At 47.1% G+C, this 139,400-nt stretch overlaps 8 protein-coding genes across 25 annotated transcripts in view; 5 read left to right on the forward strand and 3 right to left on the reverse strand.

The window, feature by feature from the left end:
* The first annotated feature begins 13,639 nt into the window (after positions 1-13,639).
* OXA1L (OXA1L mitochondrial inner membrane protein) lies at positions 13,640-19,703 on the forward strand. Its single transcript, XM_003420931.4, has 10 exons — positions 13,640-13,760; positions 14,188-14,349; positions 15,153-15,369; positions 17,632-17,775; positions 18,034-18,119; positions 18,315-18,479; positions 18,675-18,779; positions 18,891-19,053; positions 19,136-19,216; positions 19,298-19,703. Exons 1-10 carry the CDS (start codon positions 13,698-13,700, stop codon positions 19,423-19,425), a joined length of 1,314 nt encoding a protein of 437 aa, XP_003420979.1. The 5' UTR covers positions 13,640-13,697; the 3' UTR covers positions 19,426-19,703.
* Positions 19,704-20,200: 497 nt separating this feature from the next.
* On the reverse strand, positions 20,201-60,590 carry SLC7A7 (solute carrier family 7 member 7). 12 transcript variants are annotated; one of them, XM_023540065.2, is made up of 12 exons: positions 52,549-52,760; positions 51,930-52,196; positions 49,900-49,971; positions 47,246-47,791; positions 25,875-26,000; positions 24,907-25,051; positions 22,983-23,106; positions 22,639-22,742; positions 22,267-22,363; positions 21,338-21,487; positions 20,928-21,111; positions 20,201-20,746 (listed from the first exon to the last, which is right to left on the reverse strand). In XM_023540065.2, the coding sequence occupies exons 4-12, from the start codon at positions 47,742-47,744 to the stop codon at positions 20,640-20,642; spliced, it is 1,536 nt and encodes a 511-aa protein (XP_023395833.1). In that variant the 5' UTR covers positions 47,745-47,791; positions 49,900-49,971; positions 51,930-52,196; positions 52,549-52,760; the 3' UTR covers positions 20,201-20,639. The 12 variants fall into 12 exon arrangements, with proteins under 12 accessions (XP_023395833.1, XP_023395832.1, XP_064148355.1 ...); XM_023540064.2 differs by lacking the exon at positions 49,900-49,971 and adding an exon at positions 50,828-50,895; XM_064292285.1 differs by lacking the exon at positions 49,900-49,971 and adding an exon at positions 50,755-50,895.
* Positions 60,275-63,302, forward strand: MRPL52 (mitochondrial ribosomal protein L52). Its single transcript, XM_003420933.4, has 5 exons — positions 60,275-60,337; positions 60,446-60,503; positions 60,584-60,651; positions 62,702-62,766; positions 63,129-63,302. The coding sequence occupies exons 1-5, from the start codon at positions 60,310-60,312 to the stop codon at positions 63,279-63,281; spliced, it is 372 nt and encodes a 123-aa protein (XP_003420981.1). The 5' UTR covers positions 60,275-60,309; the 3' UTR covers positions 63,282-63,302.
* A 2,508-nt stretch (positions 63,303-65,810) lies between these two features.
* On the forward strand, positions 65,811-75,065 carry MMP14 (matrix metallopeptidase 14). The gene is made up of 10 exons (XM_064292281.1): positions 65,811-66,185; positions 70,419-70,567; positions 70,896-71,018; positions 71,400-71,707; positions 72,256-72,421; positions 72,734-72,890; positions 73,077-73,215; positions 73,344-73,494; positions 74,025-74,140; positions 74,523-75,065. Exons 1-10 carry the CDS (start codon positions 66,078-66,080, stop codon positions 74,855-74,857), a joined length of 1,752 nt encoding a protein of 583 aa, XP_064148351.1. The 5' UTR covers positions 65,811-66,077; the 3' UTR covers positions 74,858-75,065.
* A 21,735-nt stretch (positions 75,066-96,800) lies between these two features.
* LRP10 (LDL receptor related protein 10) lies at positions 96,801-102,307 on the forward strand. 2 transcript variants are annotated; one of them, XM_003420936.4, is made up of 7 exons: positions 96,801-97,031; positions 97,434-97,478; positions 97,956-98,091; positions 99,183-99,373; positions 99,544-100,561; positions 100,939-101,068; positions 101,203-102,307. In XM_003420936.4, exons 1-7 carry the CDS (start codon positions 96,998-97,000, stop codon positions 101,776-101,778), a joined length of 2,130 nt encoding a protein of 709 aa, XP_003420984.2. In that variant the 5' UTR covers positions 96,801-96,997; the 3' UTR covers positions 101,779-102,307. The 2 variants fall into 2 exon arrangements, with proteins under 2 accessions (XP_003420984.2, XP_064148349.1); XM_064292279.1 differs by lacking the exons at positions 96,801-97,031; positions 97,434-97,478; positions 97,956-98,091 and adding an exon at positions 98,101-98,360.
* A 1,132-nt stretch (positions 102,308-103,439) lies between these two features.
* REM2 (RRAD and GEM like GTPase 2) lies at positions 103,440-119,080 on the forward strand. 2 transcript variants are annotated; one of them, XM_003420937.3, is made up of 5 exons: positions 103,440-110,322; positions 111,516-111,857; positions 112,078-112,151; positions 112,977-113,184; positions 113,516-119,080. In XM_003420937.3, exons 1-5 carry the CDS (start codon positions 110,220-110,222, stop codon positions 113,809-113,811), a joined length of 1,023 nt encoding a protein of 340 aa, XP_003420985.2. In that variant the 5' UTR covers positions 103,440-110,219; the 3' UTR covers positions 113,812-119,080. The 2 variants fall into 2 exon arrangements, with proteins under 2 accessions (XP_003420985.2, XP_023395837.2); XM_023540069.2 differs by having other exon boundaries at positions 111,519-111,857.
* Positions 119,081-125,143: 6,063 nt separating this feature from the next.
* On the reverse strand, positions 125,144-135,969 carry RBM23 (RNA binding motif protein 23). Of its 3 annotated transcripts, none has more exons than XM_010600502.3 (14): positions 135,856-135,969; positions 131,608-131,684; positions 130,749-130,870; positions 130,215-130,262; positions 129,912-130,085; positions 129,431-129,484; positions 129,163-129,280; positions 128,912-129,064; positions 128,689-128,826; positions 128,216-128,281; positions 126,508-126,703; positions 126,292-126,420; positions 126,112-126,196; positions 125,144-126,023 (listed from the first exon to the last, which is right to left on the reverse strand). In XM_010600502.3, the coding sequence occupies exons 2-14, from the start codon at positions 131,671-131,673 to the stop codon at positions 126,020-126,022; spliced, it is 1,353 nt and encodes a 450-aa protein (XP_010598804.1). In that variant the 5' UTR covers positions 131,674-131,684; positions 135,856-135,969; the 3' UTR covers positions 125,144-126,019. The 3 variants fall into 3 exon arrangements, with proteins under 3 accessions (XP_010598804.1, XP_064148358.1, XP_003420987.1); XM_064292288.1 differs by lacking the exon at positions 135,856-135,969 and adding an exon at positions 135,086-135,849; XM_003420939.4 differs by lacking the exon at positions 125,144-126,023 and having other exon boundaries at positions 126,108-126,196.
* Positions 135,855-139,400, reverse strand: part of PRMT5 (protein arginine methyltransferase 5) — a 9,492-nt gene continuing 5,946 nt past the window's right edge. For all 3 annotated transcript variants that reach the window (XM_023540070.2, XM_003420941.4, XM_064292280.1), the window contains exons 14-17: positions 139,324-139,400; positions 139,047-139,163; positions 138,793-138,857; positions 135,855-137,840 (exon numbers count right to left, since the gene is read on the reverse strand). The exon at positions 139,324-139,400 is cut by the window's right edge and continues 17 nt beyond it. In XM_023540070.2, coding sequence (XP_023395838.1) covers positions 137,688-137,840; positions 138,793-138,857; positions 139,047-139,163; positions 139,324-139,400 — 412 coding nt within the window. In that variant the 3' untranslated portion in view covers positions 135,855-137,687. The remainder of the gene's footprint in view (positions 137,841-138,792; positions 138,858-139,046; positions 139,164-139,323) is intronic.

Below are 139,400 nucleotides of genomic sequence, written 5' to 3' on the forward strand. Positions count from 1 at the left end.
GGTTAGGTTTTGGATATACTTTGTTAGAGGCCACTATTCAACCCACTATATCTGCCGTATGCACACCATACACACACACACACACACACACACACCACTCCATCTCTCCCATTTTATTTATCTGTGGACACGTACATACATCTTCCAACAATAGTAATAGCCAACAGTTAAATAGTGCTTCCTTTCTGCCAGACACTGCTCAAAGCACTTTACATGAATTAACGACATTAGGAGTTAAATATGGTATTAGCCCCATTTTAAGATGAGGAAACTGAGGCTCAGAAAGGTTTAACTTGCCTAAAGTCATTAGTTGGCGTAGTGGTTAAGTGCTACAGCTGCTAACCAAAAAGGTCAGCAGTTCAAATCCACCAGGTGCTCATTAGAAACTCTATGGGGCAGTTTTACTCTGTCCTGTAGGGTTGCTATGAGTTGAAACCGACTCGATGGCAACAGGTTTTTTTTTTTTAAGTCGTTAATAAGTAAAAAAAAATGAGGTTTAAACCCAGACAGCCTGGCTCCAGAGACCAGATCCTGCCACATTTGTCCGCACACCTATTCCCAACTTCCCTCACAACTCTGTGCCCATAACCAAAACATATCCAACCTTTCCCAAGTACAGGCATATGAAGGGGAGCCCTTTGCCAGGTGCAACCCCACTCATTCTACAAGAGAAGACTCAGAGGGTCGAGCTAAGAGGACCTTGGAACTCATTTAGCCTAAAGGTTTTTAATTTTTTCTGGCTTACTCAGTCCCATGAAATGTGCTGAAAGCTTTGACTTCTTGCTCTGAAAAAATACAAGTTCACAGACCCCCTGAAGCTTATCTATGAACCCCAACTTAAGACTCTTGATTTCTTCTAATCCTCATACTTTACAATGCCTGGTTCAATAATAAACATTCAGTACACTGTTGTGGTTGTAGTTGTTAGATGAGAAAAAGAAAATCTGAGACTTAAAAAAAAGGTGAAGTGGTGGGCACAAGGCCACGCAGCTAGTGAGTGGGTAACTGGAACCAAACTCAAGACTTTCAGGCCAATGCTCTCTCCTATCCACCACCTTGAAACAGGCCTTCTAGAACTTTTATTTCAGCCTTTTTAGATGTCTACTTTCCTCCCATATAGACAGACAAACCAGGGAAATGCCAGCCAGTTAGATGCAAAGAAGTAAAACAAGGGGCAGTCAGGGAGTTGTGAAACTCCCATGCTACTTTCTTTCTAAGTATATCCTCCCACACCCACCCACCTTCTCACCCCTCACCCCCTAAATCCCCCAGAAATAAGTAAAAACACAAAAGGAAGATGGTTGCTGGTAAAAAGATCCAGCATCCCACTGAGGCCAATAGCATCATCCTCACTAAGTCCATACACATTAAGCTATACCATGAGTCTCAGGGAACATCTAACTCAATTGGCATAACATAGTACATAAAGAAAACGTTCTACATTCTACTTTGGTGAGTAGCGTCTAGGATCTTAAAAGCTTGTGAGCAGCCATCTGAGATTCTCCACTGGTCTCACTCTGTCTGGAGCAAGGGAGAATGAAGAAAAGCAAAGACACAAGAAAAAGATTAGTCCAAAGGACTAATGGACCACAACTTATCACAGCCTCCACCAGACTGACTCCAGCACAACTAGATGGTGCCTGGGTACCACCACTGACTGCTCTGACAGGGATCGCAATAGAGGGTTCTGGACAGAGCTGGAGAAAAATGTAGAACAAAATTCTAACTCACACACACACAAAAAAAGACCAGATTTACTGGTCTGACAGAGACTGGAGAAACCCTGAGAATATGGCCCCCAGACACCCTTATAGCTCAGTAATGAAGTCACTTCTGAGCTTCACACTTTAGCCAAAGATTAGACAGGCCCATAAAACAAAATGAGACTAAATGGTCACACCAGCCCAGGGGCAGGGATGAGAAAGCAGGAGGGGACAGAAAAGCTGGTAATGGGGAACCAAGGTCGAGAAGGGGAGAGTGTTGAGATGTTGTAGGGTTGGTGACCACTGTCACAAAACAATATGTGTATTAATTGTTTAATAAGAAACTAGTTTGCTCTATAAACTTTTATCTAAAGTACAATTTGAAAAAAAAAGATATACTACAATTCTCTCCCTGCCTTTAAGGCAATTCTCGTATTGAGGACGTATTGGGGAAGCGGGGGTGAGAAGGGTAGAGGGTGGGACGGTGCAGGGATCTTTCCTTTGAGACTTCCAAGAAATACAGCACACCCTCTCCCACTGTCTCACTTTCCTGATGTACTTCCTATTGTCAACCAAACACGCCTGGCACACTAAGAGGCCATTTCCTCTGCTTCTTAAGCCTGGGCCATTAAATCTTCAAAGATCTGAGCCCCACCTACGCCATTCTTCTCCTGTCTAGTTAATTCAATACCCAGAATCCGGCATTCCTAGATCCTCTTTTGTAATTATTTGATCACATTTATGACCTGTGTATGGACTATTTCAAATATCTCATCCTAGATATACAACCGCCAACAATGCACAAAGAAGACTGACCAGAGCTGAGTAAACAGAATCACTCTTTAATTCCTATCAGTCATATCCTATTAACAAAATCCATTATTATGTTGGAGTTTTTACAATATAATACAGGTGTCTTAGTTATCTAGTGTTGCTATAACAGACACACCACAAGTGGTTGGCTTTAGCAAAGAGAAACTTATTCTCTCATAACCAAACCCACCCAGTGCCGTCAAGTCGATTCCGACTCATAGCGACCCTATAGGACAGAGTAGAACTGCTCCATAGGGTTTCCAAGGAGTGGCTGGTGGATTCAAACTGCCAACCTTTTGGTTAGCAGCCGAGTTCTTAACCACTTTGCCACCAGGGCTCCTGTTAGTGCAATTTCACAGGTCAGAGCCACCTGCTTTACATAGGCAATTCCTGAGACAGGGGTGAGGTGAGTAGCAAGAGCTTTAACGTGTATCGACGCACAGGAGACAGAGGGGAATGGTCTCCTCCAAAGCCTGTCTTCCCCAAAGGGAGGCTGGCTCAAAGATTTATAGGGCAAAATCATGAATTTCAAATCATGAGTTTCAAGAATTTGTGGAACGTCATTCTCTCCTGGGGTGGTTCTGGTGATCATGGTCCCCAAGTATCATCTCATCTGCCCAGGGGGTGACTGGTCTCCTGGGGTGATTTCAGTGGTCATAAGGCTTTCTTAGATCTTATCATTTGTTTTTACAGTCTGAAAAGGACATTAGTCATTAGTAAAACTTTTAACAAGGAAGGAAAAAGGAACTGAGCAGTCAAGAATAAGTTTAGAAGAGAGAAAAATGGTGTAGGTCCTGTTCATGTCGTGGCCAAGAAGCCTGTTCCACTCCTCTCATAGTGTAGGAGGCTAGAAATTCAAATTCAGGGTGCCACCTCTCGCGGAAGACTTTCTCTCTCTGTTAGTTCTGGGGGACGGTCCTTGTCATCAATCTTTCCCTGGTCTAGGAGCTTCTCGGCACAGGGACCCTGGGTCCAAAGGACATGCTCCACTCCCGGCTCTTCTTTCTTGGTGGTTTGAGGTCCCTGCACTGAGTCAAATTTAATCAATTGGTCCAACAACGTCCTTTTTTTTTTTTCTTTCAGTTCAGTCTTCAGTTCCAGGATTATATATTATAGTTAGTTGTCATGTCTCTTTAGTCTCCTTTAGTCTGGAATAACTAATTAATCTTTCATAACATTGAATTTTTTTTAAGACAAGAGGTCAGTCATTTGTACACTATCCCCCAGTTCAGGTTTGTCTGATGTTTCCACACGATTAGGCACACAATTAGATTCAGTTTAGTGTTTTTGGCAGCAATGCTACAAAAATGCTGTTGTTTCCTTGTGAATGCATCACATGAGAGGCGCAAGATGTTCCTTGGTCCCATTACTGGTGACAGTAATTTTATCAGTTGTTTAAAGCAGTGCCTGCCAGATTATGCCAAAACTGTAAAGTTACCATTTTTCCCTTTGTAATCAGTAGGTAATCTTGGAGAAGGTAATCTGAAATTATGTAAATATCACGTTCCTTATCAAACTTCTCCATTAATTTTAGCTTGCCGGAAGCAATTATCAACATGGTGGTTGCCAAATGGTGATTCTCTAACCCCATCATTCCTTCTACATTTATCATGTTTATTATTGTCATTCTGCTGTAAGGAAAAGCTTTCCCTTCTCCCTCATTTATATAAAATGTCTTCATACTGAATTAATAATAGATTGTGCATTTGAACTGCACTATACACCTAGTACGACGAATGTATAGGGCACATGGCAGTAGAAAATAAGAAAATAAAGAGGAAAAAGTAGGGAAAGGCTATGAACCTTAAATAGAGAATGTTCCTTACTGTGTCTTTTTCCATTTCAGCAATAAATTGTTAACTCAAGGTAAATAATAGCAGCAGGGGTGAATTTCAAGGCTCTACTAAAACCTGCCATATTTGAAACCACAGGATAAATAATCGTTAAAGTTCACAAAGAAACAACTTCTTTTTTCTTACTTATAGAGGCTTCTTTTTCCATCGACTCACAATGTTGAGTTCTACATTTGGCCTAAAGCTCCAGTGATAAGTATCAACTAACAACAGTAAGAACTAGAATTTCAACTATAATTTTGCGCAATACAAAAAGAAATTGTTTAAAATATAAGAACGGGTTTTTGTTGTTGTTGTTATTGTTTGTTCATTTGTTTTAATTCCTAACAGGTCTCATAACTTTTTTCAAGTTAGCATTTCTTAATTATGGAGAGACAATTCTTTTCATACAACAATGAACTCTATTTTCTGTATCCTGAATAACAAAATCTCCAAAAAGCATTCTGCTTCTCAGAATCTAGGTTATGTTAAATAACTCCTACACTTAAGAAGAGAGAAAAGCTTGGCAAATGAAGTGTTTTGTTTTGTTTTGTTTTGTTTTGTTTTCCTATATAGAAGCACAGTGGGTAACACATAGAGTTGACAATAAATACCTCTAGAGCTCTAAACTGCTGACAGATAAAATCAATACATACCAGCAGGAGATAAAAAGGGAGGATAGAGAGCTTGACCATGGCCTAAACAATGGAATTAATATATCTAAGTGGTTACAAAAGTTGAAATTCAGAGAAATGCAGGATTAGGGGTTGGAAAGGCAAGATTTGTCAGAGTTTATCTAGTTAGCATGGTTCAGGGAAGAGAGCATATGGGAAACATTAATCTCATATAAAACTGGTTACTTTAACCAGCCTCTGACAAAATCAAATATCTAGACCTCCCAAGCTGAGAATCGATCCCTGGTCAATGTTAACTTCGTTAGACAAAAATCATATGAAGCCTATCTGAGCAGTCAATCAGCTGCATGATGACACCCACTGTATCTTCAACTCCCCGCCAAAACACAGTAGAGATGTTGGAAATTAAGCTCAGTCCATTATAGTCAACCAAACTGTTTTGAAAAGGTTAGAGCAAACAGATGGGAAGAAAATCATATGTTTAAACTACTGTGAAAACGAAAAGAGGAGCGTTTTAGAAAGAAGGGTAACCAAGAGTGTCAAATACCAGGGCTCTTAGAGAGCACGTAGTTTAAATTTAAAAGTTCAGTACATCATCTGAGGTGGTAGGGAGAGAAAAAAATACAGAGTTATTTATCAAGTAACAGTGAGAGCTCCAATTCATTAGGTAATTTTTAAATTTTCATTGTTTTTATAAAGGTTCTCCAGCACCACTAGTGTTTGTAGTAGACTGGCAGTACCTGCAGATAGGGGGGATGACACTGCCGTCAATAGGACCTGGAGAGCTGCCCCAGTAGACTCAGAGGAAAAGTAAGAGTTCAAGGGCACCTAGGCTTCTATTGGGAAGAGTGACCTCGGTGTTGGGACAGATTTGGAAACACAAGCGGACAAGTTAAATACAGCCAGAAAATATCTTGGTATGAGCTTCATTTATCAGTGTTTTATCATAAAATTATCTCTGTATCTTCACATTTGTTGTTTTGTTGTGTTTAATTTTTGTTGCTTTTTCTTTATACCTGGAGCCTTAGTGGTGTGGTGGTTAAGAGCTCGGCTGCTAACCAAAAGGTTGACAGCTGGGATCCACCAGCTGCTCCTTGGAAACCCTATGGGACAGTTCTACTCCGTAGTGTCCGGTAGTCCTTCTCTGTCCTGTAGGGTCACTATGAGTTTGAACAGCAACATTTTCGTTGTTGTTGTTTGTTGATTTGTTTTTGTCTTTATACCTGAGGCTATTCCCAACCACCTGCTGGTGGCTCCCCACACCACCCACCCAGAGAAATCAAGTAGTCTCATTGATTCCATCATCACATTGGTGCCGACGATGACACTTTCAGCTCCCATCTCCCCCACAAATTCCAATCTCATACTTCCATCTAGTACAAGATATCTCCACTTGAATAGCCTCCTGTCACTGCAAATTCAATATCTCGAAAGCCAAACCGAACACCTTCAAAAAAAACAACAAATAAATTTAAAAAAACAGCTTCACTTGTCTAACAGTCAGGGTCCAGTCCAGAGACAGAAACAAAAAAAAATTGAAAATGAAGAATTATTAACTAGGTATAAAGTTAACTACATAAAAAAGAGAGCTCTGAAGTATCACAGAGGTCACAACTGCAGAAAGCAGCTACAACCCCTATGGCTGAGGGAACAAAGGAAAAAAGCTATGGTTATTAGAATATTGAAGCTTAGAGCAGAGGCCCCACGGAACTCAAAGTCAGATATCTGAGCAGGGAGCACCAGCCACCTGCTGGTAGTGTCCTTGAGGGGGTGTGATAAGACTGGTTTTGCAAGAGTTGGAAAAATTGAAAACTGGATTTAGCAGCTGCTATATAAATTTTTTTTCTTTATATGAGAAGAATTGCCACTGCTGGGGTGAAGAAGCTCTGCTGGTGTGCTATTCACAGGAATTGCAATTAGATAGTTTTTTTTATATAAATTTTTTTTCTTTATATGAGAAGAATTGCCACTGCTGGGGTGAAGAAGCTCTGCTGGTGTGCTATTCACAGGAATTGCAATTAGATAGTTTTTTTTATATAAATTTTTTTTCTTTATATGAGAAGAATTGCCACTGCTGGGGTGAAGAAGCTCTGCTGGTGTGCTATTCACAGGAATTGCAATTAGATAGGAAGCTTACATGGAACAAGCATGCAGGAGCAAGACTCTTCTCCCTCCTCCAGCCTTCCAGTCCCCCTCGAGCACCCCCCTATCGATAGAGTCTAACAGGGAGCCAGCTAGTGAAGCAGAAATGCAGTTTGGAGAATACCAGGCCCAGCATCACCAAGCAGTTGGGTTTGGCACTGACAGACAATAGTAACTTAATAACTGGCACAGCTTTTGAACTATATTAGTTAAGGTCCAGCCAAGAAAAAGAAAGTTCCCTAAGTATTTCAGAGAGAATTAACTACAAATAATTTTTTGTGGTTGTGTGCCATTGAGTCAATCCCAACTCATAGCAACCCCATGTGACAGAACAGAACTGTCCCATAGGGTTTCCTAGGCTGTAATCTTTATGGGAACAGATCTCCAGGTCTTTTCTCCCACAGAGCCATTGGGTTCAAACCAATGACCTTTTGGTTGGCAGCCAAGCACTTAATTATTGTACCACGAGTAATAAACCAGTTGCCATCCAGTTGATTTCAATTCTCATGGCGACCCCATGTGTGTGCAGAGTAGAACTGTGTTCCATACAGTTTTCATGGCTGTGATTTTCTGGAAGCAGATTACCAGACCTTTCTTCCAAGGTACCTCTGGCTGAGTTCAACCACCAACCTTCCGGTTAGTAGTGGAGCACTTAATCATTTGCCCCATCCAGGGACTCCTACATGTGTAATAGCCAAACCAAACCAAACCAAACCCACTGCTATCAAGTCGATTCTGACTCATAGCTATCCCACGTGTTACAAGTTAGAACTGAGCTTCATAGGGTTTTCTTGGCTGTAATCTTTACAGAAGTAGATCACAAATCCTTTCTTCCATTGTGTAGCTGGGTGGGTTCGAACCACCAACTTTTTGGTTAGTACTCAAGTGCAAACCATTTGTGCCACCCAGGGGCATTACATGGGTAATAAAAAAATAGAAGAGCTAAATAAAGAAAAAAGAGCTTCTTAGCCAAACGGGAGACAGTGAGGCAATCCAGAAATCGGCAACAGCGGTTTTATGGATTCAGCTGTGTCCCCAAAAAATATGTGTCAACTTGGCTAGGCCATGATTCCCAGTATTGTGCGGTTGTCCATCATTTTGTGATCTGATATCTATGCATTGTAAATCCTAACCTCTATGATGTTAATGAAGCAGGATTAGAGGCAGTTATTTTAATGAAGCCAGACTCAATCTACAGGATTAGGTTGTATCTTGAATCAATCTCTTCTGAGATATGAAAGAAAGAATTGAGCACAGAGAAGAGGGACCTTGTGCCACCTAGAGAAAAGCACTGGGAACAGAGTGCATCCTTTGCACCCAGAGTCCCTGTGCTGAGAAGTTCCTAGACTGGAGTAAGATTGATGACAAAGACCTTCCCCCAGAGCTGACAGAGAAAGACTTCCCCTGGAGCTGACACCCTGAATTCAGACTTCTAGCCTCCTAGACTGTGAGAGAATAAATTTGTTAAAGCCATCCACTTGTGATATTTCTGTTATAGCAGCATTAAATGACTAAGACAAACAAGAAGCTACTACCATGTGTAGGCTGGAAGGATGATGAGAGGTGGTGGTGCACTACAGCTCAGAAGATAAAGGCATCTGGAGGGTGCTAGAATCATGGCAAGGTCTCAGGTTCACGTGGAGAAAGCTAGGACCATGGAGAGAAAGGCTGTCTGACAGTGACTAGAACCAAGGAGGAAGAGATGCAGCTGATAGCAATACAGAAGGAAGCAGAGAGGAGAGAAATATCCTAGCTTCTTGACTTTTCCTACTCTTGTGCCAGTGACTTCCATTGGCAGAACATATCTAGAATCCAGAGGGCAAAGGAAACTGGGAAACGTACTTCCATGTGCAGAAAAAAATCAGAGACCAAACAGGCACATGACCAGTGCATTAACATCCATTTTTGTCAGAGGCACCAACATTTTTCTCATTTCCCTGCTCAGAATACCCAATATCATTAGTTTTCTCAACTTCAAGCCCGGTGCTTTGAACTGGTTCAACACCCTGCTGAGAATTTGCATCTCTAACAAGTTTCCTGCTGAGAATTTGCATTTCTAACAAGTTCCCGGCTGACCATTTGAACTTCTAACAAGTTCCCAGGAAGTTATACATAGGATCCTTATGTATAACTTCCTGGGAACTTGTTAGAAATTCATATGCTCAGCAGGGGGTCAAACCAGACCAAATCAGTTTGAAGCCCTGCTTCCAGTCCACATCCAATCAGTTACCCAACTGGTCTGCAATTGTTTTTGTGTTTTGTTTTTTTTGTTTGTTTTTTTTTTTCTTTCCCCCTTAAAATACCTCCAATATCTGTCCCTTTCCATCACATCAGCCCAGATTAACTCAGGTCCTCCTCCCTGCGTATATTAATTATTGTAATATACTCCTCCTAACTGGTCTTGAAACTCCAGTTTCTTTTCACTATTGTCTCTTCTATATGATGTATTCCAGAGGTTGGCAAACTATGGCCAACAGGCCAAAGCTACCCACCACCTATTTTTGAAAATAAACTTTTATTGGACCACTTCCACATTCATTGGTTTACATATTGTCTGTGGCTGCTTTCAAGCCACAATGGCAGAGTTGAGCAGTTGCAATAGAGATGTATGGCCCATAAAATATTTATTCTCTGGCCCTTTACGGATAGTTCGCTGACCCCAGAAATGGAATAGTCTATTCTATTCTGTTACCAGATTGATCTTCCTAAAATACCCTTGTTTGTGTCATTCTTCTGCTTCTAATCTTTCCTCATGTCAGCGGCCATCCAAGGTACAGCAAGTGGTCTATATTCACCTGGAGCAACAGAGGAAGGAGAGTCAGGAACAGGAGGACGATATGGAATATGTGGCTAATTGCCGCCATGAACAACTGCCTCCTTTGCTACAGGACCAGAAAAATAGGATGGTGCCCAGCTACTATTACTGAGCATTTCAAAGATTCTATAAAAGAATCCTGATCAAAGGGGGGGAAATGCAGAATAGAATTTCAAGTTCTCATGGAATCCAGATTTTCTGGAGCCATGGAGGCTGGATGATCCTCAGAAATTATTGCCCTGAGGTAATCTTTAAAACTTAGAAGAAAAATATTCCCTAAAGTCTTCTTAAAACCAAGCAATAGTTTAGCTTAACTAGTAAAGAATGTCCACCTTGAGCATTCTGCTATTTTAAGATCTATATAGGATCAAATTGACAACAGCAACTCAAAAGATTAGATAGGAAACTTACGGGGCAGTGAGTTTATGTTAATCGTGGAAGAACAACTCAGAAAAGGAGGGTGAAAATGATTGCACAACTCGAAGAATGTAGTCAATGTCACTGAATTGTACATGTAAACTTTGTTGAATTGGTGTATATTCTGCCATGTATATCCTCAACAACAACAAAAATAAAATAAATTATTAAAAATATATATATTACAGCCTTGGAAACCCTATGGGGCAGTTCTACTCTGTCCTACAGAGTCAAAATCGACTCGACAGCACACAACAATAATACCATTAGATTCGGAGAGCACACAGCAAGTGTGCAAGTTAATAAAGAAAACAGAGATTTCAAACATACTCGAAACTCTTCTGGCTTTGAAAGCAAAATAAACACTTCAGTTTATTAAAAAGAAAAAAAAATTGTTGCTCATGTCTACAAAATAAAATCCAAAGTCCACAGTTTGGCATGGGCCAACATTTTCCCAAACCTGGTGCCATATTAAATTAATGTTTAAATCAAAAATTCAGTGAGATAGTGAATATAACTTAGTACAATGCCCAGCACACAGTAAACAATTATAAGAAACCTTAAAAACTAGTCTCAAAAGGATCGAAGTTATCTACAAGTAACTTAACTGTATGTCAGAACAAATTCCAACATTTTTTTAAAAGAATACCTAGTACCCAACAACATAAAATTCACAATGTGTGGCATCTAATAAAAAAATTACCAGGCATGGAAAGAAGCAGAAAAATACAACTCATAACTAGGAGAAAAATCATTCAATAGAAACAGACCAGAAACAACAGAAATGATGGAATTAGAGGATAAGAACAGTAAGAGCTATGATAAATCTTCTAAATATGTTCATGAATATAAAGAAAAATAGAAATATAATGAGGAAAATGGAAGATATAAGAAAATTAAACTTCTATAGATGAAAAATACAATATCTGAAATGAAAAACACACTGGCTAGGATGAGCAGATTAGACACTGTTGAAGAAAAAAGTGAACTTAAAGGCATGGCAATAGAAGCTATCCTAACTAAAACACAGAGAGAGAAAAAATAAATAAAAGCTTAAAAAACTGAAGAGGCTGTGACCTGTGGGACAATATCAAACAGTTTAGCACACATGCAGTTGGAGCTGCAAGGAGGAAAAAAAGGGATAGGACAGAAAGAAATTTAGAATAGTGGCCAAAAAATAAAGATAAAAATCAGGAGGCCTTATAATAAAATCTATTAAGAAAACATTCTGCATCCCCCTTTAGAGAGTGGCTTCTGGGGTCTTAAACGTTAGCAAGCGGCCATCTCAGAGGCATCAATTGGTCACAACCCACCTGGAGCAATGGAGAATGAAGAACACCAAAAACACAAGATAATTATGAGCCCAAGAGACAGAAAGGGCCACATAAATCACAGGCTACATCAGCCTGAGACCAGAAGAACTAGATGGTGCCCGGCTACAATTGATGACTGCCCTGAAATGGAACACAACAGAGAACCCGAGGGAGCAGGAGAGCAGTGGGATAAAAAAGACCAGACTTAATGGTCTCACCGAAACTAGAAAGGCCCCAGAGATCATGGGGATTACATTAGATTAGAGATCTGTTAGCCCAAGACAGGAGCCATTCCCAAAGCCAACTCTTCAGACAGGGATTAGACTGGGCTATAGGATAGAAAATGATACTGGTGAGGAGTGAGCTTCTTGGATCAAGTAGACACATGAGACTATGTGGGCAGCTCCTGTCTGGGAGGGAGCTGAGAAGGCAGAGGGGGACAGATACTGGCTGAATGGACACGGAAATACAGGGTGGAGAGGAGTGTGCTGTCTCATTAGGGGGAGAGCAACTAGGAGTATATACCAAAGTGTACATAAATTTTTGTATGAGAGACTGACGATTTGTAAACTTTCACTTAGACCACAATAAAAAAATTTTTTAATAAATAAATAAGGGGGCTTTGGTGATTATTTCAATAGCAGATGATGGAAGATACTAAACGGAAGATCAAGGATGATGCATACCCAGGTTTCTAGCTTGAGCAAAAGGGAACATGGTAGTATCATTTATCAAGATAACGAATACCAGTAAGAGAAAAGCAGGTCTTGGAGGTTACGGGTGGGTGGAGATAAGTTCAGTTCTGGACATATTTTAACTTAATCTGAGGTGACTGTGAGAAGTTAAATAAGATTGGGTCTTGGACTTGTCATCTGCTACAAGAAAGGACTAGTCCAGGTCAGTTTTCAACCTAGTAAAGAAGCCACAATTGAGCTTCAAGACACCTTTGAAGCCCCTCAAAGTATATGCAGAATTCTGTGGGGGAAAAACATGTATTTTTTTAAGAGGATCACAGCATCGACCATACTTCCTAAACGGACTGAAACACATAAAAAAGGGTTACGAAATCACTGAATTCTTGAACAAAGGCAGAAACTCTTAAACATCTAACGTTCTAGGCATTTTCCTTGTTATTTTTTCTTAGATTGGTTGTTAATAATGTGCCTGCAGGGCAACTACAAATTTTCTCCCTCCTGGATCAAGAGACTAAAAAGCTGAAACAGTCACTTAAAAGTTGGGGGTAAGAATTACTGAACAGTATTCTGCACGATACCACCATGCATTCGTATTATGTCATTTAATCTTCACAGTAACTCCAAGGAAATCCCAAAACTTGTCCAAAGTCACAGAACTAGTGGTACGGGGATGTGAATCCAAGTGGCCTTACACCTAGCTTGGCCCTTGTAATTATTACATCTACTTTGCCTGTCAAACTCCAAAATGAGTTGCCTTCCAGCCCATTCCGACACATGACAACCCCGTGTGTGTCAGAGTGGAACCACGCTTCATCAATTTTCAAGGGCTGGTTTTTAGTAACTAGATGACCAGGCCTTTCTTCCGTGGGGCCTCTGGGTGGACTTGAACTTCTAACCTTTTTGTTAGCAGCCGGCCGCTTAAAATTTCATTGAGTCTGCAGTTATTTAGCAGAAAGAATTAACCGTCATTGTGCAGGAGGAAGAACCCAAGTCAAGCACATCCAAAACTGCCGCGGGGCTATTTTTTACCAAACAAATCGGGGAACAATCTCTGCTTTAGTGCACTGAGGAAAACCCCGGGTTTACGCCGTCATTAACCATGGCAGCTAAGGTGGCTTTTGGCTTCAATCTCCTAAAACCGCCCTGCGAGCGATCTTGTTAACGTAGCCCTTTGCGTCTTCTCACCCACTTCAAATATGGCCGACTAGCTCTAGTTTCCTTTACCACCTGATCCGTGACGACAGCTCCGGCTTCAAGCCCATTTCCAAAAGGGCCTCTTCCCGCAGGGCTGCGAGTGTGAATGCGCAGGCGCAGGTCATCTGCCTAGGCAAAATGGCGATGAGGCTGATGTGCGAGCGCCGGGAACTTATACTACTGCTACGGTATCAGCGTCAGGTAAGGTTGCACCCGGGTTTAGCGCCGGAATGCATTCTTGTCCCTGTGATCCGACCCCAGGGACAACTCTTGCTTGGATCACGAGCAGACGCTGACCTCCTCACCGGGACCTGCGTCTCATGACCTCGGGTCGCATGAGACGCGGAAGGGTTAGTTCTGCGCCCGCGAGCTCAGCGACCCAGTATCGTTGCCTGTTCCTGGGAACAGGTTTGGCACCTCAGCCTCGCCTGTGGGCCCCAGGATGGGTCTGGAATAACTGAGATGCAGGACTGCACTCACCAGTTATATGCCTTCGGGCCAAGTCCTCACTTCGGGCCAAGGCCCTGTCAGCCTGCTTCATGGGAAGTGAGCATATGAACGTCCTGTGCCCCCACGCTGGGAGTTCTGCCCCCGATTCAGGGGCTCCCTCATCCTTTTACCCGCTCAGTGCCACAGCATCGCGGGGATCTCGCCCTGGCCCCGGAGACCGCTGACCGCTAGGCTCCTGTTCCCAGCCGGCCAGAGCTGCAGGCGCCCGCATTATGTCCTCCTCGGGGTCGTCGGCCCCCGCTGCCTCAGTACCTCTGCCATCTCTTTTGCAGAAGCCCAGGTAAGAAGCGTTTCGTCCCTGCAGCGTTAGGAGGGGTGCTTGTTGGTTGTTTGGTTTTTCTTTTGGTTGAGGAGGCACGGGACGTAATAAAGCAGTTTTCCACACTCCCCACAGCTCTCAAAAATGGTAGCATTGGGGTGCGATTTTCAATTCGTTTGGGAAATGATTCGAAGTACACGGGGTGAGATTCACTGGTGGTGGTATATGAGATATGATTCCAGGTGTATATGTGTATTAGAAAAATTATAACTTGCATATCAAGTCCATGATTTAATGGAAATTATTTCCTTGTATAAGACCAGCTAGGTATTCTGGTTTTAAAAAGCGGGTTGTTTAAAAGAAAAATCCTAAGTATAATAGTTCCAACATACAGCAAATATCATGAGGGTGGTACGCCAATGACTGAAGTTTGGGATACACTTATACAAGAAATGGAAACCCTGGTGGTGTACTGGTTAAGCACTACCTGCTGCTAACCTAAAGGTCTGCAGTTGGTATCCATCAGGCGCTCCTTGGAAACTCCAGGGGGCAGTTCTACCCTGTCCTCTGGGGTCACTATGAGTCGGAATCCACTCGACCCCAACAGGTTTGGTTTTTTTGGTTCATACAAGAAATAGCTTAACATGAAGTGAGGTCTTACTCTGAGTAACTTACCTTCCTGCATATAGGAGAAAATAAGATGACAAAACTTTTTAAGGTTTAGCTGTAGTCTAAACCTGGGAGAAGAAAGAGAGTCGAGAGAACAGAACCAAGCAATGGCTTTCTGTCCGTCTGCCCTACTGAAATGACTTCCTTTCCCACAGGTCCAGGCTTCTCCTCCAGTCGTTCCTGTAACTCTCTCACCCACAGCAGTGACTGAGGTGGCTCCTGGAGAGACTGCAGATGTAGTCCAAGCTGCTGTAGAACAGAGCTTCACTGAACTGGGGCTAGGGTCATACACCCCAGTGGGACTGATCCAGAACTTGCTGGAATTTACGCACGTTAACCTGGGCCTGCCATGGTGGGGGGCCATTGCTGCATGTAAGGGGAATATATTCTGGGCAAGGGTAGCAGGGGGGAGCCCTGGTGGTGCAGTGGTTAAGTGCTCAGCTCCTCACCAAAAGGTCAGCAGTTCAAACCCACCAGCAGCTTCACGGGAGAAAGATGTGGCAGTAAAGATTACAGCCTTTGAAACCCTACAGGGCAGTTACTAGTCAGTCCTGTAGTCACTATGCATTGGAATCATTTCGCCGACAACAGGCTTAAGTGTAGCGGAAATGGGGAATTAGGGATTGACCCTCAAAGATGGCAGTCTATAAGTGGATCAGGGAAATAGTTGCAGAAGTTTGAGGGTCAGAAAAGCAGATGATTCAAATGAGGGATAGAGGTTCATGATACATAAAAAAAATAGATGACTTATTTTTCATAAAGGGCATTCTAGAATCACTAGATCATCTGGGATTTGAGAACTATCAATATTTGAGCATGGAATTACAGTAAAGAGAACCTACTAATAGGATAAAGCTGCCCTGATTAGGGAAGGCCAGATTAGGCATTTAGACCCCAAAATTGTGAAGCCATTCATATTGCGCCTTTTTTTTTTTTTTAATTGTGCTTTAAGTGAAAGTTTTCAGCACAAGGTAACTTCTCATATAAAAATGTATACACATATTGTTTTGTAACATTAGTTGCAATCCCCACAATGTGACAGCACTTTCCCCCTTTTCCACCCCAGGTACTCTGTCCATTCGACCAGTTCCTGTCCCTTCCTGCCTTCTCCTCCTGCCTTCCGACAGGAGCCGCCCATTTGGTCTCCTGTATCTGACTGAACTAAGCAGCACACTCCTCACATGTACTATTTTTTGTTTTATAGTCCAGTCTGAAGAGTGGGCTTCAGCAATCACATTGCACCTTTTGTAAAAGACAAAAACTGCTTTAAATTGTTTCCCTCTGTTTCTTGGTACATACTGCTCCATAGGTTATCCTTTCTCTCCCCTGTGTTCAAATTTTCCCTCCTTACTGTCTACCCTGAACCTGTAAACATGCTCAAGCATGCCACATATTTGGGGTAGGGGGTGGTTCCTTCCCTTCATCCTTCTCCTTTTATGACTACCCTACCTTTCTCTCCTTCCTTTCATAGGTTTATTTTAAAAAGTGGTCAACATCCGGGGGGCAACCTGGCTTTTAGATATACCATTTCATTGTAACTGCCAGTAACATAATTGCTAGACCCACTTTTTCTTATCATACTTGACCTTTCTGCATTAGACACTACATCTTGAAATCGGCCCCTTGGCTTTAAGAAAACTTTCCTGGTTTTCTTCCTGCCTTTCTGACCACACCATTCCATCTCCATTAACCAGTCTTCCACCTACCCCTTCAATGCTGATTTCCTGGCTTCCAGGCTCAGCTCCTTTCTCTTTCTACTCCCCATCATTCATAATAATGTTAATAAGGCCGAAACCTGTATCTACCTGGTCTCTTCTCAGCCCAACCCACTTGCATATCCTACCAAAAAAAAAAAATCTGTTGCCGTCGAATCAATTCTGACTTATAGCGACTCTATAGGACACAGTAGAACTGCCCCATAGGGTTTCCAAGAAGAAGCATCTGGTGGATTCAAACTGCCAACCTTTTGGTTAGCAGCTGTAGCTCTTAACCACTGTGCCACCAGGGTTTCTAAAACCAAACCCATTGCTGTGGAGTCGACTGTGACTCATAGCAACTAAAATAAATATTAGAATGATTGGGAAATACAAAGTGTAAGAAATAGGAATGAGCTAAAGCACCATATTACTTTCTGCTCCAAGGATTTCTAGAACAGTGGCTTTCAAACTTCATTCCTGGGAGCCCCCGAGTTCTGTAAAGGTGTATCTGAATAAGGTGTAGGTCAGAGCATACATAGTCAGCTAGCCAAGCTATCTCTTTACCCAGAGCAGCCTGATTTTATCTGTTTTATATATTGGGCTGTACTTAAACAGTTGAACAGAACTGATAATTGATAATAGAAAGGTTTGAAAATCATTGATCTAGGGAAATAGATTCTGACACCTTTTTACAGGAAACAGGCAGGATTCCTGGTTATCTGCTTAGAGAAGTTAACACCAGTCTTTTGTTCTCTGCAGAGAACCAAGCCTTAAAGGAATTAAATCTTGTTGATAGTTCTAGGCTCCCTGGGCATGAGTCACAGTGTGGTAAAAGCTGGAATGAGAGAGACCCATTCAGTGAGAACCTAAAAACTTTGCATCTTCCAGCTGCAGAACTACTTTCAATTTCACTCCAACCCTGATTTGTGTTTTCCAGGTACAGTCCTTGCCCGCTGCCTGGTTTTTCCTCTCATCATAAAGGGCCAGAGAGCAGCAGCCAAGATCCACAACCACTTGCCAGAGATCCAGAAGTTTTCCACTCGAATCAGCGAAGCTAAGTTGGCAGGAGACCAGGCTGAGTGTGAGTCAAACTGCAGAATGAACGTGGGAGAGAACCACATTTACACTTTTCCTGACATTCTGCTGCAGGAAGCAGCAACCTGCAGCAGGAGATGCTACAGTTGGGCAAGTTCTAAAGACTTTTCTGCTCCCTGGGCCTAATGTGTCCAGTGACTAGCCAAGGTCGAGTAGAAATTTCATAGGCCAGATGGTGAGAATGTTCAGACGTTCACCTCCACAGACATAACCATTAGCCTATTAACTTCTCCTCACCTTCCAGTTTACAGGGCCTCCTCGGAGATGACACTTTACCAGAAAAAGCATGATGTGAAACTCTTCAGACCTCTCATTCTACCTCTGACTCAGGTGAGCAAAAACATCTCTCTCCTTACTTCATCCTGAATCCATCAAACAGGAAGCACAGAGAATTGCTGCCTCTATGCTTCGTGCACCCTTGCTCCCCAAAAAGCAGGTGTTGATATTACTCATGGCTTTCAGTAATAAGGTAATGAGAATTTCCCCTCTGCTAAAGAGTCCTGACACTGTTTATCCTCTTAATAGGCCCCAGTCTTCATCTCCTTCTTCATTGCCTTGAGAGAAATGGCCAACCTTCCAGTGCCCAGCCTCCAGACAGGTGGCCTTTGGTGGTTCCAGGATCTTACAGTATCCGACCCCACCTACGTATTACCACTGGTAGTCACTGCCACCATGTGGGCTGTCCTTGAGGTAAGCCCAGGCTGGCCAAGTGCCTGGCCTACAAAGCTGATGGCTCTAGTGAACTGGGAATGGGGGTAAAACAATTGTGCAGAATGGTTATTCTTCACTCCCTAGAGAATATAGATGATGGGTAAGAAATTAGAGCCAGATTCACTAAAATTGACATGCCTTTGCTATTCCTCTGGCTTTTCTTTTCTTTGGCAGCTAGGTGCTGATACAGGTGTGCAAAGCTCTGACCTTCGGTGGATGAGAAATGTCATTAGAGTGATGCCGCTGGCAGTCTTGCCCATAACCATCCATTTCCCCTCGGTAGGTAATGGCACAGGAGCTGGCTCCAAGCTCTTCCACCTAGCCTTGCCATTTCCTAGCAAGCTAACCAGAGATCCCACTTCTGAGTACCTTCTCTTTGTTCTCACCCAGGCAGTGTTCATGTATTGGCTCTCCTCCAATTTGTTTTCCCTGGGCCAGGTGGCCTGCCTCCGGATTCCAGCAGTACGCACTGTCCTTAAAATCCCCCAGCGTGTGGTGCATGACCCTGAGAAATTGGTTCCACGGGAAGGCTTCATAAAGAGCTTCAAACAAGGTAAGGACTAGTCCTCTGTGAAATGGGACCAGGGGAAGTGGTGTAAAAAATGGGTGCAGGACTGACTCTTCTCTTTACACAGGCTGGAAGAATGCCGAGATAGCACATCAAATGCGAGAGCGTGAACAACGCATGCAGAATCACTTGCAGCTAGCAGCCAGGGGTAATCTTTTCAGTATAAATTCCGTCCTTTGTTTCTTCCCCTCCTTTATTCTTCAAAATTTATTTTCTCTTCTTTCCCCAGGCCCGTTACGACAGACCTTTGCCCACAACCCTCTGCTACAGCCTGGAAAGAATCACCCTCCCACCACGTCAGACAGCAGCAGCAGCAAACCAAAGTCAAAGCAGCCCTGGCGGGACACACTTGGCTAACTTATGTTCCCTGCTTATACTGGCAGGAACTCTGTCTCCTGAAAGACTCAGCCTCAGAGCAAGGCTTGATGCTGTGCCCTTACCCCAATCCTAGGAACTGTGGGACACAGAGGTGTTCATTTTAAAAGCGGATTCCACTACAGTTTCTCATACCTGTGTGTAGAAGAGAACACTGGGAAGCGGGTGATCTCCCCATCCACAGAATTAGTAAATTCCTGTACTATATGCTGCTTCTGATACTTATTAAACAGGGAAATGGGTTGTATACTTCAGAAAAATGAAGACTGGGTTGGGAGCGATTTTGCAGTGTCTCAAAACGTTTTTAACTGGGCATTAAGACCCTAAACCCCCACCCCATAGATGGTAGATGTGTTGCTGCTATCTGCATTTGCATTGCAGTGATAGGGTATGACTGATGAGTTGAGATTTTATCTAAATTTGTTGCCCCCAAAATTTAGACTTTATCCAAAGTTATGTAAATTCGTTGCCCCCAAAACTCCCTGTAAAATTTCTTTTAAGAAGTAGGTATGCTCAAATTCTTACTGATAGTTAAAAAGTTAATGTTGTTTTTATTAACAGCCTAACATTTTACTGTGACAGTTTAGGTGTTCCTCCTGTCTGCCTTGTATGTGTAGAGATTGGTTGCATCAACCTTCAGCCACTGGCTTGGGAGGGAACACTCAGATACTTTCAGGCATAAGATTGTTTTGTCTTTCTGCCATTCCAATAATGGAAGCTATCCTAAAGATGCTATAGCAAATGAAGCAACTGAAAGCATAGGAATATATCCCTTTTATTGTTGTCCAGCACCTGTGACAGTTTCCTATCTCTCTAAAAGAGTCAAGAAGCTCAGAGCATTACTGGCCCTTTTAAAGGAAAAGGAGATTGGGTCAGCACAACCCAGAGGTGAGTCAGCATCTTAAACACCTAGGAATGTGCTACGAGAACCATCAAACCCACCCTTGACATGCTCCCCACCACAGCCTGCTTTACCATTCCCTTAAAAAAAAAAAAAAAAAAAAAAACCTGGAACACTATATAGCAAAACAAATAAATTACTTTCCATCTCTCAAAAAACAAGTTCACAAGGTTATTGAAGCTGCCTTGACCAGGCATCTGGTAGGTGCCTCCAAAGAAGTTAGCTTTCCTTTTCAACTTCTTGGCTCCAGCTAGTAGGAGACAAGAGGTCCTCATATCAGGACTCACAGTGGTATTTAGTTAGACTTGGGGTCTCGTTGCTTAGGCATCTCTTCCCCATCTTCCAAATCCATCTCTGTAGCAACTGCCATACATAGGACCTGGAGGTACCTTGTGGTGGATGCTGTAAGAAGAAATTTGAGTCAAAACTGGGAAGAGGTCAACTGGGCACTGGATAGAGCTGGGCCTGGGGGGAATGATTCAGTTAAGCCCCAGGGTTAAGAACAGGAAGGGGCTATGGCAAAGGTGATTTGGAGCCTAGATGTGCAGAAATAGCTGAGCTCACTTGAGGATCCCAGGCTTACCCACAATCCTTCGGAGGCAAAGAGGTTGTTTGTGTTCTGGCACTCTGATGATGAAGAAATAAAAGGGCAAGCCTGAGAGGGCAATGCCAATGCCAATGAGGGAGTTGATGGTATCACTGTAAAGTGGAACAGCCACCAGGAAGATGGTGCAGAGGCAGAAGACAATGGGGAAGAAAAGGCTGAGCTAAGGGCACAGAGGAAACACAAATGAAGATTAGACAACTCAGGATTCTTAGCCAAAATAACCACACCCTCTGTGAAGATCAGAGCACTGAACCTTCTTTCCACCCCTTCATCTCCGTACCACCACCACGTCCTAAGCAAAGGTTTCTAAATAAATGGTCTCAGTCTCCTATCGCAGCAGCTCTAGCAGTTCAGCTGGAGCAGAGAGAATGATCGAGGTGAGTTACCTTAAGAGGTCGAGGCCAGCCAGGCTCCTTCCAGCGCAGATAAAGCTGGCCCACAATAGAGAGCCCCACAAAGAACCAGTAGCTGAAGCTGTAGTAGTTAATAAGCTGGAAGATGTCCTCCACACACAAGTAGATCAGTGCCATGAGACCCTGTAGGCACACAAGCCACCTGTCAGAGCCTTTGTTTTTCAAGGCAGTTTTCACTCCCCGTTACCCCCCTGTGAAATCCTCAGTCTTTTCTCATCTGTTCTTTTCCCTATCCACCCTCTTGACCAGCCTAGTTTCTGTACCTCCTTCCTTCTCTATGAGAAGCCAATAACCTCTCAACTGCTTTTTTAGCCCATTCAAACCTTTGCCAAGTTAACCTATAAAGCACAGCTCAAAACATAGTCCCTGAAAAGCCTTTGGTCTAAGAGCCCCTTCATAACAGCTCCAACCTACATTCCAGTTTTTATCTCCCACTACCCAGCTCCACACTGTTTTACCTCCTCAGGATCTTCTGGTGCTGTTTCTCTTACCCATCTCTACTGTTTATAATTCCAAGCTTCAAAATCTACTTCAAATACCCTTCCTGCAAGAAGTCTTCCCTCATTCACCCTCCATCCCTCTGGAAGTGATCATTTTTCCTTTGAATACCACATCGTTCACTATCTTCCACTGCACTCATTTCACTACAGTATATATTCCATGTACTACAGTGTGCCTTATCTTAGACCAGAGGAAGTTGCCATTCAGAAGATAGAGTGTTTCTACATAACCACTGTACCAATTAGCACAGTGCCTTGTACACAGTGGGTGTTCCTGCAGTAGTTTTTCTCTTAGAATCTCCTTTAGAACTTTAAAAGAAGCTAAATAAGTCACATCTGCTGTACTAAAGTTTCTCCCACAAGCCTCTTCTCGCTTTCAACGTCATCCTTGAGATTACTTACATTGAAGAGCAGAGAAGGTACTGGTGTGAACCGCTCAACATGAATCATGCAGATGGCATCAGGAAGATGACCTTCTCTTGAACCCACAAAGAAAAGCCTAAAATAGATAAAATCGTAAGACATGGTACACCTGACACACAGTCCTGCCTCTCTCCCATCCCTTCTTCAAAAGAGTTTGAAAAATGTAGAATGGAGTTCAGTATTGAGATGAGTGAGAACTAGAGGCTGCCAATGGAAACAAGAAAAGGCCGTGGGTATCATCTGGGGGACACAGGTGGTAGACTCTGGGTCCTGTAAGTCCTACCATTCCCTGCCATTCCTCCTCATAATAAAAAAAACATAATACCCCCCAATAAAAGATACCACTTTTACCTAGAAGCAGCCACAATGGAGGCATTGAGGCCACCAAAGCAGGATAATGCAACTGCCAATGGAATTGTCCAGTTGAATACTCCAAAAATCTGGTCTGCAAAAGACTAAGGGAAAGGAATGGAAAAGAGTCATCAGCAGTGCCTATAAGGGATGAAAGGCATGAGCATGTATGCCCCAAATTCCCTTTACTGGAACCCAACGTTCTTCCACAACGGGTAACGGGACTTTCCACATCCAGTATCCTAAGTGTATCCCTTCCAGGCTATCTACACCCTTTCAAGAGCTGGAATATACTCAGGAGCCCACAAACACACCCTCGGTCTTTTGCTAGTCAGAAATCTTACCACAGCAACAGCATCACTGGCCAGGATGTCTCTCATGTCCAGCACGGTGTAATAGGCCACATTGGTCAAGATGTAGATGATGGTGACAATGGGCATGGAAATGCCAATGGCGAGTGGCAAGTTCCTACAGCCAAACAGGATAAAGGATATATTAGTCCCATGGTCCAATCCCTATTTCTGCTTTAATCCTTAGATTCTTTCCCTGTCATACCATCTTTCCAGGGATGGGGCTTCCTGCTGCAATTCTCTAGTGCCTTTGCCTCTGAAATAGCCTAGGATACTGGCTCAAGCCCTGAAGCTTCAAACTCTTATGAACAAAAGAACATCAGGGAAAGGGCTAAGCAAATGAAAGAAAAAGGATTAACAAAGAACTATGTCACAGCTGTCTGGGAAGAAGTACAGCCAGAATGCTCATTAGAAGCAAGGATGGCAAGACTTCATTTCACATACTTTGGGCATGTTATCAGGAGGGACCAGTTCCTGGAGAAGAACCTCATGCTTCGTAAAGTAGAGGGTAGGCAAAAAAGAGGAAGACCTTCAATGAGATGGACTGACACAGTGGTTTCAACAATGGGCTCAAATATAACAACGATTGTGAGGATGGTGCAGGACCAGGCAGTCTTTCATTCTGTTGTACATAGGGTCTCTATGAGTTAAAACTGACTCAATGGCACCTAATAACACAACACGTCACAGCACAGTAATAGCACAGGAAAATGGGAAGTTTCTTTGACTTGTTTTTTACATTGAAAGGTCTCTTGATGTCAGTATGCCTTCTTTAAGACTGTTAACACTGGAAAATGTGTCTTAAGCTTGGAAAGTATAAAAAGAAATTATGAAATCTAACATCTCCCTTCTCAGTAGGAAGAACAGCGTACATATCTGAACAAGCAACCTGGGAAATATGTCCACCCCATCCCTTCCTCAGTTTGAGAACCTTGGGTGCCATCCTAACTGGTGGCCAAGAGAGACAGAAAGATGTCTCAAGATTCCTCTACCCCAACAAGGCCATCTTCTTTATAAACATCCTTGACAGTGAGAATGCCCAAAAAGAAGAGGGGGCAAATACTATCCAGTCATTCAGCTTCTGTCCAGTAGGTGGAAGCACCATGCAAGCCTGGATCCTGCTTATGATCTCTGCTCTCCAAGGTTGCAACACTGGATGTGTACCAAGAGTGTTCTTTGTTTCTCAAAGCCAAAAGGGGCTTATTGGTATGAGAATTGTTATTCCTTTGACTTGAAAATTTATAGAAACTCCATTCCCTGGAAGATTTTAGTTCCCAGAATTGGAATTTTAGAGCCAGGATTTTAGAGCCCTGGAGGTCACATAATTCAACTCCCTCCACTACAGATAAGAAAGCAGGCAAAGAAATGGTGAGTGACTCCCTCAAGGTCATCTAGCTAATCCATGGAAAGAAGATTCCAGGCCATTGACTCCCTGTCCAGTGCTCTTTTCACCCTGAATGACTACAGAATCATTTAGAGTAACACTACCGTAGAGAGGTGATATAGTTGAATCACTGAGACAATACCACGTTGTCCGTATGAATTTGGGAAACAAGGAAGGATCAGTTCAATAGAAGTCTTCTGGAAATCTATAGCCTGAAGTTGGGGATAAGGGTGGGTGAAAAGATCTATCAAGGAAGATCTATAAAAAAGCATACATAAGCTAGCAATAAACCCATACATCTATGGTCCAAACCACAAAAAAACAAAAATGCAGACACCAGAAAATTTACATCTCAGCTCTATCACTGTGTGACCACGGACAAGTTACTTCTCTGGGCCTCGGATTCGTCTGTTAAAATGGGACTGATAAAATCAACCTCAGAAGCAGTTGTGGTCAGCTTCCTGGCACACAGCAGGAGCTCAATAAATGCTGTCTACCATTACTGCTGTGGAAGGCTGACGGTGAGGTACCTACCTCTCAGGATTCTTGATCTCTTCGGTGACATAGTTGAGGGTGTCCCAGCCCGAGTAGGAGAACAAAGCCGAGTACAGGGCCAGGGCAATGTCACCCATCGCATATGACGAACCCTCAAAAGAATTCTCAAAGTGAGATGAGGCTCCTGGAACCCAGAGAACATTGAAAGGCAAAGTATTAGTGGCCCAGCTCCCCAACTTCAAGGTGATCCAGTAAAGAAGTGAAAGAATATGGTTATAACAGGGGATAAACAGCTTATAACACCTTCAGCAGCAACAGTACCAGTGAAGGAACAGGTAGAAGAGTGACATCTACAGAGATGGGCTGGAATGGAGGGAACAGCATGGAGCTGTTGACTGCCTGGGCTGCCTTCAAGGCTAAGAAGTCACCAGGGAGCAGAAGGGCTGGAGTACAGGAGTGCTGCAGCTCCGTTATGCACCCTGCCTGACTTCTGCCCCCTTTCTAACACCAGACAGAGGTGATACAGGGTAGAGAACGGCAGGGCTCAATATACCCAGGTCAACAGAGGATCTGTCAGGTAGGTATTCATACCGGAAAACTGGAGAGGAATGGAACAAGGAGTTAATTTCTTCCCTTGCCCACTCCCAAGGACAGAAAAATAGCCACGGCATTTGGGTTCAGCAATCAGCAAAAGCCAACTCCCAGGGCAGGACTGTGAGCCCTTTTGCCAAGATCAGCCTCCTCTGGGAGGCAGCATGCATAGAAGTTAAGCTACAGGCTTTGGCGTCAGTCTGTCCTGGACAAATTTCAGTTCCCCACTTGCTATCTAGTGACTCAGTCAAGTTACTTAACTCTGCAGCCTCAGTTTCCTCATCTGTAAGACAGGGATAATAATAGTACCTACCAAATAAGGTTATTGTGAGAATTAAATAAGATAATAGAGAGCACTTAGAAAAGTGTGGCTCATCGAAAATGCTTAACAAATGTTCACTGTTATTATTTCTTACCCTGGCTAAGTCTAACAATGCCTGCAATGATGACCGCGATCAGCGCCAATACTTTAGCATAGGTGAAAATATCTTGCACCAGTGTTCCCCACTTGACATAGGCACAGTTAATGAAGGTTAAAAGACCTGAAAGAAAAAGAATACTGATTGGTAACTGTCCCTATCACCCAGAGGACACTGGACTCTCAAGCAATTTTTCCAGTATTAGTCATGAAGATAGACCCTTTATCCAAAGACAGATCAGGGTTCAGGCTCTAACCCGCTCTATATTGGAAACCTCTGCCCCAGAGTATCCTCACCATTATCATTCAAAGGCACTTCCTGAAGGCCTGTGTACAGAGCTCCACCACCACCACCACCCCAGCACCTTGTATGGGAGACATGAAACAAAGTGACCATGGATCTGATAACATACAAAAGCGCACACAAATTCCCAATCACAGCAGTGGGAGGCAACGGGTAGTTGTACAGGATTAGTGATGTTTTCCGGCTGTTGGCTCTGAAAAGTCACAGTCACTCCCTTTCCCCGGACATGGGCTCCAGGACCCAGCACGCTGACTCTGCGGTGTTATTGCTGAGTTTCGTTAACCTTGATGAATCCTGTTATGATTTATCCAATGTCTGGGCCAGCAGGTCAGGACGTGTGGCCAAGGATTGGCAGCAGGGCCAGGCTTCCTGCCGACACATTGCCTGCCAGCTCAGCTGCTTGTTTTCGTGCTTGGAAAGATTCTTGCAGGTAGGACAGGGGCCTACAGAATGGGGACAGGGCATTTCTCCTGGCCAAACAATGCAGAAGAGCTACAAACGTTCCTGAAGTCCTTCTACCCTGTAGTAGAAGCAACCCCTTTCAGTCTGAATGAGCTTTAGTAAAGTTTATGGATCACCTTTCTGAGCCAGGGTTCTTAATTTTAATTAGGGCCATGAGCTTCACACGCTCCTGAAATCCTTTGCAAAGTGTTAGGTCCATGTGAGTGTATGTATTTTTCTGAGAGTCCATAGCTTGCATCAGAATCTCAGAGAAATTCATTTCCCCCAAAAAAGCTATAAACCACTAAAAATACTTTAAGAAATTCAGGGGGAGGCCAGACAAGCTGTGAGGTTGACCAATAGCCCCAGGATGTGGCAGGGGAAGAAAGTCAGAAGAAATGATTCTGAAACTCAGCAGAATGTTCTTTGCAACCCCTCCCAGCCTCTTAAGCAGTCAGGCAGGCACATTACAACATACCTTCCCCACTGGTGGCAGAATGAATCGCTTCGCTGCACGAAAGGATAACTTAACAGTCTTTCTTCAAGAACTCCAAGGAGAAGGTCAGAGTTACTCTGCCTTACCAATAGAGAAACAGCAGCCCAGTACTGGGCTTGCCTGCCTGAGGCCACCAACAGTCAGTAAGCACTCCCCGTCTCAGAGTTCTACTAGCAGTGAGAGGTCCTTGGTATCCCTGGTCCACCTGTTTTGGTGTGTTCTGGCCTCATCACACTCTGGCCAGAGACTACTTTATCCCGTGAAGTAGGAGAGACCACCCTCTCAGAGCAGTTATCCCATCTTTTAGTTCTCAGTCTCCCTTATTCCCTCCTACTCTACTCAAGTAGAATGTCCAAGTTCTTTTCTGCTCTTCGAAAAAAAGGGCATTCCAATACAAAGCCTTGCCTTTCTGCCTAATAAACAATAAACAACCAAATCTTATCACAGGGCTGGGCTAAAATGCACCCATATAACTCTAGGCTACCATGGTACTAAGTTAATAATTAAAGACACACGTGTCCAGTCCCCATTAAATGACCAAAGTATCTGTATCTTGCCCTCCACAAATCTTCAAATCTGTTGATTTCCCTCAGCCAGTCACCTAGCCTTTCTCCCCACTGGACTTCTGCCTCCAACCATCCCACAACCTTCATATCCCTTCTCCCCATGCTGTGACCTCTACCACTTCCTGCAGAGGCTCCATAAGCCCGGTTTCTGATTAGAAACACCAGAGACAACTGAAGCTGTCACAGTCACAGCGAATGGAATCCCCGAATACAAATTCTTTGTTAGCCCTCAGGGTAACCAGGGGTCACAACACCAAATTGGAATAGGCTTAAGGGACTAGATCCAGTTCAGAGTCAGAGCAGGCAGTGGTGCGCCACAGGTTCTGTTCTCAGCTCTGTGGGGATGTAGACATTCACCCACCAATACTCCTGCCCTCACTCCCGAGCCTTATTTCTCAGCTACTGACCTACCATCATGCCCTAATCTGCTCTCTGTATTGAGCACAGGGGACTCGTTCCCCCCACCCCCCAAGGTAAAGTGTCATATTTATTCCTACTATTTATGTATTTGTTAACAAATACAAATTATATATTTGCATTAAATCAATGACACATGGTACACATTTAATATATCTAAAACTATTCTATGCTTTTTACTACGCTCTTATCTTTTTTTTGTTTTTCCTCACTTTTTTTTTAACTGTACTTTAGATGAAGGTTTACAGAACAAACTAACTTCTCATTAAACAACCAGTATGCATATTGTTTTGTGACATTGGTTAACAACCTTGCAACATATCGACACTCGCCCCTTCTGGAGCTTGGGTTCCCCATCACCAGCTTTCCTGTCCCCTCCTGCCTTCTTGTCCTTGCCCCTGGGCTGGTGTGTTCATTTAGTCTCATTTTGTTTTATGGGCCTGTCTAATCTTTGACTGAAGGGCGAACCTCAAGAGTGACTTCACTACTGTGGTGTAAGGGTGTTCCAAGGCCATATTCTCAGGGTTTCTCCAGTCTTTGTCAGACCAGTGAGTCTGATCTTTTTGTTTGTTTTGTTAGAATTTTGTTCTACATTTTTCTACAGCTCTGTCTGAGACCCTCTATTGTGATAACACAGGGGACTCATTTTAAATGAAGAAGGGAATCCCGTGGAAAGAAACCAGGGAGCAGAGATAACTGCCTGATGAGAACTTCCTCCAGGCCCTCTTGGCCGTGGGAGCAGGAAATTGGTGTATGGCCAGCAGCAGTGCTGACTGGGCTCTTTCTCCCTATCCCAGGCGGATACAGCTGACCAGCAGCCCCAGAGGCCAGCCAAGTGTGCTGCTCTTGAAGTGGATGGAGCCTAACCTTCTGCTTCAGAGGCAGAGACAGGAGGGGACTGTGGGGTTAAAATAATACGGAGGCAACTGCCAAGTTAACTTCAAGGACAAAGACTCTGTACCTCCCATCCCCAGGTACAAGTCAGTCCCCACTCAACACTGGGCCAAGTCCGTAGTAGAATGGCCAAAGAATAAACTTTGGCCCTTGACTCAGGTGAATTCCATTCTCAACCCCAGCGGGGGGACAGAGAAGCTGTGAGGCAAAGTCACTCCTATAATCACCTAGAGACACTCCTGGGTGGATGGGTCATCACAGCCAGCCTACACGGGCTCTCCTGGAGCGGGATGCTAGTTCTGGCACTAAGGTCCAGAATCAGCTCTCAAACTAAAAGCCAGGAAAACACTGCACTAGGTTGATCCAGAACAGAACAAAGCATCCAGGCCCACTCTAGATCAGATGCCCAGGTTTTATTTGTATGTCCAAACTGAATGGTCCCTAAAAAAGAACATTAATCCAACAATTCTCCCAGTACCGTTAGCACAACATACAAAACTTGGGCTGCCATTTAATCCACCTTCTGCTTCAAACTCCCAAGGACTATAAAACCTTCATACTTTCTTAGGCAACTCAGTCCATTTTTTAACAGATTTATAGGTCTTCCTTCCCCTAAGCCAAAACCTTCTTCACAACTTCTACCCAGTGGTCCTAGACTTCTCTGGACTAATTTGCATTGCTTTAAGCCGCTAAATTTGTGGTAATTTGTTACAGCAGCTATAGGAAACGAATACATCACTTAACAAGGTGTTTTCACATCCTTTCTGTTCTTTGAGATCTGAGATTCCTGGTGGTAGTTCTGTGATCTCAACTAATTATAAATTCTTTCCATTTATCTGCACCTAGATACTTAACACTTTCTTAACACAATGACATGCTTTATTACCATCCTCTCAACTCTCTTGACCTGCTTCTTTGTTGGCCTAATCACATTTATTGAACCCTTTCTCGGTTAATAACCCTTCTGCCACATATAGAAGTTTAGAAGGAAACAGAACTTGGTCCCTTTCCTTTCTCTCCATCATCTATTATCATAGCACTAACTGCCCCCAGAACATCCAGCCCTGACCTCGATGTTCTCACTCTGAGTATTGAGTATTCCTCTCAGAGGTATTATCCTTAGTCATTTCTTAAGATTTTAGTTCATGCCGGGCATTAACCTTCAGGACACTCTTCTTGTACCTCTAGGCCACACCTGTATTTACTCTTGATTCCATCACCTCTCCACCATCTCTGGATTTTTTTTTTCTAAAAATCTAAATTCACCAAAAAGCAACTTGGTCAGTCACACTGGTTTTTACAGAGGAGTCTTTTTTTCTAACTAAACAAGATTAAGATCATTTTCAACCATCTTATCAGAATTTAATTTTCGAGAGCCTCTTGGTCTTTTCTTTTTTTAATAAATCCCTGGCTGTGGTGTGATGGATCGCTTTTATATGGCTGGCAGAGTAGGGTGCTTCTGGGCACTTATTGGTGGAGCTAAAGAGCTTTGTAACACTTGCCCAAGCAAGGCAGAGGCTAGGCTGAGGGGCCAAGGGCCAGAGAGAGGCCTGCCTGTGGGCAAGACTGAGAGAAGGCTGTCCTGATGGAAGAATTATATCCTGAGCTGTTTTTGATTCTGAGTTGTAAACTATCAGTTCCCTAATAAACTCCATGGCTACAAGTATGGTCTGTGAGTTCTGTGTGGCCATTGCAACAAATTATCGAACCCAGCAGGGAAGTAGAGAGTGCCACGGGAGGGACAGCTGGTGTCAGAATTGGTAAAAAGGTTGGAGAGAAGAGGTGTGTCTGACCTCCACCTCATAGGAATCAGCCTTGGTTGTTGATCTTGATTCTTTTTCCCCCTCTTGAAGTTAGAGAAGGTCAGACACCCCTACCTCGCCATTTTCACACTGGCCATGAGATTATAATTTTGTTTTCCCTAAACTTTTTTGCAATCTGATTGCCTCAAATTTAGAGTGAGGAACCCAGCATTTCTTTTCCTGAGAGGTATAAACTCCTAGCTGGCATTGTCACTTCCTCCCCAGGATTCCACATTTCCCCTGAATATGTTAAAAAGTAGTAATAAATACTTAAAGTCCTTATCCTTGAGGGATTCATATTGAAGGCTTTAAAGGTTAAACAGTATGATGTCACTGAGTCACTTTAAATAATCAAGTGGGGTGAGGGAAGGGTGGTTGAGAGTATAAATGAAACTACGTTGATAACCATTCAGGTTGGTGTTTGGACCATGGGAGTTCATTTCATTATTTTCTTTTTGTATACGCTTGAAATTTTCCATAACATACCATCTTTTAAAAATTTATAGAGGTACTGCCTTTACTAGAATGAAACTGAGTTTAGCAAAAGCTATGCAGGTAGTTGACGCTTCTTATCACTACCACTATTTGCCTTTTGTACCAATTTTATAGCCCTTATTACGAAAGCAAAATATTTTTTCTCCTAGTCAGGTGATCTGCAGAGCCCTGGTGGCGCAGTGGTTAAGAGCTACAGCTGCTAACCAAAATGTTGTCAGTTGGAATCCACCAGCCGCTCCTTGGTAATCCTATGGGACAGTTCTACTCTGTCCTATAGGGTCACTATGAGTTGGAATCGACTTGACGGCAATGGGTGGGTTTTAATCAGATGGTCTGCAGTATATGCCCACAATTAGATCACTTCTACCTCTATCTGCTTTCTGCTTCCTATCGTCTCCACCATGCTTCTTCCCTCAGGATGCACTATTCATACATTATTGTTATGGCAGGCCTTCAGAAAAATAACCAAAACAGAACCTGAGAGCTCTTTGACACCACCATGTAATAATTTGTCCTTCAAAGGTAAGCAGATGGGATTAACAGAGGCCAGCATCTCTGTACCCCTTCTCAGAGACAGGCTGCATATCTGAGCGAGGGAGGGAAGACTTCTATGTAGCTACAGGAAGAAACCACCTGCAGGCAGAGGGCTGCACTCTGTACTTGGGTGGTACCAATCATTACATTCCTTGGGGAACAAAGGAGAAAGAGAATTTTTTGAAGATCTCTGTACCTTAGCATACTGAACTTTCACTCTCACTGCAATCCAAAGGATCAAAACGTGACCTTACCCAGAAACAGAGGACACCCCTTATTAGAACAGGTCCTAACACAAGTTCATATTGCTTTGATATGCTACATCAATCCCCAGCTCTTTCTAGCAAATCTCTTTTGAACAAGGTATACCTTTTCACTGTTATATTCCAGTGAAATATCACTGATAGATTTGAAATTGTTTCCTCCATTTAGTAAAATGTTAAATGTGTTTATTAACCTTTGTGTGTGTGTGTTTTAGGTGAAAGTTTACAGCACAAATTAGTTTCTCATTCAAAAATTTATACACAAATTGTTTTGAGACATTGGTTGCAATCCCTGCATTGTGTCAGCACTCTCCCCCTTTCCTTTATACCCCAGGTCCCCCATGTCCATTCGTCCAGGTTTCCTGTCCCTTCCTGCTTTCTCGTCTTTGCTTTTGTGCAGGTGTTACCCATTTGGTCTCCTATACTTGATAGAACTAAGAAGCATGTTCCTCACATGTGCTGATGTTTGTTTTAAAGGTCTGTCTAATCTTTGGCTGAAAGGTGAATTTTGGGAGTGGCTTCAGTCCGAGTTAGCAGGGTGTCCAGGGGCCACAATTTTGGGGGTAGTAACCTCATTTTTAATGTTTGTCGATATAAGTCCAGAAACATCATTACCAACCTTCTATCCTATTTTCTCCAAGTGAGCAACCCTTCCACCTTTATTCTTCTTTCTGTGTAAAATCTGATAGCCTCTAAAATATCCAGACATATACTTTTATCTGTGCATGTTTCTCCCTTCCTCTCCAGTTTCAGTTAAAGGCCTATTAAACCCATCCCTCTCAGTCCCTGTGAAATCTGCTCTATACCTTGCCAGGAGACCTTTCTGGTATCTTAGCATTTACGGTCAGATGCCCTGTTCTGTGTTCTTTTTTCCTTCACATAGACAGCCTTCCATTGACAGAGACATGAAAATTCCGCCTGTCACTCAGCTTGCTACCTTGAAGTCCAAAGTCACCAGTGACACATCTCGGGTGTTTTCCAACTGGTGATGTCATTCATCCCACAGCAATCAGCAGGAGTGTAGTGGTCCGTGGGTTAATTAAGGTGAACAAGCTCTTCGTCACATAACCCAAAAAACCCATATTGCTAAGAAAACCACAAGTCTCTGCATTAAGCTGGCTCTACATATAGTCAGAGTCACCCTGGTTGGGTGGAGCAGCCAAGCCTCTTAACCAGTATACTCGTACCTGCTAACACCCTGGTGTCTCCAGAACACTCTACCACTGCTTCCTCAGAAAGTCCAGATCATGCTGTCTTGGAAAAGCCTCATATCCGATGTCTAAACCCAGAGGTTTCAAGTTTCTTCCTTTTCTCTGCTGTTTATCACCATCCTTGTTTTGTTTGTTGGTTTTGCCTAATACAAATTTAGGATCCCCCAAAAATTTAGGATACTCTCTAAAAACCAAAGAAACCAAACCCAGTGCCGTCGAGTCGATTCTGACTCATAGCGACCCTATAGGACAGAGTAGAACTGCCCCAAAGAGTTTCCAAGGAGCGCCTGGCAGATTCGAACTGCCGACCCTTTGGTTAGCAGCTGTAGCACTTAATCACTACGCCACCAGGGTTTCCAGGATACTCTCTACACCTTAAAAATCACTTTTCCTTCCTGGCTTTCTTGATGTAGTGTTTCTTGCATCCTGTCTAGGTGCTATTATTTTTCCCAAATAGCAGGTGGTCCTCAAACTCTTTTACCTTCTCAGGCTAGAAAACCATTTCGCTCAGCTCAGGTATCATGGCTGAGAGCTTCTGACAAGAAGACACACCAAGCACAAACTCTATGGGTCACTGGATCAGATCCCTCCTACTCTCCTCCCTCAAAGTCAGTCAGCACTTTAGTCCCTGTGGCTCTGCACCAAACTGAAGGAGTAAGCAGGCAGTTTGTACCAGAAGGCCCTAATATTAAACAACTCCATCTGCTCCTTTTTCAAAGTCAGCTGGAAAAAAAAAAAAATCCATGCCGTCGAGTGGACTCCAACACATAGTGACCCTATAGGACAGGGCAGAATTGCCCCATAAAGTTTCCAGGGAGCGGCTGGTAGTTTGAAACTGCTGAACTTTTAGTTAGCAGCCTAGCTCTTAACCACTGCACCACCAGGGCTCCCAAAGTCGGCTAGCTCTTGTTAATCTGATCCCTACTGGTATGCTCAGCTAGATCCAGTTTAGGCCCTCAGAAACCTGAGCCTCAAGGGAGCATCGGAATCACCTGAGGAATTTGTTAACCTGCAGCTTTGGAGCCCCACCCCAGAAGTTATGATTCAGGAAGTCCAAGACGGGGCTCCCAGGGAGTCTGAGGGTCTGCCTGCTTTGGACGTACTACCTCAGCAAAATCATCACAAAGAGAACCTTGATCAGAACAAGCTCAAACCCTTTACTTCACTCAGGGCTCTTTTATCTTGGCTGCACACTGCCGTCACGTGACCAGCTTTAACAAAGTCCAGTGTTCAGGCCCCACTCAAGGCCAAGGAAGTGAGAAGCTCTGCGGCTTAGGCCCCCAGGTGATTATAAAGCTCAGTGACAAATGAGAACTCTTCCCACCTTCTGTAACACATGGCCACCATCCCCTCAGCAGCAACTTTTCCTCAATTCTCATTCTCCAAGCCAATTCTCATTCTACCCAGCGGTTCAGAAGTTAGGAAGAGAGAAGGAGGAGGCAGACGCATAAGTGTTTTGTTTTTTGTTTTAACTCCCTAGGTTATTCCAATGTGTGCCCAGAGTTGGAATCCATGGCCTCTAGCTCCTTCCTTGGCCTCCTCTAGACTATCCCTTCAGCATCTTCTGAAGCTGAGAGAAAGAGAAAAGAGGAAGTCAGAGACCAATGGTGAGCCCCCAAAGAGCCTTGGGGATCAAACAGCTCTATGCCCTTCACTGCTGATAGTGTTCCAAAGTTCACGTTGACCCCATACTAGAAAGAGCCCACAGGTCTGACTCCAGCCTGTTTTTGAAGTGAATGTGGAGCATGAAATGTAAGCTTCCTCATTCCAACTGTAACACAGCTCTTGGGAAAGCCCCTCCAGGAGAGGTAACTAGCTTCCAAATAGAAAGTTCAAAGTGTAAAAATCAGCAGGGGGCCCAGCATCTGGCTGTTCCACCTCATTAGCCACAAGTACATGAGGTCAGTCATTCTGATACCAGGAGAAGCTTCGTAAGGGCACGTGGTCAAAGCTCTCAGACGCAGAGATCCGAAGTCCTTTACAGTCCACGGCAGCTCTAGCAGACTCAGGGTTGAACTGCGTGCCCTCTCCTCTGCCCAGTTTCCACAGCAGCCCTCAGCCCCCCACCACCATCCCGAGAGCCAATTTCATGCAATGCCCTGCTAGGCCAAGAGGAACCTGAAACCACGTCTTCTGTTCATTCACTCAGCCAACTGTTATTGAAGCAACTACTACATGCAAGTCACTGTCAAGTGTCAAGTGTCAGGGACATGCAAGTTGCTAGGGTCAAGTGTCCCTAAAGAACAGTACTCTATTCACAGGGGGCCCTGAATAAGTGTCACTGGCTGACTGGGACAGTGGACAGGCTGAAGACACAGCAGGTAAAATGTCTTATAAATGAAAGGTCAAAAAAAAAAAATTCCGGTCACAGTGTAGGCAAGTCTAGGCAAGGTAAGTCAGGAGCAGAAACATCCAACCATTCTAAGAGTGAGCCAAAACACTGGGCTCTGAGGAAAGGACAGTAGGTGAAACTGGACTTCTGGACACCTATCCCTGACTCTGCCAAAAGGAAAGTTCCACCTCTCCTGCAAAACAGGAAGAAAAGTCTCCACCCTGAACTGCTTGAAAGCCAACCAAAGACAGACTGTAGAAAGCACAGTTTTTAGAAATTACTAAGATGCATATGATTGTGAATATAATTTGCAGTAATAGATACCATTTTTGACTGACAATTACATGCCAGGTTACATACATACATCATCTAATTTAATCTGGCATAAGACCAAACCAAACCCGTTACCATCAAGTCAATTCAGACTCATGGCAACCCCACGTGTTACAGAGTAGAACTCCTCCATAGGGTTTTCTTAGCTGTAATATTCATGGAAGCAGATCACCAGGCCTTTCTTCCACAGCACCACTGAGTGGGTCTGAACCACCAACCTTTAAATTAGTGGACAAGCACCACTGTTTGTGTCACCCAGGACCTTAATCTGGTATACGATAGGTTTTATTATCTTATGAGAGAAAACTAAGGTCACTCAGCCAGACACCAGCTCCAAAGCCTGCATACATTCCACCACACCTTGTGCCTCCCTATTTGTATACAAGGATGTGGGGCTAAGAGTGGGATTATCTCCACATATGGCAATAGAGTTTCTGACTAGAAAACCCGACAATCCAGGAGGAACTCAGAAGCCAGAATAATCAGCTTCACGAGGGGCCATCTGCACACCTCTCTGACAGGGAAAAGCAACCTTTGTCTAGTACTCTGGACAAGCCAGAAAGCTTCCTTCAGAACTCAGAATCCATTCATTCCCCGAATAAGCACGTATTGAGCACCCACTGTATACCAGGCTTGAAACCCACTAAGTGTCAAGCTCTGCAATTAAGATCCAGTCCCTAACTGGTTGAGACTGGAGGGCTCCCCAGGATTATTGCCCCAGTACTCTTCAAACCTTGAACAGAAGCTAATCCCTCAGGTCACATTATAGCTAGATAACAGACTGGCTCACAAAATAATGAGTATCACCTCTAAGTACCGGGCTCCTTTTTAAAATCACGTGTATATGAGACCAAGGAAACCCTGGTAGCGTAGCAGTTAAAAGCTACAGCTGCTAACCAAAAAGTCAGCAGTCTGAATCCACCAAGCACTCCTTAGAAACTCTATGGGGCAGTTCTACCCTGTCCTATAGGGTCACTATGAGTCGGAATTGACTTGAGGACAGTGGGTTTGGTTTGGTTTTTATATGAGACCAAATGATGAGCAATTACTTTAAAACAAAGACGAGAATGTAAGAAGGCAGGGAAACTAGATTAATGGAAACAAAACAATCAGAAGGGAAATAATGAGAATGTTCACCATTGTGTGAAAATTGTTAAATGGGAACCTGAACTACTGTGTAAACCTCCACTGAAAACACAATAAAATCTTATTTAAAAAAAGATAGTCCCTATACAGTCCCTAACCTTCATGAAATTACAAGAATCAGATGCTATGAAAGTTACTAAGAAGGAGGCAACCCATGCCGTCTGGGAGAGTGGAAGGGAGGCAGCACCCAACAGCTGTTGACTGAACTGAGTATATGGAAGCTAAAACTGGGATAAGGGTGGGAAAGGGAAGCAGTGTTCCTAGCAGAGAGGGTAACCCGTGCTTACCCTGACAATAAAATCAGCAATGAGTAAGTCACCCACCTGTAGGAAAATTTACCTAAGCAATAGTGGTAAAAGGTTTCAAGGTCTAGTAGCCATATTACCCTAGGCTGTGGTTCAACAATTGTTCTAAAGGAAGACCTGTATTGTTATGCAAATAAAGCAGTGCTCTACATTTTTTTGCCAACCTCGCCCTCCCCCAACCCAGGTATTTTCTTGAGCGTGCTATGCTAATTTTTTTACCTGTTGCTGTAATACAATGTGTACATTATTTGCATAAAAATAAGCTATGCCTATCAAAGGATAGTAAGCCACTCAACAGGAGCAGAAATTGTGTTTGCTCTCTTGAACTTGTCACTGTTTGAATAGACAAAGATGAAAGTATGGTGGAAATATAGGTCACCCCCCATAAGGTAAGAATCATTCTATGGATGAGGAAACTGAGGCTACAGATGAGGAAACTGACTGCATCCAGGCCTGCTTGATTCCATACTCTTAACCATTATGCATGATACACCCCAAGGGATGAGGGTGTCCCCTGCACTGTTCAAGGGAGAGAAATGCTGACTCAGGGAACACAAGCATTTCAGCCACAGAGAAGGTGCCTTTGTTGTGGGGTAAGGATATATCACTCAGCTTTTCCAGGAATATACCCCAAACCAACCTAAGACACGTTTAAGTCTTTCCCATAAAACCCTCCCGCAACCTTGGTCCCTCCCTCTACCAACCATCAGCCTTCCCTTCAGAGTAAGTCATCTAGAAATCTTATCTACATTCCCTCCCCTCCTGTACAACCCATGCCACCACTCTACTGAAACAACTCCACCAAAGTTACCCTTGATTTCCTATTTGCCAATTCTGAATAATGTTCCATTCAATAACAGTTTCTTGACAGTTTCTCAAGAAAGGCTACTCAAGTATAAACCAGGCCACCCCCTAGGTGTGCTGCCCTTCCTCTGGGCCCCCACATCCCCACACTAACCACACTGTACTAAAATGGCTTACAAATCTGTCTCCCCCAGAGACCTTGAGCTACTTAAAGGCAGAGGCTAGATCAAAGTCATCTTCATATCCCCAGGGCCTAGCCCACAACTAGGCACATAGCAGACAAATTCTTCACTGGGTGAAGGAATGATATCTCTGAAATCTTAACTCCACCCTCACTGGCCTGAAATTTCCCTCTTCAAAGTAACCAGTGATCTCCATATGATAAATCCAATCAACCCCAGTCAGTGATCTAGTTGACTTCTCGGCAGATAGGACAGCTGGCTGTTCACTCCTCAGATTGCTCTCTTCCACTCACCATTACTCAGATTTCCTCTTTCTCTCTAGATGCTTCTCTATCTTTTTGCAGGATACCTATTCTTCAAATGTTGGTATTCCTAAGAATGCTGTCCCACCCCAACAGTACTAAGCCTTTTTCTCCTCTTTCTACAGGTCATTTCTCCTCTTTCTACAGGTCATCTCATCTATTCCCATGGCTCCAATTACCATCTACATGCTGTTGACTCCCAAAAGTATATCACCAACCAATCTCTCTCGCAATTTCTGATACATATGATTACCCAACTGCCTACTGATGTACGCCAGGCGCATCAAACTCAACATATCCAAAACTGAGCCCATGGATTTCCCTCAAACCTACTGCTCCTCCAGTGTTCCCATGTAAGTAGTTAGCATCACCATCCACCCAGTTGCCCAAGCCAGGAACCTGGGCATCTTATTATGATCAACAACCTGTACTCACAATTAATCAGCATCTAAGTCTTAACCCTCCTCAGTCTCCACATCCCCAAAACATGACTCCAGTTCAAGCCACTGTCATCTCTCACCAGGATCATGGCAACAGCTTCCAAACTGGTCTCCCTCCTTTCAGTCCTGCAGAGCCAGAGTAATCTTTCTAAAATCACAACTCTGATTATGCCACTCTCCCGTTTTAAAAGCCTTAATAGGTTTCCATTGTCTTAGGAGAAAGCCCACTAAACTCCTTAACATGGTTCACGGGGCAGACTGCATTTTCCAAAGATGCCTCGACAATATCTCCCATCCCACATGCTTTTCTCACAATGTGACTTTCATACTTCACCCACCAAGAGGTGAGGCCTGTGCCTCTCCCTCTGAAACCGGGTAGTTGTCTGTGAATGTTTCTACCCATACAGTATGACTGGAGTAGCTCCATGTGACTTCAGAGGCTAGGCCACGAAAGATGATGCAGCTTCCACTCTGTCTGCTGGAATGCTCATTCTTGAGGCCTTCAGCTGCTTTATAAGCAGTCTGACTGCCCTGAGGCTGCCATGCTGTGAGGAAGCCCAAACAAGTATCTATGGAAATGTAACATGGAAAAGCCCTGACACTACATGAACAGAAAGAGATGCTCAGCTAGTCCCCAGCTTCTTCAACATCCCACTGATCTAGCTCCCACCACCATCTGACCTCAACTATATAAGACACCCCCTAAGCCAAAACGGCCCCATTAAGCCCTCCCCAAATTCCTGAGCCAGAGAAACCATGGGAGATAGCAATAAAATGACTATGTTGTTTCAAGTAATTATGTATTAGATGATTTTTTTAAATAAAATAGTAACTAGGACAGTTTATAAAGCCCTGAACAACCTGCCCTCCCCAACCCTATTTACCTCAACAGGCCCAACTCTTAACATTTCCTACCTTAAACTCAACACAACAGCCCTCCCTCCACTCCTTTCAGCATCTCAAAGATGATCTTTCTTGCCTTCAAGCCTTTACACATCCTGTTCTGCTGCTGAAATGTTCCTCTTCCTATTCTCTTAATGCCTCTTATCAAATAGCGTGAACTTCCTAATGAAGGACTGCTAAACTCCTAGGGTAGGTCAGGTATCCTCCCGTGCATTCCCAGAGCTCCCTGTACTTTGCAAATTGCCCAGCAGTGATCAAAACCCATTATAATCTTGTGTTGGGTTGTCCATCCTGCCCTCCCAGCACACACATACACACTGAGAGCACCAAGAAGGTAATGACCAGTACCAGCAACATGGCAAATGCTCCATGAGCATTTGTCAAATGCTCAATCTCCAGCCCATCTCTTTCCGGAGCTCCAAACAGGCACGTCCACCATGTCCTACAAATAAATTTCAAATTCAGCATGGCTCTGTCCTTCCTCTCCCCATAAACCTACACCTCCCCTAGAACGCCTTTTCTCTGTACGTGATGCCAGCACCTACCAGTTGAGCAAACCAGAAAAAAAAAAAAAAAACTCATCTGTATAGTCAAAAAATATTTATCAAGCCCCTGTCTTTGCTGGGGATATGGTGGATCCTGAGACAGGCACAGCCTTGCTGGCACAGAACTTAGAGTTTGGTGGAAGTCTTTCTAGACATCTCCCTTTCTCTCACACCCCAATCTTCCAGTAAATCTATTGGTTGTACTGATTAGATCTTTTAAATTGCTCTCAGATCTACTTTTTCCTCACCATCCCTACAGCCACTGCCCTAGTTTAGCCTTTTGTTATTTCCTCCCTGGATTGCTATAAGAGCTTCCTGATAGGTGTCTCTGCCTCCAGCCTTGCCCCCTATGTCCCACTCCAGATATAACACTCTCCTGCTCAAAATCCTTCAGTGGTTCCTCATATGCTTTAGGATAAAATCTAAACCCCCTTGGAAGGTATTCCTCACGCTCTAGCCCGCCTCCCTTTGCTTCTTCATATTGCACAATGTTCCATCCACACCCTATACTTTTTCTCACCTTTGTGCCTTTACATCCCCTTTCCCTATACCTAAAATGTCCTTACCTCTTCTTCATTCAACAGGTATTTATTGAACATCTCGCAGATGCCAGGCACTGTTCTAGGTGCTGGGTATTCAGCAATGAGCTAAACTAAATTCTTGCTCTCATAAATATTTACATTCTAATGGGAAGACAAACAATAAACAATAATATGTCAGGTGGTGATGAGTACTATAAAGAAAAACAAAATGGGATGGGGGACTGAGTGACCGTATTAGATAGGATAAGTCCCTGGTAAAGTAATATTTGTGCAAAGATGTGAATGGAGTGAGGGCATAAATTCTGCAGGCATCTAGAAGAAGAGCCTTCCTGGCAGAAAGAACAACAAATACAAACCCCCCGAGGTGGGACATGCTGGGCATACTGGAGGAAGAGCAAAAAGGCTGGTGTGGGTGGAACAGAGACCGTGAGGGCGAGTGAGGCGTGAGTCTAGTCAGAGAAGTCAGATGGAGCAGAGCCTTGCAGGTAAGGGTTTGGGTGTTTCATCCCCACATTGACTCCTTTCTATCCTTCAGTGTTGTGTGCAGATGCAATCTCCTGAATAAACTGCTCTCCACCCATACCTAGCATTTTACCATATATACTGTGTTTAATTGGCTATTCATTTGCCTATCTCCACCACCATACTGTGAGTTCTCAACTTGCCACAGCCTTTCAGCTGTTTTTATAGAGTTCATCACAGTTCCTCGTACCTAAGAAGCACTTGGTAAATTTTTCTCCAACTGTCAAAACTTTCTTCCTTTGTTCCAATTCCATGCCCCACAAGGAACTTTCTGGTCACTAGATGGGTTTGATGATGGTACTAAGAACTGAGTGTTCTGATAGGGACACACATTCAGGTCATTCAGAATTACACATATATTTGGAGGTTTAGGATCATGGTTTCATGGGACATCCCAGTTAATTGGCCTAATAACGTGTTTAATGCTTCTGTTCCATCTCCTAGTTTGTTGTGTAGTGCTTGGGGTCTTAAAAGCTTGCAAGTGGCCATTGGAGGCACAACTGGTCTCTATTTGCCTACGGTACAGAGGAAAGAGAGTCAGGAATAGGAGAAGGAAATGGAATATGTGGCTAATTGCCTTCATGAACAACTGGCTCCTTTGCCATGAGACCAGAAGAACTGGATGGTGCCCAGCTATCATTACTGAATATTTTAATCAAAGATTCTATAGCAGAATCCTGATCAAAAGGGGGAAAATACAGAACAGAATTTCAAATTCTCATGAACTCCACACTTCCTGGAGCTATGAAGATTGGATGAACCCCTAAAACTACTGCCCTGAGATAATCTTTAAAACTTAAACCAAAAATATCCCCTGAAGTCTTCTTAAAACCAAAAGGTAGTTAATTTAACTAGTAAAAAATGTCTGCCTTGAGCATTACGCTCTTTTAAGAACTATCTACATGGAATCGAACTGATAACAGCAACTGGAAAGATTAAATAGGAACCTTGGGGGCAGTGAATTATGTTAATGGAAGAGGAACAACTCAGAAAAGGGGAGTGAAAACAGTTGCACAACTCAAGGAATGCAATCAATAAAAAAAGAAAAGAAATTACATACACATGCTCACCATTGAACATTAGTAAATTGGCGTCATCATTTACACATCAACCTGTTTCAGGTAAGTGACTCAGCTGGTGGGAAAATGACCAAACTCTGACTCATGACGACCTAAGCGAGGCGCTGCTCACAGAAGGGCCACGTACCAGTAGAAGTCCCAGATACCCCTCTGCCTCCTTACTCAGTCACCTGCCCTATTTCAGATGTCTGTCCCATGACCCTCATCGGCCCAAGCTTGAATACTCAGAATCACTTCTGAGAGCTCCCATACTGCCCACATCCAGAAGTCCTAGAAATTCCACCTTATAACTACTTCTTTATCCAGCCCCTCATCTCCATTCAAAGGCCATTTCCACTCTTCATATGGAATCAGGTTTCAGTCTCCCTACCTTCTGTCTCACTCTTTCCAAAAGACCCTCTCCACATGGCCTCCAGAGTCCTTCTTCTAAGCAAATCTGATCATTGCACTCCCCTGCTTAAAATTAGTAGCTTCCCAAGATAATGTCCAACCTGTTTATGCACTATCTAAAACTTCCTTGTGCTGGCCCTGGGCTGTTTCCCCTTTCTCCCACCTCTCTTCCCCACTCCTCCCACTCCACATTCCAAACATACCAATACCTGGAATTCTCTAAACAGTCCCCTTCTTGCACCTCCACACCTTTGCACAAGCAGTTCCTCCGTGAAAAATGCCCTAGGAAACAGCTAGGTTCAGATTCAGACATCGCCTTCTCTGTAAAGTCTTCCCGAACCCTCCTCTCCACAAAAAACAAAGTTGTCCCACCTGCTGTTACAATACTCTATCACCACACTTACAATATTGCAGGACAATTATTTGTTACTATGTCTCCCTCCTGGACTATGAGTTCTTGGATGGCAAGGGCCACACTTTATTCTTCTTTGTTTCCCATCCCAGCATTAAGTAAAAAATATCTAGCACGTTAAAAAAAAGAAAGAAAGAAAAAACAGTTGCCAGTCAAGTCAATTCTGACTCGTGGTGAAAACGTGTGTCACAGTGGAACTGTGCTCCCTAAGGTTTTCGACGGCTGATTTTTCAGAAGTAGATCACCAAGCCAAATAACAGATTGTCTCATAAAATAAACAATATCACACATGAGTAACGTGCTCCCTTAAACAAATCAACTATATGAGACCAGTCAATAGTTACCCAAAAGCAAAGATGAGAAGGCAAGGACAGGAAGGGAATCTAGATCAATGGAAATAGAACAAATAGAATGGAAATAATGAGAATGTTGACACATTGTAAAAACTGTACCAATGGTATGAAATGACTTGTATGAAAATTGTTAAAACCATAAACAAAAGAAAACCCCTTTGCCTGTTGAGTCGATTTCGACTCATAGTGATCCTATAGGACAGAGCAGAACTGCCCCCATAGGGTTTCCAAAGAGCAGCTAGTGGACTCCAACTGTAAACCTTCTGGTTAGTACATGAGCTCTTAACCACTGTGCTACCAGGGCTCCAAAAATAGTTAAATGGGAGCCTAATTTGTTGTGTAAACCTTCACTTAAAGCACAATAAAGTATTCTTTTTAAAAAGTAGATTGCCAGGCCTTTCTTCAGAGGTGCCTCTGGGTGGACTGGAACCATCAACCTTTCAGTTAGCAGCTGTGCGTGTAACAGTTTGTACCACACAGGGACTCCAAAATATCTAGCACATAAAAACCAAACCTGTTGCCATGGAGTTGATTCCAACTCAGAGTGACCCTACAGGACAGAATAGAACTGCTTCCTAGGGTTTCCAGTGAGTGGTTGCTGGGTTTGAACTGCCAACCTTTTGGTTAGCAGATGAGCTCTAAACCACTGTGCCACCTGGGCTTTATAAGTACTCCCTAAATAAATGTTTCTTGAATGAATAAAGAGTAAATGAATGGAAGCTTTATATTAAAGCCCTTCTCTTGCTAAGTCTGAAGATTTAGCTTAAGTCCACACTGAGGCTAAACAGAATATCCTCACAGGTCTCAGCAGCTGACTTGTACTAGGTGTTCCTTAAACAACGGCTAAAGGAATAAACCCATGGATCATATGCCCCTAAATTCTCACAATCTTGGTTGTCCTTCTGAATCTTCTCCCAGATCTCCATCTCCCTCTTAATTTATTAAAGATAAAACAACGTCCAGATTCTACCTGGTCAGAAGTATCTCATTTATCCAGCTATAACCACTCAGGAGAAAGCCAAGAAGCAGGAAAAGGGAAAGGCCTATAGGCTACCAAGAGAGAATTTTAACCATCAATATCTTACACTTGAGTCATGGTTTATGGTTTTCTCATTTCATTCTCACAGCAGCCTTAAAGTAAACAGCCACTGCACCTTGCCTAAGGTCACACAGCCATTAAGCCCAGCTTTAAACACAAATCTCATCCACTTTTCACTCTACCAAAGTTGTCTCAAATATATGCCATAAATCTACACACAGAAATCCACACCTTTTATTCACAAGTAAGCTCCTCAGACTAATTCATAGCTGTGACCACTTTGCATGTATCCTTACAAGGGTATACATGTGTGTATATCTGTACGTGGGTGTACACAGGTTTGAGTACCTCTCCATTTCCAAATTAGAAGTCACAAATTAGAAGGAGTAACTGGCGGAGGTAGGCACGATGCCAGAATCAAGGAATGACAGCTGTCAGGCATGACACAGATAGAAACAATTAAGAATAAAACCTGAAGAAATGAAGTCAGGCCAACAGCCTGAGGCCACTGAGTAAGGAAGCAAACATTCTTCCCTACCCAGTGGCCGGGGAAGACCTCACAGTCATACAAGAGCTGAGATGTGCAATGGTCACCCTGAGTCATCAAAAAAAAAGTCAAAATATGAAGGCAGGCAAACATGTCATTGGTTTTAAAGAGATTTCCAGCAAAGATGGTTAAAATAATAGAATTCTGGCGCTTTTTAAAGAGATGCAGCCATCTGGAAAATTTACTTAAATGGAATAATCTTTATACAAGCTAAGGAACATACGCCCAGGGGGCTCCAGACCAACAGAAAAAAAAAATTAGTTTCTCCAGTAAGCCAACCTACCAGATCATCAGTAAATGATGCAAAAGAGATTACAGATCACATTTAAGGCTGCAGGAGAAAACCCTCATCTTGCAACACAAGGCAGTGCCTTCCACCCCTCCTGGCTGTTGCCATGCACAACAAACATCCCCACGCACAGAGATGAATCTACACCATACACATAGACGCACAAATCACAAGAGGACCGCCAGTTCTCTGCACAAGAGCAAAATTAGGAAGGCTGAGGAGTAAAATGGAGCAATGGAAAAACTGAAAGAGAAAAGGACATAAGGCTGATCGGGGAGCCAGTGAGTAACTACACCCGGTACAAGACTCTTGCACCCCACCGCTGCAGCTGCTGGAGCAACTGCCCCTCAAACTGACAGAATTTCTGGGCTTCTTCACAGTTGAGAGTGGGGAGAAGACTCTCCAAGGTCCCAGTCTCTTCTAAGCTGGGAGGGGATTTTTCAAGGACAGAAGCACCTGAGGCATGGAGCCATAGCAGACTGTCCTCTAAGCACCTCCAACGTGGCTTTGCTGAACGTACAGATTTAAATAATATTATTTGAGATGGAAAAGAAAGTCAAGGTGGATTGAAATGACAGTTTTAAGAATCTAGTCTACAAAAATACTCATGGACGTACAATAAGGATATTCAATGAAGCTTTATCTGTACAACTGAAAAACTGGAAGCAACATAAAAGGCCATTAACAGAGGTCTGAATGACAGTACCAAAACCCAAAACTGGAACCCTCACTGTCAAGTCGATCCTGACTAATAGAGGCCCTAGGGTTTCCAAGGCTATAATCTTTAGGTAAGTAGACTGCCACATCTTTCTCCCGTGGAGTGGAGTGGCTGATGTGTTCAATACGCTGACCTTTCAGGTTAGTAGCCACGCACTTAACCACGGCACCACCAGGGCTCTGAATGACAGTACAGCCTTGAAGTTAATTAATGTGGACTAACATGAAGTATTAAAAAGAAAATTTGATCTGTAAATAGAAACAAATATCACTGACAAATACTGGGAAAAAAGCAAATGGTTGAATTATATGTACAGTACGATCCTTTGGAACAGACAGAAGAAAACAACATCTATTTAAGGAGTATAAATAAAAATCAGGATGGACACACAAACTGCTAATGGTATGGACAATGGGATACTGGGAAGGGTAGGGATTTTTTGCGGGTTGGGTAAAGAAAAAAAAACTAGTTGCCATCAAATTGACTCCAACTCATGGCAGTTCTGGGTGTGTCAGTGTAGAACTGCTCCACAGGGTTATCAATGACTAATTTTTCGGAAGGAGCTCACCAGGCCTTTCTACTGAGTTGTACTTAGTTACTGTTTGAATTTTCACATAAAGCATACATTAATTAAATAATGATAGTTTTTAAAAGGTGCTGTCAGAGGCATTCCCTTTCATCTCCTTCTTACTCCCTGATTGGACTCACAGCCCCACCTCCACCCTGACCCTCTGCTGGCCCCTCCAACCCCAGCCCAACTTACAGATGCAGGCAGCAGCCAGCAGGCGGACAGCAGCATAGGGGGCCAAGCAGCTGGGGAAGAGCGGCTGCACCATGTAGTTGGCAAAGGTGATGGCAATGACGGCCTGGCTGGTGGGCTCGATGATGAGGAGGGAGGTCCACAGTCGGATGAAGGCAAGGAGTCCCCCAAAAGCCTCAAGGATGTAGGCATAGCTGGCCCCAGATTTCTTAATGGTGGTGCCTAGTTCAGCATAACAAAGGGCCCCAAAGACAGAGAAGAGGCCCCCAACAGCCCAGATGACCAGGGAGAGGCCAAAGGAGGCACTGTACATGAGCACGCCCTTGGGAGAGACGAAGATGCCCGAGCCGATCATGTTCCCCACAATCAGGCACACGCCGTTAAGCAGTGAGATCTCCTTCTTCAGCTTTACCTGCTCGGACCCTGGGCTAGCCCCATCGGCCAAAGCGGAGGAATCCCCGTCGTGCTGGGGCGCCACTGCATACTTAACACTGTCACCCATGGCGGAGAAGGAGAGGAAAGCCTTCACCAGCTCCCTGGCATCGCCCTCTAAGGAAGAAAGATAGTGATACACATTGAGCAGTTGGCCATTACATAGAATCCCTTGACCATAGGGCCCAGTAGTGACAACCCACCCAACCCACCTTTTCAGAGACCTCTCTCTTGTCTCCCCACTCCCACTAACCTCTTTTTCTCTGGCTCAATCATCAAAACAACCCCAGCTTGAATTTTTAAAGGAGGCACCCACTTCCCAGAGAGATAGCATCTGTCTCTCACCATTAGGATGGTGCCGCCCACTAAGCCCTATTTCTATCTGAACCTGCTGTGATACAGGGCAAGACAGGAATGAGGGCAGTTTGGCAGCTTCCAGGTGCAACCACAGTGGTTTGAGTCTGAGTTTTCAATCTTACCCAAAAAAAGTCTTGTCGTCCCTCCAATTTCAGTCTCACCTGTCAAGTGTGCTGAAACACAACATTAGGAACTAACCTTGCAAGCAGCTAATCTGTGGGGTCTTCTCACAACACTGCTCTTTTCTCCAAGGACTCTGGCTCTGACAAACCTAGAGGCTTCAGGAACCCACAACCATCCCTCTGCTCAGGGAGTATTCCTTAACAGCCCTCAGCTGGGGTCTTCACCCCAAGAAAGCCCCCAAACCACCCAGAAAGGAAGTGGGCGATTTTCTTTTCCTTGCTGTTCCTCCTTTCCCAAGTACCTTTTCCAGACCTCCTGCCACCAAATCACATCAGTATAGTTGCATCACCCAAAAAAGTTTGAAAGAGAGACCGAAAACCCAAACCCACTCCCATTGAGTTGATTCTGACTCATAGCAACTCTGCTGGACAGAGTACAACTGCCCCACAGGGTTTCCAAGGCTGTAAAGCTTTACAAAAGTACACTGCCACATCTTTCTCCCATGGAGTGGCTGATGGGTTCGAACCACCAACTTTTCAGTTAGCAGCCGAACTCTTAACCACTGTGCCACCAGGGCTCCTCTGGAATGAGAGGATGATCCAAATGCAAGCCAAACCTAGGGATGATTGGAGGCAGCTGATGGCTGCTCCCCACCCAGGAGTTGCTACTGGGGATACACCACCCAACACCAAGCAAGGAAATAGCTGAAGCAGGACAACAGGTCCCAGAGGAAACCAAGGCGGGAAGACACCTGAGGGAAGACAGAAGATGATCAAGCAAGTGGAGAGGTACTGGAGCGAGAGGCAGCCAGGAGGCGTTACTGGACACTGCAGAGCAGCAGACAGGTGGGGTGAGCAAGGTGAGTAAGGATGAGGGAAGGGTGGGACGCACACTCACTCCCTAGCCCGGGATGTAAGTAGGTTCCTGGGGCAGCAGTGGTGGTGGTGGTGGGGGCGGGGGCGGCGGCGGCGGCAGCAGCGGCGGTGGCAGTCTGGAAAAGGAGCCCTCAGGCCCCAGGAGGAGCCGTGGCCCAACTGCTCCTCCCCCTTTCCGCCAGCAGTAAAAGGGAAGGCCCAGCAAATGCTTATGGATTTAAGTCGAGTAGAGGAGGGCGGGGGAAGTGAGGGAGGAGAGGAGGGGCATGTTAAGCAACTGTCTGGGTCTAAGGTTCACTGACCCTTCGCATCTGCAGAAGGGGCCGCTAGGAGCTCTAGGCTCAGCATTTTCTGAGATAAGAAGGCGCTCTCTCAGGAATCTCCTTTGTCAGCTCCACCCCAGGCCTGGGGACCCAGAAGGACTTGCAGCTGGGTGCAGTTTCCTCAGCTTCCGGGGAGACTGTCCTCAAGCAAGTTAGCTGAGGACAGGGCAATGACTGAGAAGGAAAGCACAGCCCTTGCTCTCCAACCTCCGTGCCCCACCCTAGCCCTCCTTCTCTCTCGTGCAAACAATTAAGAAAAGCAGGAAGGTTGTACAGTGTGACACAAAAGCTTATTCACATGCTGAGATTAGAGGAAGTGTAAAAGAGGCCCCTACACCCCGTGATTGGGCATCCTCCGTGATTGGGTGTCCTCCGAGGAGAACTCTGCGCACTTCCCCACGTAGGATGATGGGTGGCAGACCTTAAGCTTGGGCCATTATCCCAAGACTGAGCTACTTCAAAGGAAACAAGCGTGATAAATGAGACTCAAACCCTTGGTTGCATCCACACCCCACCCACGTGCCATTTCATCCTTAAGAAAACATACCAAGATCTTTGGGATAAGCATGAGGTCCTATAAGTTCCTTCACCAAATACAAGTGTGCCGTATTCCAATTTCCTAAATATATGGGGGAGATAAGATTTGACTGAGCTAGGCAGGTAGGCCCAGACAGGCAGAGGATGCCAGGCAGTTTTTGGAAACCACATAGTTTATTCTCTCTTTATGGTCTACTTTAAATCTGATATTCCAGGTCTCTTTTACCAACAGAAATATACCCTAATCATTCAGAAATCCAAATGCCTGTCTGTCTGTCCCTTCTCACACCCTTTCTAATCCTCCTTGGTTATTCTACAACCAGAGAACAGAGACCTAAAAATCCCTGGGAGACTTATCTCTACCCCACACCCTCCCATTCCAGCCCCTTAAGCCTTTTATTTTTTTAATCCGAGGGGGATCCTGGTGTTAGCCTTCCCAGAGATAATGCTTCTCCCAAGACACAGTCTCATAAACATATGAATTCCACCCAGAGAAGACTGGCCTTTTCTCCTGGCCCATCCACCAAAATACTGTTTGAATATAGCTAGCACTTACTGAGCATTTACATAGTCCCGACACACTGTTAAGCACTGGAGTACATTATCCTATTTAATCCCTGGGTAGCACAAACTGTTGAGAGCTGGACTACTGGCAGAAAAGTTGGCAGTTCGAACCCACCCAGTGATGCCTCGAAAGACCGGCCTGGCGATCTGCTTTGGAAAGGTCACAGCCTTGCAAACCCTACAGAGCAATTCTACTCTGGCACACTTGCGGGTGGTCCTGAGTCAGAATCCATGGACTGCAACAACCACCCACCATCAAAACAAAACCAAAACCACTGCCATCAAGTCGATTCCAACTCACAGTGACCCAATCAGACAGAGTAGAACTGCCCCATAAGTTTCCAAGGAGTGGCTGGTGGATTCGAACCTCCGACCTTTTGCTTAACAGCTGAGCTCTTAACCACTGTGCCACCTGGACAACCATTTAATCCTTTGGCAGCCCCTGGAAAAAAAAAGCAAGTACTAAACCATTTGCCAGGTTTCAAACTAGAGAAGGAGGCCGGTCATCTGGAAACCCAGAGTCCATGCTCTTAACCACTGAAGTGTACTGTCTCCTGTACCTTCCCACCCCCTCCAAGTATCTACACTCCGGGACTTCCTTTTAGGCTGGAAAGCAATTCAGGTGGCTCCTTATGACTTCCCTGGGGGAATACGTGGTTAGATTGAAAAGAAAGCCAACAGCTTCTGCGGTCCTTCAGTCTGCAGTCTAAAGGCTCCAACAAAGCTTATTCATCTCCTTTCCCACTGCCGCTCCTCTTTCTCATCCCTTTGCAGGGATGAGAGGTGATTACAAGCCCTCTTGGTAGTGCTGCTATTCGTAGGGTGCCCACTTATAAAGCAAACAAAAACACATGGAAACACATCTTCACGTCTGCCCTTTTAAGACCAAATTCACTGGCACCACAGGGTGGGCATGTGTCCTAACATGACATGAAGAATAAATGAGGGAGGGAGAAAGGAAGGGGAACCCGTGAGGGCATGTGGGGACAGATGTGTGCAGGGCTTCATTCCTGGCTGGGGATATCTGAAAAGTTAAACCGTCTTCATGGCATCTAGAGACGAAAAACCACACCAGCAAACAGCATACCCTAGTGGTCTCATGAGGAAGTGCTAGGAGTGGAATCTACCCAGCGCTTCAGTCTGCCCCACAAACTGGCCAGGAGGCCAGTAGGTTGTCATTCGTCCAAAGGATGCCCCCCTCTTTTCTCAACCACTGCCTAGCATTGTAGGCAGCTCACATTCCTCCCTAAGACCCTGGTTCTTGGATTAATGCTTCCACCATTCAAGCATCCTGGGATCAGCAGAACTCCCAGGCTCTCCTAAAAGGGCTTCTCTGACTCAAGGTTTTAGAGGAAAGCCTTGCACAGTCTGAACCCCTGGGAGCCAACAGTGTTCACAATACAGTATCCTTTGTTTTCTGTCTGAGGTGCTGTCATCTCTGAGATCCTAGCAGAGATTACAGGACGACACACTCACCCAATAGCTAGTGGGAGAAATCTTGGATTCAGGGGTTCAGGAGGGCAGCATGCAGTCAGTGCCTGGCACTGCAGCCAACGGAGCCCTTCACTCTGGCCCCAGCTGTGAATGGCAACACCAAAGCACACTTCCTCCAGGAACCACCACACACTTCAGGGGCTTGGCTCCTCAGCCTGCGAAGGCAGCTACCGTGAGAACACACGTCCTCCTCCAGAGACCCCACGTCCTGCCTTCCTGGCTCCAACTGGTCTGGGCTGCCTCCCCTAACTGCAAGAGCAGAAAACAGACATACTCTGGTCCCCAAGGATTCCCCCATCACCCCAAGCTAGAAGCTGAGCTCCTCCCTCCCCAGTTCTTCTCTTTGTTTTTCTATATTACACTGCAGCTTTTTTTTTTTTTTTTAAAGAAAAAAGTGAAACAGGAAAGAAATTCCCGTGGCCAGAGCTTCCACTAACATAGGGTTGAAATCTCTAGGCAGTGCTCTGCCCAGGGAGGGCAGGGGCTGGGATCAGGAACCAAGAGGCTCTTGGGTCTCTGTTCAGCCAGTTTTCAGCACTCTCACTCCATCCTTCTCTGCACTTTCCCTCTCACCCACTGTCCCGCCTCTCCCACGTCTTACCTGTCCAGTGGCAGGTGCAGGGAGGAGGCGCTACCAGCACACTTGGGGGAGGAGAAGGCTCTATGAAGGGGAACTGGGGGGAGGGGGTTATGGCTCAAGCTGCAGCAGCTGTTGACTCTGAGGAGCAGAAAAGGCAGAGGGTGCCGGGGACCGAAATGGAAAACAGGAAAACACATGTGTGACTCTGACCGGCAGCGGGGAGGGGCCAGGGGACGGGCTGGAGCTGGGACTGCCCGGTCATACCCAGAAGACATCGTCCGCCGCCTGCTCGCCTCCAGGCACCTTCTCCACTCTGAGTCTCACCACAGCTCCTCCTCCACTACCTTAGCTCTTGTACTTCCTTGTAGCCCTACATTTACTTAGCCCGTCAGCTTTCCCAATGATTTGCAGTTCACTCCTGACACCCATTACAACCTCCCTCTGCCCTCATTCCATTTCCTACTCATCTCTCACTCACATACTATCCTTAGTCCTGTGGGGGGCATATGATCCCATGGTTAGAACAATGGAACTGTGCAGTCCCGTCCCAAGAATTTCTGTGCCACTTTGACCCCTATGTAAGGTAATACATGCCAAGGAAGGTAATGCATGCCAAGGAAGGCCATCTATGGGAATACAGTCAAGCGCACAACCAAACACCAAGCAAGCCCACTCACACCGCAGATCCCCAATTGGTTCAGGTGATGCCTATGTCACCAGGTAAGAGCCAGCTAGGGCCATAGCAAGCTGCGGATACCCTGGACAGGCTAATGAGTTGGCACCCCTTCAAACCAGTATCATCTAAATATTTGTTCAATGTTTACTTAGCAGAGGTGGGGGGGACTGGTTTTCTGAGAATAACAACTATAAGCCTTTTTATATCCAAAATTAGGGATTATTACGTGGATGCATCTGAAGCAGACTTCTTAGTAAGCATATTAAACCATTTAACATGTGGACAATAGCATAAATGTCTCATTCTCAGTAAGCAGCACTTCACGGTACATTATGTATTTTCAGAACTCCAGCTGGACTGCTGCCTTTAGGCAACTGTCAGCTGGCTAATGTTGAGGCCTCACCCTGCAACTTGCACCTGCATGTTGTAAATTACACCAGACAGGTGGTCCAGGTAAGGAGTCAGGGATTCTGTCGATGTCAGTGGACAGGAGCCAACTTACATTTCACCAAAAATCACAGAAATCAGAGTTTACTTGGCACCAAATGTCTGAATTATTCCAAGGATAATCTAGTGCCTCTTTGGGCACAAGCTACTCCCCAGCTGGCCTGCCCTTAATCCCCTTCTGGGGTTTGGTCCAAGTTGTGAGGGGAGTCCTAGGAAGACAGACCTGAAGCTGCCCCTGTTGGCACTGGCCCCTTCTCTCTCCTCACTCCACCCCAGCCACCCTGGCTTCCTTGCCATTGCCACCATCAAGCGCATTCCCACCCTCAGAGCTTTTGCAATTGCGGCTCCCCCTGCCTGGGACATTCTTCTCCATGGCATTGTTTATCCCCTCACTCCACTCAGGTCTGTGCTCAACCATCACCCTATCACAGAGGCCTTCCTGAGGAGTCTCTCAAAGAGCAACTTCTTCACTCTGTCACTCTCTAGCCCTTCACCATGCTTGACTTTTCCTCATGGGCACTTACTACCACCTGGAATTTATTTATTTGCTTATTGTCTCCCTCTCCCACTAAAATGTTAGCATTGGAAGAGCTTTATTCACTACTCTATCTCCAACGCCCAGTACATGAAGACCGTCAAAAAATATTTGCTGGATGAAGAAATCAATGGATGAACAATGTTGTTCCTCCTAAACTGATTTCCCAGCTGGCTGGGCTCCCTGGAATGTCCCTGAACATGCCCTCTAGGCCCCCTTGTGCTGCTCCTCTGGCTCCTAAGCAAAGAGTATTCTGAAGTACTTAATTCTTTTTGGTAGTGTTGAGCTGAAGGGAGGGAGGAGTGTATGATTTTCACAGTTCTACTGAGAGGCCCAGAATGGCTTGAAGAGGCCCTTTTGAATCATTAATAGGGAAAAAAAAAATTATCTAACGCTCCCCCAACCCCCCGCCCCCGGATGTGGGAAGCCCTCAGCAGCTATGTCCCAAACCCAGGCGACTGGCCTGGGTAGGAGAGAGCCAGGTGCTATGACAGAAAAAGGTGAAAGGGCAGAGAGGCAGAGGGAGGCAAGAGCTCAGCCTCTAGCAAATGCAAGTGGGTTCAAGCTGCAAGCCCCTAAACGTGAACTCTTCTCGGACCCCGCACTTTCCCCTCCCGGCCCCCTCCTTCTCCCATTCTCCCTTGCCCCAGCTCTCCTCCCCTGATCCTCGCTGGCCCGTCCTTCGCCCCTTTCTATTCCGGGTTCCCCGGCCCTCTTCCGCCCCCGCCCAGCCGGCAGCCGCGCTCACCTTTGCCCCTCTCTCCCCCTCCCACTCTCGCTTTCCTGGGGCCCGGCCCCTTCACGTCGCCCTAGCCGTTTCCCTCTACTTCCCTCTTTTTTCCTGTGGCCCTCGGTTCCGGCACCCCAGGCCCACAATCTCGCCTTCCCAAACCCCAACCCCTAGCCACAGCTCGCTCGCAAATCCTCTCTGAAGGTCGTCGAGGTCTGGCTGTCTGGGCCGAACGAGGCTATTCCTTGGCGGCCCCGGACCCCGCTCCACCCTACGACTCCCCGTCTCCTCCACCTGGCCAAGCAGCCCCCGCCCGCGCTAGCAGAGGGGATTGTGGTGGGTATTGGCGAAGGGCCCAAAGGTCGAGAACCGAGAGACCCACAACCCTAATCCCTACCCACTCCTCGCTTCAGTACAGCTGCGCTGCCCGGAGGACGCAAACATGACTGCAGATACCCTTAGAGACGCGTCCTCCGCCCCAGGAACGCTCCGCTTCATCTTCCCTCCCTCCCAATTCAGCTCGAGCTGGTGGCCCGACGAGGCTCTGGGGGGTAGCCCCAAGCCCTGGCAACCCCTGCCTCCAGTCCCCGGACGCTTGGCTGCAACTCGGAAAAGGACCCTAAACTGGGAGGTCCCACGTGGGTGGGGTGGGGGGTAGGGCGGGGCCTGCTTGGAGCCACGGGGAGGGGTCTCCCGGAAGGGCGTTTCCTCCACCCCCCTCCCGGGTTCCCAACTCTCCGCCCCCTTGAAAGTGGTATTGCATCAGCTTCGCGATCCAAAATGAAGAAAGTGGTCTCCACCGTACCGAAAAGGATTTGTCAGGCGGCGGAGCCACCGCCAGGCGGCAGCGCTTAACAAAAAATGTCTGGACCAGTGTGCCCGGGAGGCAGAACCTCTAAGCACCTTTCATCTGAGAAGCCTTAGCAGCAGAGTGGACCCTGCGAAAAGTGGGAGATCCCAGGCTATGGTTCAAGAAAAGGAATCTGGAGATGTTTTCCCACATTTTAAGGCTAAAAAGATGATTTGCAGATAATACGATTGCCTTTTCTTATTCCTTCTGGACAATTCAGCTTTGACATTTTTTAAAGCCCAGATTGCCACTCTGCAGACATTCACAGTGGGCTACCTTTAAGATCCACAGCCACCCACCTTCAAGACCACCCTAGTGGAAAGGCACACATCTTATTAAGACACTTTCCAGCTGCCAAACAAGAAAGAAGAGTGTAGCCTAAGGTCATAATTTACTCATCTTGAAGCTGGGTCGTTTAACATAGAATTTAGCCAGTACTGATTAAGCAGGGATTTGACAGCTCTGGGAAAAGAAAAATATATTACAATAAACTATGTAAGTAAAAAGGAAATAATATGCAAAGCCGTGTATGCATGTGTGTGGGTGGTTTATAGCCTTCCATTTCCACACTTCTTCCATGGAGTGGTACAGTGATTTGATCTTTGCACTGTCCTGAGGAGGAAGACAATGAAAGAATGTAAAACATGACCCTACCCAAACAGTTCTCCCTTCTCTCCACAACTTCAGCCCTAAAATTTGGTCACAGCATGCAAAAAAGGGGAAAAGGCTAGAAAACAAGATGGAATTAATTACCCAGAGTCAGCTCCACTTACGTTCCTTCTCCACTGTTATTCATCACAACAGTTAAAAAGCACCTAATTTCCCAGAACAAAGCACTTGTACAAAAGCAACTCTATAAATACAGACCTGACAGCACAAAAGGATATTGGAATAAACATTTTTTTTTTTAAGTGAGTGAATAACGAAAAGTTAAAACCAAATACAGGTCATGATGCCCTTGAAAAGAAAGGAATTTAAGTGGATTTCTGGCCAGGAGAAACACCAGTAAAGTGGTCCTCTCCTGTTGGCTCAGGCTGTCAGAATCCAAGAGGAAGGAGATGAAGCTAAGACTCCTGGTGCTTCTCATTGCTCTTAACTCCAGCCTTTGCCAGATGGGGTCCAGAAGTTGAAACGCATCTAGTTGGGATGATGAAGCTGCTTTCCTATGACTTAGGAGGCTGATGAAGTCATCAAGAAGTGCTGTCCAGGTGCCTGACCCCCGCCCTGTGAGGTCCCAGAGAATGCTCATGATGTAAGCTGCTAGCTTGGTCTCTTTCCCTCTCCCCCCCTTCTGTCTTTGTCTCTCTCTCAAAATCTCAACCCATACTTCCTGCTATTTACAACGGATAGATTGTCCCCCTGCCACATCACACTAACCACGTAAAAGGCTGAACTTGTCTTCCTCCCAGACTTCCTAGGTCTGAACAAACTTCTCATCCTGCCCCTGAAGTCCTTGACTCCCACAGCTATCAATGACTGCGTGTGTTTGCTTCCGCATGTGAAGTTCATATTGTCCACGTTATTTGCTCACCTTAATGCATGTCCTTTTCATTTTTTAATCTGCATTTACTTTTCTTATTGTTTTATAACACAACATTGGCCAATTCAACATCTTTCACGTGTACAACTGTGACACCAATTACATCAATCATGTTATGCAACCATCACCAATATCCATTACCAAATTTTCCATCGCCATAAACAGAAACTCAATACTTCCTCAACAGTAATTCCCCCTTATCTCCTCCCTTCCACCTCTGGTAACCACTCTTCAGCTTTGATCTCTATACAATTGCCTATTCTAGGTATTTCATATAAGTGAGGTCATTCAATATTTGTCCTTTTCTGACTGACTTACACACACTCTTTTCTATAATTTTGCAAATCAGTGGTGTCCCCCTATTGTGCGAGCTACTAGAAATCAGAGTGTTGCTGGTTTAACTCCTTTATATAGTGCAAGGGGTAGAGCCAGCCTATAATCTTTCCTGTCAATCCTGAATATCGACACTTAGGTTATTCTTTGAGCCTCTGGCTTCTACCACTTGATTCCCCAAAGGTAAATTATTTAATGAGTGTCCAGTGCTGTCTACTTTCAGCTGTCTATCTCAGCTGTCTATCTCAGCACCAGCCAAAGGCACGTGGAGCCAAGCTTGGGGAAGGTGTCACTCAGTCTTTATTCTACCACTAACTATAAAACAATAAATCAACAGACAACTTTTGGTTCAGCTCCCTGATCTACAAGCAATTTGTAAAATGATTGTTTCCTGGCCTGTCTTATCTCCTTTACAGGTTAATTACAAAAATCAAATCATTTATGTGGAAGTGTCTGTTACATAAAAATGAAGCATGAAGTATATGAACATAAGATAGAAGTGGTACTCTTTTGTGTTATTTCCCTATGGCTCCCCTTCCCTGTCCATCTGTTGGCTTCTAGCCAAGTTTCTGTTGTTCCCTTCCCCTCTTCTGATTTAACCATGGCCTATACCATTCTTATTGTTATCAAAATAACTGCTTTTACTTCTTAAACCAGGAGCCACCCTTCCCCTCTTTCAAAGCACAACTCAGAGCCACCTCCTGTGGAAAACCTTCCCAGTCTTGCAGAAGGAAATGATAAACTTCCAGATAGGCCATTACACCACTCCTCCAGGTCCTGCTCCCGCCCCCACCCCCATGTTTGTGTGTCTATCCTAGCACACAATACTGGGCACTTTTTTAGGATTTTTTTTTATATACCTTTTATAAAGCACTTTCATATTATCAGTTTTAAGATGTTTTCATATATGCGATATATTAAGCTTTTTTTTGTTTTAACTAAGAAATTAAAGTACTGAGTAGCAAGTGATAAAAAGGAGAGAAGGAGTCAGATCTGGGTTTCTCACTAGTACAGGTAGTCCTCCACTTACAATGTATTCGAGTTACAACAACCATCTGGTTTTGTTTTGTCCATCTTATCGTTAATAATATGTACTACATACAATGTTGCCGTGCATAATTTGCTCTTATCATTCTCAGATGTTCACTTGCATAGGCTCATTTTTATGATTTACTGTTCAAAACGCTACCATATAGGTTTAGTTTTCTAAACTAAATCAGGGGCTTCAGTTGCTTAAAAAACATGGACCCAAATGCTGATCACGTTGCTAAAGTCGAAAGGCAGATTCAGGAAGTAGTGAGTGGTCACCACGAAATATATGAAGAAAACAAGAAAAGGACAGCACAGACAACTCTCACTAATTTTCTGACTAGAAACGTCATCCCCTCTCCCAGGGATAATCCAAACCTTTCACATGTGGAATTATTAATGCAACTGACAAAATGCCAATGTTGTCCAACTCTTCTTTATCGTTGGAGTAAATTTTTATGATTTGTGTATTTTTCTTTTTTTATGTATATACTAAAGGAGCCCTGGTGGTGCAGTGGTTAAGTGCTCCACTGCTAACAAAGTTTGGCAGTTCAAACCCACCAGCAGCTCCCTGGGAGAAAGAAATGGCAGTCTGCTTCAGTAAAGATTACAGGCTTGGAAACCCTATGGGGCAGTTCTACTCTTTCCTATAGGGTCACTATGAGTTGGAGTCGACCAAAACTGGTTTGGTTTTGGAATGTATTAAAATATACCTGTTAAGTTTATACATAATGTTTCCAACCCCCAAAGACAAGGATCGGATTTATAAAGATACTGATAATAAAGGCAATAATAATGAAAACTTTAAAAAAATGGTACACAACTTACCATCAGAACCAAATTGGTACCCCATCGTAAGTCATGTACTACCTGTACCTACCTCACAGCGTTGATACAAAGAGTATAGTTGGCAATGTGTGGTAGTAAAAAAACAAAAAAATGTGTGGTAGTACCTCTTATAAAACCGGAATCAGATCTCAGCTCCAACACCCCTTCTTCAAGGAGGCTTTCCGTGACTGCCTATTCTAGATCGAGTCCCCATTATATGCTTACAGGCACCACGTCTCTTTCCTTCTCAGCGCTCATCTCAGCTGTCAGGTTACATTAATGTGTGTGGTCATCTGATTACTGTCTTCTGTCTCTAGACTGCAATCTCTATCAACATAGAGGTGATGTCTGTTTTTGCTCTCCATAGAATCTCCTGTGCCTAATACCACACTTGTCACGTAGAACTTCTTCAATAAATTTTGTTGGATAAATAGGTGAGAATTTAAACCCAAGTTTTCTGATTCACTCTTGATTTGGCCACTTCTCTTAGTCGGAAAAATATGTGACTAACTGTGACGCGAGACACTGCAGAATGAGGTAACGTGGCTGTTACTCCTCTGAGAGACCTTACTATAATTTACACAGGACTAGAGGACGATGGAACGGTTCTTTCACGGTTCAGTTTAGGAAGCCACGACTTTCACTGAGGAGATGCATGAGCAAAAGGCAGTTTTATCCTTCAGTTCCGTACGACGACCCAAGATGGCGGGGCCCGTAACTTGAAAACCAAGTCCAAGATGGCGGTTTCCGGCTCCCTCCGCAGCGTCGCGCGTGGCTACCAAGGCCACGCCCATTTCCGGCCCTCCGCCGAAGCATGGCTGTGTTGGCGACTCTGCTCTCGGGTGAGTGGGCATAGGGTCTGTGGGCTCCGGACCGAGCGGGAGGCCGGCGCGGGACCCACCAGGCTGGCCTGTGCGGCTCTCCCCCAGTTCTGCCCCGTTTCCCAACAGGTGTCCGGAGGCTGCACTGCAGCGCGGCGGCTCTGGCGGGCAGCCAGTGGCGGCTCCAGTGAGTTGTTGAGGGGGCCGGGGGGGCTGGGGGGCCAGGAGCAGGGCCGTACCCTCACCAGACAGTTTTTCTCCCCCCAGGCAAGGTCTGGCTGCCAACCCCTCCGGCTACGGGCCCCTTACTGAGCTCCCAGACTGGTCGTACGCGGGTGAGCCCTTGATCTGACACTTCGGAAATTTTCACCTAAAGGGAACGCCCCTGGACGGGGAGGGCCTGGGGCTGTCATGGTGGGGCGGTCTGAGTGGAAAACAAATTTAGCTTTATATTTGGAAGACGGAGTTTGGGTAAAGAAGGCTTATTGTTTATTTTGTACATTAAACTACGACTACGGAAAGTAAAGCTAGGCAGGATCGATCCTGATCCTCTTGGCTTGTGAGGATAAGCAGAAGATAATTCTGATTCAGGGCTCGCGGGAGTGGAGAGGGTGACAAGACTTTTACCTTTCTCAAAAGGGAACATGTTTTTCTTAAAGTTAGGAAGCACTGCCCTTTTGTGTAGTGAGTACATTGTTGAGAGTTTGGTACCAAATGCAGAGATCTCAAGTTCCCAAATGAGCGTCTAAGAGAAGTGGAAGGGTGAAGGTTGAGGATGGCAGGTTCCCTTCAGAAAAGCCTTTCCCTTTTACTTAAAAAAAAAAAAAAAGAGTAGATGAGGGACAGAGGAGGCAGAGAAGAAATATTGGACCTAGAAGGGACCTTAGAGAAGTTGAAGACACTTCCCACTCTTCATGCAGGACTTTAACCTGTTGCAATCGATTCCAACTCATAGGACAGAGTAGAACGACCCCATAGAGTTTCCAAAGAGCGCCTGGTGGATTCGAACTGCCGACCTTTTGGTTAGCAGCTGTAACACTTATCCACTATGCCACCAGGGTTTCCTGTAGGACTTTACAGGTAGGGGAACTGAAGCCTGCAGAAATGAAATGCCTGTGATCATGCAGGTTGTAGCAAAGCCAGGACCAGAACTGGGCAGGGGCCAGACGCCCTTCACAACATAGATACCTGAGTATAGATACCCTAATTAGGTTTTGTACAGATCCTGCTTAATTAGATATCGATGGCTGAGGAGGATGGTGAAAATATTTTCAACTTGTCATTTTAACTGTAGGAAACCTAGGATCTCTTTGTAGTTAGTGGAATATCGGAAAGACTCTGGAGTTATAGGGACCTGATTTTTAATCCAAGCTTCCCTGCTTGCTAACTTTATGGTCTTGGACAAATTACTTAATTTTATCAGATTCTCAGTTTCCTCATGTGTGAAAGAAGAAAAATATCTATTTCATATGGTTCTTTTAAGAATCAAATAAAGCAGCAAATGTAAAGCACTTGGCATATGCAATATTGGTTCTATTTCCTGATAAATAATACCTCTAATCTGTCTTGCCTTCAAACTATTGAGCAGATTTTTGCTCTATATTATTTTGTTTGTTTGTCCCACTGTAGAAAGTAGGTGTCCTTTCTCCCTATCTCCATTATAAACTACTTGAGGTTAGATACTGCATCTTTTCAGCAAGTCAATAGATATTTATGGAGTATTTATTAAGTACTTACATGCCTACACTATACTATGAACAGCTGAAGAAAGATATAGTCCCAGATCCGAAGGAACTTAAAGTCTGGTTGGGAAAACAAAACATGGGCATTTTTTTTTTAATTAAATGATACTTTAGTCCTCGGCCTCTTTCCAAAAGAATTTGAGACGCCTAAGTACACTAAAAACAATAGTACAAGAAATGTCCCAAGGCAAATAGGTGAATATTAAATGATTCATATGGACTTCTTTCAGATGGGTTGAAAAAGTTAGAGAAGTTGTTTCTGAGAAAGATAGGGCTTGAGGTGGGCCTAAAAATGACAATTTGGCTGGAGGGAAAGGAGAAAGGCATCTCATTATGGAGTGGGGTGGAACTTAGTGTGAAGACTCAATGAGTAGAATGGTGATCAGATCACTTGTGGAGGATTTCTGAAAATAGAACAGATGGCAGCATTGCAGAGGACCTTGATTTCTCCAAGCTCAAGAGTGAAATAGAGTATGAACATGTCTAGGAGCTTATTCTTTGTGGGCCGTCATAGAAGAATTGCCTACAATAGTGCGAAATAGAGAAAGGGGCTAGAGGTTGGTTCTTCCCTCATTCCTGTCAACTGTTTGCACAAGGTGCTACAGGCCATCTCTAACACTTGCCTTTTCTCTTCTATCTGCAGACGGTGGTCCTGCTCCCCCAATGAAATGCCACCTTCGAAGAAAGGCCCAAAGGGAGAAGTTTGCAGTAAGTGGGTAGAGAAACCAGCAGGCTACCTGTGTGTAATCAGAGAAGGAAAATTTAAATTGTAATTTGTCTTGAGTTCTGTCAGCACCTACACTAACATGTGTCCTTCACACACAGGCTTTAACAAAAAAGGGAGGGATAGAGTGGGACACCCCAGGACAGAAACAAGCAGTAGACATTCTGCCCCACGTTTTGCTGCCTTCCTCTCCTGCTTCCAGACCTAGGACACAGTCCTACCCCTTCCCCAGTCAGCAGTGTCATTCTCCAGCTGAAACCTCTGACTTTGATCTGTGAATGAAAGGATATATGGTGCAGAGCTCAAGCCCCAGATGTTATCCACACTGTTTTCCTGTCTGTTTCAGAGACGAGTTGTATTGCTGTCACAGGAAATGGAAGCTGGATTACAGGCTTGGCAGCTCAGGCAGCAGCAGAAGTTGCAGGAAGAAGAAAGGAGACAGAAAAATGCTCTTAAACCCAAAGGGGCTTCATTGCAGAGCCCACTCCCAAGTCAATAAAAAGCAACTCTTGCCCTATTCTCCCGCTGCTCTCTGGCTTGCTTTTGTTTTAAATTGTGGTAAAAATATATATAACAAAACAATTACCAATTCAACCATTTTTACGTGTATAACTGTAACAGTGACAGTGGTTACGTTCATCATGTTCTACAATCATCACCGCTATCCTTTTCCAGATTCTACCACCATTAACAGAAACTCAGTGCCTCCTGAACAATGACTTTCTCTTTCTCGCTCCCTCCTACCCCAAACCAAAATCAAACCCATTGTTGTTGAAGTTGAGTCAATTCCCACTCATAGTGACCCTACAGGATAGGATAGAAACTGCTCCCGTAGGGTTTCCAAGGAGCAGCTGGTGGATTCCAACTGTTAACCTTTTGGTTAGCAGCCAAGCTCTTAACCGCTGTGCCGTAAGTTTTGGTCTCTATACGTTGCCTGTTGCGTATAAGTGAGATCATACGATATTTGTCCTTTTGACTTAATTCACTCAGTATGTTTTCAGGGTTCATCCATGTTGTAGCATGTATTAGGACTTCATTTCTCTTTATGACTGAATAATGCTCTACTGTATATACCATATTGTGTTTATCTGTTGATGGACATTTAGGTTGTTTCCAGCTTTTGGCTATTGTGAGCAATGCTGCAGTGAACATTGGTGTACAGGTTCTCTGGCTTATCTTTTCTAGATGTCTTATCCCAGCCTGAAGGGAGCCTTTTTGTTTCCCTCCTGTCTTCAGAGCAAGAGCTTGGACACCAGGAAGAACAGGCTGTAAGATGACTAAGGGTTGTTCAGTACCCTTACCCCAGCTCCATTCCAGTTCAACTGAATCTTGTTCTGGGATTTTTACCCATCTTAAGGCCAGAGGATTGGCCAGAGTATGAGTTGGAGCTGCTCTGGGAACTGAAAAGGGGGCAGCAGTTTCCCTGGTTTTAGCCAGGCACTCAAGCCTGTTATCACGGCCCATACACAGTTCAGACAATGTGCAATTAGACATTTAATAAATGTTTTGATGAAAAAGGCTTCCAGCTGAGGTCCATTTCTTGGCAAGAAACAGGTACCGGTTTTCCTAAAGTTCAGATATATGACCCAGGAGGATACCCCCACCTGAAGGCCCACAAGGGCAGAACCAGACTTGCCTATTGAATTTTCGGCTTGAGTTGGGTCCTGAGGTCTCCATGGTTCTGACATGGTTGGCTAGAGAGGGACCTGCCCACTACTCCCTACCGCAATTTACATAGGGAGCCCTAGAAATGCTCAGCCCTCAAACAGTCACTGTGGGATAGCTGCCCAGGAACCTGGGGAGTCTGCCATTTTATTGCTTATGGCTCCTCCTATGGACTCTGAACTTTTCTTCCATTTTCCAGCCATAAAGATATGATAGTTTCTGGATCCCTAGGATTTCTGGACCTTCTTGTCTGACCTAATTTCTGTCCAACCTCTTCTATTCCTTCCTTGCTTGCTTTCCCTCCCTTCCTCCCTCCACTCCCTCCTTCCTCTCTAGCTGACCAAATGCAGTTCTTGGATCTTAGATTTCGCTGATGATCCAGTTTTCTGTCTCCCACATTTTTCCTGCTTCCGTCGTGCTGCTTTTCCAGATCTAGTTCTCAAGCTCTTATCTGTCTCCCTTTCCCATCACCAGCTTTTTAGTCACCCTCCCCCTCCCCTGCAAACCTCCACCTTTTGTTCTCAGTGTCTAGTCAGTCCCTGAAGGAGAACTTTTTACTCTTTAAGGAATTAATTGCCTCCTTTTTTCAGTATAGAGGTAAAAATGAGACCCCAGAGTCCTAACACCCAGTACCTTTCTCCCAACAGTTTAACCAAACTTGATTTGCTTTTCCCCAGATTTCATGGGCTTGCACCTCTTTCCTCCCCAGCCAGTCTCCTAATTAAAAGAGCATCCAGATTGCAAATTACAATAATAAAGGGACCACATTTGTCTTTCTACAGGGAAAGATCTCCAGATCCTGTGTGGTTGTGGGGTTTGATGTTGGGATAGTTGGATTTTGTTTTTGTTTTTTTGGCATGGGCGGGAGAGACGGAGGTAGTTGTCAAGAATAAGGGACAAAGTTTCGATTTGGTCAAGGCACAGGTACCAGAAGACAACCCCCCAACTGCTACTAAACTGGCCCCTTTTCTCCAGCCCAGGTATCCTGAAGGAGATTCTTTTTCCCCCCTCCCATCCCAGACCCTCAGCTCCGGGTTAACCGCAGCTGCTGAACCTCCCCAAACTTCCCACCCTGAGGTGAGACAAACGCTGAATACCAGAGGAATCCAGCCACCCAAAATATGCTTAGGAGGAGAAAGCCTCCCACATCCCGTCCCCTGGGTCCCCCCACAGCCCCCTGCTCCCGGCCATGGCCTCAACCCCTGCAGATGGCAGCCTGCACCACAGAAAGACAACTTAGGGCTTTTTTTTTTTTTTTTCCCTCCAGCTCGTTGGCTGTAATTGGATTCAGGCTGAAACAACCACGTCCCCACCAGGAAAGGAGGGCATTGGGGCGGGGGCGGGGCGCGGGATAGGCTGCGGGAGAAGGGAGGGACCAGAGGAGAGAGCAAGAGAGGGCTCCCGACCCAGTTCGCCGACTAAGCAGAAGAAAGATCAAAAAACGGAAAAGAGAAGAGCAAACGGGCACTCTCAAGAACAATTCCCTCTTTTTCAAGCCAGCAGCGCTCTAGGAATCCAAATTCAGTGCCTCCTGAAGACAAAGGAACCCCGAGGGAGAGGCGACGCGACCCCAGGGCGTGGGCCCCGCCACGGAGCCCGCACGGCTCTGCTGCCCCGACGGCCGCAGACCATGTCTCCCGCCCCACGACCCGCTCGCAGGCTGCTGCTTCCCCTGCTCACGCTCGGCACGGTGCTCGCCTCCCTCGACTTGGCCCAAAGCAGCAGCTTCAGCCCCGAAGTAAGTGAGCTCCTCCGGCCCTTCCCGGAGTCGCGCCCACCGGGGAGACAAGCTCGAGGGTCTCCAGGGAACGGCCCCCATTCGGAGAAGAGGGCTCTCGGGGTCTCGGCTACTCTGGTCTGCAGGATCCCCCTCCCTTTTTCTTTCCCTCCTTATCTCCTAACTTGCAAGTTAGTCGAACTCTTGACTCCCTGCATCTTCCCCTCTCCCAGACTTTCTATCCTGTTCCTTCCTTTCCTTGGAAGAACTTTACAGCTGACATAGACCCCCATTCCCCAATTCCCCTGGGCTCTGAGCGCAGCTCTGGAACGTTTTGGGAGCCAGATAAATATTTGGAGTGCGCTCAAACCCCGAGCTGTCCCCGTTTCTTGTCATGTGCGCGTTTGTTGTTTCTTCAACTTTCCAGCTCTTCAGCGCTCTACCTCCCGCGCGCCCTCCGCGGGTGCCTCGGCGGCCAGGGAGGTCGCGCGGACGGCGCGGAGCGGCTCCCGGCCCCCCGTGCTTTGGCCGCCCCGTCCCGCCTCCCCGGGACCCCCACACACGCATCCTCGGCCAGGTGGGGTCAAGGGCGGACGAAGCGGAGCGGTCCTGTCCCCCACCCCTGCTTCCGCAAGAGGACCCGGCTGTGCCCGGCCCAGAGCCCTGGCGTCGAGGGTCGCGGGCTGGCGCCCTGGCCGCGTTTCTGTACACACAAAGCTCTCCTTGTGAGCCGGGGGCTCGGCCAGGCCAGCTCCTCCTCCCCTCGTCGGCGCCTTCAGGCCCTTTTTTGTTGTTGTTAATTGTTTTTCTGTGTTAATTGCAGGAAGACTGGGGGCGTCCTACGGGGAGTGGGGAGAGGGCCTGGCCCAGGGCGCCGGCACATCCCTCGACTGACTCTGGTGACCCCCACCCCCACCCCTGCCCCGGCGCTGGCCCACCGGGCCCGGGAGGAAGCCGCGTGGGAGTTGTCTGAGGAGGTTTTTCCTCTCTCTCTCTTTTATTTTGGGGTGAAGGTGGGAGACGGATTTAATCAGTTTCTTATTTTGGGCCATCCCAACCCACTCTGCCAGGCGAGGACCTGGGTGCGGTCGGGAGGGGCCGGGAAGGGCCCGCGAAGGGGGGAGGGGATCTGGCCTTGGCTTCCTCCGCCCTGGTCTCACTCCCGGATGAAACTTCTCCAGGAAGAACACACTCTTTCTGTCCCTGAAGGGATCTGGGACTCACTGGAAATGTGTGCCCCTAGGAGTCGGGTTCGAGGACCCATAGTGGAGAGCTCAGAGACCAGGGAGAGTGCAAATCTGCCCGGGGTTGGGGGGTAAATCTGACTGACTGGAGTCTTCATCTGAGGCCTGAAGGGGAGAGCGCCTAACAAAAGGAGCCTGGGCATCTAGGGGCTGCCCACTGCCAACTTCCCCCGCCCTGCCTGCCTTCCCTCCCCTGCCCTGCCAGGCCCCCTAGGGGAGGGGCGGCAACCCTGGCTCTGTTTAAAGTGGGTCATGGGCAGCCCCAGTGCCAGAACCACCATTTGCTCATGGGCCATGGAAGAGTGGGAGGCAAACGAAGGGAGGAGGAGGCCCAGAGGCTAAGATCCAGGGCCTGCTGTATTGCCAGAGATCCCCCAGCCCTGCCAGGACCCCTGGGCCAGAGCTCAGAGGGGTTTCCTTGACCTTCCCCTGGAGAAATATCTTGCACCCCTCATTCCTCAAGGCAAAGCCAGGAGACTGAGTTCTTTGACCCAAAATAGTTGCTCCCTTGCCAGGCCAATCTGGAGGGAGAGGTGGGGCACCCCAGGCCTCAGGCAGCCTGTCCCTACCACCAGGCCCCCCACAGTCCTGCATCAGCTCCAGGACTACCCTCTCCTCCCCTTGGCCTGTCTGGTGCTCAGCCCTTCCCCCACCCAGCCGCAGACACAGAGTCCTCTCTTCTGTGGTTCGGACCTCATAGTCTTCTCTGTGGTTCCTCCTTTGCTCAGAGCCTGCCCCTGTAAGAAGGAGGAAAGAAAGCTCCTGCGTGGGAGGAGAAGAGGGATGGATGCACTTGCCTTCCAGGCGTATGGCTCTCTAGACTCTAGGGAAGCCCCTTTCTTGACTAACCTCCATTTCTCTCTATAGGGTGTGGGGTGGAGGTTGTGGATGTGAAAATTTAGATCTGTCTGTCCTGGTGGTGTAGTGGTTAAAAGCTATGTCTGCTAACCAAAAAGTTGGCAGTTAGAATCCACCAGGCACTCCTTGGAAACTCTATGGGGCAGTTCTACTCTGTCCTGTGGTGCCGCTATGAGTCGGAATTGACCCGATGGCAACAGGTTTGGTTTTTGGTTTTTTACCAGTCAGCAGTTCGAATCCACCAACCACTCCTTGGAAACCCTATGGGGCAGTTCTACTCTCTCCTATAGGGTCACTATGAGTTGGAATCGACTCCATGGCATTGGGGTGCCTTCTTGAAGGATTCATCAGGGAGAGGGATTTATCCTAGAGATCCTCCTGGATGTGGTTTCTCCCCACCTTTCTGCTACTCTTCCTTCTGTCGGCCGTCCCTAGAAAATTCACTTCAGCTTTGCCCTCTGAAAGTTGAGGGGGCCTGGCCTCAGTCCCACTAACTTCAGCTCTAGGAGTAGGTTACTCCCATCCTTCCCCAAAGCTGCTCTCCCGCCAGGGGTCATAGGCCTGGAGTGTATCTACCCTACAGGTGAGGCTAGGGGTAAAGGGAGTTTCCTGCATACTTGCGCACAGGCTACAGCAGGCCTCCCACAGGCACTGGCTATGGCATCAGCCAGCACAGGTCAGGGCAAGCCCACAGCTCCTGGAGAGCAGCCCGGGAGGAGAGTACCCTGCTTAGGTCCCCTCTGGCACACCAGAAGTTAAACTTCACGGCCTCCGATACCCATGAGGAGGGGCTCTCAGAGCCCAACAGTGCAAGGGCTGTTCAGGCCAGGCCTGTTGGCTGAGAAAAGGCTGGGTTGTTTACACCCCAGGCCCTGACTCCCATCAGCCATGGGGGATCACTTCCCAGAACTGTGTTGCAATTCCTGCCCCTGTGGGCTCAGGTCCCCAGTCAGCTGCTCCTGAATCACCCCCAGCCTCAGTGCAAGGTCACTGCTCTTATACCCAGGGCCTGGAGGTACAGGGCCTCATGAAAATCCATCCTGACCCTGGGCAGGGAGAATGGGAGATACAGCACCCAACAGCAGTCTACACCCCTCTGCCCTCTATCCTAGGCAACCTGCAGCCCCACTCTAGGCTCCTTCAGAAGGCAAAGCCGGAGCAGGGACCAGAGCCATCTGGGTAGTGTCTCCCTATCAGAGAAGCCAAATGTCCTCATATTCCATAAGCAATCTGGCTCATTTTACTTCTAAGGCTTTAAGAAAATACTCAGCTGTCCTTACAATAAAGGCTGGCTTTTTCCCTCATGGGGTTTTGCAATATGCATACCTTTCAAATACCAAAAACCCAACTTTAATTGAAGGCAATATGCCAGCCTTTATATTATGAACAATGTACAACATACCTGAAATAAAATACAGTTTTCAAGCCTCCCTCACTCCTTATCTCCCACTCCCTCTCTGGTTTACTGAGAACCTTAAACAGGCCTTTAGTCTCATCAGCCTTAGGTCAGATGCTGTTTGAATGGGGACGGTTGCAGGATCCCAGCTCAGGCTGAAATCACACCTCTTGCCAAATCCAAAGGCTCCAGCTTCCCCTATCAGCATCCAGCCTCAGCCCTAGCTCCTCTCCTTTTTTAAAAGATCCCAGCTGTGAGGGTCCTAGATGCACCGGCACCCCTGTCCCAGGAAGGCCTCATGCCAGGGCCAAAATTGGAGCCCCTCAGACCCTGAGCCTGCCTGTCTGTGCTTGCCCTCTACCATGGGCACAGCCCTTTACCAGGTGGGGTATATTGTATTTGCAAGAACACTGACACAGAAGAGAGAAGCGCTAGAAAGACTCACAACCCTGATAAGACAACCTAGAACTCTCAGTTAAACCATCAGGAGATCTATTCTCAAGAGAGCTACAGCCAAAGTCCAAAGCTTTGTGGCTCCCCACCCCTGTTTGAGCTTACTCCAAGGAGTAAGCCATGCTGTGGCCTGCAGCCAGAGCTCAGGTCCAGCCTGGGAGACCCATAGGCTCCTGCCAGGGCCAGGCTAGAAGCCCACTGCCTTTCCTCATCAAGCAGAGGGTGCATGTCAGGTACTGTGGGGGAGGCAGAGGCTCCCTGTGGGCCACGTGGGATGCTCCAAGGCAGACCTCTTTCCTACAGGCCTGGCTACAGCAGTATGGCTACCTGCCCCCTGGGGACCTGCGTACTCACACACAGCGCTCACCTCAGTCACTCTCAGCTGCCATCGCTGCCATGCAGAAGTTCTATGGTTTGCGAGTGACAGGCAAAGCTGATGCAGACACCATGAAGTAAGTGCTAGACCTTGGCAGGGATTCTTCTGCCCCAGCACACACACGCACTCATGCACACACCACATACACACACACACCTACCCACCCAGAGATGTTGCTACCTGAATGCCTGGCCCTTGCCCTCCAGAGCCTATCCCCACATGCTGATCTTGACCCTTTCATATTCATCCTGGCCTCATAACCTTGGCCTTTGCTCACAATGACCCTACCCCTACACCCAGTGAACCCCACCCCACACTGACCCTGTTCCCCGATGTTCCCCCTCTCCCCTGGAAACCTTTCTCTTTCATATCCTGTACTGACCCCAATCCTCTACCCACCCCAGGGCCATGAGGCGTCCCCGCTGTGGTGTTCCAGACAAGTTTGGGGCTGAGATCAAGGCCAATGTTCGAAGGAAGCGCTATGCCATCCAGGGCCTCAAATGGCAACATAATGAGATTACTTTCTGGTGAGTCCAACAGGCAAGCAGCCTTTCTCACATCTGGTTACCCTTCCTTACCAGCTGTGCTTACACAGAGGCACAGAACCTCCCTGTCCCCTCACCTCTGTTCTGGGAAAGCATCCTTGGGAGTGGGGAAGAAAATGGCTGTAACCCTGGTGAGAAATGCACCCAGTGGGGGGTGTGCCTCAGCACCAGAGAGCCAAAGCTTGGGGGTCCCCCAGGCCCACGGTTGGTTCTTGAGACAGGCATCATGAAGCAGCAAGAAAAAGCCAGGTCAGGCAAAGGTGGCGGGGCAGTTCAGTCAGACCTGGGAGAGTGCAGGGAAGAAGAATTTTGCCCCTTGCTATCCTAACACCCCCATCCTCTCCCCACGTGGCTGCACCTCAGCATCCAGAATTACACCCCCAAGGTGGGCGAGTATGCCACATTCGAGGCCATTCGCAAGGCATTCCGCGTATGGGAGAGTGCCACACCTCTGCACTTCCGTGAGGTGCCCTATGCCTACATCCGTGAGGGCCATGAGAAGCAGGCCGACATCATGATCTTCTTTGCCGAGGGCTTCCATGGCGACAGCACGCCCTTCGATGGCGAGGGCGGCTTCCTGGCCCACGCCTACTTCCCAGGCCCCAACATTGGAGGGGACACTCACTTTGACTCTGCTGAGCCCTGGACTGTCCGGAATGAGGATCTTAATGGTGAGCAAGGGAGCCCTGGGACTCTAGCTCAGGGAGAGCCTGCGATCATCTATAGGGGTGTTCTCCTCCCTCTTAAAACCTCAAACCTCAAAATCTCAGGGCTAGAAGAAACCACAATGGTCTCCTGGTCTGACTTCCAACCAAAACTGGGATCCTGTCTTGAGCTACTTAGTCTGATCCTTTCTTTCACCTACTAACTGCCTACCCAGACAAAGACTTCAAAGCACCCTTATTACCCACTTTTCCAGGCAAATGTCATGGCTAGCTTCTGGGAGAAACTGAGGCCCAGAAAGGGTCTCAGCATCCCTTAACACATATCTTTCTGAGATCCTGCCTCAGAATACTCTCTCATCTCCACCCAGAGGAGGTTGCCGACTGGCTTTGTGTTGGTTGCCAATCGTGAGGCTGAACCTCAGGATTTGGTTACTTGGGTGGGAATATGGCAGGCAGGCTTGGGTGTAAAACTGAAGCCTCAGGTGGGAAAGCAGGGAATGTGAAGGAGGGGACCCAAGCCAGGCCATGATCGTAACCATCTCTACCCACTCCAGGGAATGACATCTTCCTGGTGGCTGTGCATGAGCTGGGCCATGCCCTGGGCCTCGAGCATTCCAATGACCCCTCAGCCATCATGGCACCCTTTTACCAGTGGATGGACACAGAGAACTTTGTGCTGCCTGACGATGACCGCCGGGGCATCCAGCAACTTTATGGCAAGTAATCTACCCCCACACCTGCTCCTTTCTCTCCACTGGTTGTACCTACCTGGTCTCTCTGGTCTGTGCATTTTTTCCCTTCCCCATGCTTGTTTCCCGATCCTGCATAGTCTCCTCCCACCATCCACCCAATCCTGCTTCCTTTAGCTTCCACTTTTGACCCCACTTTTCTGTGTTTTCCCTGCTAATTACCTCAGCTTCCCTCAGAGGCCCGTTCACACCTTTCCAAGCGTGTTGTCTACCCATCTGTCTGTTCTTCTGTCCCCCTCTGCTACCAAGTCTGAAATGCCGTCATGTTTTCTGCCCCAGGGAGTCAGTCAGGGTCCCCCACCAAGATCCCCCCTCAACCCAGGACAACCTCCCGGCCCTCTGTCCCTGATAAGCCCAAAAACCCCACCTATGGGCCCAACATCTGTGACGGGAACTTCGACACTGTGGCCGTGCTCCGAGGGGAGATGTTTGTCTTCAAGGTGAGAGAAGGAAGAAGTTGGCTGGTTTGGGGGACAAGGGGGCTCTGTGGTCGGGAGGCTGGGTCAAAACGGCAAACAGCAACAGGAGGACTAAACCAAAATCAGGGCACAAGGACAGTGGGGGACCTTTGGAGACTGAGCTACAGAAGGTAATGTACTCCTCTTCCTGCCCTGATTGGCTTCCAGGAGCGTTGGTTTTGGCGGGTGAGGAATAACCAAGTGATGGATGGTTACCCAATGCCCATCGGCCAGTTCTGGCGGGGCTTGCCTGCATCTATCAACACTGCCTACGAGAGGAAGGATGGCAAGTTTGTCTTCTTCAAAGGTAACCAAGCATCCCCCTTGGTCTTTGGGGGTGGGGAGAGTCTCCCTAGAGGAGCTGATTCTAGTTGACTCTTTCAAAGACCCTAGAGCCCAAGTCAGCCCAGATCCTACCCTTCTCTGTCCTCCCAGGAGACAAGCATTGGGTGTTTGATGAGGCATCCCTGGAACCTGGCTACCCCAAGCACATTAAGGAGCTGGGCCGTGGACTGCCTACTGACAAGATTGATGCTGCCCTCTTTTGGATGCCCAACGGGAAGACCTACTTCTTCCGGGGAAACAAGTAAGACATCAAGCCCTTAACCCCAGGCCTCCCTCCTCAGAACCCCCTCCCCTGCCACACACACACATACCACACACACACACCACACACACACACACGCGCGCGCACACACATTTTCCTCAATTTTGGAAGAAGATACACTTCACCCCTGAGATATTTCCCTGGAAAAGGAGCTGGCTGAGCCTCTGTTGTTGCCTAGTAACAGGCAGCTTCCAATGAGTGCTCAGTGAGTAGGATGTGACCGGGTCACTATTTCAGACCTGGTCATTTGATGCCTCCTGCCCCCAGCCCTGTGCCTCCACCCCAGCAGCCAGGCACTGTCATTAAGGGCTGCTGGTGGCTCCTTACTGCCTGGGCCCTCCTTCCCACCCCCACCTTCTGGCTCTTTCAGCTGCAGGCCCTCATTAGTCAAAACCCCTGTCCCCCACCCTCTCCACAGCCACCCTTCGCCCACTGGTGAATTCAGCCTTAGATCCCACTATCCTTGAAAGACATGCCTAGTGTCCAACACTTCCCTCCCCCTCCCCCAGGTACTACCGTTTCAATGAGGAGCTCAGGGCAGTGGACAGCGAGTACCCCAAAAACATCAAAGTCTGGGAAGGAATCCCTGAGTCACCCAGAGGGTCATTCATGGGCAGCGACGAAGGTGAGAGGGGCAAGAGGAGGTGTCCACTAGGGGAGGATGGGATTAGAGAATTCAGGAAGAGCAGGAGGAAAGCCTGAGAGTATTATGTGGGAAATAATGATGATGATAATGGTGGGGTACTTTTTTTTTTTTTTTTTACTCACCACCAGCCGGGCACTGTGCTCAGTGCTTTACTGGCATGACACCCTTCATCCCCACTGCTCTTCCAATCTGGCACTACAGTCATCCTCGTTTCACTGCTGAAGAAACTGACACTCAGAGAGGTTAAGAGATTAACTTGACTGGTGCTCACATTAACATATTCCTTCTGCCCCTCTCCTCTCTTTGGCTCCTCTTCTGGACCTTGCCCCCATCTATTGTCTTCTTTGCCACCTTCCTCCAGTCTTCACTTATTTCTACAAGGGGAACAAATACTGGAAATTCAACAACCAGAAGCTAAAGGTGGAGCCAGGCTACCCCAAGTCAGCCCTGCGGGACTGGATGGGCTGCCCATCGTCTGGGGGCCGGCCAGATCAGGGGACTGAGGAGGAGACGGAGGTGATCATCATCGAGGTGGACGAGGAGGGCAGTGGGGCAGTGAGCGCAGCCGCTGTGGTGCTGCCTGTGCTGCTGCTGCTTCTGGTGCTGGCAGTGGGCCTCGCCGTCTTCTTCTTCAGACGCCATGGGACTCCCAAGCGACTGCTCTATTGCCAGCGCTCCCTGCTGGACAAAGTCTGACCCCCACCGCTGGCCCGCCCACTCCTACCATGAGGACTTTGCCTCTGAAGGCCAGTGGCAGCAGGTGGTGGTGGGTGGGCTGCCCTCACCCGTCCCAAATTCCCTCCCTCTAACCCCGCCGTACCCTAATTCCCTTCCCTTGACCCCTTTTTTCTCTCTGTCCTCTGACTGGCCTCTCCCACCCTCACCCTATGTTGCTTCTTTCCTAGGAGTGTCGCCTGGGGGCTGAGCAGGGGGGCCCTTTCAGTCCCTGCCCCTCAGGGGAACCCTGTAGCTTGGTATGTGTCCAGCCCCAACTGAATGTCTTGGGGGCTCTGCACTTGAAGGCAGGACCCTCAGACCTCGCTGGTAAAGGTCAAATTGGGGCCATCTGCTCCTTTTTCATTCCCTGGCATACGTTTAACCTCTGAACTCTGACCTCAGGAGGCTCTGGGCACCCCAGCCCCACAAGCCCCAGGTGTACCCAATTGGCAGCCTCCCACTACTCTTTCTGGCTAAATGGAATCTAATTTTGTGTGGCGGAGACCCTGAAGGAGTGTGAAGGGATTGGGGACTATCCAGCCACCTTAAGACTTTGGGAGCAAAACTTAGCAGAGGGTCTTTATTGATAGGTCAGCCCACCTCTACTCCATAAAGATCTGCTTCTGCCCCATCTACCCCAGAGAACTTCCAAGGAAGGAGCCTGAGCCATTAGGGACTAAACTGGGGCTAGAGAAACGCTTGGCAGCCTTACCCCTCTCAAATGTTAGCCTTGGATGGGGATTTGAAGGTTGGAGGAGCTCCCAGGCTAGGGCAGGCCAAAGGGAGAGACCCGGTGGGTCTGGCACCCTGGGGGTGAGCCTGAAGGTCACAAAGGCCAAGAAAGAACCATACTTAAATGCAGGCAACTGGGGCTGGGACCCAGGGGCAGAGCAGTCAGAGGGAACAGAATGGGACCAAAAGGGTAGATGAGGAGGTACAGCAGTAGATGGCTGGGGTGCCACGGATGAGCTGTGGTACTCAGGAGAGGTCATATTTTATTGGAGCTCTCAGGAAGGGCCCTGAGAAAGGCACGCTTGCTCTTCTTTGGTCCCCTTCCTTGCTGACCATAAAGCATTGAGGGGAAGGATGGGATACCCAGAGAAATTAGCAAAGACGGCATATATGACAGGGACTGGTAACTTGGGAACCTCAATGAGAGGCCACCTAGTCTGGGTAGTCAAGGAGGTTCCCAGAGGCCTGGCAGGCTCAGTCTTAGACTGCATCAGCCAGGATGGGGTCTGGGCCTTACCTCCAGCCTCAGTAAGGGGGCAGGCGCCTGGGTGTCTCTTGGTTAGGTAGCTCCTCACTCCCCTAGCCTATCTTACCAGTGTCCTGCCCTCCCTCTCCCCCACCCAGCCTGCCTATTTGGAGTCTCCTTCGGCCACCGAAAGTGGTCATGGTACTGGGGACATTAGAGAGTGAGAGACCCTGTGGAGGGTGTGAGAGGAGGGGAATGTCAGGGGGGAGCATGGGGGGGTGGGGGGTAAATGGGGTGAACGGTGCTGGCAGTTCGGCTAAATTTCCGTCTTGTTTTTTTTTTGTTTTGTTTTGTTTAATGTATATTTTTATTATAATTATTATATATGAATTCCATTCAAATTGTTCCTTTTTGTTAACAAGGGGCATGGGGAGGGGAGGGGGAGGGGGGCAGAGGCATTTGACCCCAGGAACCTGCAGGGCGGGGCTGGGTCAGTGCCCTCTACGGACATCTTTGACCTTGTTCAACCTTTCCACAAAGAATAAACCATGTTTCACATTCTTTGTATGGCTGCCGGTCTGTGTAGGGGTGACTAGGGTTTGGTTATGAGGGGAATGGAAAGGGGGAGCCTCGTCATGAGTGGTGTATTCCATGAGATGGGGCTTTGGTATTTTTCATAAAGGAATATGTTTATTCTTGGCGAACTGAAGGTTTTGGGGGCCAGAGTGGAGAGGAGGGCGTACCCCATTGTGGCCGGGGATTGGTTGACAGAGCTCAGCTGCTCTCCCCTCAACCTAGAAAAGGCTACCTTTGAGACCCAAGGCTGCCGAGACAAGAGGAAGTGGTCAAACTGGGGCCACTTGGAAAATCTTCCTAAATTGCATTACCCTGTCGTGTGATCTGGCCACAGACCCTCGGTTCTCTTACGCCTCTCTGCCTGCCACAGGGGGATTCCCATGAGCATATTCAGCCTCATTCCCCCTGGCAAGCCCTTCACCCTCAGTCCTTGGGACCTAAGCCTTTTCCAGGCAGCAGAGGGTGGGGCCAAAGGAAAGAGAGAAAAGCTTACCCCAGGGCCCAATAAGGAGCAGCCTGCCTCTGACAGAACAGGGGGTGTCAAGGAACCCAGTTGCCCAGAAGTGCCAGGTTGGTCAGTTTGGAAAGGCAGATTAACAAGGCTTTGTTTCCTCTTTTCTTAGAAACTGCTGTCCCAGACAGGGTTCCCAGGCTGGGCTTCCTCAGAAACTACCCTGAGTGAGGAATCGCTCCGTTGCTGAGTCAGCTCAGCTGGAGAAGAGCAGCCTCTTTTCCTCGCTGCACCCCCCAGCCCCGCCTTCTTGCCTCAGCCCAGCCCACTCCGGGCTCTGGCCCAGGCCCCCTCCACAGCCAGACCCTCAGAGCCCTGGCCACACCTATGCCAGTGGGTCTATCCAGCTGCTATTCAGGGCTTATTGGTGTGATTGCTTTGGCAGAAGGGGTCCCCACCTTCCTGCCAGCCAGGAACCCTGACCCCACGCCTGGCCTCCTGTGCTGCCCCTGCCAACAGCTGTTTGGCAGGGCCTGTGAGTCTCAGTGCAGCTGGACACCGCCTCCCATCACCCTCACTGAAGATGGGACCCTGAGAAGCCAGTATGGGGAGTCGGTGTTTGGGGGTTGGTGGGGTCTGCGCGTGTGGCAGAGAGCTCAAAGATGAGCTCATGGCCCCATTGTGTTTTTGTGGTCCACATCTGGAGGCAATTACAGATGTTATCCAGTGGGAGTTCTGCAAAACACAGCTGGAGCCAGTGGAGGAGCCTAGGGAGGGGGGACTGCCAGAGGGAAGAGGAGGGGGAGCCTAGGGCTCCCGCGACTGGAGTGCGGTTTCCTCATCACGAGGAAATTGTTTGGCCCTGATTCTGGAATCACAAGATGCTCTGTGAAGCCAAGGGGGAGAGATGGGAATGGAGGACCAGAGACAAAGCGGGAAGAGGTGAAAGATGGGCCCCACAAGCAGGGGCCCTGGGGAGCAAGGGCCACAGGTTCCCATGCTTGGGCCTGCCCCAGTCTAGCCACCACAGTGAAGCTGCCTGGCGGCCCTAGGAGGTCCCCTAGTGCTAACAAGGCCCCACCAGAGGGAACCACCTGGGCCGGGCTGGGTTGAGGGACAGCAGAGGGCCCTGTGGCTCCAGAGAGACCTGCAGGCTCTGTTTTCGCTGGCCCTAACCAGCTTTGTCCATTGGGTCTGACCCAGTTTCTATGGTTCCAAGTTCCTTTATTCGAAAGCAGCACATGTGAGTTGGAGCAGCCAGGAGGGAGCCAAAGGGAATCTGCAGGAGGTTTGGGCAGAACCCAGGGAAGCAGGATGCTAAGAAGAGGCTGGACTGGGGGCAGGGGGGTGAGGAGGGGCAGTGCTCTGCCCACCATTGCAGATTTGGAGGGGAGAGCCTCGGATTCCCCTGTCATTGTCTCCTGTTCTCCAGGGCTCCAGCCACCAGCTGGGCCCACGCCTCCAGGGCTGCCAGCCAGGTGCTAGGTCAGCGGGATGGGAAGGAAAGAGAAAGGGAGATCTAATAGGCACCTTGCCTTCCAGAGCAGAGGGAATTGGGCAGAGAGACCCTCACCCCAATCTGGCCGGTTCTGCCACTTCTTCACTGTCCCTCCCTTAGGGCCTCTTCTCCCTACAATCTCCAGTCCTCTTTCCCCTGTGTAAGGAGCTCTGGTGGCTCAGTGGTTAAAGCGCTCAGCTGCTAACCAAAAGATAGTGGTTCAAAACCACCAGTGGCTCCACAGGAGAAAGATGTAGCAGTCTGTATCAGTAAAGATTTAGAGCCTTGGAAACCCTATGGGGCAGTTCTACTCTGTCCTATAGGGTTGCTATGAGTTGGAATTGACTCATTGGCAGTGGGTTTAGGGTTTTTGTTTTCCCCTGTGTATCCCTACTTCCCTTTTCAGCAAAAGGGAGAAGGGGCAAGAAGCTTAACATTTACTGAGATCCTCACAACACCCCATGACACAGGCACTAACGTTGCCCCCATTTTAAAGATGAGGGAACTGAGGCCCAAAAAGGTAAATGACTTGCTTAAGGTCATCCAGCTCGTAAGTCCAAAATTCAAACCCAGGTCTGTCTGTTTTTTTTTTTTTTTCTATACAGGCAGATTCTGACAGGTCTCTTGGATGTCTCTTCCACTGGGGGCCCTCTGTAGCCGGGTGTCCACCTGATAGTGTGTTCTGGGGACCTGTCTGCAACTGTGTGCTTGCCTGTTGTGCTATGTTTTTGTCCCACAGCATCGGCACGGGGGATGGGAGTGCAGGGGAAAGGAGCTTTTCCTCAGGAATCTACTTTGCCAGGCCAGCCCGTGGGCCCCCTTCTTGACAGGAATAGGCACTCTGAGGGGAGGAAGAGACAGCAAGACTCAGAAGGCAGAGGGACTGAGCAGGACAATGGCATAGCTAGGAGAGGGGTGCAGGTGGTAAATGGCCGTAGGAGGGCCTGAAGGAGGGGGAGACCTGCAGGGGGTCCCCCATTGCCTATGGCCCCAACAAAACCCCGGTAAAGGCTGTCCCACTGTCCTACAGACCCTGTACGCCTTCCTACCCACCCCTCAAATCTGACTTTACCTCCTTCTGGAGACTAATTCCTGCACACCTGGCCTCACCCCTGGGGGTTCCTGCCTTCCTCCTCCCTGACAGACTTGGGAGATTTGGGAGAGCCAGAGCCTGCCTGTGAGGGGGTTGGGCAGCCAGCCCCTGGAAGGGAGGCAGGCCTGACTGGCCAGAGGCCACCTTCCAAATGAGCTCACACACATACTTTCCACCCTGGCCCAGGGCCGCTGGCTGAGCTCCTTCCAGGCCAGCCTTTCCCAGCCAGGCCCAGCCCCCTCTGTCCTACCCTGCCACACGTCCTGGCCCCAAGGCTTCCAGAGAATGATCCAGCACCCCAGGCTAGGGCTGCCACCACATCTCAAGGAAGCAGCTTCCTCTGCCTCCATACTGAGGACAGCCGCCCCAGGACCCCTTATTCCCTGGCTTAGAGGGTGAGGAGACCAGCTCTCTGCCCCCAAATACAGGAGCGGTAGAGGGACAGAGAGGCAGTAACACTGTAGAGGACTGCCGGAAGGGCTTTTGAGTGCCCAGAGTAGTTCAATGATTCAGGGCCCGTGCCAGATCTGGAAGCTGCCTCACCATGGGTCACATCCTGCTCACTCACTCAATTTCCCTTAAGGGGCACTTCCTTGACTTGGGGCAGGATGGGGTCTGGGGGCGGGGGGGCAAGTCCAGGCTGACCACAAATCGGGAAAAGACTGGTGTCTCTGAAAGACTAGCCTATTCACACACACGCGACAGGACAGGCAACAGTTCACTTTGAGCTGCGCTGTGGTCAAAAGCATCACCCTTCACCCCGGCTTCCAGAGACATGCAACACCATGTGGGAGACAAGGCCAATTCCCAGAAATGATCTCCTTGCCTATCAGTGCCTGGCTCTGTGCTAGGAGCATGACTTCCCTGACGGTATTTCCTGGGTCCAATAATACCTCCTGAGATTCTGTGAGTTAGTATATTCAGACAGACAATTTGTCCCGTTGTGGATTCCAAAAATATAGCCACTGCAAGTAGATCATATAGCCGTTGCCCGCTAAGGCAATGACGTAGGGGCAGATTAGCCACAAGGCAAGGTATGCACCAGCTTACTTGTATTTACTTATTAATCTGTAGTGTACAATTTCACATGGATTTTTTTCACAAAAACAAGTGAAATTGTGTGGTACAGATTAGTAAGTAAGCACAAGTCAGCCCGTGCATACTTTGCTTATTGGGTAATCTGTCTCTGCAATGACAGCATAGTTCTCTGAAGGGGTTACTATGATTCATAATAACACTGACCCCACCACAGCTACTGGACAAAGATGTTCTGTCCTCACTTTTCTTACAAAAGGGTGGCATGGTCCTAGGAAATAAATAAAAGGCAATCAATAAAAGTTGGTTGAATTAAATTGCCATTACCAATATTCAAGCAATATGGTAGTAGTTATACAGGTGACTACATAAGTTAAAAAAAAAATCATTGAGCTATACACTTAAGCTTAGTGGATTCCATGAACTTTACTGTGTATTTCCGACACCCATGGAAGCAGCAGTCAGGAAATCAAATGACATATTGCATTGGGCAAATCTGCTGCAAAAAAAAAAAAAGACCTCCTTAAAATGTTAAAAAGCAAAGATATCACTTTGAGGACTAAGGTGTGCCTGACCCAAGCCATGATATTTTCAGTCACCTCATAAGCATATGAAAGCTGAGCAGTGAATAAGGAAGACGAAGAAAAATTGATGTCTTTGAATTATAGTGTTGGCAAAGAATACTGAATATACATGGACTGCCAGAAGAACGAACAAGTCTGTCTTGGAAGAAATGCAGCCAAAGTGTTCCTTGGAGGAGAGGATGGCCAGACATCGTCTATCTCATGTACTTTGGGCATGTTATCAGGAGGGACCAGTCCCTGGAGAAGGACCTCATGCTTGGTAAGGTAGAGGGTCAGCGAAAAAGAGGAAGACCCTGGACAAGATGGATTGACACAGTGGATGCAACAATGGGCTCAAGCATAACAACGATTGTGAGGATGGTATAGGACCAGGCAGTATTCTGTTCTGTTGTACACAGGGTCACTATGAGTCAGAACAGACTCGACTGCACCTAACAACAACTGTATATTTTATCTCAATCTTTAAAAGATTAATAAAACAAAGAAAAATATATTGAAGTAAAGAGGTTGTACTCTAGAACTACTGCTTTGTCCCTGTAGGCCCTACCCCTCCTCCTTATAGCCAACATTCCACCTCCAGCCACCCCTGAATCTGGGAGTGTTTGGTATTAAGTTGTGTTGACCCAGCTATTCTTGAGATATCAAGCCTTCAGGTTGAACTGCCAGCCCAGCCTAGCACCAGAACCCTGACCTGGAGGGTCCAACAGGGAGATCTCTCTTCCCTAAACCCCTCGAAGCTTCATGCCAGGTGTCCCCCAACTTTCTCTTCACTCACCTCCAGAAGCACCACCACCACCACATCCCAGCACAAGGCTACGTATAAGTGCTGGGTGGTGAAAAGGTGGAGAAGGGGCTCAGAGGAACACCCACCCCGCTTTCTGTGTCTGGGCACTCCCCCTCTGCAGTGGAGATCATTTGGGGAGTGTTTGCAGGGTGGTGACACCCCCTTGTGTTGACTGTTGGGACTGCAAACCGAGCCCAGGGAGCTGAGAGCGAGGCAAAGCCAGCCCCGCCAGGGCCAGGATACTACCAGCCTGCCGCTTCCCCACTTTCCAATTTCTATGCTTCCACCTTGGACACCTGTACTTAAAGGGGTGGGACTATGGGAGAGAGGCAAACACGCCGTTCTTAGCCTTCCGGCTGCAGAGAGGGAAAGTCAGTATTTCTGTCTGCCGTCCCAGCATTGGGGTTGGTGGGCAGCCCTCGAATAACCCGGGGAAGACAGTGGAGGGAGTGCCTGACAGAAGGCCTGCTGAGGAACAGAGAGAGGCTGGCTGTGCCCTTGTCCTCAGAGCTTCTCCAAGTTGTCAGACTGCCCCCTTGTGGATGCCTCAGGCCCTGAGGACACCAGAATGCCCATCCCCTGGGTCCCAGGTTGGGGTCCAGATAAGACTGCACGGCTGGACCTCAGAATGCCTTGCCAGAGCCCCCCATGGCCAAGGTAAGCGAGCCTTAGTGTCTCTCTTTATCTAAGAGTGTGACATTTCTAAGGTCTTTGGAGATCATGCCCTTGCCTCTTGGGAGGCCTCTAAACCTGCACCCACCCGTCCATTCTCATCCCCACCCTGGGACCAGGTGAGTCCTTTAGTGTCGATTTACCTTAGCTTTCTAATTTGATAGTTTTTTGTGTTTTTTTTTAATCCTGTAAGTACAGTCAATACTCATTATTCATGGATTCCATATTTGCGAATTCACTTACTGGCTAAAATGTATTTGTAATCCCGAAACCAATACCCGGGTCGCTTTTTCAGCCATTCACCAACATGTGCAGAGCAGCAAAAAATTCCAGTGCGTGATGTACACATTCCCAGCTGAGGTCAAGCAAGGTGATGCTCTCCCTTCTTGTTTCGTCTCTCAAACTGTAAATGTGTCCTTTTCACCATCTATTTAGTGTCACATTATCAGCATTTTTTGTGCTTTTCGCTGGTGATTTTGCTGTTCAAAATGGCCGTGAGTGTAGTGCTGAAAAAAAAAAGTGCTGAAGGGCTGTCTAAACCCAAGAAGGCTGTGTGACGTGCCTTATGGAGAAAACGCTTGTGTTAGATAAGCTTTGTTTAGGCAGGAGTTAAAGTGATGTTGGCTGTGAGCTCAATGTTAATGAATCAACAATATATATTAAATAAGGTGTCTTTACATAGAAACACAATAAAAGAAAGTTATGTACTGATTGGTTGGCAAAAATGTTGTGACTAAAGGCTCAAAGAAACCTAACTCCATACATCTCCTAGGAGCTATAATTCAGTGTTTTCGGCAATTTTATAATACAGACAGTCCCGGGATTACGAACGTCTGATTTATGGACAACTCACACTTGCCCTTTAATGTTACGTAAATTTGCCCTCACTTTGAAACCATTGAACCAACCCCTAACTCGCAACAAATTCTTCATCGCAATCACCTTCATTTGCTGCACTTGCAGCTTTTAAATCATTGAAAAGGCTTCCAGCCTTTTCTTACACTAAAACCAAAACCAAACCCACTGCTACTGAGTTGATTCAGACTCATAGCGACCCTGTAAGACAAAGAAGAACTGCCCATAAGGCTTCCAAGGCTGTAATCTTTACGGAAGCAGACTGCCACATCTTTCTCCCACGGAGCAGCTATTGGGTTCAAACTACCGACCTTTCCATTAGCAGCTGAGTGCTTGACCCTGCACCACCAGAGCTCCTTTTTCTTGCACTAAAATAAGGCTAAATAAGAACCATACGCACCTCTTCTGACGTATCTACAAATTCTTAAAGACACAGTCAGGAACAGATCTCGTTCATAACCCGGGGACTGCCTGTACATCCAGTTACTGTCAAGTGGATTCCAATTCATGGCAACTCCATGTGTCCGAGTAGAATTGTGCTTCATAGGATTTTCAAGAGTTGATTTTTCAGAAGTAGATTGCCAGGGCTTTCTTCCAAGGTGCCTCTGGGTGGACTCAAACCTCCAACTTTTCATAAGTATCACAAATAATGAGAATCAACTGTATCATGTGACTAGCACTATAACATTGTGTTGTTTGTGGTAAGCTTTTTCATTTGTTAACTGTAAACATTTAAAACACACCAAGTATTTTCAAAATCGAATTGGCATTAGAGACTAAAAAACTCTCTGTCTTTGTAGGGCAATGATTTACTTAATACAGCCCTTCTAGCCATAGTCTTTCTGACTAACACACAATGACTGAGTGGGACTGTGCAAATAGGGTGTGTGGAACCTAACGCAGGGATTGGTCAGTTTTGCCATCCCTCTAGAGTTAAAATGAGCCATCCCAGAGGTGAGAGGAGAGGATCTCACCACCACCAAGAAGGAAGAGGCAGGAGTGGAGCATATCCTTTGGACCTGGGATTCTTGTGCTGAGAAACTTCTGGAACCAGGAGACTGAGAGAGAGCTGTAACACCAAGATGGCAAGAAGCAGCGGCAGAGAAATGATTGCAGCAGAGGCAGGAGATGGCCTGGTGGGCTTCCCCACCCACAGACCAAGAAAGCTGAATGCCTTAGGGCAAGAGGCTTGCTGGCGGAGCAGGGTGCCTCTGGGCACTTGGTGGAGCTAGGTTTGCCAACCCACAGAGTGAGAGAGCTGAGCACCTTCGGGTAGAAGCTTACTAGTGGACTGGGTTGCCTCTGGGCACTTATAAAACCCCCTGCCATTGAGTCGATTCCGACTCATAGTGACCCTATAGGACAGAGTAGAGTAGAACTGCCCCATAGAGTTTCCAAGGAGCGCCTGGCAGATTTGAACTGCCAACCTCTTGGTTAACAGCTGTAGCACTTAGCCACTATGCCACCAGGGTTTCCCTGGGGACTTATAGGCAGAGCTAAAAGAGCTTTGTAACACTTGCCTGAGTAGGCCAGAGGCCAAGGGGCCAGAGAGAGGTATGCCTGCAGGCATGGCTGAAAAGGGGCTGACCAGATGCAACAACTGTATCCTGAGTCTTTCTGGACCTGAATTATAACCTGTCACTTCCCTAATAAACCCCAAAACTATGAGTATGGCCTGTGAGTTTTATGTGGCCAGTGCAACGAATTATAGAACCCAGCAGAGAAGCAGAAAGTGCTGTGGGAGGGACAGTTGGTGTCAGAATTGGTAAAAAGGGCTGGCAAAAGGAGGCACTTCTGAACTCTGCCTCATAAGAATCAGCCTTGGGCTGTTGATTTTGATTCTCTTTCCCGCTTGTGAAGTTAGAGGAGGTCAGATGCCTCCACCACGCCATTGTTACACCCTTCAAACACAGAGGTTACCTCATCCTAACAAGCTGTCTCCTGAATACTACTTCAATCTCAAATGATTTCCTCCGATCTTTCTCTTTCCTTTCAAGCCAAACCAAAGTGTTTTGAAAGCTGGCTGCATTCTTTCACTGGTCAATTCTTCTTAACTCAATCTCTACATTTGTACTTCAACCTAGCATTTACTGAAACTCCTCCCTGAGAGGTCTTCATGACCCTTTCCTTCCCACCCAAGGGCCTTTATCTGCATTTACTTTCTTTGGCCTCATGTTAGCATCTAATACAACTTGCTTCTAGAAGCTCCCTTTGCATTTGTCTTCTGTGATGTTATGCCATCCTGAAGTCCACGAGTCTCAAGAGTTGTCAAGGAGCCTGAAGGCCCCACTCAGGTATCTTTCTGCTTCACCCCTAAACACACCCTCAGCCTCTGTATCTCAAGCAGGGGGTAGACTGACTATTTGCTCTGTTAGTTCTGGTTTCTGCCCTTCAGACTGTACAGAATAAACAAATTCTTGTTCCACGCTACAGCTCTTCAAACATTTGAATCTAGTTTTCATGTATGGAACTTGTCATCAAAGTTAAGCCTTTTCTTTAGTCAAAACGTTTTCTATTCCATAAACGGCCTATATGACAGGGCTTAATGACCCCTCACCATTCTTGTCAACCTCTTCTGGATTTTTTCATCTTATCAATCTTTCTTTTAAACTGTGACTTCCAATATACAGGGAGGCAATATAAACTAGTGGGTAGGAACAAGGGCTCTGGAATTAGTGTCTGAGTTTGAATCTAGTGTTTACTATTTAGTAGCTGGGTGACCTTCATCAAATTTTACATATTCCCTGAACATCAGTTTCTTCATCTATAAAATGGAGCTAATAATACAAAGGGTAGTTGAGTGGATTAAAAGACATAATCTAAACATTTATAACCTAGACATAATTAAAAGGCATTTCATCGATTGCTTCCTTCATTCAATAAGCATTTATTGAGTTTCTACTATGGGCCAGGCATTGTTTTGGGCTCTGGGGATAGAGCAGTAAACAAATCAATCCCTGGCCTCATGGAACTTATGAAAGGAGCAGGCCATAAACTTGATAAATGAGTAAAATATATACTATGTTAGATAGTGATAAGGACTAAGGAGAAAAATTAATTGAGGAAGGGGTAGAGAAAGTATGTACGGATGTAATTGTAGATAGTGTGGCCAGGGAGGGCCCTGCTGAGAATCCAAAGGATATGAGGAAACAAGCCATGTGGTTCTCAGGAAGAAGAGCATTCTAGGCAGGGGGAACAGAAATGTCAAAATCCTAAGGTAAGGGCGTGTCTGCAAAGTTCAAGCCTTAATGAATAGGGCAATGTGGCTGGAACAGGATGATTAAGAAAGAGAGATCCAAGAAGTACCAAGACAAGATCCTATAGGACCTTGTAAGTCATCGTAAAGTCTTTGGCTCTTACTCTGAGTGAAATAGGAAGCCTTTGGAGTGTTTTCAGCAGAGGAAGGGCATGATATCTTAGCACAGTGTAAATACTCACTATTATTATCTCACTAATTCAGTGCAATCTGATCAGTTGAACAATCATCACTAGCCCTCATGTAATGCTTACTATGTGCCAGGCCATATTATTTTTATATACACACACATATACACGCTGTAAGCTAGTAGTATTGTCAGAGATCCTCTAACTTTAAAGGGGAAATGAGAATCACCATCAGCATTAGCACAAAGCTGATTCCTATGACGTGGAGGTCACACATACCTCCACTCTCCAAACTTTTTACCAGTTCTGACACCAACCATCCTCCCCACAACACTGTCTACTCTGCTGGGTTCAATAATTTGTTGCAATGGCCACACAGAATTCACAGACCATTCTCACAATGATGTGGTTTATTAGGAAAGTAACAGGTTACAACTCAGGATCAGGATCAACTTGGAAGTAACAGGGTATAACTCAGGATACAGTTCATCAATCAGGACAGCTTCTTAGCAAGACAGCTCTCAGCTCCTTCTCAGCCATGCTAGCTGGCAGGCCATGCTCATCTCTGGCCTCTGTCACCAGCCCCACTTGGGCAAGTACTACAGCTCTTTTGGCTCTGCCATCAAATGCCCACAAGTACCCAATTCTGCCAGCAAGCCTCCTGCCTGAAAGTGCTCAGCTCTCTCGGTCTGAGAGTCAATGAGTCCACTGTAGTCACCTTGCTCCATGGGTCAGGAAACCCACTGCAGCTGTATCACATCAGTCTCCGAGTTCTCACTGCTCGTACTGTCTTGCACCATCTTGTGCCATCTCCAGTGTTACAGCTGTCTCTGTCTCTTGGGTCTAGGAGGTTCTCAGCACAAGGACTCTCGGTCCAAAGGATGCACTCTGCTCCCAGCTTTTCTTCTTGATGGTAGTGAGGTCTCCCTCAACCTCTGGATCTTTTATAAACCTACTCCTCCCATCAAGACCACAAACTAACCAATCCCCTTATTGGCCACAGGCACCTTATTTGTATAGTAAACTGTCCAATCCCTGAAAGAGTTTCATGTATCTTATTTGCATAGTAAACTGTCCAATACCTTTGCAAGATTGTGGCCTAGCAAACCATCTTGGCAGAACTACAAACCCAGGGCCAGAAAGTCCATGTATAAAGAGAAAGCCGTTGCACTGCACAAGTGATCAGGCAATGGGCAGAAGCTGGAAGGACTCTGAGAAGAGTGAAATACTAAAATGAATAGCAGTGACTGTTAGTAGAGCCATGAAGCCTATGAAAGCTCAAATGAATGTGAAGAAAACGATTTTGGAAAGTGGAGGAAAGAGGATCATTATTATACAATAGCAAGTCTAGCAACACTGTTGTCTGTAGTAACATGGAAAGTAGAAAATGCTAGGAGATCTGTTATTGTTGTTGTTGTTGTTGTTGTTGTTAGGTGCTGTCAAGTCAGTTCTGACTCATAGCAGCCCTATACACAACAGAACTAAACACTGCCCGGTCCTGCAGCATCCTAGAGAAGGAGATTTCCGTGAAGAGTGTTGAAGGTAACACCTGTTTTGTTTTGTTTTTGCTGCTTACGGTAAAATGTTAGAGCAGAGAGAAAAGCTTAAATAAATAAATACTATTTAAAAGGACCCAGGAATTGTTGGATTTTAAAATTCTCAACCTCTCCAGAAAGAAAATGATGCTGAAAATAAGAAATAGCTTCTGGAAAAGATAAAATCCAGGTCGCTCTCAGGAAAACATGGTATAAAGATGAAGATTGGCTGTAAAATTCTTTATTAAGATCTCAGGAGGCTCTAAATTGGTGTCTCAGAAAACCATTTGATCAAGCAATAGGGCATTTAAGAAGCTTAAAAATATTGTCCCTTTTCAGTTGTAGCAGAAACCCAACATAGAAAAGAGTTAATCTCAGAAATTTGTGGGCATTATTTTGTGTACTCCAATAAGATTCACAGGAGATCCATAAACATTTTAAGAGGATTATATTGGCAGAAACACCACAAGCTTTGATTAAAAGAGACAGAGACAAAACAAAATGAGAAGTTTTTAGACCCCCAAACTTCTACAGGCTGGGAAAACTACACAAGTGCAAACATGGGCTACAGGCTGGGAAAACTACACAGGTGCAAACATGGGCTACAGGCTGGGAAAACTACACTGGTGCAAACATTGGCCACTTCTGATGGAAAACGAAAGCTGGCTTAGAAGGCAGAACAAGAGCCCAGCGGTAGGACCCATGAGGAATTATGCCTAGGCCTTGAGTGCTAATCAAGGAACTGCCAACATGTGCCCTGCTGGATTTTAGAACTTCTATTTTTTTTTTTATGTACTAGAGACTCCTTTGTATCTCCCATTTCCCCCTTTTATGAATAGTAATATCTAAAGCAGCTATCCCATTTTGTCTTACCATAGTATGTTGGATGTGTATCTGTGTTTGTTGGGGGTCTTCAGATCAAAAGGGGCTGTACTCAAGAGTTATACTTGTGGCACTAATCCCAAGGACTTCATCTGTATCTGGACCTGTTTTAGAATACTAGCTTGTGGAATTCAAGCTATTTGGCAATGGGATGAGACTTTTGGGAGCCTTGGGACAGTTGAGTATATTTTACATGTGTGCGGGACATGACTCATTGTGGGCCAGAAGGCTTTCTATGGTAGCCAGTCTCCAAGATGGCTCCTAATGGTCCTTACTTCTTGGTATTCATGCCCATGTGGTCTCTTCTCACAATGAAGAGGGCTGACTTGTTTAACTAAAGTGATGCTGCAGAAATGTTGGAGTGTGATTTCCGATACTAAGCCCTAAAAGACATTACTGCTTTCACTTTGCTCTCTCTTGAATTACTCATTCTGGGGGAAGCCAGCTACCAAGTATTGAGGACACTCAAGCAGCCTGTGGAGAGGCCCACATGGAGAGGAACTGAGGTCTCCTGCCCTAATCCTGCCTCATTAACATAATAAATATAACTTAATCTTCACTGACATAACCTAATCTTGCCTCATTAACATAAAAAACATAGCCCATTCACAAATGGGATTATAACCACAGAGGTTAGAATTTACAACACATCACAAAATGGAGGATAATTACATCAGATCACAAAATGGAGGACAACCATACAACACTGGAAATCCTGGCCTAGCCAAGCTGGCACATATTTTGGGGGGACACAATCCAATCCATGACAGCAACCCTATACATAACAAAATGAAACACTGTCCAGTCCTGTACCATTCACACTTTTCCCATATTTGAGCCCATTGTTGCAGCCACTGTGTCCATTCATCTCATTGAAGGTCTTCCTCTTTTTTGCTGACCCTCTACTTTACCAAGCATGATGTCCTTCTCCAGGGACTGATCCCTCTTGATAACGTGTCCAAAGTACATGAGACGAAGTCTTGCCATCCTCGCTTCTAAGGAGCATTCTGGCTGTACTTCTTCCAAGATAGATTTGTTCGTTCTTTTGGCAGTCCATAGTATATTCAGTATTCTTCACCAACACCATAATTCAAAGACATCAATTCTTCTTCAATCTTCCTAATTCATTGTCCAGCTTTCACATGCATATAAGGCAACTGAAAATACCATGGCTTGGGTCAGGCGCACCTTAGTTCTCAAGGTGATATCTTTGCTTTTTAACTCTTTAATGAGGTCATTTGCAGCAGATTTGCCCAATGCAATAAAAAAAAAAAAAAATGCAATACATCGTTGGATTTCTTGACTGCTGCTCCATAGGTGTTGACTGCGGATCTAAGTAAAATGAAATCCTTGACAACTTCAATCTTTTCTCCATTTATCTTGATGCTGATTATTGGCCCAGTTGTGAGGATTTTTGTTTTCTTTATGCTGAGGTGTAATCCATACTGAAGGCTGTGGTCTTTGATTTTCATCGGTAAGTGATTCAAGCCCTCTTCACTTTCACGAAGCAAGGTTCTGTCATCTGTATATTGCAGGTTGTTAATGAGTCTTCCTGCAATCCTGATGGAGTGGGAGTATACAAATAAGGTAATTGTGGCCCACCAAGTGTAGTGGATAGCTTGCTAATAATGCAAATAAAGTTCATGGCAAGTGTATGGTAGTGGGATAATGCAAATAAGGTCTATGGAACCCTAACAAAGGGATTGGTCAGTTTTGCCATCCTGCTAAGCTTAAAATGAGTCATCCCAGAGGTGGGAGGAGAGGACCTCACCACTACTAAGAAAGAAGAGCCAGGAGTGGAACGGATCTTTTGGACTCGGGATCCTTGCTCCTGGAATCAGGAAACAGAGAGGGAGAGCTGTAATACCAAAGACCGTGAGAATTAGCGGCAGAGGGATGGCAGCAGCAGAACCAGGAGACCAGTAGCACACTGCCCAGACCATGGATTGAGAAAGCCGAGTGCCTTCAGGGCAGGAGACTTGCTGGCACAGTAGGGTTCCTCCAGGCACTTGGTGGAGCTAGGTTTGCTGACCCACGGAGCGAGAGCTGAGCACCTTCAGACCGGGGATTACTAGTGGACTGTGGTGCCTCGGGGCACTTATCAGCAGAGCTTTATAACACTTGCCCAAGCAGGGCAGAGGCTGAGGAGCCAGAGAGAGGTACACCTGCGGGCATGGCTGAGAGACGGCTGACCTGATCGAAGAACTGTATCCTGAGCGTTTCTGAACATGAACTGTAATCTGTTACTTCTCTAATAGGCCCCATAATCTTGATTATTGCCTGTGAGTTCTGTGTGGCCATTGCAATGAATTATTGAACTCAGAAGTAGAGAGAACTGTGGGAGGGAGGGTTGGTGTCAGAATTCGTAAAGATGGCAGAGAGAAGAGGCATGTCTGACCTCTGCCTCTTAGGAATCAGCTTTGGCTGTTGATCTTGATTCTCCCTCCCCCTTGTGCAGTTAGAGGAGTCAGACACCTCTGCCACGCCATTTTTACAAGCTTGAACTTGCATATGAGCAGTTGACGGTCTATTCTGCAGTCAGCCACTGGCCTTGTATGATTGATGATATTGGGCTTCTCCATCACCTCTTTCCACAGATGTAGTTAATTTGATTCCAGTGTATTCCATCTGGTGAGGTCCACATGTACAGTTGCCGTTTATGTTGTTCAAAAAAGGTATTTGGAATGAATAGGTCATTGGTCTTGCAAAATCCTATCATGCGATCACATGGGTCATTTCCATCACCAATGCCGTATTTTCCAACTACTGATCCTTCTTCTTTGTTTCCAACTTTCACATTCCAATCACTGGTAATTATCAATGCATCTTGATAGCATGTTTGATCAATTTCAGACTACAAAGGTTGGTAAAAATCTTCAATTTCTTCATCTTTGGCATTAGTAATTAGTGTATAAATTTGAATAATAGTCATATTAATTAGTCTTCCCTGTAGGTGTGTGAATATTATCCTATTACTGACAGCACGGAATTTCAGGATAGATGTTGAAATGTTCTTTTTGACAAGGAATGTGGTGCCGTTCCTCTTCAATTTGTCCTTCCTGACAGAGTAGATCATAAGATTGTCCAATTCAAAATGGCCAATACCAGTCCATTTCAGGTTATCAATGCCTAGGATATTTATCTTCAAGCAACAACTATCTTCGTTTTTGACAACTTCCAATTTTCCTAGATTCATATTTCATACATTCCAATTATTAATTGATGTTTGCTGCTGTTTCTTCCCATTTTGAGTCATGTCACATTAGCAAATAAGGTCCATGTCATTAAGGTTGAGTCTACTTTGAGGAGGCAGCTCTTCCGCATCATATTTTGAGTGACTTCCTACCTGAGGGGCTCATCTTCCAGCACTATATCAGACAGTGTTCCACTGCTATTTGTAAGGTTTTCACCGGCCAATTTTTTTTAGAAGTAGATTGCCAGGTCTTTCTTCCTGGTCTGTCTGAGTCTGGAAGCTCCGCTGAAACCTGTCCACCGTGGGTGACCCTGCTAGTATTTGAAATACCCATAGCAAAGCTTCCAGCATCACAGCAACACAAAAGCTACCACAGTACAACAAGCTGACAGACAAGAGGTGGCTCAGGCATAGATAAGTAAAAAAATCTTGAAACCCAGGTAGGACTGACTCCAGAGTCCAACTGCTTAAGTGCATTAGCTCTTAAGCAACCACACCATACTGTTCACTCACATGCAGTTAGAACCGATCAAAATCCCTAATTCCTCTTCACATGAACAACATTTAAACCATCTATCATGTTGTTATAAATAGATGTTTTTTACCTAAGTGTAGAATTTTGCATTTTTTTCTCTTCTTTCATTATAGATACTTTAGAACCATCAGTCTAAGTTGTCAGAACCTTTAGATTCCTTATTCTCTCTTCAGAAACCCTGGTGGCATAGTGGCTAAGTGCTACGAATGCTAACCAAGAGGTCTGCAGTTCAAATCCACCAGGCACTCCTTGGAAACTCTATGGGGCAGTTCTACTCTGTTCTGTAGGGTCGCTATGAGTCAGAATCGACTCAATGGTGGTGAGTTTGGTTTGGTTTTTGGTTTTATTCTGTCTTCTAGCTTTCTATTCCAATTCATGTCACATGAAAATCTGATTGACTCACTTTCTACACCTTCATTCATACAATTAATTTTTTATATGTTGACTGGGGCTCAACAGTTTGGTGTCAGTTTTGATGTGTTCACTATGAATACATGCTTTAACTCCACACTACTAGTCATACGATTATTCAGCCCATATTTTCCTATTGGCTTCCATCCAAATAATCTATGTTTATGGTACTGCCTAAGTAATATTTCCCAAAAAAGAGAATGATTTTAGAGTGATGTGACTACTTCTTGGGGCGAACCCCTGCCAGATAATAGTGATGATTGCCTGTATCAGTCAAGTACTGGCTAGGAAACCACCCCATGCCAAATGGTCTAATAGAAGAAATTTAACAGAGAACTAGCTAGGAAGATGATGAAATGTTGAATAGCCAAAATGCGGATCACCAGGCAGCCCAGAAATTAGTGACAACAGGAAGCCGAGGAGGTGGTGGTACCAGAGCTGGGCTACTCAGTGAGTGCTGGAACTATGGAAGAGCCCCAGCTCCTGCTGGAGTTCAAAGCTGAAGCAGGAGGATGGGAAAGACTCTGAATTCTCCTTTCTTCTTAATCCCGCATCTCCCAGAAGTATCTCTCACTAGCTGAATCTAGCCGAAAGTCACTTGGCAAGGAAGCCCAGGAAGTGTAGTTTGCAGGGAAAGGCGGGAGAACAAATCTGAGAACAGACAGGTGGATGACTGGCACATTACCTCTTCCCCCATTGCATATTCACAAACCATCTGTTTTATAATCTCTTCTAGAAATTAGCCAGATATTGAAATAAACTCCTTGCTCTGAAGTTTCCAGAATCTATCATGTTTAAGAGCAAGGACTCTGATCTGGACAGCTTGAGCCAAGCCCTAGTTTCTGCACATGCTAGTAATGTGATTTGAGCAAGCTATCCAACCTGTCTATGACTCAGTTCTGTCAAATGTAAAACAATGGTAAAAATAGCACCTACTTCCTAGAGGTGTGGTGAGGATTAAATAAGACAATATATGTGAGGCACCTAAATAGTGCCTCTTGTTAGGTGCCGTCCAGTTGGTTCCAACTCATAGTGACCCCATGCACAACAGAATGAAACACTGCCTGATCTTACACCATCCTCACAATCATTGCTATGTTTGAGCCCATCGTTGCAGCCACTGTGTCAATCCATCTTATTGAGGGGCTTCCTCCTTTTTGTTGATCTTCTACTTTACCAGGCATGACGTCCTTCTCCAGGGACTGATCCCTCCTGATAACATGTCCAAAGTATGTGAGACGTTGTCTTGCGATCTTTGCTTCTAAGGAGCACTCTGGTTGCACTTCTTCCAAGACAGATTTGTTCATTCTTCTGGCAGTCCATGGTGGAGGGGCGAGGGACAGAGGAAGTAATTTTTTTACTCTCTTGGCCAAGTCTTTGGATGAGCATAGGTGTCTGATTTTTAGGAGCTCCCAGTGATCTAGTTTTACTTCTGGTGTTTGTGCATTGTCAGTAATGTTTTGTACACTGTTTATGCTATGTATTAGGGCTCCTAGCATTGCCCATATTTTTTCTTCCATAATCTTTATCGTTTTAGATTTTATATTTAGGTCTTCAATCCATTTTGAGTTAATTTTTGTGCATGGTGTGAGATTTGGGTCTTGTTTCATTTTTTTGCAGATGGATATCCAGTTATGCCAGCACCATTTGTTAAAGAGACTGTCTTTTCCCCATTTAACTGCATTTGGGCCTTTGTCAAATATCAGCCGCTCATATGTGGATAGATTTATGTCTGGATTCTCAATTCTGTTCCATTGGTCTATGTATCTGTTGTTGTACCAGTACCTGACTTTACTCTTAAACATCAACCCTCAGTGTCTAGCACAGTGCCTTGCACTTGGAAGGCACAATAATAAATATTTATGGATAAAAGTTTGTTCCAACCTGGGGCCACTCCTTCCTGATGATGGTGATTGCACCCAACAGCACAGCTCTTTATTTTATGTTTTGTAAATTTCAGTTTATTCAGCTACTTTTCACTCTTCAACTCTGGTTCTGGGTATCTCATTCCTCTTTGGATACCCATTCTTCCTGGAAACCACATATTTGAGAGGATTCCAGGAGTAAATACTTGTAAAATGCTTAGACCTGTTACCCACATAAATTATAAATAGCTCCTGTAAACTATAATAATGATAATAACTGCTAGCAGGTATGGAGCGCTTCCTATATGACAGGCATTGTGCTTAGTGCCCAACTTGCATTATCTTTCTAAATGTTCACAACAACCTAAAGAGGTCGTTGCACTATCATCAGCCCCATTTCACAACTGAGAAGCACAGAGAGGTTAATTTTCTCCAGGTCACACAGCCAGCAAGTAGCATTTATGTTTATTTACCTTTTCTTGAGTTCTTACAGTGTCCCAGCAGGCGAGAAGCCCTGAGGGTACAAAGGTAAACCTTCTAGGCTCCAGTTTACCCGAAGTTTCAGTTTCCAAAGAGTAGGGCGGGGTGAGGAATGACGAGTAAACAAATAGTTATGATACTGCGTGGTAATTGCGATAATAGAGGCTCACTTACAAAAAGTGCTACAGGACCTCAGACACTGGGGCAAGGCAAGTACAGAGAGCTTAGGGAGTCAAAGGAAGGAGTCCCTCATGACAATTGCGGAATGAGCAGTCGTCCCTTTGACAAAGTGTGACGAACGTCCCGTAACCACAAGCGTGTAACACGGAATGGACGAAAGCGCGTTACACTTTTAACCCGGAAAAGCCAGGTTAAAAGTGGAGGCAGGTGAAGGGCCCGTCTGACAAGTCAGGGCAGACCGGAAAGGGGTTAAGGCGAGCAGGTGGGCGGGGCCCGCGCGTTGATTGGCAGGGGTGGGGCCAGGCTCGTCGCCCGCCCCCTCCGTCCACCCCGGCTCCTCCAACCCGGCGGCCCGTGGGGGTGCCGCCTGGGTAAGGACCTGAGCGCTGGGCCCAGCCGCCTCCCCCCTCCCCCGCTCCGTGCGCGCTCCAAGGGCTGGACGAGCTGGAGAAGTTGTGCAGCGCCTGAGCGGGTCCTGGGGGCTGACAGTCGGCAAAGTTTGGCCCGAAGAAGTAGTGACCTCAAGCCCCGGCAGGTGGCGGCCAGGCCTGGGCAGGAGCGCTCGCGGCCTGCGGGTGGGCTGCAGGCGAGGGCGCGCCCCAGCTCCCCGCCCTGGGCCGAGTCTCGAGTCGGCGGCTTCGGGAGGCGGCCCCCGGAGAGAGCGCGGCGGCGGCGGCGGCGGCGGGGGAAAACAACTCTGAAGTTGGAGAGAGGCACCGCCCCTGCTCCCGGGCCGCCGCTGCCCGCCCCTAGCCCTGGCATCCAGAGCACGGGTCGAGGAGCCCAGGCCATGGGGCCCCCTCGGGGAAGCGGCACCAGGTGGTCTGGACGCCCGGAGCGGCGCCGCCTCCCCATCGGCTAGACGACAGAAGCTCCAGGACACTTCCTGCACCTTCAGACTGCCCAAGATGCTGCCGGCCAGCCTCCTCTTCCTCCTTCTGGGTGAGAAACCGAAACCAGACTACCCACTCCCCCAGGGCTGTCACTTGGCCCAGCTGCTCCAATTCTCTTCCTCCTATGCGACCCCTTACCTCACCCTGCCTGCCCGTGTTCCACTGTCCTGTCACCGCACCCAGCGGTGCGGGTCCCAACTCCCGGGAAGTCCTCAGCAGCTCCACTCAGCCCTCATCCTCTCCCCGGCTTCACTAGACCTCTGCACCCACCCTACAGGCTGTGGTGCCGGTCCTCCCCTCGAGGTCAAACTCTACAGCCTCCCCCTGCCACACCACCCCCACTCATAAGCTACCCGGAAGTCCCAGATGGCTTCCTTTGGTTCTAAAGCTGCTCAGGTAAAGAAAATTCCGAAGGGTGACTCACTCTCTTGCCCTCTCTCTCTTCCTCTAGGGGGCGCTCTGGCACATCCAGACCGGATCATTTCCCCAAATCCCGGTGAGTGAAGGGAGCCCTTGTGGCCTCGCGGGCTTTACGATGGTAAGGGGGACCCAAGAGAAGGTCTCCTCCCTGAATTCCTCTGGTACCTGCCATAGTCCTGGAATAGAGATCATCCATCTTTATTTTACAGATGGAGAAGCTGAGGCCCAGCATGGTCATCACCCGGTAGTTGCTATGTGCTATGTTTTGTTTTTTCCAAATATCCATATTTGATCTCCCTAGCTGGAATGTAGTCTTCCTCAGGTTAGAGGCAGTATGGCCAGCTCCTCCTGGCCCAGTGGCTGGCACAAAGCAGCTCTAGTATTAAGGTAAAGCCATGGAGAGAGTGTGAGGAAGGCACTGTGACCCTAAGATGTATGTGGGGGGAGTACCCCTTCTCCTTTGTGAAGAGCCCAGGCCTTTGGGGACCTCAATCCTGGAGAGGGATGGGATGCTAAGGGACTCTTGATCACTGTCCTACCCTCCTCTCTGCAGCTTGTAAGGAGCCCCCAGCGGTGCTGTTGGAAGCACAGGGCACTTTACAGAGGCCCCTGGGCCGGGAGAGCCGCAGCTTCCCTGCCAACTGCACCTGGCTCATCCTGGGCAGCAAGGAGCAGACTGTAACTGTCAGGTGAGAAGCAGGGCAAGACCCAGTTCCTCTCCTATGTCCCTCGCCCCTCCACCATGGGAACGTCTCCAGGGAGCACTTCTCCATGGAATTTCCATCCCTTTCTCCAGGGGAAGAGTAGAATTTTATTTGGCCTGGCTTCCCCAGAAACCCTGGTGGCATAGTGGTTAAGTGCTATGGCTGCTAACCAAAAGGTCGGCAGTTGGAATCCACCAGGCACTCCCTGGAAACCCTATGGGACAATTCTACTGGAATCGACTGGACGGCAATGGGTGGGTTTTGTTTTGTTTTTTTTAAGGCTTCCCCAAAAGTCTGACATGTTCTGGGCTAGACGTGGTGAATTGGAGTTGGGCTGGCGCAGCCCTGGGGTATCTAGCTTGGGTTCTGTCATCTCCGAAGAACAAGGGTCACTCTAGAGATGGTCACCGGGCTTAGATATGACTGCTTTGAGGGGTCCTTCAATCTATTGCCCATCTCCTGCTTTAATCAGCTCATAACCTTCCTCAACCACCCCAGGTTTGTTTTAACATTCCAAATCTCCCCAGGCTCCGGATATGGGGTTTGGGCCCGTGTTAAGTACCTGGCTACTTGCCTCACACAGTTCACTTCCCATGAAGTTAACTCAGAAAGGTGTAGGCCAGGGAGAGGGCAATCTGTTGAGAGACTGTTGGGGTAGAGGGATCGTAATGCGTTGGGGATCTAAGGCTTCACCCCCTGGCACAGGGAGGAAATGGTGAGTTGTGTTCGCTGAACTGTATATGGTCGTTGCCAATTACTGCTGGTGCCATACTTGGGTGACAGTGTTTCAACAACTAGAAAGCAATAAGTCTTCTCTTAGCTCAGTCCTTGAACCCAAGTTATTTTTATGGGGGGTTCTAGGATGTACTGCATGGTTTCATGGTATCACTGGCCTCTGTTAGGACTACCCCCATTGACTACAAAGGAATTCTGGTTAACCGAGTTTTCATGTTTATTTGGATTGTGCAGAAGCAGGTGTTTGTGCTTGTTAGGATAGCAGGGATCCGGTGTACTGGGGAAGAAAGAAGGCAGCAACAGTCAAGAGCCTCTCATGTCCTGTCTCTTCACCCCTGTAGGTTCCAGAAGCTGCACCTGGCCTGTGGCTCAGAGCACCTAATCCTGCACTCTCCTCTCCAGCCACTCATCTCCCTATGCCAGGCACCTGCCGGCCCCCTGCAGCTGCCTGGGGGCAACGTCACTATCACCTACACCTATGTTGGGGGCAGAGCACCCATGGGCCAGGGCTTCTTGCTCTCCTACAGCCAAGGTGGGTTGGACAGCAGTGTCTGTGAGACCATTAGAACAGGCAGTGGAAGCCCCAGCTGGACAGTGGTGTCCTCAGGGCCATTAGGGCCAGCAGTGGGAGTCCCAGGGCAGAGGGGAAAATCCTACAGCCTCCAGTGCTTCACAGTCGCTCTCCACGGTGCCTCTCTGCAGACTGGCTGATGTGCCTGCAGGAAGAGTTCCAGTGCCTGAACCACCGCTGTGTGCCCTGGGCCCAGCGCTGCAATGGCGTCGATGCCTGTGGGGATGGCTCTGATGAGGCCGGCTGCAGCTCACACCCCTTCCTTGGCCCGACCCTAGCTCCTGTCCCTGCCCCACCCTGCAATCGCACCTTGGAGGACTTCTATGGGGTCTTCTCCTCCCCCGGATACTCACATCTAGCATCAGGCTCCCACCCCCAGTCCTGCCTCTGGCTGCTGGACCCCCACGATGGCCGGCGGCTGGCGGTGCACTTCACAGCCCTGGATCTGGGCTACGGGGATGCAGTACATGTGTATGATGGCACCGGACCCCCTGAAACTACCCGGCTGCTGCGCAGCCTCACCTACTTCAGCAATGGCAAGGCTGTCACTGTGGAGACGCTCTCTGGCCAGGCTGTCGTGGCCTACCACACAGTTGCTTGGAGCAGTGGTCGGGGCTTCAACGCCACCTACCACGTGCGGGGCTACTGCTTGCCTTGGGATCGGCCCTGTGGCTCGGGTTCCAGCCTAGGGGCTGGTGAGGGCCTAGGTGAGCGCTGCTATAGTGAGGCACAGCGTTGCGATGGCTCTTGGGACTGTGCCGATGGCACAGACGAGGAGAACTGCCCTGGCTGCCCACCTGGACACTTCCCCTGTGGGCCTACTGGCACTCCTGGTGCCACAGCCTGCTACCTGCCTGCTGACCGCTGCAACTACCAGACCTTCTGTGCAGACGGAGCAGATGAGAAACGCTGTCGGCACTGCCAGCCTGGCAACTTCCGATGCCGGGACGAGAAGTGCGTGTATGAAACGTGGGTGTGCGATGGGCAGCCAGACTGTGCCGACGGCAGCGATGAGTGGGATTGCTCCTATGCCCTGCCCCGCAAAGTCATCACAGCTGCGGTCATTGGCAGCCTAGTGTGTGGTCTGCTGCTGGTCATTGCCCTGGGCTGTACCTGCAAGCTGTACGCCATACGCACCCAGGAGTACAGGTCAGTGAAGTAGTACTGCTGACTTCTGGTAGGAGGACTGGCTGTCAAGGAGCAGGGACTGAGGATGAGACAGGGGAAGTGCGGCCACAGGAGAACTGTGAGGGGCCCCACCTTGAGGATAGGCTCTGGGTGACCAACTTGTGGTTTGGGTCCTGGAGTTGTCCACCCTAGGGATAGGCCTGCTCAGCTGAGGGAGGGACAGGCCTGGATCCTGAAAGCCATCTCAAGGAAGAAGGGACCTCCTCAGGTGATTTTGGGAAAGCCATGGCATAGTTCCAGTTGTCTTGACCTGAGTGTGGAGAGAAGAGGCCTGTCCAGGGTGGGTGGCTGCCCTGACTAGATACAACCAGTGACTGAACAGCACTTGCTCCTTTCAGCATCTTTGCTCCTCTCTCCCGGGTGGAGGCCGAGATCGTGCAACAGCAGGCACCTCCCTCCTATGGGCAGCTCATCGCCCAGGGTGCCATCCCACCTGTAGAGGACTTCCCTGTAGAGAACCCGATTGACGTAAGTCACCCTTCAACCCTAGCATCTCCTGGTCCCAACCCCCGCCGTGGGCCTGCCACTGCACCCTGCTTCTTTCAGGCTTCTGGCCCTCCCTGCCTCCCTCCAACTCCAATGTCTGCTTCTTCTCTTTGTAGAACTCGGTGCTGGGCAACCTACGTTCTCTGCTCCAGATCTTGCGCCAGGATATGACTCCAGGGGGTACCTCAGGTGCCCGCCGCCACCAGCGGGGCCGCTCAGTGCGCCGCCTAGTACGCCGTCTCCGCCGCTGGGGCCTGCTTCCTCGAACCAACCCCCCAGCCCGGGCCCCCGAGACCAGATCCCAGGTCACACCTTCCGCTTCTCCCCTCGAGGCCCTAGATGGCAGCACAGGTCCAGCCTGTGAGGGTGGGGCAGTAGGTGGGCAGGATGGGGATCAGGCCCCTCCACTGCCTGTCAAGGCACCCCTCCCATCTGCTGGCACATCCCCTGCCCACTCTGAGGCCCCAGGGCCACTGGCCTCACCGCCCCTCGAGCCATCACTGCTGTCTGGAATGGTGCAGGTCCTGCGGGGCCGCCTCCTGCCCAGCCTGCATACCCCGGGAGCAGCCCGGGCCCTGCCTGGACCTCACACGGTCCTGTCCCCAGAGGACGAGGATGATGTGTTGCTTCTGCCACTGGCAGAGCCGGAGGTCTGGGTGGTCGAGGCGGAGGATGAGCCACTGCTTACCTGAGGGGTCCTGGCTTCCCAGGGGGTTCTAGTCCCTGTGGCAACAGCTTCCACTCCACCCCTTCCCTCCCTGTCCCACAGTCCGAGGGCACTTGTGGGCCTCCCATTGTCCCTGTGTAGCTGCTGTAAAGTTAGGTGTCCCTCCGGCGGGGAGAAGGCTCACACAGAGCCCTTCTGCACACAGCCAGGACCACGCTCTCCCCGCCACCACCCTTTCCCCACGCTGCCACCATTCGGGTAGCTGTTTTTTAAAAGCAAAGTGCTTAAAGGGGCATAGGCCTGGACACTCCATCCTTGCCAAAGCCTTACCCAAAAGTGACCTTATGCACCAGGATGCCAATTGGCTGGAGATGTTCCAGCCCCCAAGGGCAGAATTTAGGCAGGGTTTGAGGTCTTGTCAACTATAATCCCTCCTGCAGGGCCTGGCTCATAGAAAGAGCTCAACAAATGCAGCTTGTCCCATAGTTGGGTCATTCCCCAGGAAGCCAAGGTGAAAATAAAGGAACCATAAATTTAAAAATTTTTGCAAATTAGCTGTGAACCCAAGCCTCTGTACCCACTTCAGCTTAAACTCACCTCACCTTACTCCATAGAGGCCTCACTCTTCCCTCCACCTTCTGCCCTTCTTCTCATCCAGGGGCGAATTATCCAATAGGCAGGGTAAGCACAGTGCGTATCTTGCTTACCAGATCATTAGAGTTGTGGTGAAACCCAGGTGAAATTGTTCACTACAGATTAGTAAGTAGGCACAAGTAAGCCCAGGCTTACCTTGCTGAGTCTTCCACCCCGTCAGGGATTGTAAGTTTGAAAAGAGAATTTGATTGTGTAGGAAGGTGCTGTGGGGTTGGGGGAGAGACAGGTGCCAGCCATACCTAGAAGCAGACTCTTTAATGTGGTGAAAGAAATGTGAAATTGTTCATTACGGATGATCTGGTAAGCAAGGTTGTTGTTAGGTGCCGTCGAATCGATTCCAACTCATGGCCACCCTATGTACAACAGAACAAAACACTGCCCAATCCTGTGCTGTCCTCACAATCGTTTTTATGCTTGAGTGCATCGTTGCAGCCACTGTGTCAATCCCTCTCATTGAGGGTCTTCCTCTTTTTTGCTGACTCTCTACCAAGTAAAATATCTTCCAGGGACTGGTCCCTCCTGATAAGATGTCCAAGGTACGTGAAATGAAGTCTTGCCATCCTTGCTTCTAATGAGCATTCTGGCTGTACTTCTTCTAAGACAGATTTGTTTATTCTTCTGGCAGTCCATGGTGTATTCAGTATTCTTTGCCAGCACCATAATTCAAAGGCATCAATTTTTCTTTGATCTTCATTATTTGTTGTCTACCTTTTGCACTTATATGAGGCGATTGAAAACACGATGGCTTAGCTCAGGCACACCTTAGTTCTTAAAGTAACATCTTTGCTTTTTAACATTTCAAAGGTCCTTTGCTACAGATTTGCCCGGTATGATGCATCATTTGATTTCTTGACTGCTGCTTCCATGGGTGTTGATTGTGGATCCAAATAAAATGAAATCCTTGACAACCTCAATCTCTTCTCTGTTTATCATGATGTTGCTTATTGGTCCAGTCGTGAGGTTTTTTGTTTTCTTTATCTTCAGGTTTAATCTGTACTGAAGGCTATATAGTCTTTGATCTTCATCAGTAAGTGCTTCAAGTCCTCTTTACTTTCAGCAAGCAAGGTTGTGTCATCTGCATAATGCAGGTTAAGGAGTCTTCCTCCATTCCTGATGCCCTGTTCTTCATATAGTCCAGCTTCTTGGATTATTTGCTCAGCATACAGATTGAATAAGTGTGGTGAAAGGATACAACCCTGACACACACCTTTCCTGATTTTAAACCACGCAGTATCCCCTTATTCTGTTCAAATAACTGCCTCTTGGTCAAAGTACGGGTTCTTCACGAGTACAATTAAGTGTTCTGGATTTTCCATTCTTTGCAATGTTATCCATGACTTGTTATGATTCACACAGTTGAATGCCTTTGCATAGTCAGTAAAACACAGGTAAACATCTTTCTGGTGTTCTCTGCTTTCTGCTGAGAGCCATCCGATTACCAGCAATGATATCCCTCGTTCCACATCCCCTTTTGAAGTATCTTCAGCAAAATTTTACTTGTGTGTAATCTTAATGATATTCTATAATTTCCACATTCTGTTGGATCACTTTTCTTTGGAATTGGCACAAATATGGATCTCTTCCAGTAGGTTGGCCAGATAGCTGTCTTCTGAATTTCTTGGCTTAGAATTTCTTTCCAGTGCTGCATCCATTTGTTGAAACATCTCATTCGGTATTCTGTCGATTCCTGGAGCCTTGTTTTTCACCAGTGCCTTCAGTGCAGCTTGGACTTCTTCCTTCAGTACCATCGGCTCTTGATCATATGCTACTTTCTGAAATAGTTGAACATCGACCAGTTCTTCTTGGTACAGTGACTCTTTGTCTTCCATCTATCTTCTTTTGATGCCTCTAGTGTCATTTAATATTTTCCTCTTAGAATCCTTCAATATTGCAACTCAAGGCTTGAATTTTTTCTCCAGTTCTTTCAGCTTGAGAAATGCCAGGCATGTTCTTCCCTTTTGGTTTTCTAACTCCAGGTCTTTGCACATTTCATTATAATACTTTGCCTTCTTGAGCTGCCCTTTAAATCTTCTTTTACTTCATTATTTTTTCCTTTCGTTTTAGCTACTTTTACATTCAAGAGCAAGTTTCAGAGTCTCTTCTGACATCCATTTTGGCCTTTACTTTCTTTCCTGTCTTTTTAATGACCTCTTGCTTTCATGTATGATGTCTATGATGTCATTCCACAGTTCTTCTGGTCTTCAGTCATTAGTGTTCAATGTGTCAAATCAATTCTTGAGATGGCCTTTAAATTTAGGTGGGATATACTTAAGGTTGTAATTTGGCTCTCATGGACTTGTTCTAATTTTCTCCAGCTTCAGCTTGCATATGAGCAGTTGATGGTCTGTTCTGTAGTCAGCCCCTTGCCTTATTTTCACTGATGATATCAAGCTTCTCCATCACCTTTTTCCACAGATGTAGTCAATTCGATTCTTGGGTATTCCATCTGGTAAGGTCCACATGTATAGTTGCCATTTCTGTTGTTGAAAACAGGTATTTGCAATGAGTAAGTCATTGGTCTTGCAAAACTATCATGCAATCTCCAGCATCTTTTCTATCAGTAAGGCAATAGTTTCCAACTTCGACATTCCAATCACCAGTAATTATCAGTGCATCTTGGTTTCATGTTTGATCAATTGAAGAATGCAGAAGTTGGTAAAAATCTTCAATTTTTTATGTTTGGCCTTATTGGTTGGTGCGTAAATTTTAATACTCGTATTAACTGGTTTTCCTTGTAGGTGGTAGGCAAGGTAAGCACCTTTAACTTCACGAGGGAGAAGGAGAATCAAAATCAACAGCTCAAGGCTGATTCCTATGAGGTGGAGGTCAAACATGCCTCCTCCCTCTCCCCTTTTTACCGATTCTGACACCATCCATCCCTCCCATGGCACTCTCTACTTCTCTGCTGTGTTCGATAATTTGTTGCAATGGCCACACAGAACTCACAGACCATACTCACAGTTATGGGGTTTATTAGGGAAGTAACAGGTTACAAATTCAGGCTCAGAAATGCTCAGGATACAGTTCTTTGCTCAGTACAGCCTTTTTCTCAGCCGTCCCGTAGGCATGCCTTTCTCTGGCCCTTCGGCCTCTGCCCGAAAGCACTCAGCTTTCTCCCTCTGTGGGCCAGGAACCCCACCTCATCATCTCCTGCTGTTCTCCTGGTTCTGCTCCCTCTGCTGCAGCTGTTCCTCTGCTGCTGCTTCTCGCCATCTCTCGCCATCTCTGGTGTTACTGATGTCTCTCTCTGTCTTCTGCTTCTGCTGCCTCTACCTTCCATGTTACAGCTCCTCTTTCTCTTTCTCCATGTCTCCCTTTAAACCTAGCAAGATGGCAAAACTGACCAATCCCCTCGTTAGGGTTCCATACACTTTATTTGCGTGGTCCCATCCCCACAAGGATGTCATGCACCTTTTTACATTATTAGCAAGCTATCTAACCCCTTAGTGGGCCACAAGCACCTCATTTGCATAGTTCTCACCTAGTCATTTGGTGGGAGTTACAAAGGCTATGGCTAGAAGGGTCGTATTAAGTAATTCACTGCAGTGTACCACCCCTGTTCTCATCTATCTTCCAACCACTCCATTCTTAGACTAGTCAGAGGGTAAGACAACCCTATGAACCCTAAGGACTAACCCTCTCCATCTCCACTCATTGCACAGGGGCCAAATCTACAGTGACTAACACCTAGGAGTTTGCATCAAACCCCTTTACTCAGTACTAGGTTAGAAGTCTGAGGAGCCAGCTGGGCCCTACAGCCAAGAAAGTTTCCATTTTGGAGTACTTCCACAGTACAAATCACAGGAGCAGACTGTCCCTGGTAAAGCAAAAGAGCCACGACTCCTAGTCTGTTCTAGGCAAGTCGTGAACTCTCAGCCAGAATGCCTAAAACAGGCAAGAACAAATAAAGAGAAAAATCACAAATATTCAGAATGTGAAGATGTTGGTATCACCTTGACCAATTCCAAGAGGTCTTCCTGGAAGAGGGCCCAAACTAGATTGTGAACAATACTGTCACCAGTTGCAGTAGAGCTGTGAATTCGAGGCAGGACGAGAGTCCATAGTACAAGCAAACTAAGCGTGCCTGAGAGCCAGGGCTTTAGGCTAGACCTCAGACCTCCTGAGAAAAGGGGGCTGGCTGAAGGGCAGGCAGTAGCCAGAGCTGAAGAGCTGAGGAGCATTATGGAGGGACTGATCTGCAAGAAATGTTAGAATCCAGCTTCTGATGGGCAAGGTGACAGAAGCTGCCCCAGAGTTTGAAAGGACAATCAGGGCAAAGGATATAAAAGGAGCCCTGGGGGTGGGAGTGATGCCCCAGAAGCAGAACTGAAGCATCCCTAAAAGAGCCAGTCCCCAGGGGAACAGGTTCCTCAGGCTCTCCCCCTTCATGCCTGGCCCAGCCTCCACCCACCGCTCTAGTGGAGGAGCCCTGTTGATTACTCCCTGTGAGCATCCTCACGCCCGAGCACTAAGAGCTTAATGTTTCCTCTCTCCTAGTGAGCAAGAGCCTCGGGAAGTGCCCAAGAAGGGGTATGGATCCCTGTGCAGGCCTAGGACCCTGGCACCTTAGCTCAGGGAAGATCTGAGCTCCTTTTATACCAGACCCTCTCCAGAGATAGGGGAAGGGGCTCCAGAGAACCTGGTTCTTGGTTACCGTTCTCCCTTTGGGCCCTTCCAAGGGCAAAAATTTCTGGGTCTGAACAGTGTCAGGCCTAAGCAAAACAGTGAAGGACGGAATGTTGATTTTCCCTGCCCTGGCCTACCTCTCCATCACCCTCTCCCTTGCTCCTATCCTCCCCCACAGCCAACTCAAAAACCCTCAGCCTGATGTCCTCATTCCTTGTCCTGTCCAGACCTTTGCTAGGGGCATTGACAACTGGAAAGTGGACAAAGATTTAAGGTAGAAGAATTCTCTAGTGGTGGAACACTGTGGAATGCTAGAGAGAGGACCTTAGAGCAGAGTTCACTGGAGAGGCCTGTTCCTGTAGATGACCGGGCCTGAAACTCTCTAGATCCCAGTTGTGTGCTCTGTGAGGTACAAGAGTAACGTTGCTTTTCTCAGAAACTCAAGGGGGCAGGGAGAGGGGATTCACCATGCATAGGCAGGTTGGAAAAACTAAGACAGAGGGTCCTTCCCAGGTGAAGGTGGGGCATTAGGGTGCAGTCACCCAAGTTCATTATCACCAGGGCCCAAGGAAAAAGAATGAGGCAACTTTAAGTCCCATCAGGATGGACCCTACCATCCAAGCTGCCCAGTCACTGAATGGTGTGGGACCCACATCAAGGTTCTTGGGGGTGGGGAGAAGGACAGGTGTTGTCAGCGTGGAACAAGGATCAGGTTGTGAATCAGGGAGTCTGAGATAACAGAAGATACCAGGATTCAGTCTGTAAAGAGCAAGCTCTGGGCCCTGCTAGAAGAGAGCCCTAGCCACACAGCCTGAGTCTGTAGGAGCATTAAGGAAGCTGAACAGTTGGGCACCTGCTGAACGCCAGATACTTTATCATGTGAAGTAAGCCCTCACAACAAGGCTGTGCCATGGGCATGGCTCATTAACCTCGTTTCACAGGTTTGAGAGCAGCTTCAGAGAAATTTTGAGACTGGCCTGGTCTGTACTGATTTAGGCCTTGATTGGTTCAGTTCCAAAGCCCACTGTCAACCAGACATGGGTGAGAGGACAGCAGAAGACAATTTCCAGTCTTCTTTTTCTAGTGGGATCAGGCAAGTTGCTTGAAGGGTGGAGGTGAAGGGGTGCTCAAGATGAAATTCAGCCTGCTGTAGTGGCCCAAAGCTGGATCAAGGGTAGGCAGCAGTCACGATAGACAGCTATCGCTGGGGCCTGCAGCCCCTGACTCACTTTCATCTGGCATCCTGGAAATGAATCCAGCCACTTAAGTCAGTTTCCTAGATACGTAAAGCTCACACCCTTACAATTTAAAACTTTTTAAAAACTCATTTTGGGAGGAAATCATTCTAAAATGTTACAGTCCTCTTTAGCACATCTGTGATATAAAATTTGTGGATAGCCGAGGATCATCCATAGAAAGCCGGGGTTCACTGCAGCACTGTCTTAAGAGGCTTTGGCTGAGGAGGGAACTGTTTGTCTCTATGCTAAAGTACCTCAGATCACTTTTAACCTCTTATGACTGCTTTAAAAGTTTGTTTTGTTTTTATGGTGTTGCCTGCCTTGCTACCAGGCTACCAGGGGTCACTTGCTGCTCTAATTGTGCTACTAATTTGCTAGTACAGGAACCCCCATGGACACACTGAAATCGTCAGTAAAGTGAGGCTAAACAGGTCATAACTGAGGACTTAAAAGTATCCAAAATGAGTAAAGTACACTGAATATTTTAGCTGCTCAAGAGTCCTTTCTGCTTCCTCCAGACCCAGCTGCCATGTTGCCCCTTCCATTGGAAAAGTCCACTGAATATTGCGATACAGATTACTTCCAAAAATAGATGACAGTTGGAATATTTGAGACAAGGATGGCAGCACAGAGATGAAAAACACACTCTGGCATTGGAAAGATTTGGGTGGGAATCCCGGTGTCCCCATTTCCAGCTGTATGATTGATTTGGGGACAAGGTACCTGCCTACCACTCTGCGCCTTTGGGTCATGAGGCTGAAAGGAGATAATGCAGAAAGATGTGTTATCTGGCACAAATCAGTCAGGAAGGAGAGGAAATCTGAATGTGTGCCTGGGTGCTGGGAGTGTCTGGAAGGAGGAGGACAAGAGTGGGAACCAGAAGGGAACAGGAACCAAGCAGTGAAGGAGCAGTAAAGACCCACCATCCCAACTGCCCGCAAAGAGGTAGAGTAGACATCCGTGTCTGCCTTCTGCAGCCAGAAGGCCTGGCTGATACCCCAGAGAGCGCTGGGAGGAGGGCTGGCAAACACACACACACACACACACACACACAAATACAACTTCAGGTCAGGGGCTTTGAGAGGGCTAGATTCATTTCTCCCTTTTTTTCTGCTCTGATTAACACTAGCTTGGTGGGCCTAGCAGGGAAGGAGAGAAGGGGGAGGAGTCCCCGCGATGGCGTGCACCCGCCTGAACCTAACCCCAAAATGAAGCTACCCGAAAGCAGCGGCTCTCGCCTTCCTCAGAGCCCCCATTTGCATAGGAGCCAGGCTGGGAAATGGGAACCCTTGTGGGTCTCAGCCCTGCAGAGACAGGTTTGGAAGGGAGAGGATGGCAGGGAGGCTTTAGGAATGGGACTACTCCTTGCCTCTGCATCTGTTTTGGCCTATTTCTATTTGTCTTTCAGATCAGCTTTCAGCCTTTTGCCCCTCCGTTCAGCCACTGAGCACTCAGTCTGGGCTGGACACTAGGGTAGGGGGCTGGGAATACAGGGACAAATGACGCATAGTCCTGGCTGCTCCAGAAAGAACTCCTGGTACTCAGGTCCCTGGCTCTTGCCACATCCTCGGCTCTCTGAACCCGTCTCCTCTGCACCTCTGACTTTGTCCTGCTCATGACTTACCTAGGCTCTGCAGTGAGAGAGAGAGAGAGAGTGTGTGTGTGTGTGTGTGTGTGTGTGTGTGTGTGTGTGTGTGTGTGTGTGTGTACACGCTCCCTGAGGGAAGCAACACAAAGGAAAGGGAATGGGGACGCAGAAAGGAGGGAATCCCACTGACATCACTGCTCATTAGCATGTGTGACCTCATCAGGGGGCGGTACAATTTCCCCAGGTGTCGGGGGAGGGCACGGGTGGAGGGGTGGTATTTAAAGGGAGAAGAAGCTGACTGCTGCTGAGGGAGGGAGCGGGTGCTGCAAGCTACCGGGCTGCACACGCACAAACACACCGATGCAAACGGACCCCGACACCAACATGGACACGGACACAGAAACCACAGCACTCTGCCCTTCAGACAGCCGCCAGGGCTCCCCTCCAGGGACGCCCACACCAGGTGAGGATTGACCTGGGCAGGTTCCGAATGAAACCTTAGGGGTGAGAGCAAAAGCTCTGGTGGGGAGGTCAGAAGCAGAGGTTGAAGGAGCTGAACTCAAACTACAAGAGGGGAAAAGCAACTCAGGAAGTGGGGAAGACCCCTCTTTCATGGGGATCAGGGCTGGGCTAGGTTAGAGGGGTCGAAGCGCTGCCTAAATTTCCCCTCCCCCATCGCGCCCAGGGCTTTGCCAGGGAACTGGTGCGTAGCCCCGAGTCCAGCCTAATTCCCAAGAGGCAGCGAAGGGCAGGGGGGAAGACGGAGAGACGAGGGGCAGCCCACAAGCCAGGGAAACACGGGCTAGGGTCTCCTCTGGGGACCTGTTGTAAGGGTTTCTTCGGGCTCCGGGAGGCCTTGGCTGCCAGCCAGGTATTGATCCTGGGCTATTTCCAGCCTCTCTCCATCCCCCTTTGTTGTGTCTGTTCCTCCTCCAGTTACCCTGACCCAAGCACTGTCACTCTGTCTCACTCTCACACACACACTCTCTCCCTCTGTGAACACAGTATTCTCTACCGCTCCAGGGGCAGCCACGAATGTAGCAAGATTCTCACGCAAGCATGCACAGGAGATGCTCACCTACAGGGGCCACCAGAGAGGGAGGCCCCTTTCACATACACATCCACGGACACCCAACACGCATCATCTCAAAGAGCAAAGTCACTTCCCTGGGAACAGGCTCCCCACAAAGTTTTTGACTCTGCAGATATCCATGCTTAAGCAGCAGCTTCAGCTTCTCATCCCCTCTATCCCTCCCCAGTTTGGGGACTGCCAGTGCAGGAAGCAGTGAGAGGCAGGGGCATCTTGGTGGAAGGAGGGGCAGCTTGGGGCCAGAGGCCTAGTCTGGGGGTGTGCCTGTGTGTCAGCGTGAAGTGTGAGTGGGTGTGTGCACACACACGCAGGTGCCACCCCTGCATGGGGCATGTTTGGAACAGGTTTGTGGCTGCGGCCACGTTAGGGAAGCCATCAGGTCAACTTGGAGCCCAGATTTGTGGAGGAATTCCATGTGAGAGGTCTGGCCAGAGTTGCAGCTCCTCCTGGGTCCATGGTCATGGACTGGGCTTGGCTGAGCTTCTGGAGCTGAAACAGCCAGGAAAGAGCCCACTGCAGATGGCTGTGCATACCCCACTCAAAGCTTCCCTCTCTTTGCTCCCCAGAAGTAGTTGCCACACTGCTGAAGAAGCCAGAGAAACTGCTGGCAGGGTTGGACCGGAGCATTCCAACCCCTGCCCCAGGGGCCCCCAGACGAAGAGGCAGTATGCCTGTCCCCTACAAGCACCAGCTGCTGCGGGCCCAGGCTGTAGATGAACTTGACTGGCCACCTCAGGCGTCATCCTCTGACTCCTCTGACTCCCTGGGCTCAGGCGAGGCAGCCCCCAACCAAAATGATGGCATCTTCAAGGTCATGCTGGTGGGGGAGAGCGGCGTGGGCAAGAGCACTCTAGCAGGCACTTTCGGAGGTCTACAGGGAGACAGTGCTCATGAGCCTGAGAACTCAGGTATTTTGGGGATCCCTGCAGGGGCTGAGGGGGACTTTGGAGCCCTAGTCAGGGACAGAAGTGCTCTTGGCATGAGCAATCCCTGGAGGCAAGAAGCTGAAAGGCTTCTCCAATGCTTTCTATGGCAGCCTCCCTGGAGGGGGGTCCCTGGTTACCAGGTCTCACAAGTGCTGGGGAGCCTTCTAACAGGCTCTATTCCCTGTCCTTGTTCTCCCAACAGAGGACTCCTATGAGAGACGAATCATAGTGGATAAGGAGGAAGTGACTCTAGTTGTATACGACATCTGGGAACAGGTGAGAACTAAGATGTGGTTGCAAGCAGGTGATGAATTCTAATTCTGCGAGAGCTGGGGGAAGAGCAGTCTGGCTGAAGGCTAGTGGGACTGCAGGCCCTGGTTGCAATGCATACTTGGAACTTGACCTTTCATTTCTATCATCTCAGACACCAAAGGCCCACACCAATGTGCTACTGTGATTTTGAGGGCCACTGGATCTTCTGACCCAGAGGAAAGTTAGGGTCTGAATTGACAAACTGTGAAGCTGCAAGCCAGGCTGAGCATCCTGAAACTGACTCCACCCACAAAGTTTTCAGTCTGGAAGAGTTTGATCCGACAGAGCTCTGGAGTAGCAGAGAAGTAAAAAACAATAATAATTAAAAAAAAAGACATGAATGTTTGGGCATAAGTGGTTACTATGTAGAAATGAGAGGCCAAATTACACATATTTGAATAGTATTCATTTTTGAATCAACAATTTAAACATAAGAAAGTAGAATGGCAACCCAAGTCTAGGATCCTATGTCCCCAGTTCTCCATGTGGGACTCACATTACTAACTTCTCCCTCCCCTCCACCGCCCCCCCGCCCCACACACACTTGCAGTATGGAGATTCTGCCACTAATTAGCCCTGCTTCTGTCCTATGGGGTCACTGAGTCGAAACTGACTCCATGGCATCTAACAATTCCTAAGCAGGTGGCTGGCTTCTCCTTCACAGCCCATTTTCGTCATCCTTGACATGAAAAAAAAAAAAATTTTTTTTTTTTTTTTTCACATGGAGGTGCTAGAGAGGCTCTCCGGGCCCCCAGCCCTGACATTCCACGACTCTCTGCCCATCTGCAGGGGGATGCAGGGGGGTGGCTGCAGGACCACTGCCTTCAGACCGGGGATGCTTTTCTCATCGTCTTCTCAGTCACCGACCGAAGAAGTTTCTCCAAAGTTCCAGAAACCCTACTTCGGCTCCGGGCTGGGAGGCCCCACCACGACCTGCCCGTCATCCTTGTTGGCAACAAGAGCGACTTGGCCCGCTCCCGGGAAGTCTCACTGGAGGGTGTGTATCCTGAATCGCATCCCTAAACGGGACAGGCTCTTGCTTCCCACATCTACTCCCTAAGGCTTTTTGACCTTCACTGGCATTTAGCCCCAGGCTAAGGGCCCACGGCCTTGAGAATCCCTTCTCTTCACTCCCCTTCACCTCGTGCCCCCCTTTTCCCTCCCCACTGCACCTTCACTGCCCCACCCTGTGATCCTTGTCTTGTTCCCTCACTTGCGGGTTTCATTTGCCCTGAATCCCGGACCACGGCACCCCGGAACCTCCCCAGACCCACCCTCGCCCGGACCCAGTGCGGTCCGCAGGCGCCAGAGCCCATCCCTTCCTGCAGAGGGCCGCCACCTGGCCGGGACGCTGAGCTGCAAGCACATCGAGACGTCAGCCGCGCTGCACCACAACACGCGCGAGCTCTTCGAGGGCGCGGTGCGCCAGATCCGGCTGCGGCGGAGCCGGGGTCGCGCCGGGGCTCGGAGGCCGGAGCGGGGCAGCCCCGAGGGCCCAGCGCCGCCCGCGCGCCGGGAGAGCCTCACCAAGAAGGCCAAGCGCTTCCTCGCCAACCTGGTGCCGCGCAACGCCAAGTTCTTCAAGCAGCGCTCCAGGTCGTGCCACGACCTCTCGGTGCTCTGAGCTGCGGTCGCCATGGCCACCGCGGTCGCCATGGCCCCCGCGCCCTCCGCTCGCCCTCCGCCCCGCCCCGCCCCGCGCCGCCCAGGTCCGGCTTCCTCTGTGGAGGCCGTCTAGGAAACCAAAAATTCCCAGGTGCCGTGGTGTGGCCGCGGGGGCGGGCCGGAGAGGGGCGGTGTCGTCGCCTCCCACGCGTTCTCTGGCTGCTTCCTGGCCTTAGGGCGCCTGGAAGGCGGAGACGCCGGCCTGCAAGCCGGCGCACTGCGGGGTGAGCGGAGCGGACTCTGGGGGGGTCAGGAAGGAAAGTTTTGCAAGGTATTTTGCTTTTTTATTGATTCACGCTTGGCCACCTCTCTTGCAAAGAGATTCTAAAAGCGAGAACTGAAAAAGTGCTTTGTAGACTCCTTTGCGGAATTTTCCGCCATTGTACTCTGCGCGAATCTGCCTCCCCTTTAAGACATTCTTCTCTAGAGACTTTTTGGCAAACGTCAGGCTCTCGTCTGCCGCACTTGTCCACTTTTCCCTTAAGAAGACCTTAAAGGCAAGGGCCTGGAAATTGTGTTTTTGAGAATTGATTCTGGGATATACCATCACTCCATGGCACTTCCCCTTTAAGGGTATTAAAGGTAATGTGTGGAGGGACTGTCTGGAGACGCCTACGTAAACTGATGAGTGGCATCCCTCTTTGGCTGGGGCCCGTGAGGCACCAGAAAGGGGTCACCCCTTCACTTTTCAATAAAGAATTTTTCTACTTTACTTGTTCCCTCGACTCTTTGTTCTCAAAGCCCCCGGGAAGGGATGGATATGGATAGAAACATCTTTTATAGACGAGAAAACTCAGGCCCAGCGGAACAAGGAACCTAAATCTCTAAGGAGGATCCAGAACTGACTTTGACAATGACAAAGGCCCCAGAGATAATCGGGTCTAACTCCTCCCTTAAGGGATAAGAAAACTGAGGCCTATTGAGGAGCAGGGGTCTGCTAGAAGTCATTCAGTAACTTGGTGGCACAGTTGGGCCAAGGCTTCATTCAGCTCCTTACCCCATCCTATTTTGTGGAGAACAGGCTTGAGGCTACACATAGCTCCCAGGGCTACACTCAGCTCTAACCAGGGCTGGCTCAGGGTGGGGCGCCATCTACCAGGGAGGCCCATCAGCTGGAGCACCATGGGGTCTGCCTGCACCTCCCCTGGCAGGGCCCTGCCACCCCAGCCATCACCTGCAATGCCTGTGAGAGCTGAAGCTGTCAGTGCCTCCCTGGGGACACCCACGTCTGCTGCTGCCTGAACAAAGAGAGCAGAGGCAGGAGCTCCCCTCACCCCTAGACACACAATACAGCTACCTGAGCACCTAAGTGCCAGGCCTCCACCCAACTCCACACAGTCTCCCAGAACTTGATGAAAGAACAGTGATATGTCTTCTGAGTGCAGCTGGGGAGGAGCCAAAGGGCACCAGCCCAGCGCCGTGGCTATGAGATGATAATATGAATTATGGCACTATTCTTAGGACTTTATGCACTTTATCTGAGTTAATTCTTTAACAGCTATTTAAGTGTTATTACCCATTTTACAGTAGAAGAAACTGAGAGTTTGAATAACTTGCCTGAGGTCACCCAGTGAGCAACAGAGCAGAAATTCCACTAATGTCTGCCAGATGCTTAATGATTATTTTATCCATCTGTTATGGATTGAATTGTGTCCCCCCAAAATATGTGTTGTTAATTCCTAATCTCCCTGCCTGCAGTTATAATCCCATTTGGGAATGGGTTGTCTTTGTTATGTTAATGAGGCAGGTTAGTGTAGGGTATGCCTTGAGTCAATCTCTTTTGGGATATAAAAGAGATTAAACAAGCAGGTGAGCTAGCAGAGATTAGGAAAGAGAAATTCATAGCCACATGAAGATCCCCAAGGAGCAGAAGCTCAGAAGAGACAAGGACCTTCCTCCAGAGCTGACAGAAAGAAAAAGGCTTCCCCTACAGCAGGCGCTCTGAATTCAGACTTCTAGCCTTCTAAACTGTGAGTAAATAAATTTCCATTTGTTAAAGCCATCCACTTGTGGTATTTCTGTTATAGCAGCGCTAGATATTAACTAAGACACCATCTTTGCATCTGAGTTCCCATTCCAGGAAGGATAGGAGGAAGAGGAGGAGAGACAGCAGAAGAGATGTAGGAGGCACCACAGACCGCTGGGGTGAAAAGGCTAGAGAGATTGCATGGCTGTAGTGGAACAACCAAGCTCTAAATTCCGGGGGCTCATAGGCAAAGGCAATTCAATTTTTAAAATGCAGGAAGACACACTGGCCCATTCGGGGACCAGATGGTTCTACAGTTGGGTTGAAACCTCAGGGACATGAAGAGGAGGGGTAAAAGACAAGTATGGAAAAGAAGGTTTGAAGTCCCACTGCAAAAGATCTTAAATGTCAGGGAAAGGAATCTGTGCCCAACTCTGAAGGCAGTGATAGTCACTGAAAATCTCTAAGTGTGGAATTGACATGCTCAGGATGGTCCTTTGGTAAAAGAAGACTGGGAGAGGTGTTCATGGACCGGAGCAGCCGAGGCAGAGCCTAGGAACAAGTAACAGTAATACAGATGAGGGCAGTTAAGGGGTAGTTGGACAGGAGGCAAGGGTTTGACAGCCAGAAAAGAATCAATGGGACTTGGCAACTGAGTGGGTGACTATAAAAAGAAGGAGGGGTCAAAGTTGGTGGGAAGATGGTAAAGAACTAAAGCATTTAGGGGGCAAAGGAAGTAGGGTGGTAGGTGAGCTCCATTTTGGAGATACTGAATTTGAGATGCTAGGAGGACATCCATATGGACACCCCTGGACAGCTGGGTCTGAAATTCAGAAAAAACTTGTGGCAAGAGACACAGATATGAGAATAATCACCATAAAGATAATGGTGGAACCCAGGGGAAAAGGATGAGATGCAGGGCCAGCTTTATGGGTATGTGACCTGTGCTTAGTTTAATCCTCTGATGTCGCTGTCTAGAAATTCTTAATAATTTTTTTTTTTAAACAAAGGGCCTTTTATTTTCGTTTTACATGAGGATCTGCAAATTACATAGCTGGCCTTCATGAGATGCTAAGGGAGAGAGTTGAGTACAAGCTGGGATCCTTCACCCCAGATCACAGATGGGCTGTCGAGGCCTGTGATTCCTGTGAAATGCACATACTATCTGATATGATTGTTCAGTAAGGCACTTGTCTGGGAGTAGGGTCCGCAAATTTTATCAGATTCCCATGGATGATACTGTATATGAATTGCCTCTGGGAGAGGAGGACTGGGTAGGAGACTGACTTTTCCTTGTATCCCACTTTTGTGGCTTTTGAATTTTGAACCATGAGCATATATTACCTCTTCAAAAACTAAATACAATAATTTAAAACAAAACAAAGTGTCACCATGGCAGAGGAAGAAGGGCGACCACAGAGAGAGTCCTGGGGACAGGCAGATGAAGAGGGCAGAGAAGCAACAGCCAAAGAGAGAGTAGAAAAACTGGGATGGAACAGGTGGTGGCTTCTGCCAAGGGAGGGGGTTTTTCTAGAAGGAGAATATCACCAATAAGGTTAGATGTTACAAGAGAGGAGGATGAAGAAAAAGAAGGGTCAGTGCCTTTCACCTCGTAGAAGCTTAATAAGTGTATGCTGACGATGATGATGGCTGGACCTCCCCCATGAAGGGAGCCACATACACCACGACAAGCCTCCTTCCTCCCAACTCAGCCAGTCCCATCAGCCCGACCCATCTGTGTGTTCCCTCCAGACGCCTACAGGGAAGAGCTCAGAACAGACAGAAGCTGAAGCCAGGCTCCAGTCAGACTTGGGAGAGGTGGGGTCTTTTCTTAGAGCCAGGCCATTCTCCTCCCTCAGATTAAGGCAAAGCAGGGCCCCTGGCCTGGGCTGGGGTGAAAGGCTAGCAAAGCGCCTTGGGACCTGAGCTGCCTGTGCCAGGTAAGGTCCCCTCTACCCCTGTGCTTCTCTTTTCAGCTGCAGTTTTGTTTTGGGACCTGGGAACTGCTGGTGTTCCCTTACCAGACCCTGCCCGCCCCTACTCCCATTCTCCCTTGCTTCAAGGCTTCCTCCCGGGCTCAGAACAGAGACTGTGTGTGCTCTGCCCCGGGGGCCAATGGAGAGAGCAGTCCTGTGTCAGGGATGATTCCCTTCCAGTTGGGGCCTCTGCCTCCAGTTGGGCCTTCAGGCCCTGCGCATCCCTCTTAGGGAGGGATGTGGGTATGGGCTCTCCACTTCTGAAAGGCTGCTAGAGCTATGGAAAGGCATTTCACAAGCCCTGTGTGTTACTCCCAGGAAAATACACACACACACATAGACACACATCTTTTTATTAATCTACCATAACTTTAATCCCTATCAGTCTTAAGTAAAATTTTCCACACATTTTTATCTTTCATCCACAAATGCTTGAAGACATAGTTTCCCTCAATACTAAGCATCTGCTCTATGTCCATCACTGTGCTAGGCCCTGTGGGGTAAACAAATACATATTACACTATCCCCACCCTCAAATAGCTTATAATTGAGCTAGTGGGGAGAGCCAGAACAGCAGCAAACTATACCACACCCTGCCTCAGTTAACTGGGGACTACTCATGTGCTCTAGAAACTCAGAATGGGAGAAATAGTAAATTTGAAGGCTTACATTTTAGGAACTGGGCCTTGAAGGATATATAGTTTGTAGGTAGACAGGGAAAAGAAGGAAAAACATTCCTTGCAGTGAATCTATATGAGCAAATACAAAGAGGAGAAATGGTGACCAGTCCATCACATGATGAGGAAAAGCCCGACCCTCCCTAGTGGTGCAAATGATTAATGTATTTGGCTGCAAACCAAAGGCTGGAGGTTCAATTCCACCCAGAGATGCCTCAGAAGAAAGGCCTGGTGATCTACTTGTGAAAAATCAGTCATTGAAAACCCTATGGACATTCTCAAAGCCAACTCTTCAGACAAAGTTTAGACTGGACTATAAGACATAAAATGATACTCGTGAAGAGTGTGCTTCTTAGTTCAAGTAGATACATGAGACTGAATGGGCAGCTCCTGTCTGTAGGTGAGATGAGAAGGCAGAAGGGGACAGGAGCTGGTTGAATGGACACAGGAAATCCAGGATGGAAAGGAGGTGTGTGCTGACATACGAATAGCAACTAGGGTCACATAACAATGTGTGTATAAATTTTTGTATACCAATTTGAGCTGTAAACTTTCACTTAAAACACAATAAAAAAAAAAAAATATATATATATATATATACACTATGGATGCGAGTGGCCACCTAAGATACAACTATTGGTCTCTTCCGGTCTGGAGCAAAGTAGAATGAACAAAACCAAAGACTCAAGGAAGAAATTAGTCCATAGGACTAATGGGCCACGTGAACCACAGCCTCTTCTAGCCTGAGACCAGAAGAACTAGATGGTGCCTGGCTACCACTACCGACTGTTCTGACCAGGCACACAATAGAAAGTCTTGGTTAGAACGGGAGAAAAATGTAGAACAAAACTCAAATTCATAAAAAAGACCAGATACCCTGGACTGATAAGAGCGTGAGAAGCCCCCTATAGCCATAAGATACACTTTTAGCGTGGCACTGAAGCCACCCCTGGAGGTTACCTTTCAGCCAAATAATAGATTGGCCTACAAAATAATAATATCCATGAGGAATATGCTCCTTTAAATCATCAACTATACAAGACCAAATGGTCAACATTTACCCAAAGCAAAGATGAGAAGGCAAGGAGGGGGAGGAAAACTGGATGGGTGGAAATGGGGCAGGCGGGTGAAAATGGTGAGAGTGCTGACCCATTGCAGGGACTGTAACCAATGTCATGGAACAGTTTGTATACGAATTGTTGAATGGGAATCTAATTTGCTGTGTAAACTTTCACCTAAAACACAATATTTTAAAAAAAAAAGTAAATCATACTTCTAGGAATTAATGCCTGTGTATATATTTAGCCATGTGCACAAGATGATTTGATAAGGGTATTCACTATAGTATTATTTTAGGAGCAAAAAAGAGAATGGAAACAACCTAAACGTCCAAGAATTGATAATTAAATAATGCCCCTTAAAAAAAAAAAGTGTGGAGTAGTTCTACTCTGACATACATGGGGTCACCATGAGTCAGAGTTGACTCTAAGATGGCAAAATTTGAGCGGGTGATGCAGCCAGGTTATCGAGGGGCCTCAAAACCAGACAAGAGCATTCTGCTTCTCAGTCCTTTATCATCCTGGTGGCTGATTGATATGCTCGAGGTCTCTTTTTCATCTGTTTTGAATGTTGATGTCATGCCTCCACAGCTTGGTGGCCTCATAAACTCAAAATATGAACGTAAATTCAATGGGATCTTGGAAGCTTTTAAGTCGGACTCGGGTCCATCATTTCCTGCACGGAGGTCCAGGGGCAAAGTCACTCTTAACCTCTTGGCCTTCCTGAACTTCACTTTTTTCAGCTATAAAACAAAGATAATAAGAATACATACCTCACAAGATAGTTGTGAGGACTAAATAAAAATGCAAAGATTTTTGTAATTTATCAAGCATTATACGAATGTCAGTGAGGCTTTGAGCTGTGGAAGGAATGCTTTTTGCCACCTGTGCCCGGGCCCCCTATTTAGGCACCCAGGCAGCTTGCTGACCTACCAAAGCACAGCACCACTCAGGAGATGCAAATTTAACTTGTGCTCTACAAGATCCAACATGTTTTCCATCAGACTCAGAGGTTAACTTGCTATCGGGGTTTCGTTGTTTTGGGGGGAAGGTTGGGGAGAAGATTGGAACTGAAGCTTAAGTGATGGTATTATCCTGCACGATTTTCCACTTTCTTTTTTGTTCAAATTATGACTTGTCTTTAGGCAGAGGACCTGTACTGATTTGAAATACTTATTTAGAAAGGATATTGCCAGGGGAGGTCTAGGCTCTGAAGACCACAAGGTCAGGCACTGTAGGAGTGCTTGGGGGAGGCTAGGAGGGACACTAAGCAAAGGGCTATGAAAGAAAGAGCTCTGGGACTTCTTAGGAACAGCCAAAACAAAGGGCACTAGGTCTACATGAATGTATCTGAGGGGCTCACCTTGATTTTTCAAAACCATCTGGTTGTAATCTGACTATACAGACAGACCCTCTGCCATGAGAAATGAGACTGGGCCTGTGGGATTTGTGTTTTTGAAAGCTAGGCTGGTTGTATGTGACCCAGGACCTTCTAAGCCTGGGGCTTTGGCCCCGAAACAGTTAATTTTTACCATTGCCCCCGCCCCATCGCTTCTCCTGTAAACCTAGAGTGTGCTCTGAAGCTGTGGATAATGAAATCTGTAGGCATCCAGAGGAGTAGGAATAACGATGATGGTAAAAAGCTAACAAGTTCTAAGCCCTTTAAAAAAAAAAAAAAAGCCCTTTATACATATCATTTAATCCTCACAAAATCCCTATGACGTAGGTGCTGTTTATCATTTCCTTTTTACAGATGAGGAATCTGAGTTTGAGAAGTGAAATAACTTACCCAAGCTTACTCAGCTCATTTGTGACAGAGGAAGGACCTGGGCTATGCAGTCTGACTCCAGAGGGTGGCCATTCTGCTACAGGGTGGAGGGGCCCCTAGCTTGGTTGGACCTAGGGGTTGGGAACCTGTTGCCTTCAAGTCGATTCCGACTCATAGCTACCCTATAGGACAGAGTAGAACTGCCCCATATGGTTTCCAAGGAGCACCTGGTGGAATCGAACTGCCGACCACTATGCCACCAGGGTTTATAGGAGTTGGGAGGAGGAGACCAATTCTCAGCACCACTCACAATGCTTGAAAGCTCATTGAAGAGAAAGAGCCTCCCATCCTTTCTAGAACATTGGCAAGGGTTTGATAAGTCTGATTTCCAAGGTCATCGTTTCCCCTCTCTACAATCGGACACTGACTGGCTCCTTTCCAATCTTCAGGCACCTCAACCATCTACCCATTGCTCTCAAAAATAACTGCTTAATGGCTCTCCAGGAACTCCAGCCAACTCCTTAAGGGCTCTTGAGAGCAGATCATCTGCAAGAGCTAGCTGAACTCATCCAACTTTTTAAAGCCATCTTTGATCGGCTCTTCCGTTGCCCCCGGCACCCATGTGATCTAAATTGGTCGGTCTGCTTCACCTCACACTCACGGAACTCTCTCAACCAAGAGCACACCTTGAGAGCAAACCAGGTCTAGATACTGAGTGCTTAAGTTCAGAGGGAGGAGAAGGGATGTCTGAAGCCAGAAGATTCAGACACACAGTTCCTCAGACCAGAATTCCTTTCCTACATTCAGCTCATGACTATTGACTTCACCTGGTTGCCATGGAAACATCAGTCTCTGGTGGATGGGAAGCAATACTTTAGACAGAAAGCATCACAGGCTACCATGGTAACACCAAAAAAGAGTAAAGCTGCATTCTCTTTCCCGGAGGAGTGAAGAAGAAATGGATGAGGCTGCTGGGGGAAAGCAGGCTAGAAGGGACAGGCTTTGGAAAGTCTGCCTCTGGCTGTCCCTATGGGGTCACTATGAGTCAGAATTGACTCGACGGCACTGGGTTTGGGGCTCTGGCTTTAACAGAGAAAGGAATTAATTCAACATACATTTAATATGAACAAGGCAACCCAGTAATAGTGAAAAAGACATGTTCTATGGCTGGCCTCATCAGGCTAACGAAGTAGTAATACAGTTTGCAAAGAACTGTAAATAAGGACAGAATAAGACCAATGTAAGACCAACAACCCTAAAACAGGAGATTAACTCCAACTGGGAAAGCTTCAGGATCTTAAAGGACCAGATTTTGACTGGCAGAAGTAGGAATGGAAGAGAGAACAGGATCAAAGACATGAAGTGAAAATGTTTAGGGTACACTGAGAACTGTGTACAGACAGGAAGTGGTACTTTTCCACTGACTCCCAGACCTTGGTTTCCACAGAGGCAGATAAGGTTAAGATCAAAGGATTTGAAGCCAGACCACCTGGACTGGAATCTCAAACTTGCTGTGTGACTGCAGGCAACTTATTTAATCTCTTTGGGTATCAGTTTCCTCACATACAACATGAAGATAATAAATGAACCTACTTGAGGGTTGTTGTGAGGATTAAATGATTCCATACACATAAAGTGATTAGAACAATGCATTTTTGTTGTTGTGTGCCGAGTAAATTCTGACTCATAGTGACCCTATAGAACAGAGTAGGACTGCCCCATAGGGTTTCCTAGGCTGTCATCTTTACGTGAGCAATTGCCTGGTCTTTTCTCTGATGGAGCCGCTGGTTAGCTCGAACCATTGACCTTTCTTTTGGTTAGCAGGTGAGAGCTTAACCATTGTGCCACCAGGATTCCTGAACAATGCCTAACCCACAACAAATTCTCCATATATGTTAACAATTGTCATTATGCCACCTCCTCACTTTCAGAGCCAGGATACCCTCTTTCCACTGCTCAAGTCTCATCAGCCTCTTTCCTTAACACGGAAAAGGGGGACTGTGATATTTCTTCCTTCAAGTTTTCACTCATTTCCCCTTGTAAGTGCCAAAACTAAAGGTTCACAGGTCAAGCCCCTACCTTCTCTGGTAGCTCACCTCTGGGGGTGGTTGGTGCCTAGGAAGGAAGCAGGCAGAATCTCATGCCAAGGACACAGCAGGTTAAAAAACAGGGAGGAAATGTCACTGCACAGAAGCATAGTCTATAAGCTTAGTCAGGTGAAAATCTGGTTTAGAAATGAGGGCTGGTGGGGAAATTATAACTATGCCACTTTAAGGATCTGTGCCACAGTCTCACCTGTATCCCACCCCAGTTGCCATGCTCAGGCAGGAGAGGCAGAGGGAGGCTTCCCTTACCTTGTACTGGGCCCACAGGCTGCTTGCTGCCCCCTTCTCTCCATTCCAACCACCCCCTATAGAGGATGAGTAACAAGAAGGCACTGAGTCACATGCAATGACACCGGCTGTCACCCACTAGACACTGTCACCTTATATGGGCTAAGACTAAAGCAGAAGTTGTTGCCGGATGTTTCTTCACTTCCACCATTGTCCCCCTCCCAGCAAGAGGCTGTATGAGCAATTAAGAACAGGGAACACGGAAAAACTAAGGTGGAAGGTAAGGGCTAAAATGCAGGAAGGCGAAAGTTAGGGACGGGAATGTAAGGAAGCCAAGCTGAAACCTGGGTTCATCCGAGGAGGAGGGCAGTGAGGCCAAGCCTGCGGGTATTGATAGTAGCTCAGAGGACTCCAAGCCAGCCATGAGGAGACCTGGTCCATGGCCTCCAGATGACTAACGAGGATGGTCCCCACTGTGGCTTCTCGGGACGCATTAGCAGTCAGATCAATAACTGTAAGGGCCTGGGCCACAGCCAGAGGCTCCTACCTAAACATAGTACATCTTCCTTCCCTTCCCCCAGGTCCAAAGTGCAAGCTAGGATAGGAAAGAACTGGAAGGGGTGGGGTGACAATGAAGGGAACAGCAGCACCAAGTGACAGCAGTGGCCCAGAAGAATCAGAGCTGGTCCTAGGTCCCTGCGGCCTTTCTTGCCACAAGCTGGCCTCAAGTACTTAATAATTTGGTGTAAAAGGCAACCCTAGAGGCTAATATCACCACAAAGCCATCATACCACTTACAAGTTTGAGAGCTAACAAAGAAATTAAAACCTAACAGCAATTATCCATATTTTTAGCATGATAATAAAGTCTTAACATTCTGTTGCCATAGAGATCAGTAAAGAATGCAGGAGCCCCACAGAGCCCTGCTGCTGGGCCTCTGGTCTTTCTGGTTCCCTGTACTGGTGAACCAGGCTCTTCCCAGATTACAGCCTCCCAAAGCAGGGAGAGGAAGATGAACTTCCCCTTCAAAGAGCTACTCCTGGAACACTCAGCTCCCATGGTCACTGCCCCAAGCCTGTGCTGTCCCAAGCTGAGCCATATAGGAGGCAAGAGTTGAGGGGACTGACCTAGGCACAATAGTAGACATCACGTCAGGGGAGCCTGGATGAGAACTGCCCAAACCCCTTTCGATACCGGGCTGGGAGTTCTACTTCAAAAAGGACTAAAGGCAGGTACAGAGGTCAACAGGTAAGAATGGAGTTTAGGGGGCTTCTCTGGAACTTCAGCTCCTGGAGATCAGGAAACACCCCTAGAAGAAAGTGCAGAATGTGCTACTGTCACACTGCCATCTGGTGGAAAGACACAGAGCCGGAGCCTGGAAGTCTGGGCGTGGGGCAGGGAATGTGGGGCACAAACTGATGGGGCACCCTGCCCAGGCATGACCCTTCTGGCCATCTTTCTTTCTTTCTAAGCAAAAGGTTAAATGAAACAAAATAAAAAGAAAAAAGCACAATGGTATTACAAATGTTTTATATCCCTGGCATCATTTGTAGTTTTGGCTCATGAGTAGTTAAAATCAGGCACATCAACTGACTGAGATCACACACGTGGGCAGCAGGCACCATGACACACGAGCTGCCTTTTGTACAAAGTTTTTATGTATACATATATATTTATGTACACAGACACAAAGATATAAAATCCAGTGAGAAGGACTCCCATGTGCCCAGGTAGGGGTCAGGAGTGGCTTTAGCAGCCAGGGTGCAGCCTGTGGCAGAGGCACACAGGGAGTGGTGGAGAGTACAGCCCTCCCCTCCATCCTCCCACCCTGGGCCAAAGGGAGGCCCTGGGAGGAAGAACTATATGAAGGGGATGTTTCACAATGCACATGTCCATGTCATCTTCCAGGGCCCTTGTAGCAGCAAGCCAGCACCTTCAAGGTACACCCCCCCAAAATTCCAAAGTCCTCTCAACCCAGAGGTCCTAAGAGTTTTCTCTGACAGACTGTAGAGCAAACATGGAGGAAAAAGGGGTCAATTTCCTCCACTGATACCCTGTAGACTTCCCAAAGGTGGAGGAATCGAGGAATCACTAAGAGATGGTTGGAAAGGGCAATGAAGGTCATCCACACAATACACAGAGAGACACGTATTCAATGTAAGTGTCGATTCTGCCCTCTTAGGCTGGGGTCTTTGCTCGGCGGAGTCCATTTCCAGTGAAGCCACAGGCAGGAGCTCTTCTTGGTGTCCAAGGGTAGTCTTAATCGCCCCAGTCAATGTCCATGCCCTCAGGATAGCTTGGTCCACAAAATGGAGAAAAGGGGCTGTGGAAGGGGACATGGAGTGGTAGGGCCCAAAGGCCTAGGGAGGCACTGTACTGGGCCACTGATTTACCTGTGGCAAGGAGGACAGGAGAGGTAAACTGGAAGCCAAAGGAAAGAGAATAACCAAAGACTAAAATGGGCTGGGCCCTGAGACTCACATGGTCTTGGGGGTAAAGAGGCTGGAGAGCTGTAAGCACTGTGAGGCAACTGCCTGGGAGGCAAGGTTCAGGGCTGGACTCAGAGCTGAAGCAAAGAGAGGCAGAAAGAATGAGCGAGAACAGAGCTCTCCTTAATTCCAGGCCCCGACCCTTCTCTCCCTCTCCCAAGTCCAAGTTTACCCGTCAGAGCTGCTGGGTTCAGGGCCCCTAAGGGAACCGCTCCATTCAGTTGCAGGGCGGCAGCGGCAGCGGCAGCGGCAGCAGCAGCAGCAGCAGCAGCAGCTGTAGTTGGCAGCTGGATTCCAGAGCCTAAAAGGGGAAGTAAAGGGGGGGTTAAGTTCCAACCCTTGATCTCAAATTCAATCCCATGCTCTTCGCTCTGCAGAGCAACCCTACCTTCTGCCAGTTTGGCCATGAGCTGCAAACGTCCACCTGCTGATCCCAGATCCAGCTCCCGGTCTCCATCAGGAAAAGTGATGTCGGTGCCACCATCTGGTCGTTCAGTCGCGTGGCCAACCCTCATAGGTCGACCAGCAAGCTCAAAGCCATTTAACTGTTCCAGAGCCCGCCGCGCACACTCGGAGTCAGAGAACTACAAGAAACCCAGGCCTATTAGTCACCTCCTGGCCACAGACATGCTCCCAAAGCCACGCTAACAGTCCCTCTCTTTACCCTCCCAGGAAAACTGCATGCTCACTGTGGCATAAACTTCGATTTCCCAGGGTCTATAACCTAAGATCTCATCCCCCAAAATGGTCCTCTGAAAGAGACCTCTTCCAAGGGACTCAAGAGGAATCACTTTCCAATCTTCCAGCTCCACTAAGAATCTAACAACACAAAAAAGCTATTATCTGGACAGAACTTAGGCTGACAGGCTGTTTGACAAAAGGGCATGTAAAATGGAAAATAAGGCTTCTGGGCTTTTTATTCAGCTCCTAGATCTTAGAAGTTTCAGTTCTTAGTCAAGAACTAGGAAGCTGGAACTCTAGAGCCCTGCCCTGGCGGGGGGAACATAGCATGGTGCTGAGAGAAGCCTGTGCCCCCACCCACCGCTACCCCACATACACACCAGTGCTACTGACTCAGTGACCTGCTCACCAGAGGCCTTCTACACTCTAGTTCCTTTCAGGATGACAGCTTCAGCAGCACACCTGCTATTAAGAGGATTCCCAGGCTGCTGTTTGGGCAAGCATGAAGGTTGTTGACCTAAAAGGCTCAACACAAAGCTCAGAGGCAGAAGCCTTTCTGCATCTGAGTCACGCGGGAGCTAGAAAAAGTACTGGCCACCATTGAATCCTCAGTACCATAGCTGGCTTGGTTTACTCTGGTACTACCTGCCCTATGGCCAACCACGCGGTAGTGATAGATCCCAGGCAGGTGGTGTAGGTTGGTGCCTCTACTGGGTACTTCTGAGGTGAGCAATTCTCATAATATGACACAATTTACTTCCACTCTGCCCTCTGGGCAGTTTTGGGGGTATCTGATGCCTGAATTGAGAAAATATTAGCTTCTATCAAACTTTCTGGCTGGAAGCCAGTCTTCATCACCCTGGAGTCACATGGGGCTGGAAGAACCCGGTTATGAGAACTGGAAACCATTTTGCTTAAGTGTCACTGTCAAGGGGCCTCACTATTCTTCCAATAGTGCTATTTAAATGTAAAGATCCTTCTCCATGAAGAAATTGCTTCAAAAGGGGTAGCACCAAAGGTATAACTTTTTATTCCCACCGTTATCATAAGAACAATACACCAATTCTATAAAGCACGTCTTTCAAAACCCATACCTAACCTCCCTCACACCCCCAGCCTCTTTTAGCTGCAGCCTGGCATCATTACTATTACCCAAAGAGCAAGTGGTAGCACCAGTGAAGCTGGGTGAACTCCTGGACACTCCCAGACCAGGGCCACTGACAGAGTGTGGAGCAAAGCCAAGATCTCAAGCAATGTACTCATCTCAAGGGGCAGAAGGCTAGTCCAAGCTTCAGGCACCAGTGTTTATGGGTCATTTAGACAGTTCCTAAAGGAGGAGGATGAAGCTAAGCTGCAAAATCAGACAAGTGGACAAACCCAAACTAAAATAAAAAACTAAAAGACTAGAGACTCACCGTAATGAAACCATAACCTTTAGAGTGGCCTGTATCTGAATCCTTGGTCAGGAGGATATCATCAATCTGCAGAATAGGAAGGAATGACTAGTCGTCTTTTTGGTTAGCTCGTGCCTTTCATCATTCCTGCCTGGACTATTCTAAATACCTCTAACTTGCTAGCCAACAAATGACATCTCTCCGAATCCTCTTTTTAAAAAGAGGTGAAGGCCACCTCTCTTCAAAACACATTTTCTGACTAATCTTACTTAGTCTGGACACATTATTTGATTCCATCGTGTGTCTCATTCCTTTGCTCACTAAGCAGCACGAACGCAGAGATGGAGCCTAACTTTCACAGCATGACCCAAACACCTGTTACGCTGTATGCAACCTGCGCGCTAATCATGGCCAGAGACAACAGACTGGTACAGTCAGTCACCCATCCCACTTTTTCCAGCTCCCTTCTAAGGATTCCTTCACTTTCTACTCACTTTGCCAAAGGGCTCGAAAATGCCCCGGAGCATGTCCTCGGTGATGTTGAAGTGCAGGGAGCCCACATAGAGGCGCATTGGCCCACCACTGCCTTTCTGCAGGTTGTTGGCCATGGCTGCCAGTCGGTTTTTCTCAGCCTGGAAGAGGAGGAAATGATGGGTCACGTCCCACATCCTCACCTCCAATCCCATTTTCTGTACGTCAGTTTCTCAACCTGCTCACCTGTGAGGCCTGCACAATGATAGGTACCCCGAGCAGCCACTGCCCAGTCAGCCCAATGGCCAGCGGCACAGACTGAATTTCACAGAATTCCACGTAGGCAATGCCCTTAGAACGACGTGAGTTCCGATCTGAGATGATACGCACATCACGAACCTATGCAGGGCAAAAAGGAAATTCTGAGTTGGCCATAGAAGGGAACTGAAAATAGGTGACTCCTAAGAGAAGAAAACTAAAGAAGGGAGAGGGTTTACCTTGCCAACAGCAGAGAAAAAGTCCTCCAGGTCTCGAGGCCGAATGCGGGCAGCCAACTGCATACAAAAAACTGTGCGGGCATCACGCTCCTCAGGACTCAGATTATCAACTGGCTCCCTACGGAGTGAAAAGAATCAGAGACCAGTCTTCTTAGTACTTGGGCATTGTTCTCCAGCTAACCCTCAAGTACTACACATTCCTGTACTTTTGCTTAAACTTTTTGTTCATATATCACAATTCCTAAAAAAAGCAGTCATCTCAACTCACCTGACTGGGCTTTTCTCTCTGAAATGAGGACTCTTGCTGTGTCCATACCTACGCCTAAGAATACAGAAAAACAATTAAAAATCATGTCATCAAACCTTATTCACACTGGTCTAATGCTGGGTCTTCCATCATGAGTAAACCAGATTCCAGAACCCCATTTCATATGTCAATTCTTAGCACTGCCCTTCCAGTAACTGGGGATCCTGCCCATCACACAGGTCCAGAGTGTACTCAGGATTCCCTGGGTGGTACAAATGGTTAAGGTGCTTGGCTGCTAACCAAAAGGTTGGCAGTTCGAGTACAGTCAGAGGCACCCTGGAAAAAGGCCCGGTGATCTTCCAAAAAATAAGCCACCGAAAACCCTGATACACATGGGGTCGCCATGTGTTGGAGTAGACTTGATGGCAAATGGTTTACAGTAAAATTGGTGTTTTTACCCAGGGGGCGATACAGGGGTGATCTTATTAGCAAAAAGTCATACCCAGTGGCAAGTGGGGGACTCCTGTAGCGCACACGATCCTCACGACGCCGGTCCCAACTTCGTGACTCACTACTACGTTGATGATCCCAGCTACGGCTGCGATGACGATGCTGCCGTTCCCGACTTCGGCTCAGACTGTTTCTCTGTCTATGTCGATCCCGGTCTCGGCTATGACTACAGGTGGGAATTAAGTTTGTTAAAGGACAAACAAATCTGTTTTGTTTGGCCTTTAATAAAGAGCTTACTCTGGTGTTTTTCCATTTATACTAATTCCCAAAACCCAACAGCCCAAGAATCACTGACCTGGGCTTTCTATCCCTGCTTCTACTATGGCTCCGACTCTTCTTCTTCCTGCAAATACAGTGTGAATTCTTACTTCTGAGAAGCTCTCATGATCTCTCCCAAGGAAAAGAAAGGACAAGAAGACCAGGGTGAAACTGAAAGCAGTAAAAGACCAAAGCCCAGAAGATGATCTGGCAGTAGTTCACGGCAACTGCACAACGGCGGCTTCCACAGCCCTGAATGCTGTCAGGCATCTGCAGCAGCCACTTTACCCCCAAAGTCAAACAAAAGCTGGTGTTTCCAAATCAAAGGTCCTCTTGTTATTTTGTTCAAATGACATATACCGACGGTAGGACTGATCCACAAATCTACATTGGAAAGTGAAGACTACAAGTTCATTAAACCAGGTCACCATTATTCCCATGACCCAGTGGAGCCATTACTAAAAGCCAGTGGTCTTCAGAGCAACCAACTCCCTGTTCTGGCTATTTCTCCAATGGATGCAGATGTTTCCCTTCCCTAAGTCACCAACCCATTTCTTCACCCCACACTCACTTGCTTGTCTCCCCACTGCTGCTGCTCGCACTAGTCCCACTGCCATTGTTGTCGGTGCTGCTGGTGTTGTTGGCGGTATTGCTAGGGCTGTCCTTTTTAACCTCTTTCCTTTGCTGCTCATCCTGAGGGGTTCGCCAGGAAATTGTCACAAGGCACAAGGTGGCAGACACACAGATTTCGTTGGGCAAAGAAAGAACAAAGGTGAACAGGAAAGAAAAGCCCGTGAAATCAAAGCTCTCAATTAACTAGCCAGTTTTTAAGGACCTACATCTTCTAACAGGGGGAGTAAGAGGAAGCAAGGAAACTGCCCAAAAGGAAGAGATCAGAATGACAAATTTTGATGTCAAAACTTTAGCCACCCAAGACACGTTTCAATGACATTTCTCAGGACAGTGAGAAATTAGAGCTAGGTCTGAGGTACGCTGACTGTCCACTGTGTCACTGAGAGTTACGAACTAAGAACTTGTTCCCACCGTATTATGCTCCCACCCCAGCCTTTGGAGCCTTTTCTAAAAGCATGACCCTAGAGTTTAGGGCCCCCAGCAGAGCTAACTAAAAGCCCACACCTTTTATAAATAGCCATATATAGTAAATAAGCAGGGAAAAAGAAGCCATAAAATGCTGAAGTGAAAAACCAAAAAACCCACTGCCACTGAGTTGATTCTGACTCATAGCAACGCTACAGGCAGAGTAGAGCTGCCCCATAGGGTTTCCAAGGCTGAAGTCTTTACGGAAGCAGACTGCCATATCTTTCCATGTAGCGGTTGGTGGGTTAGAACCACCGACCTTTCGGTTAGCAGCCAAACACTTAACCACTGCGCTACCAGGGCTTCTGCTGAAGTGAGGTGGGGAATATTACCTCCTCTTTTTTATAGGCAGCCTCCAGCATGGCCTCAATCACTATATCAAAGTCATCGGACGACATGGTGTCAGAATCTGAGGAGAGGACATCGATACATAAAAACCTCATTTATACTTATTTCCCCTTCCAGCAACCCACATTCCCTTCCCCCTCCAAGAAACAGCCATCAGGATATACGGTTCCATTTCTTGACTCCAAAGGGATCTTACCAGCTGTTGTTCACCTGAGACTTATTTTTGCACCTTATAGATCTGAACTAGTCATGCTTTGTGGCTGAGGAAAGGTCAAGGGTTTAGAAGAAAACTGAACACCTAGGTAGAGACAAAATACTAAAATACAGACCCAGTCCTATGAAGAGAAAATGTTGGTACTCAGCATTTCCATTCACTTAACAATGGGTTTTTGGCCTCCTTTCCACTGTTCAAAATTCTGAATAAACAACTGATTTAAACTTAAATCATAAAAATAAGTACACATTTCCAACAAAAAGGTAAAGATGCAAGAGTGAAAGTTAGGAGCAAGACAAAGCAACACCAGAATGATGCAGATCTGCCCTAAGCTCTTCCCTACATACCCCAAACAACAATAATTAGGGCCCCGTCACTAAGCACTTTCCGTCCAATACCAACTAGAACTTAGATAACTCAGAAATATTAAGAAAGTCTTAACCAATTCCATTTTGAAGTCTCTTTGTCTAGGCAGGCAGGGGAAGACTTCTTGCCTCCCCCAAGCTTTCATATCTAGCAATCAATGGTCTTTCCCCAGGCTGTCCACCACAGGTCTGTCAAGTACGAAAAACAGAAAATACCAAACAAAATCAGTAGGATAAAATTATTCAAAAATGACTGATCTGGAATCACCAATACATTCAACAACATGAATGAATCTCAAAATAATTATGCTGAGTGAAAGAAGCCAGACAAAAAAAGCGCGCATTCTGTATGATTTCATCTATATAAAATTCTAGAAAATGCAAACTAATCTAGTGACAGAAAAGAGATACGGGGTGGCCTAGGGACAGCGGCGGGTGGGGAAGGGCAGGAAGGAAGGGATTATAAAGGGAACAAGGAAACTTTTGGGGGTGAATGGCATGTTTGTTATCTTGATTGTGGTGACAGTTTCATGGGTGACATCAAAACCTATCAAATCGTACACTTTAATGTGTGCAGTTTATCAATTATACTTTCATGAAGCTATTAAAAATTGATCTGAGGGCTTTCTATGCAAGACTAATCAAAATCAGATTTTCTACATCCACGAGAGTTTTGTCCTCTTCAAAGCAGCTAATGTATTATTCAGTGATGTGTCCTGGTTGCCCCCGAACCCAAAGCCTATTTTTTTTTTTTATTAACTTTTATTGAGCTTCAAGTGAACGTTTACAAATTAAGTCAGACTGTCACATATAAGTTTATATACACCTTACTCCATACTCCCACTTGCTCTCCCCCTAATGAGTCAGCCCTTCCAGTCTCTCCTTTCGTGACAATTTTGCCAGCTTCCAACTCTCTCTATCCTCCCATCCCCCCTCCAGACAGGAGATGCCAACACAGTCTCAAGTGTCCACCTGATATCATTAGCTCACTCTTCATCAGCATCTCTCTCCTACCCATAGTCCAGTCCCTTTCATGTCTGCTGAGTTGTCTTCAGGAATGGTTCCTGACCTGGGCCAACAGAAGGTTTGGGGCCCATGACCGCCGGGATTCCTCTAGTCTCAGTCAGACCATTAAGTATGGTCTTTTTGTGAGAATTTGGGGTCTGCATCTCTCTGATCTCCTGCTCCCTCTGGGGTTCTCTGTTGTGCTCCCTGCCAGGGCAGTCATCGGTTGTAGCCGGGCACCATCTAGTTCTTCTGGTGTCAGGATGATGTAAGTCTCTAGTTCATGTGGCCCTTTCCCAAAGCCTATCTTGATCATTTCATAAGAGTAATAACACCTAAAGTTTATATTGCCTAGCACATGCTAGGCACTGTGCCAATCGTGTTAGAGAGATATGATTCTTGGAAAGAGCAAAATAATTAAAATTATTTGGAGCCAAATTTAAGACTTAAAATGTTAAATTAAAGCTGAATACACCCACTGCTGTCTAGTCGATTCCGACTCACAGCAATCCTATAGGACAGAGTAGAACTGTCCCATAGGGTTTCCAAGGAGCGCCTGGTGAATTCAAACTGCTGACCTTTCGGTTAGCAGCGCAGCTCTTAAAACCATTACGCCACCAGTTTTCCAGGTAGGTATAAAAACCAGGGAACTCAAGTTCTTAAAATACCACCTTACGTTTATCTAGCAATCACAGGCAACGTTGCTACAGACAGATAATATCTGATCCAAAGTACAGACGAATAAACTATCAGGAACTGTAATATATACTATCCGGCCCATTGTGAGAAAGCGGTTCTAAAAACAAAAATTCTGGTTCTCAAGCCCTGTTCCTTTCAATCATTTTGACTGCCAAGTCTATACAAATTTTGTATTATAAAACTCTTCTCTATTTTTTACAATCTGCCTTTTCCTCTCCAAATTAAATGCTTCTGACTTTGAAAATTGCTTTGTTGAGTATCGAAAAGCACAGGGATACCTTAACACATACACACACGTTCACTTAAATGAACAAGTCTCTGAATGTAGTTTTCATTCAGACTCTGAAACAAATGAACCTATTTAAGCACAGACATATACAACATGAACACACTTTTTTGAAACTTGGGATCTCCCTGGATTTAGTCTATCTTATGTCTTTCTAGATGTCCTAAAGACAGTATGACCTCAGACACTACGCATTCCCTTCAAGCTCTATGTCCTAACTTACAGTGCTTTCTTACATCTCTGTTTAAAAAACTGCCTCATTGTTGTTCTGTGCAGTGGAGTTGATTCTGACTCACAGCGACCCTACAGCACAGAGCAGAACTGCCCCATAGGGTCTCCTAGGCTGCAATCTTTCAGCAGCCCAGCACTTGATCATTGTGCCACCAAGACTCCTTGTCAAAAACTGCCTTACCAAAAGGTCAGCAGTTTGAATCCACTAGCTTCTCCTTGGAAACCCTACGGAACAGTTCTACGTTGTCCTATAGGATCCTATAAGTGGGAACTGACTCGATGGCAACAGGTTTTGATTTTATTATTTTAAAAACTGGCTTAAAATTGAGTTTCTTTGAAAATTTAAAGTATTAACACATACACAAACTGCCTTACCCACTGCCCTCGAGTCAATTCTGACTAATAGTGACCCTATAGGAGAGAGAAGAACTGCCCCATAGGGTTTCCAAGGCTGTAAATCTTTAGGGAAGCAGACTGCCACATCTTCCTGCCACAGAACAGCTGGTGGTTTCAAACTGTCCACCTTTCAGTTAACAGCCCAGAGCACTTAACCACTGGGCCACTAGAGCTCTTTGGAAAACTGCCTTAGGGGTCCACAATTATCCCAGTGCCTGAACTTTGTCATAGCACAGTCAAGACCCAACCCAGAACTTAGGACTCACTATTGAAGAATCGCTGTGAATCCAATTCAGACAGAATTCACCATATGCTGGAGTCCCATGGGTGATGGTAGTGCCATCTCCTGGGACCGTTACTGAGCTGCGCATAAACACCTCCAAAATGAAGGCAGCTTAATTAAGGACAACAGGAACAGTGACAGAAAAACAAAACATTGCTCTCCCCATGCTGTGTAACAAGCCATGACTACCCTTTAAAAAATAGTCCATCACTGCGAGGACCAGGGTCCCAGCGTTCAAATCTCTTACGTGACCACAGAACACGCTTCTATCACCACTAAATGTGTGGTCAAAACGGAAAAATGATGAAAGCCCACAGAGGCCACTGCAGTGAATATTAGTCTCCAAGTGAAACGGAGATTGGGGAAGAAATCTCAATTCCCTCATTTCTAAGTGGTGGCACCAAGGGCTGAAAACCTGTGTCCTCCAGGCCGCGGAGGTTCGATGCATGTGTCAGGGCTAAGGAGACTGGAATGAGGTTGAGATCGAAGTCACTGGGATTCTTTTGAAACAGCATCTTTATCCGTACAACAGAGAGCCACGAGAATGCCGACTCCTAAAGTCATGCCAGTGAACTACATATAGGGAGCGAACACTTCCAGATCAAAATACACAGGAAAAAAAAAACCTTTTTAAGTTTGCCCGATTCTGCTCGTGACGCCATTTTCCGCCTGTGACGTCAGGGGGAGGCGCCCTGCGCCAACGTCACGCATAGGTGACGTCGCGGGGGGGAACTTGGTTTCGGGGTTTCTCACCAGTTCCGGGTCCCCGCAGGGGGGTCCCGGTTCTCTCCGTTCCTTTGGGAGTGTAAGGGGAGCCAAGTCCGTTTATTTCTCAGAGTCTCAGCAATAAACGTAGCACTGCAGCCGCAGCAGTTCTTCTTCCCGCAAAATGGCGGCAGATCCTCGGCCTGACTGCAACTTTCCCAATCTGCGCATGCGCCGAATCACTTACGCGGCGGTGGAACCAAACCCGCTGGTCTCGTGGCAACAGTCTAGAGTACAGGTTTTCATTGGTTAAAACCCTAAGCTTGGGTGGAGCCATCCTCAAATGTGTCTTAGCAATCATCAAGTTCCCATTGATTGGCTGATCTTCTAGAGACTCAGCGTCATTTGTAACCGCCCACCACTCTCCCATTGGTTAAATGACACGCGGAAGGCGGGCCAAGGATAGCGAACAGGACCCACCCCCTTCCAAGCGCTGGGGTTGACCATGCCAAGAAGGTACAACAGATGCCCTTGGTCCAACCTACAAATTTGCCGAGGGGGTTAAGTCGGTCTTCCTAGGACAACTTTGTGGAGTTAACTGCGTTTGTTTCACCACGGGGAGGATGCTAGACTCCACATTCCCATCCTTTGCGGGCTGTCTACCTTCCCACATTTCCTGCCACCTTCAATGCCTGGGACGTGCAGGTCTTGCTACAGATTTGTCTTCTTCCAGTCAGCCTTAACGCCACCGCCTGGTCCCACAGGTCACATACCTTCAGTTCGTCAGTGCCCCCACACTTCCCACTGCAAGAGCAAATTTTAGACAGTTTCTCAGGTATCTCCTTTTTGCAGCAAATCAGCCCTCCAACCAGAGAGAGAAGGAACTGATGCCAACCCCAACATTCCAAGAGCTTCCAGAGCCCCTAGAGACTTCAGCTGCCTAACACAACTGCCCAAAACATAGCTGGTTGTAACATGGAGTGAGCCAGAGTCAGAGGGCTTCTGTTGCAGTCCTGACCTGGAATACTAACATTATGCACTGTACGGATTTTAACTTCCTCCTCTGTAAAATGCAGTTGGACTAAATAATCTCTTAGGACTTCAAACTCTAACCCTGATTTTATTCAAATAGGTGGCTTCTCGCTCAAGATGGCTAGATGACTTCCAGTTCCTCCCAAAAGGTAACAAAAGAACTGGCAGTGCAGAAGCTCAGGAAAGCTGGCTTCCCTCGCTACCCCGTTTTCCACCAAGGCTGCAAACTCTATGCCTCCTCCCTACAGAGAAGCCTGAGCAAGGGTCCTAACAGACAAGACCTCATTGTAGCTGGTCAGGAAGGCCTATACCCAGGAATCCAAGAGTCATCACTCAGCTTCTTAAACGTGGAATAAAGCTAGGCCCCTTTGGGTCTCAGACAACATAAGGGCACAGATATAAATGGGTGGGTCTAAGTGAGGTATAAAAAAGCAGTCAGGGGGCAGTGGGGTTGGAGCAGGAAAGGCCATAACTTTATTTGTATTTCCTCCTACACAAAACCATCAAAATAGGAACAGAGATGGGTAGGGAAAGGGCTGAAAATGTGTTCAATCCAAATGTTCTCAGGATTATTCCAGGGAGTTCTTGAGGCTGAGTGCCTGGTTGGTGTGGCTTCAGACCCAGCACTAATTCTTCAAGCCCTGGCCTGATGTCTTCACAGATTGGTAGCTTGAGCCCTGCAATTAACTCTCATCCTTTGGCCACTTTGATGTAAGGCAGGAAAGCAGACTGCAATACTCCTCTTTGATGGGCAAGGGGACTCACAGCCCAATGATGTATAGCACCTTCTGTGCTACAGGAGCAGAGCCGGAAGCTGCTTCCAAGACTGTGGACATCTGTGGCCAGGGCTAGAGGCCAATGGTGTACGAGCGGCCTGTGGGGTTGTGAATGGCAGAACAGACTGGTGCTGTCACAGCCCACTCATACCACACCTTCTTGGAATTGCTGCATCGCCAGAAACGCACACAGATAGTCTGGCCTTCGCGTACTGTAATGGGCTGCTGTAGGAAGAAAGACGCAGAGGTTCAGGGTGAAGCTAACAAAAAACACGTTGCAGTGTATTCAGCTCTGCACAGACATAAAATGATAAACATGAAGACTGTTCTAACACTCAAGAAGCTTATTTGAAGTCTATCAAAACACTCAACAATGAGACACTGAACGAATAATCAAAAGTATGGTATTATGAACACATGCAGGGTGCTATGAAAAATACCTACGAAAGGGATCAGTAAAGCTAAATTGGTCTAGGAGGGCAGGGAAGGTTTATCTGACGATAGGAAGAGACCTGGAAGATAAGTTCAACTGGGAGAAGTGATGAGCAAAGAACGTTCCTGGCAGAGGAAAAAGATATGAAAGCCTGAGGAAGGAAAGAAGACAGTATTCAAGGCCCACAGGGCTGAAGAAATGTAATCAAGTAGGACAACAGCTGAAAAAGTAGGTGAAAACTAGACTGTCGAGTCTTATGAGCAATGTTATGGATTTTTATCTTTATCCTACGGGCAGTGGGAACGTGTTGAAGAGTTTTAAGCAGGACAGAAGTATGATCAGGTTTGAGTTTTTGAAAGAAAACTCTTGCTCAAGATAGAGAATGGGCAGAAGATGCACCACAATAGATGTGAGGAGTCCAGGGTGAAGGTCACTATAGATATCTAAACACCTACAACAGGTGTCCAAAAGCATGTGAGAGCAGTAGAACATGGGTCACAGCCAACTGTCATCCTGGGAGAAGGGAAAGGATAGAATATCAATGGTCAAAGTTACTCCTTATTAACCTACCTGAAAATCCAACCAAACCCGTTGCCAGAGTCAATTCTGACTCATAGAGACCCTATAGGACAGAGCAGAACTGCCCCATGTGGTTTCCAAGGAGCTGCTGGTGCATTTCGTTAGCAGCCAAGCTCTTAGCACCAGGGCTCCCGTTAACCTATACTCTTAAAAGGTGACTCCTACCTTAATGGGGAAAAGAATAGGAAACCATGAGAACATCCCAGGAGAGTGAGTCTCTGGACGGATACCTGTGTGGACAAAATAACGAAAAAACTGAAGTCTCCACGACTTCCTTCTGCATTGGTTGAAGAGGAACTCTGCTATGATCACAGAAACAAGTAATCACTGACCCTTGGACTCCCCTTGAATCCAAATGAAACATGTACATAAGCTGCCCAGGCAGCATACCTTCACACCCCATCACTGCCCCCACTCACTCAGAGTTATGTCCTGATAAAGCACAGTCTCAAAGTAGCCGGCAAAGCCATGCAGCACTGTGTTCACTTCCACAGGAAAGTTCAAGGTACAATAGCGGTTGTTGTCCATCATAGGATCTGTCAGGGAGGAGTTGGGCGGGTGGTGAGGAGCCGGGGCCCTAGGTCACTTGGTAAAGCATAAGCAAGAACCACGAAGGGACGCCTAGACAGCCAGGGAAGAAACCAGAAGGGTGTGCTCACCCCCATCTAGTCAGAGGACAACCATGCAGGCACTTACCTCTGTTAGGGTGGCTGAAGGTAAAACAGGGCTGGGGTGCAGAAAGCTGGTGGAAGTTGTGCAGCCGTACCACATAA

Source organism: Loxodonta africana, chromosome 10 (assembly GCF_030014295.1).
Source record: "Loxodonta africana isolate mLoxAfr1 chromosome 10, mLoxAfr1.hap2, whole genome shotgun sequence".
NCBI classification, from domain to species: domain Eukaryota; kingdom Metazoa; phylum Chordata; class Mammalia; order Proboscidea; family Elephantidae; genus Loxodonta; species Loxodonta africana.

Coding starts and splice junctions, on each gene's coding strand:
- MMP14 (XM_064292281.1), top strand. CDS start 66,078: ATGTCTCCCGCCCCACGACCCGCTCGCAGGCTGCTGCTTCCCCTGCTC. Junction 66,186..70,418: donor GCAGCAGCTTCAGCCCCGAA/GTAAGTGAGCTC, acceptor TCTTTCCTACAG/GCCTGGCTACAGCAGTATGG. Junction 74,141..74,522: donor ATTCATGGGCAGCGACGAAG/GTGAGAGGGGCA, acceptor ACCTTCCTCCAG/TCTTCACTTATTTCTACAAG.
- RBM23 (XM_010600502.3), bottom strand. CDS start 131,673: ATGTCGTCCGATGACTTTGATATAGTGATTGAGGCCATGCTGGAGGCT. Junction 130,086..130,214: donor AGCAGGGATAGAAAGCCCAG/GTCAGTGATTCT, acceptor TCCCACCTGTAG/TCATAGCCGAGACCGGGATC. Junction 129,485..129,911: donor AGTCCCCCACTTGCCACTGG/GTATGACTTTTT, acceptor CTGTATTCTTAG/GCGTAGGTATGGACACAGCA.
- MRPL52 (XM_003420933.4), top strand. CDS start 60,310: ATGGCTGTGTTGGCGACTCTGCTCTCGG. Junction 60,652..62,701: donor CCCAGACTGGTCGTACGCGG/GTGAGCCCTTGA, acceptor TTCTATCTGCAG/ACGGTGGTCCTGCTCCCCCA. Junction 62,767..63,128: donor CCCAAAGGGAGAAGTTTGCA/GTAAGTGGGTAG, acceptor TGTCTGTTTCAG/AGACGAGTTGTATTGCTGTC.
- SLC7A7 (XM_023540067.2), bottom strand. CDS start 47,744: ATGGGTGACAGTGTTAAGTATGCAGTGGCGCCCCAGCACGACGGGGAT. Junction 21,488..22,266: donor TACCTTCTCTGCTCTTCAAT/GTAAGTAATCTC, acceptor GTGTGCCTACAG/GGTCTCATGGCACTGATCTA. Junction 20,747..20,927: donor TTGCCTCCGAAGGATTGTGG/GTAAGCCTGGGA, acceptor TTCTTCTTACAG/CATCCACCACAAGGTACCTC.
- OXA1L (XM_003420931.4), top strand. CDS start 13,698: ATGGCGATGAGGCTGATGTGCGAGCGCCGGGAACTTATACTACTGCTA. Junction 14,350..15,152: donor TCTCTTTTGCAGAAGCCCAG/GTAAGAAGCGTT, acceptor CCTTTCCCACAG/GTCCAGGCTTCTCCTCCAGT. Junction 18,480..18,674: donor CCATGTGGGCTGTCCTTGAG/GTAAGCCCAGGC, acceptor TTTCTTTGGCAG/CTAGGTGCTGATACAGGTGT.
- LRP10 (XM_003420936.4), top strand. CDS start 96,998: ATGCTGCCGGCCAGCCTCCTCTTCCTCCTTCTGG. Junction 97,479..97,955: donor GATCATTTCCCCAAATCCCG/GTGAGTGAAGGG, acceptor TCCTCTCTGCAG/CTTGTAAGGAGCCCCCAGCG. Junction 98,092..99,182: donor GAGCAGACTGTAACTGTCAG/GTGAGAAGCAGG, acceptor TCACCCCTGTAG/GTTCCAGAAGCTGCACCTGG.
- REM2 (XM_003420937.3), top strand. CDS start 110,220: ATGCAAACGGACCCCGACACCAACATGGACACGGACACAGAAACCACA. Junction 110,323..111,515: donor TCCAGGGACGCCCACACCAG/GTGAGGATTGAC, acceptor TTTGCTCCCCAG/AAGTAGTTGCCACACTGCTG. Junction 113,185..113,515: donor CCGGGAAGTCTCACTGGAGG/GTGTGTATCCTG, acceptor CCCTTCCTGCAG/AGGGCCGCCACCTGGCCGGG.